This window comes from Pseudonaja textilis, chromosome 2 (genome assembly GCF_049901715.1).
Source record: "Pseudonaja textilis isolate UNSWEBS1 chromosome 2, rPseTex1.2, whole genome shotgun sequence".
Taxonomy (NCBI): Eukaryota; Metazoa; Chordata; class Lepidosauria; order Squamata; family Elapidae; genus Pseudonaja; species Pseudonaja textilis.
The window spans coordinates 151,369,677-151,513,855 of NC_141991.1; the positions used below are offsets into that span (position 1 = coordinate 151,369,677).

Consider the following 144,179-nt stretch of genomic DNA (forward strand, 5'->3'; position numbering starts at 1 on the left):
TATTTCCTTACAAGGTTGAGAGTAAATTAAAATCATTTGGATCTTTAGAAAGGATGTTTTAAAGTCCAGTTTGATAATAGAAACAGCAATAACATTTATGAAGCTAGAAAGTTGGAATATATATTGTTCTTGAGTTTTTAAGAAAGTGTGAGAGGCCTAGACTCTTTAATGGAAGAAGCAGGTTTGAATACAACGTGTCCAGCTTAGCTTCTCTTCCCCCTTGCCAACCAAGTGTCAAAAGATGGTCATTAAATAAATATCAGGAGTGAAAATTTCTAGATTCTAAATTCCCAAATAGCCTCAGAAAATAAAAATAAGCTTTTTTTGCTCTGAACTTTTATTTTTATGTACATTCTTAGCAAGAATAGTGGTTTATACAATAATTCACTGTATAGCATGTGAAGCCTTTTCAATCACAGATCTTTAAGAGCACCTTTCTTTGCATTTTTTGGAGTCCTCTGTCATTGCTATACTTCCGCTATCCTGATTTTATAAATAATATTTACTGTATTTATTAGATGAGGAAGTTTGCCCACCTCTGTATATTCTGGGCAGCATACAATATTAACAGAAAAAAAATATTATCTGTATATGTGGAAAACAAAGTCCTATAAGTACTTTCTCTAGCCCAAGGACTGGGGAACAGTTAATTTTTCAGGGATTTCTTAAAAGTTGCTAGGGTGGAAGCCATAAGGATCTTTGGGGACACTCTGTCAGGGGAGAGGAGTTGTGATAGGCAACCTCCTGGGTCCTAACAATTGGCATTGTTTAACTGGAGGATCTGTAGCTCACCAACTCTGCCTCATATTTATTTCTAGACATTATTACAAAGATACAGCACATATATGACAAAGATAAGACATAAGTTCTGCCTACAACCTAATTATAAAGAAGACACAAGGAGAGATAAATAGGAATAGAAAGCATGTTTCACATATATTAAGTGGGGAAAAAATAAAATCTCTAGATATGATTCAAAGTCAATAGAGATACAAAGACACTAAAAGAGAATGTATATAGTCAGAAATGGAATCTTAGATATATGATTGACATAAATATCAGCAGAACAAAAAGAAAGGGAGGAGGCTTAGAACAAGAAAAGAGAATTAAATACATTCAATAGCTAATAGATGAATAGCAGATTAACAGGGTTGGAAGGGACCTTGTAGGTCATCTAGTCCAACCCCTGCCCAAACCATTTCTGACAAATGGCAGTCCAGTCTCTTCTTGAAAGCCTCCAGTGATGAAGCTCCCACAACTTCTGAAGGCAAGCTGTTCCATTGGTTAATTGTTCTCACTGTCAGAAAATTTCTCCTTATTTCTAGATTGAATCTCTTCTTGATCAGTTTCCACCCATTACTCCTTGTCTAGCCTTCAGGTGCCTTGGAAAACAGGTTGACGCCTTCCTCTCTGTGGCAGCCCCTCAATATTGGAACACTGCTATCATGTCTCCCCTCATCATTCTCTTCACTAGAGTAGCCATGCGTTCTTCATATGTTTTAGCCTCCAGTCCCCTAATCATCCTGGTTGCTCTTCTCTGCACTTTTTCTAGAGTCTCAACATTTTTTTTATAGTGTGGTGACGAAAACTGGATGCAGTATTCTAGGTGTGGTCTTACTAAGACTTTATAGAGTGGTATTAGTACCTCCCTTGATCTTGATTGTATCCCTCTGTTAATGCAACTTAGGATTGCATTGGTTTTGCAGCTGCTGCTGCACACTGCTGGTTCATGTTTAGCTGGTTGTCCACTAAACCTCCAAGACCTTCTCACTGTTACTGCTATTAAGCCTTGTTTCACCCAGTCTATATGTGTACATTTGGTTTTTCTTGCCTAAATGTAGGACTTTACTTTTCTCTACGTTGAATTTCATTTTGTTAGATAGGGCCCAGTGTTCAAGTCTGTCAAGATCCATCTGGATCTTGAGCTTATCTTCTGGGGTGTTGGCTATTCCTGCCAGCTTAGTATCATCTGCATATTTGATAAGTTCCCCTTCTATTCCTTCATCTAAGTTGTTTATGAAGATGTTGAAGAGTACTGGGCCTAAGATGGAACTTTGTGGTACCCCACTGTTTACTTCCCTCCATGTAGAGCCATTAAGGACTACTCATTGCGTATGGTTTGTCAGCCAGTTGTGAATCCATCTGGTGGTGATGCTATCTATCCCACTTTGTTTTAGCTTACCAAGAAGTGGGTTGTGGTCTACTTTGTCGAATGCCTTGCTGAAATCTAAGTATATTATGTCCACAGTATTTCACTGGCCTATTAATTTAGTCACTATGTTGAAGAATGAAATAAGATTGGTTTGGCATGATCTGTTTTTAACAAACTCATGCTGACTGCTAGTTGTTACTTTACTCGTTTCTAGATGTTGGCAGATCTGTTTTTAATTATCTTTTCCGGTATCTTCCTGGGTGTTGATGTTAGGCTGATTGGTCTATAGTTTCCTCGGTTTGCCCCCCCCGCCCTTTTTTTTTTAAAGATGGGAACCACATTAGTTTTTTTCCAGTCCTCTGGTAGTTCCCTGATGCTCCAGGATTTTCAAGCAGAATACAAGGATGAGGCAACACAGAACGCAATAAAAAATATGATGGTAATCCTAATTACGGCATGTGGGAATGGTTGAAAAATCAAGGGGGGAAATGAAAGAGAAAAAAATGACCATGAAGCAGCAGAAATCTGCAGGAGCATGTGGAAAATCATGAATCAGCACACAACTTTTCAATTGTATGAAAAGAGACAGAATGTACAATTTTATAGATTTTATAATGGCCAAAGTGGTAAGATTTAACAACTGGGTTAAAAATTATCCCCAATCTCTGATATTAAGAGGTTGAATTAATGAAGTAGATTTATGATAAATCACACACACAGGGACATAGAGAGTGTGTGAAAGAAAAAGAAAGATAGAAAACGTGAAGTAGAGAAGTGTTGCTTTACTAGAATTTGGTTTAATAGTACAGTGGTCAAGAAAAAAACAGAGCAAGCATGAAATTGAGAGGTTGGGGCAGGAAAACATAATTAGAAAAAAAACTATAGTGGAAGTCACCACATGGAAGCAGAAGCAGCTTCCTTAACTACAGTAGGTGGTTTCAAGAAATTTAAATTACACTTTCTGTTCTCATCTACTAATATGGGCATTGGAAGAGAGTTTGAAGAGAAAATTTTGTAAATTGTAGTCTCTCACATTTAGAGGGTATCACATGGGGAACCCTAACCTTAAGTTGAATCTAAGATAGAAAAGATAAGGATGCATAGGGGGAAAAACATAGGGGAACATTATTAATAAACGGTAAAATAAGAAAAAGGCAAGATTCACACATAGCAATCTCAAAGCCTCAATTCCAGCAGACATTTTATCATTGTTGGACTATTACCCTTGATAGAAGCAAAAAATGATGGGGAAGGAATGGCAATTTGCGTCCTCAGAAGGTCTATGACAGCATGGGCATTTCAATACCAACCAACCAATTTCTTGATCAAAGCAATAAACAAAATCACATTATGTGATCATTTGAGAAAGTAATTGCCAGGGAAACCACAAAATCCCGAGAACCCTGAAGCCTCAACATGTATCTCCCAAGATCACCGCTACTAGTTAATACATTATTCTTCTCTAATGAGTTTCCAACTAAAAAACATGTATTCCATATCCAACTGTAGTACTTGGGAATAAGATGCCTTGGACAAGTTGAACCATCTTTATAAGTAATAGTGACTCATCAACACTGTTTCACTCATTTCTTGACTGTTACAGAGCTGATCTCACTTTGGATGAAAGTTGGAGGTATTTTCTAGTGAGGCCTTGATGCAACAAGCATCAACAAACAAACAAATTGCTGGTGTGTATAGCAGATTAGAAACTTCTTTACTCAACTCTTTAACCTACTTATAAATAAGGAATGAAACATGTCATTTATTTCAGTGCAGTTTTACTTCTGAATTCAGAGTTAGAACCAGGCTGTAAAATTATTAAAAGTTCAAATTCTCCTCTCTTTTGCACCAGATGACCTGCAGGAGCTGAAGACTGAAAAACTGTTCTCATCCAAAAGGATGTTGAGAATGGCTTGTCCAAGCATACCCAGTTCTTTCCCTTTCTCCTTCTCAACTGTGTCTCATGAAGATTATCCAATCTCAATCCTCATTTCTTTGTAGACTGTATTCCCTATTACAGAGGAAATTTCCTTCTCTTCTTTCCCAATGACTCCACCTTTCAGGTAAAGCCACCCAGACTGCAATTTTCCCTTCTAGTGCAGAAACAAATACTTTAAATTCTGCCCAGAGTTATGTACAGCCTCCTGAGTTTCCAGAGCTCTTCTGAATGTTGCTGCTGAACATATGAGTTTGACACAACGGCAAAATTATTAAATTATCCTTGATAAAAAACTCCTATCCTTAGGTTCTAAATAACTCTGCATAACCTAATTTAGGGTAAAACCATAGGTATTGGATTGTCTGGAGTTTCATGGTGAACAGGTTGTAACTAGTTCACTATTGATCTGCTGCCTTCAAATGATGGGTTGTCATGGGCCTAGCAAACACTCAATCATTCCTTGAGTTTCTCAGGGGGTGAATACAGTTGTCTTGTGGCCTTTATCACCTCAGTTGGCTGCTTTGTGTAGCTCAAGGAAAGATACCTCCTTCAAAGCCAGATCACTTTAACAAAGAGATGCATTTTTCTGTTTTGTGGAAATGATGCAAGGATGCTCCATAGCTACTGAACCTAAAAATATCACAACTCGGCATTTTGTCTGTTTGTTGATCACAAATGGTTGAAATTGGTTCAATACTATTGCCTTCTGTCCCTCTGTAATACTCTCAGCCAGTTCCTCCATTACCTGCATGCAAAAGATGTGTGTGGGTGGGAGGGTTTCTTCCCTCTCCCATCCTGCTGGTTCCACATAGGAAATTTTCCATGGCTCATCAGGGACAGCCTTCACTTTCTCTAGCTGGCCAGGTTGCCATATTTTGGATTTAAATCCCCTATACCTGGAAGTATGGCCACTGCTGTCTTGCTCTGTCATGTGGCGAGGAGCAGCAGCCATGTTCTGTGTACTAAGCAGTTCTGCTGGAACTGCAGTGCCAGAGCCATCTCTTCCCACACCCCTAAATGTTTGACAGAAATTTTGCTATGGCAAGAGCCCCACTTTGGCTCCGGCTCTCTCCTGCTTCATATGTGGCCAGCCTTCACTAAAATGGCTTCCTTCTTAATGAGGCTTATTTTGTGTTGTGAGTGATGGAGACAAGAGAAAGGGTCAAGGGCTGAAACAGTGTGGAAGCAGGGTGGGGGCTACAGAGAATTACGGCCCAGGATTGAAGAGAATTGGCAAAGACATGTTGGTCTGACTATACTGACTCCAGGCCTTGCCAAATTTGCTTTCACGCGGGCTTTCACCACACTGAAAAAAAGATTAAATAAATAAAAGGACCAAGGCCCCTCCTGCTGCAGCAAAACTGTGTTCAGGGAATGGGGCGGAGATACGGCTCCAGTGGTGTCTGAGAGTGCAGCTTGAAGCTGGCAGGTCCAGGGACAATGAAGCAGACCTTGGCATCAGAGGTTTGGCAGAGAAATGAGCTTGGGTGGGGAAGAAGGGGGGCTGCACAGATGGTCTTGCCTTTATTTCACCCCAAAGGAAAAGAAGATATGGGGGGGACTTGGAAAGGCATTTTCAGGCTCCAGATGCACCCCACACAGTTGTGTGTGGGAGTTCTGACTGACCTTTTATTTGGAGGCCAAGGTGTTTGAATGATTAGATGATCATGAATGATTAGCCTAGGAAGAATTGAGGGGGAGCATCATCCTACCTCCAGCATTTGGTGATACTGAGTTCAAGAGCCCCGCCTGCCTGGCATGACCGAATGTCAGAATTCATGGAAACAACGGCTCCGTTTAAAAGAGCCAACCAGTTGTGGGGAGCAAGAAGGTTGCTTTGTAGAGTCTTGATACTAAAGTGCACTTCCTTTCCCTTCCCTTGACATCAGAATGACATTTCAGAAAACAGTTTTAGGAGGGAGAAGGCATTTAGAAAAAGGTTTTGGTAAATTAGATTTCCAGGTATAGATCCCATCACTGGATTCAAATGTTATGTCCTTCCCCTTCCCTTCCTTTCCCAGTGGCATCTGCGCCCCCTTATTTGCTTGTCTCTTGCGCAGGTGACATAGAGTTGCCGCTCCAGCTAGGCAGAGCTAAATAAGTCCCATTTCCTCTTTAATAAGCAGCCGCTGGATATTACAGGGTACCAGAGGGAGGAAAATGCAAGCTGCCCATCTGCAGCTTCTTTCTATTTGCCAGCTAAGGCAAGACTTCTTCCAAATGGCAAGATCAGGTGGGTGAAGTGGAGCACTGAGCCTTTTTCTCTCCACTACTGACATTGATTGTAATTTCTGTTGGCTATGGAGGATGGGCTTTGTAATCCAGCACACCTGGGGGAACTGGTTAGAAAGGGCTCCTTTAAACGATGGGTTCTTTATTGCTGAACCTTTGCCAAGTCTTGGCTATGGCAGGCTGGCAGCAGAAACCAGGCACAAGTCCTTGTTAGATATCATGGCATAGGTTATAAATGTTTATACTTGCATTTCTTTCTCCTTTTTTAATCATTCATTTCTTTTCAGCATCTTCCATATGTGTGATGCATGCCAAAGAGTTAAAGAAACCTAACCAAGATCAAAACCCACCCTATTGTATTCAAACTAGCATACTGTATAAATATAGGTAATGGATCTAATTGATTCATGAAGCAAGTTGGGGTGAACCCTACCACTGATCTGCCTCACGGGGTTGTGGGGACATTAAAATGGGCCAAGGAAAAACAGGATGCACAATCTTAGGCTGTTGGAGTGAAAATGAAATATAAAGATAACCAATGGCAATAATTTATTAACGAAAATGTTCTCAGATAATAGGGCTGATGTTGTCTGTCAAATACCACTGCCAGAATAGTCCTAGACTGATAACCCAAAGACTTGATCTAGGATGATAATCGTAGTGGCTGATAGCAAAAGACATACAGTTCGGCTTTGTGTTTGCTACCTGATATTCCAGATGATGGGCAGAACTATGCTTGTGATATACCATTCAAAAAAAGAGCATTGCTATATTAAGATATGGGTATCATGTACTATTGAATATAGCAGCAGGGCTACAGCTACACTGACAGGTATTCATGTACCAAAGCTGAATAAGCTGAGCTTTCATTTTGTTCTACTTTATTTGAAGCTTTCTTCTGATGTGTGTAGAAAGCTTGTTCTTTTTTAGCGGAAAGACAGCAATGACATGAGCAACAACACAAATACTGTTTGGGCAGCAATATTGTTAGGTGTTCCAGGGAAGGGCACTGCAATCTGACAAGTATACCCTAAGATCCTTTCTGGAAGAACACTTGGGTTACCTGTGGCTATTTCTATCCATTGTCTCCTGCTTATTTGCCCAGAGTTCAGTTCTAGTTTCTGTGGTTGTGAGGGGGACAAAAATAAACTAGGGTCTTGCAAGCAATTCTGTCTTTATGAAAAGCAATATTGCTTAAACTAGCATATGTCCCGGCAACTTGAAATTCAACACTTCTGGAGGACATTAGGATGGAAAAACATGCAATTTATAAGGTTGTGTCTTTGAGGACAAGGCTGTCTATATCTTAATTTTATTTCTCTACTTCTCAGTCTATACTTTGCCTATGACTTATGTTATACTAATAAAGACTAGCTCTTCTGATACAGTAGCCACACCTGATAACAGTTCATTAGCACATTTATATCACTCTCAAAAGTGTTGAATCTTTTTTCCTGGATTTGCCACTGCCATCCTCCCAGTGAATTAAAATCCTGTAGGGTAACAGGAAGAGCAGGCATCCCTGGGAAGCATAGATATTGTATATACTCAAGGAGAAAGTCACTGATAGTAATGGGATTTGAATTTATGCTTCATGGATCCAGTTCTGGGATCTGCTTACTTATGCCTCAGCCAAGCTTATCACCGACAATCACTAAGATGTGTGTGTTGGAGAGAGGGAGAGAGAGAGAGAGACTATTCTGGTAGCAGTCTATTGCTCAGAGAGGTAAAATTGCCTACTCTGCCTCTTTTTGGCAGCAAATCCTTGAGTAGTTATTCACTGGATCATCTCATAGCAAGGTGTGGGGAGGGGACAGGCAAGGATTGTTTGTAGTCCATTTGGAGGGGAATGGAGAGGAGATATCTAGGATAATTTGAATAGGTGGCTGTATATTTCATAGACCAGCTTGGAATTGTGCCCTGGCAGGGGTCTGCATTATATTTGTCTGTGATTGATGGCTCCCAATAATGGAGTGGAAAACAGTTGTGTAGGGATGAAATTGAGGCCGCTGTCAACCTGGCAAGGGAATGCAGGGTAGTCTGTGGCCAATTACGTGTTTCTGTGGTCTTCAGAAAAAAATGGATTGATTCCTCAGGAGACCTTAGGCCAACACAGTGCCATCCAGGTGACTTGAGCCTGCAAAACCTGCTGTCTGGGAATTTGGGGAATTGTAGGCACAGCACATCCGAAGAGTGCAAATTAGGGAAGATGATTATGACTTGATCTTTGCAGTATTTTGAGTAGCTACCTGGTTTAACCTTTTGTCTCAAGCAACCTGACATGTTATCTTTCTAGTTTGAATTCTAAGGTGTTTGAGGGACAATGAGACAGTAGCGGAAGATACCTTATGATTTACCTTAAATTAGGAATGCTTAATTATATATTTATTTTAGTATTTATGCCCAAATCCAATTCATCTGAGTCCATCCCACTTACAGACAGGTTTTTGCAGTATTTTAATAGTTATTTGATGCTTTGATTTCACTGAAAATCAGAGCAGAATTAAAACTATTTTAAGGAAATGTTCAATATGGTGAACTCCAACTGCAGTTTCATATAAAACAACACAGAAATCCATCCCTTTGGTAAGAATTAGCCCTATTTATTTTAGTAGAAATCTTAATAATTGGTAGTATAAGGTGAAAACATGAATGTAACAAGTGTGTGCTTGCATTCAGTGTATCCTTCAGGTACCCTGATCAGAGGATTATCTACAACCGTATTTTTAATGCGAATATGAGTTTGTTTCTTATTAATCTTTGAATTTTCTTTAGTATAAAACAAATTAATGCTTTGGCAGAGAGACTGTTTTGAGAGATCAACCCTTCCTTTATTAGACATCTCCCAGATATATTGCATACAAGTGGTTGGGCTTATGAATAATTCTGGAAGTCCATGTACTGCTCTTTGGCTGGAATTACATCCAAGGCTTGGTTCCATATTATTTTGAAATTATAGAGTCTAGACCTTTTCTGGTAACCTGATTAGTGGAGTTGAAGTACACCTTCTTCAGAAAAAAAATTGCCAAGTAGAAGGGCTTGTGGAACATAAAGGGTGAACAGGAATATGCCAAACACCAGCTCTGTTTAATTGGATGTTTACCACAGCTTTTTAAAAATGTCATTTTGATGAACAAAATTCATTTGTTATTTTGAAGACTTGGAATTCGTATTCATTTAATTTCCCTCTCTTTCTCTATTAAAGATGACCTTCACCCTTACATGATCTTACTTTTCTTTGGAGATGGATTCCAGACGCAGCAGATTTGATAAGACTCCAATATCTGTAGAGCGACTATTCACAGAAAGAATGAGGAATTCAGAGAGAGATCTTTTGTCCCACTAGTGATCTTGGAGTGAACGCATTTTGGAGATGCATTGCCTAAACAGATTCAAGTCCCGTCCTTTTAGCGCTTATCTTTTTTCCATGCCATTTCCTTCAATCCTGTGGTGACAGATGGATGGGAGCAGCTTAGAATAAGTTCCTTGTGGCTCTACCGGCAGTGGGAGGCTTGAATTAAAGATAAAGCATCCTCCCCAAAAGATTTGTAACAGCAGCAAAGAGCTAAATAAATAAAGGAATGGGAAGCCGGCAGGGCTGCAGTGACTGTAGAAACAGCAGTGGGATGTGGGACTTGGCAGTGACAAGCATCTGCTGCTGTGTGAACAACTAGACTGCCTGCCACGTGGCTGAACAGCAAGGGCTGTGAAACTAGAGAGAGAGCCAGGGCAGCTGAGGTGCATAGCATACTCTCCTGGACGGAGCTGGGGCTGGGATCTTGTTGAATATTGGATGTGTGAGAAAAAGATAATAATTGTTTGTTTATTTAAAATGTATTTAAAGTTATTCATTTAAAATATTTATATCTCTCTCATTTTGTATCACACTCTGGGCAGCTCCCAATTAAAAAACAGCACAATACATATATCTATTAAAACCACAAACGTTAAAAACCAAAGTTATATTTCCAGCAACTTTACTAAATCCTCTCACCTGCCTCACCATTCTGGCACTGGGAGGAGAAGCCATGTCGTCAGTGCTTTTCAGAAGGCTAGGAGGGTGGAGGCCTGCAGAACTTAGAAGGAAGAGTAATCTATAAGGCAGGGGCTGCCAGGGAAAAGGCATGCTTCCTAGATTCCCTACGATGGCAATGTTTAAGGGAAGGGGACTAAGAGTCTGCCCACCCTGTCTGTTCTGGTAGGATAGGTATATATCTTTAGGAAGACCCAGGCTTGCAGATAGCCTGCCCTGTAGGGCTTTGAAGGTAATAATAGCATCTTGAATTGCATCTGGAAAGTAACTGGGAGCCAGTGTAGCTTGCACAACAGAGGTTTTCTTTGAGTAAACCTTCCATTACTGAGCTCACTGCCATACTCTAAATTAGTTGTAGCTTCCAGTGGTCTTCAAGGGCAGACCCTTGTACACTGCATTGCAGTAATCCAAACAGGAGGTGATCAAGCTATGAGTGACTATAAGCAAGGCCTCCTGGTTCAGGAGAGTGTGCAATTGGTACAGTAGATGCATTTGTGCAAAGGCCTCCCTAGCCTCAGATGCCCCCTGCTCCTCAAGCTGAGTCTAGGAGGATCCCCAAATTGTGCACCAAATTAGTCCAGGGAAATGCCACTCCATACAGAGACAGAGGTGAAATATCATTTGTGCCTAGGGAAGCAAAAGCCAACAGCTACTCTGTTTTCCTGTGGTTGAGTTGAGCCAAATGCCTCCTCATCCACACTTTTATGGCCTCCAGGCACTCATCCAGAACCTTCATAGCATCACCTGTCCAATTAAGGGTGGAGATATATAATTGGGTACCATAAGCCCATACCATTGGATGATCTTCATCAGTGCTTTTATGTAGATGTTAAAAAAGAGGCAAGGTTCAAGCCCTGAGCATCCCATACTGCAGAGTCCTAGAACTTGATCTATCCTCTCCCTTCCCACCAACATTGACTGGAACCAGCCATGGAGGAAGGAGGAGGATTGTATCAATTTTAACAGATTAACAGTGGTAGAAGGGACCTTGTAAGTCATCTAGTCCAACCCCCTCCCGAGCAGGAGACTTACCTATACCATTTCTGATAGATGGCAGTCCAATCTCTTCTTGAAAGCTTCCAGTGATGAAGCTCCTGCAGCTTCTGAAGGCAAAGCTGTTGCATTAGTTGATTGCTCTCAGTGTCAGAAAATTTCTCCTTATTTCTAGGTTGAATCTCTCCTTGATCAGTTTTCACCAATTATTCCTTGTCTGGCCTACAGGTACCTTGGAAAACAGGTTGACCCCTTCCTCTCTGTGACAGCCCCTCAAGTATTGGAAGACTGCTATCATGTCTCCCCTCATCCTTCTCTTCATTGGATTAGCCATGCGTTCTTCATATGTTTTAGTCTCCAGTCCTCTAATCATCCTGGTTGCTCTTCTCTGCACTTTTTCCAGAGTCTCAACATCTTTTTTATAGTGTGGTGACGAAAACTGGATGCAGTATTCTAGGTGTGGTTTTACTAAGACTTTATAGAGTGGTATTAGTACCTCACTTGATCTTGATTGAATCCCTCTGTTAATGCAACTTAGGATTGCATTGGCTTTTTTGGCTGCCACCACACACCATTGCCTCATATTTAATTGGTTGTCCACTAAGACTCCAAGATCCCTGTCACCGTTTAAGCCTTGTTTCACCCAGTCTATATGTGTACTTTTGGTTTTTCTTGCCTAAGTGTAAGACTTTACTTTTCTCTATGTTGAATTTCAATTTGTTAGATAGTGCACAGTGTTCAAGTCTGTCAGGATCCATCTTGACAGAGCCTATCATCTAGGCCAGAGGTCTCCAAGCTGGCAAATTTAAGACTTGTGGACTTCAACTCCCATCTATGCTGGCTGGAGACTTCTGAGAGTTGAAGTCCACAAATCTTAAAGTTGCCAAGTTTGGGGACCCCTTATCTAGGGTATTGGCTATTCCTGCCAGCTTAGTATCATTTGCATCTTCTATTCCCTCTTCTAAGTCATTTATGAAGATATTGAAGAGGAGAAAGGAGAATCACTATAACACAGTGCCCAGCCTTCAGAGAATGATACAGTGGTCAAAGGTATTGAAAACAGATGAGAAGTCCAGGAGGAAACCCCCAAAGTCTTACAAAAGTCATCAACAACTGTGACCATTCAGTCATTGTTTTAGTCACAGTCACTGTTTTAGTGCTGTGCCATGGCCTGAACCCAGACCGAAAAGGGTCCAAATAATCTGCTTCATCCAGGGCACTTTTTAACAGTTTGCTATATCATGGCTTTCTTCCTTATAAGCTAGGTTATTTTGCCCAGTCTAGAAGAAAAGATAAAGACTATGCCCTCATTTCTAACAAGCAAAGTAAAGATAGATACCTCAAATTCTGTACCATATCAGTATCAGGTCCCCCGCAGAGCCTCAAACCCCATGGACTTACTCACTCATCCTTCCAATGCATTTTAGCCAAATGTGCCGAATTCTTAAAGGGGACGTAGACAGAACACTTACCTTTTGATGTTCCAAAATATACTGCGCATTCTAGAGCATAGGAGAGGACATGTGGAAATGTTTAGTCAGTGAGAACTGTTGCCAAAGCTCTGTGGATATGAATGCAAAGGAATGTTCATGGAAGTTGGGCAGCCTAGAAATTCGGAAAATAAAAAAGCAACTCTTTCTCTATCTCTCACCTTTGGGTAAATTAGTAGACAAGTTGTGCTGTATCCATCTACCACCAGTTGAGAATATGATTTTTTGTTTCCAAACTCATTTCCTATCTAATGTAGAATGTAGCATGTTATTCTTTTTTAAGGAGTGAATAGTTCCTCCCATAATACTTAAGGTCCTTGTTTCCTCCATAATGAATATGTAATCAATAGAGGATGTATTCTTCCAAATACAATACTGGAAATCTGATTGTAAAGTAGCAACTCATGTTCCTCACCAAATAGCCCCACCCTAAATGGCACAAAATGTGAAAACTAGCCCAATGTGTAGTAGCGTACTGTTAAAAATTAGATGCGATCAAACTAAAGGATAGGTAAATCAACTATATTAAGTCTAATGCATACAATTTGCAAAACTAATAAACTTTGTGATATCTCAAGGTCAAAAAACTGTAGCTTAATTTCTTTAATTAAGCTTTATACTAGAAAAAGCTCTGAACTTTTAAGCTTTTGGATTTGTTGCATTTTCTGCAAAGGCTAATCGCAGTAGATGAAGACCTTCTGAATCAAACAACTTAAACCAGTTAATTCAAGGAATAGCTAGCTCATGTGTTCAATTCTATTGAAGAATGGAAATTTAAAAGCTCATATGATTACTGCCCACATTGGATAAAACAATAATACAGTATAGAAAATAATAGCAGTTGCATATATGAAAAACACCATTGCAATTAGCCAGTCAAGCTGCATGGTTTTTATTTTTACTTTGACAAACTTTCATATCCCTTAGTGTGTTATACACTGATTACTTCTCAGTATTATTGAAACAGTCTATATAATGGGTGTCAAACTTGTGGTGTCATGTTGCCGTCACATGACGTACTATGTCATTTTTCCCCTTCACAGAAATGGGGTAGGCATGGCCTGCATGTGACACATCCGGCCCATGGGCCACCAGTTTGACACCCTTGGTCTATATGAATGTCTTTGATTGTCTAAGCAATCCTTCAGGGCTCAACATTTTTTCTCCTCCTGTTTAACATCTAAAACAGTGATTATTAACATTTAACAGTGAAACCACTGAGCTAGAATGGCTAGAAAGCAGCATTGCAGATAAACTCTGCCCACAGCATGGAGTTTGATCCTGACAGGCTCAAGGTTGACTCAACCTTCCATCCTTCTGAAGTCAGTAAAAGGAGGACCCAGATTGTTGTAGGCAATATGCTGTCATTGTAAACTGCTCAGAGAGTGCTGTAAAGCACTATGAGGCGGTGTATAAGTCTAAGTGCTATTACTATTCTGTAGAGGCTATGTGAGTTTGGATGGGAAAGAATAGACTCAAGTTCAATCCTTTTAAACTCAAGTAACTATAGATTTTTTAGCCCCCCTCCCCCTTCCAGGGTGGGATGTTACCGGTTTGGCCCGGTTCTGTAGAACCGGTAGCTCTGAAGAGCAGCAGTCACCGAACCGGTTCACTACAACAACCTTTTGGTGGTCTGTTTGGCCCACCCGCCCGGGCTCTTGGCTGTCCTTTATTTCCTGCTTTTTCAACCTCAGCTGCTTTGCGTGGCACATCTGCACATCTGTACGCAGCACTTGTCAGCTGTCTGGCAGCTGATGTTTTTGCAAACATTGTACATGTGCATGCAGCAAAACGCACTCTCACCAAACTGGTAGTAACACCGGTTGAGTCCCCCCTGCCCCCCCCTCCCCCCAGTTTTGGATCCTCTCCATCTTTGTCTTGGATGAGGTTGCACTTCCCCAATCAAAAGTAGAACAATCTTTCAGCAAAGCTGTAAGTCCAAGATGACCGTTCACTATTATTTTATGATGTGCCACTTGTGTTCATTGTTAAATAAGGACGCCCACCAGACTGTCAAGAACGGCCTTGGCATAACCAATCCTGTAGTTGGATTATTGCAATGTGCTCTACATAGGGCTGTTCTTGAAGACCATTTGAAGATGAAAGCTGGTCCAGACTGCAGTGGTATGAGCTGCGTTGGGCAGGCCTCAGTATGCACATTCTGTATGAACCTCTGCTCCATGAGCTGCACTGGCTGCCGGTGGGCTTCTAGGTACCATCCCAGTATTTGGTTTTCATCTTAAAGACAAATTCTTGATGAATGTATATTTTCTTTTTATGTACACTGAGAGCATATGCACCAAGACAAAATCCTTGTGCGTCTAATCACACTTGGCCATTCATTCATTCATTCATTCATTCATTCATTCATTCATTCATTCATAAAGCTCTTCATGGCATAAGGCCAATTTACTTAAGAGACCATCTATCTCCCATGGTTTCTGCCCATCCAGTGAGATTAGCAGAATCAATGTGCTTGTCCCCTCACTCAAACAATGTGTTCATCAGGATCGAAGAAGCATGCCTTCTTTGTTAAACACCCCTGGAATGATACTTGGAATGAACCGTGGTGGTGCAGTGCTTAGAGTGCAGTTCTGCAGGCTACTTCTGCTGACTGCTGGCTGCCTGCAGTTTGGCAGTTCAAATCTCACCAGGCTCAAGTTTACCGAGTTCAGTAAAATGAGGACCCAGATTGTTGGGGGAAATATGTTGAATCTGTAAACTGCTTAGTGAGGGCTGTAAAGCACTATAAAGCAGTATATAAATCTAAGTGCTATTGATATTGCTACTTCCCTCCCCATAAATACATGTCACCCCACCAGATATTCTAGAAAGATTAAAAAATGTGGGAGTTCTTCTAGGCCTTATGGAAGAGGGGTAATAGAGGTCTGCTGGTTATGTTTTTGTTGGAGGGTGTGTTTGGCCAGATGCAATGGACTTCTTTGCGGTTTTTCTTATTTGAAATAAACAGTCCAGAATTGTTTTAGAATCAGGTGGCCTCTAAACTTCAGAAATAAATAAATGTTCACCAAAGTTATTATTTGCAGGTGGTCACTGCACTATTCACATTTATCAATGTCTAAACCAAGGGTCGTCAACCTGCAGCTCTGGAGCCGCATGTGGCTCTTCTATCCTTTTGCTGTGGCTCGCTGTCGCCGGTTGGCTCCACAGTTGATAGGACTTTTTGTTAGGACAGGTAGAGGAAAAAGAACATTGCGCTAGAAGGAGACTCTATGATGGCGGAAGCATACTTCTAGTTGACAGAGGAAAAAGGACACAGTGCTAGAAGGAGACTCTATGGTGGGGGAACTGAACTTCCGGTTGGCTCCAGAATTGAATGGTGGGGGGGGCTTCTAGTTAGGACCTTTGTGGCTCTTTGAGCGTTTAAGGATGCCAACCCTTAGCCTGATGGATTACATCCCAGTGTTTTAAAGTAGCTGGCAGAGGTCATCTCAGAACCACTGCACCATATCTTTCAAAAATCCTGGAGCACCGGGGAACTATCAGAGGACTGGAAAAGAGCTGATGTGGTTCCCATCTTCAAAAAAGGAAAAAAACCAGACCCAGGAAACTATAGACCAATCAGCCTAACATCAATACCCGGGAAGATACTGGAAAAGATAATAAAAAAACAGATCTTCCAACATCTAGAAACAAGTAAAGTAATAACTAGCAGTCAGCATGGGTTTGTTAAAAACAGATCATGCCAAACCAGTCTTATTTCATTCTTCAACACAGTGACTAAATTAGTAGACCAGCTAAATACTGTGGACATAATATATTTAGATTTCAGCAAGGCATTCGACAAAGTAGACCACAACCTACTTCTTGGTAAGCTAGAAAAAAGTGGAATAGATAGCACCACCACTAGATGGATTCGCAACTGGCTGGCAAACCGTACTCAACAAGTAGTCCTTAATGGGTCTAAGTCTACATGGAGAGAAGTAAACAGTGGGGTGCCACAAGGTTCCATCTTAGGCCCAGTACTCTTCAATATCTTCATTAACGACTTAGATGAGGGAATAGAAGGGGAACTTACCAAATTTGCAGATGATACTAAGCTGGCAGGAAGAGCTAACACCTAAGAAGATAGGCTCAAGATCCAGATGGATCTTGTCAGACTAGAACACTGGGCCATATCTAATAAAATGAAATTCAATGTAGAGAAAAGTAAAGTCCTACACTTAGGCAAGAAAAACCAAAAGTACACATATAGACTGGGTGAAACCAGGCTCAGTAGCAGTAACTGTGAGAGGGATCTTGGAGTCTTAGTGGACAACCAGCTAAATATGAACCAGCAGTGTTCAGCCACCGCCAAAAAAGCTAATGCAATCCTAAATTGTATTAACAGAGGGATACAGTGAAGATCAAGGGAAGTACTAATACCACTCTATAAAGACCACACCTAGAGTACTGCATCCAGTTTTGGTCACCACATTATAAAAAAGATGTTGAGGCTAAAGTACAGAGAAGAGCAACCAGGATGATTAGGGGATTGGAGGCTAAAACGTACAACGAAGGGTTGCAGGAACTGGGCTTGGCTAGTCTAGTAAAGAGAAGGACCAGGGGAGACATGATAGTGGTCTTCCAATATTTGAGGGGCTGCCACAGGGAGGAAGGGGTCAAGCTATTTTCTAAAGCTCCTGTAGGCCAGACAAGGAATAATGGATGGAAACTGAACAAGGAGAGATTTAACCTGGAAACAAGGAGAAACTTTCTGACAGTGAGAACAATCAAACAATGGAACAACTTGCCTTCGGAAGTTGTGGGAGCGCCTTCACTTGAGACTTTCAAGAAGAGATTGGACTGCCATTTGTCAGAAATGGTATAGGGTCTCCCGCTTGGGTGGTGGGTTGGACTAGATGATCTATAAGGTCCCTTCCAACTCTGATTATCTGTATCTGTATCAGTCTAAACTGTTTGATACTAAACAGAGTCCCTATCCTGCTTGGAAGTTATCAGTTAGTCATTTGACCTATCAAAATTAGTTCATACTCCAAAATATATCATTAGGTTTTAATCATTCTTTGCATTCCTTCATATGTGGTATTTAACAAGCAGTAAAAAAACAATTTGGGATAGGGAATGACTTAAACTGTAGATCTCTGGTTTAATGTATTTATTTTATTTTTTGGATTGGCAGGGTGCCAGGAAAGGAAGGTAAATTTGATCCATGCTGACCTAAACCATATATAATAGTTGCGGGGTGGGTTGATACAGAATTTTATTCTGTCATCCAAAAATGTACTGGATTCCCCCCACCCCAAAGTATATTAGGCTACTTGCTTTTCTATAACTTGCACAGTAGTCTTTTTCTACCCACAGATCCTTAACATTTTTGCACTACTTTGTATTTCAGTTTAGTTCCAACCAAATAATTCTTTCTTTCTTTCTTTCTTTCTTTCTTTCTTTCTTTCTTTCTTTCTTTCTTTCTTTCTTTCTTTCTTTCTTTCTTTCTTTCTTTCTCTCTCTCTCTCTCCTTCCTTCCTTCCTTCTCTCTCTCTCTCTCTCTCTCTTTCTTTCTTTCTTTCTTTCTTTCTTTCTTTCTTTCTTTCTTTCTTTCTTTCCTTCCTTCTTCCTTCCTTCCTTCCTTCCTTCCTTCCTTCCTTCCTTCCCTTTCTTCTTTCTTTCTTTCTTTCTTTCTTTCTTTCTTTCTTTCTTTCTTTCTTTCTTTCTTTCTTTCTTTCATCTATCTATCTATCTATCTATCTATCTATCTATCTATCTATCTATCTATCTATCTATCTATCTATCTATCTATCTATTCTATTATTGTGACTCTTTACATTCTAATCCTGCCCTTAAAAGGGTAAGCTATTTGTCCCAATTTTGTTTTGATTGAGTAGCTCCATGTGCTAATTAGCATGACTATTAAAACAATACTGATCTGTTAGAGGTTCTCTAAGGGCCCTTCTCCACTGCTAAGTTGTAACGCTTGGTACCAACCTTGAGTTGAGAGAAAACTATACTGGAATAAAATGGCTGTCTCCTTATGTGACAAAGCCCAACAGTTTTTATCCTTGAGGTGCTTTTGGATGGTGCCAGAATAAGAATTTTTAACACTAGTAAACCTAAGGACATCCTTGGATTGACAAACTATTTTGCATTTGTGGTGCTTGCTAGGGAAGGACACTAGCGTGATTTCAACTTGGTGGTCTTTAATTATATTAGGGTTTTATTGCAGGCTTCCACATGATGTCAGCAGTATAGAAGTTGGTAATAAAATATGTTTATTCTCTACCCTGCTGCAGGTACAATACAGTTAGTCCTTGATTAACAATCTTTTGAGTTTATGATGGCACTGATTTATAGCTGATCCTTGAAGTTGTGGCCATTGCAGCACCCAGTCCTGCAGTTGTGATTCAGGTGCTTGCAATGGCTTGCAATTATAATGGCTGCACCAACTTATGATCACAGATTTGCTGTTTGTGACCTTCATGCTGGCTTCAGATAAGGAAAGTCAGTGGGGAACCTGGCAGGAGGTTGCATTATGGTGATCATGTGATGTCATTCCTAACAACCATGCAGGATTCAAATAAGGACCACAAGTGGAAACTGCTGAACTGCTGTAAACCTGTTGTGAGTCAGGGCAGTCATACAGCATCACATTTTACAACTGAATTGCTTAGTGGTGGAGTTCCTGTTCCCAATTATGATAATTAACTGAGGACTTGTCAGAGAGAGGGAGAGGGAGGGAGGGAGCACACAAACTGCAGCTTTGCCTTTGCAGAATACTGGTCACTTTCTCTGCAGGTTGATCAGTGTTTCTGCCATTGACCTTGACTTAATAACCTGGCAGGTATAGGGGAGACTTGTTTGAAAGAATTATTCTGCTCTCCAGAGCTTGAATGGGTGTGAAGATAATGGTCAGGAACTGGAAGGAAAGGGTTAGGGGTCATGCCCAGTACCTCCCTAAACTAGTCAATAGGTCTTCCTAAAAGGATCATGAATGAGTCATGGCTGAAGAAGCGGGAAAGATTTATTCACACAAAAGTGGATTGTTGTAAGGAGGAAAGCACTATTCTAACATTGGTACAGTTGAGGATAGGTCACTATAAAATGATAATTAGATGAAGAAAACCTCATTAAATTCAGAAAAAAAAGAGAGGCTACTGGAACATATTTGTGCTGTTGTTGGACACCCTGTGTAAGCTATTTACTATATTTGGTCTAATAGCATGGGCTTTTGGCTTGCCTGGGCCACATTGAGTGTGTAAGCATAAACAATGTTAAAAGTTTGCAATCTTGTGGGACCACATTACCAGCTATCCAGGGCCTCATGCAATTTGAAAACTGTGGATTGGACGTGCCCGGTCTAGATTGTTTTTAAACACAAAATTGCATTGTCACTATTTCCAATTTTTCACTTTCAGCTTCATTGTGAAAGAAAAGATTTCAAGGCTCACTTCAATCCTGTAAAAACATCAAGATTAAGGAGACAAACCCCGTGCATCATTGCACTGACCACAGTTATAGATTGCATGTAACAACAGCAAAGCATTGTAATAGCTTTGATGATGGTTAATTTATATGTAACATTACCCAGAATTAGATGTGCTCTAGATCAGGAGTCGCCAACCTTTTGGACCTCAGGGACCATCAAACTCATAATTTTAAATCCTGGGGAGCACTAATATGAATTTTGACTGACGGTGGCTTGCTGACATTGGTGGGAAAGGGAGAGAGAGAAAGAGATCTGATCTAACCTCTCTCTCCACCCCACCCCACCCACACACACAGGCAGGGGTGGGATTCAAATTTCTTAACTGGTTCTTGGGTGTGGCCTAATTTGTGGGTGTGGCTTAGTGGTCATGTGATTGGCTGGGCATGGTTTGTATGTAAACATTATAAATATTTATGTAAATATTGATTTTTTTATTTAAAAAGAGAGCAACTTTTACCCAAAATCAGGCAAAGCAGGCAGGCAGATTGAGTTGCTCACACAATCACAGATTCACTTAGAGATCTATGATTCTGCCATCTGCTACCTGCATTGAATAATAGAAGCTTCAGTCCTAGAAAGGAAGGTTCCGCTCGATCTAAAGACTAGCAAGAAAGCAAGAAATCCAATGATTTTCTGCTTTCTAGCTAATCTAAATCTCTTGGCAGAGCAGAACAGCTGATGGTCGGAAGAAAAAAAAAGGAAAAATAGCAACTTAGCAGGCAAGTTTGCCAGGTAAGGAGTGAGTGAGGGGGAGGGTTCCTGCAGGCACAGCCTTGTGTTCCTGTGCAGCCTGGATTAATTGCTTGGGGTGTGTGTGTGTGCTCTGGGGTGACATTTCTCTGCGGACCACCAAAATTTTCTCGAGGACCACCAGTGGGCCATGGCAGGGGTCCTCAACCCTGAGTCCATGGACTGGCAGTGCTCCATGGCATGCTAGAAACTGGGCCACACAAACAAGCAAAGCCCTATATGTAGGATGCAGGAAGCATGTGCAACCATGCCCCTCCAGCCCCCTGAAACCTCTCTCCAAGGAACAGGTCCCTGGTGCCCAAAAGGTTTGGGGGCTGCTGCTCTAGAGGAATAACACAAGTGTTCCTTGAAGAACATCAATTATTTTTCTTATGCAGTTTCTGTCCACCCTGAAGAGAACTGGATTGAAAACACTGCCCCCTAAGGACAGAAAAATTGCCAGGGCTTTGTACACAATAACAGTACAAATCAGTCCTAGAGACTTAATGGACTTGTGTTGGTGCCTTTGAATCAGTCTTGACTCTTAGGGACTGCCTAGAAAAGTCCCTGCCCTTGTTAAGATTCCAGAAGTGGTTTGCCTTCTCCTTCTTCCTGGAGCTGAGAATGAGTGCCCCAAGGTCACCCAGTTGGCTTTGTGCCAAAGGCAGGACTTGCTCTCATAGTCTCCTGCTTTCTAGCCTCATGCCTTAGCTACTAAGTCATCCTCTTCAATGGGGTTACCTCTGCAATCCATATCATTGCTGGAGAATGAAGCACTCCATCACTTTAACCCCCCCCCACCCAGCAACACCTAGAGGCAGATACATTGATGAGAGCTGGGGCCTGAACCTTCTTTCATAGATATCTGTACACTGGCCCGCGAGGGCTAAACTGATTTTGCTACCATTCATGGTCAGAGGGGAAAAGGACTGTCAAACGTAATGGGATCCTCAAGTCCAGTCAGAGGGAAAATCCTGATAATTCCAGTGGTATAAAAGCAATAGAAGGTTCAGGGCCAGGTACATTATGAAACTCTACTCTTTGTATATGGGGTGTGGTGTGTGTGTGTGTGTGTGGGGGTGCTTTTCTACTATTCTGTTTTGGGTTCTGCCCTGCTGTAAGTGAACCTGGAGGCCCATCTGCTAAAACAGCCAGGAGCCCCAGTGAAGCCAAACAAGAGGCCTTCCTTGATTTTAGGATGGCTAAGGCAAGCCAGCCTCTAGAGGGACGAAGTTCAAATCGGAGACAAACGGAAAAAGGTCCCTCTTCGATCTTGGCGCTTTGGCTGTGATTCTGAAGAGGGTCGAGATAGATCAGGATCGTGGTGGCCTTGGCAGGCCTTTCCTTCTTCTGCAACACCCCACACCTTTAAAATGAAGTGGAAGGGAGGAAGGAAAACCACCCCGAGCTCCAACCTGCACTTTTGAACCTGAAATGGCAGAACAGCTCTTCCCCTCCTCTCCGCGGCAGATACGCTGGCGGACAAAGGAGGCCCTTTAAGCTGGCTTTTCCCTAGGTGAAGCCTCACTCCGTCCTGGTACTGTAATTCCAGCCGCCCTGCTCCCGCCCAAGGATTTGCAGGGGTTGCGGAGGGGAGCTGCCTGCAGCTGGCGAGGCGGGTGAGGGAACCCGATGTTTTCTAGGGAACGGCTTGCAGGAGCAGTCGCTCTTTCCCCCACCAACGCAGAAATCTTCCGACGTGATCGCTGCCGGCACAGTCGGGCCTCCTTCCACAGCCGCTCGCTCAGCCTCGGAAGAAAGGCCCGGCCAGAGCCTTCGGCGCCCCACTTTGACATGCAAAGCTGCTGCGGGGGCTTCGGGCGAGAACTGCCCAGAACCGGGCGGCAGTTTAATCCGACAGCAAAAACATTGCGGTCGCTTGGCTGCCTTTTTCAAACCTTGAGTCAATGAGCCTCTTCTCAGGATCTTGAACCTGTCTTCTCTGCCCAATATCCACACGCACCTCCTCGCTCGCTTTATAACAACCCCGGTGTAGGCACGGTTTCAGGGCCTTCGAAGGAGCGGATTTCCCCCTCTGAGTTCTCCACTTTCACATGGGACCGACTTCGGTTCGGAGACGGGAAGAATGGCGGGCACATTCCATCCCGCATCCTCACCAGAGAAGCCGCCTTCGAAATTAGGAAAGGGGTGCAGGAAAGGTGTGGGGGACGGGGAACAGGCGGGTTGGGCGTCTGCCCGTCCCTTGGAATGCCATAGAGAGCGAGAGTGACTTTCAGCACAACTGACTGGCATCACCTTCGCTCCACTGATGTATGGGGTGGCATTTTGATGCCCAGTGAAAAGCAAAACCTTAAATCGGGCTAGTGTCTCAAGCTTCGGCGGTGCCATGTTCCTTCTCCCTTTTTAAAAAATGCGTCCGTTAGCCTCCCTCGCCGCCCCCCCCCCGCTAGCTCAGAATTCCCCACCAAGGGAAGAGGTGGGCGGCGTGTGTGTGTGTGTGGGGGAGAGATCCTGGCTAGAAGGCATTCTTCGTCTTTGGAGATTATTAATATCAGCTTCAAAGGAATCTAAAACTTGCTAGCAAGCGAGAAGAGTTTCTGAATGCTCTGTGTGTGCGTGTGTGTGAGCGTGCTTGCATGGGTGGGAGGGGGATGAGTGGGAGGGAGCTCAAAGGCTGAACATTTTTTTTCAAGGCAAAAGTGTTCTCCGTTCCAAACTTTGTCTAAACTTTCACTTTCAGAGCTCCAAGGCGGGGTTACAGACCAGCATGGAGTAGAGGCACCGCGAGAAGGAGCCGCAGCAGCCCGAGTTATGCAGCTGCTCGCCTTGTGAACACAATCCCGCAAAAGCAAAGTCCAAAAGTAACCATGTACTCCCCGTACTGCCTGACCCAGGTAACAACTAGCTGAGCTCGGCGGTAGCCTGGCGGGGGAGGGCAGTGGCGGCGGCGGGCGCGGGGAGGGGTGAGCGCGCCTTTCCTGCGGGGTTGCTCCCTTACGGGACAGACTGAAACGCTTTTGTTGTTTCTGTTTGTGTTTTGCTTCGCTTTTTATCTCACTCGCTCTTCCCCCCCCTTTCCCTTTTTCCTTCTGAGTGCGCTCGCTCGCTCGCTCGTTTATTTTTCCTGTGTTATATTGCTGCTGCCGTTGCCGCCGCCGCTGCCAGTCTTGCCTGCCGCTGGTTTGAGGGTTATTTCTGTCGCCTTGCGTGGTTTTGCTGGGGAAGAAAGAATTCCTCGCGTCTTTCCCTCTGCAGAGAGCAGGGGGAGGGAGGGAAGTTAGGGGGGAGAGAGGGAGAGAGAGGAAAGAGAGAGATGGCATCTTTCCAAGCTCTTTGTTATATTCACTGCACACGGGTTTAGGAGATCAGAAAATGGCGCTTCCCCCAAATTTATTTTAAAAACATTAACGGCGGGGTGGGGATGAAGAAGAGATAGTAGAAAACTAGGCTGAGTTACCGGTGGCGCGGGTGAGACTGTGGCCGGAGAGATGGGGGTGGGAGAGATAAAGCCGAGGTTGTTGCGTTGAGGGGGAGATGGGTGGGGGTATTTGGACGGGCTGGCAAAGTTTCTAAAGTTCAGGAACAGTTTTAACGTTTGCTTCTTTCCGCTCTTGCCGAACTGAAGTTGCACATCAGTGCTTGTCCCCGGGTGGGCACCGGGTCTTCTGGGGAAAGGAAAGGGATTAAGGAAAGGAGGAGGGGGCGCTTTGCGCTGGGAGGGAATGCCAGCCAAAGGCGGTGCGCTACCCGGGATAATATTTTAGCCTCAGTCTTAAAGTGGTTCTCTCCCTTTTTCTGCCTCCCCTCCAGAGCCTGTCTGATTAAAGTTAGATACTTTTCATAATAAACATTATTTTTTTCTATTTTAAAATAATGGGTTCTTTCCACCACAGCTTCTTTCCACCACCTTCTAGGACAACTTCAGGTAGACAACGGGGTTTCTTTTTGCCTACAAGTTTGATACGTTTGTATATATTAAAAAAAAAATTGGCGCCTTTTCAGGCCTAAAGTAGGAGCAGCCAGACACCCCCTTTTGAAGGGGGGAGGCCCCATTTGGGGGACCCCCTTTGGTTTTTGCCCTGCGTAGTCTTGGGCCTGGCGGCGGAGTAGGATTTCTGTCTTTCTACATAGAGCAAAAAAGGTGGATTTGAGGCAAGGAAGTACTCTAACCTTCCGCCGAGGTCAGAGTTCCCGCAGGGACTTGCGGAACTCTAATGGAGCTCTCCGCGCGTGGGAGAGGGAGAGGGAGAGGGAGAGAGATAGGGTGCCTGTGGCGAGAAATAAATCTCTGTCGAACATTGCTATAATTCGGATATAAAGGTGGTGGTTTCTGGAGCCAACACATTTACTGGCAGGGGTGCACTAAGTCACAGTGTGAAGACAAGATTTGCTGGGGGAGGGAAGAGTTCAAACGATAAAGAAATAATACAGCTCCGAAACTCTGAAGATTTTAGAGTAGCCTCCCTATTTCCACTCTCCAATGTCTCCGGAATCGGATCGGACCAGCTGAGTATGACGCTGTTTGCCGACCAGTTGGCCCAATTTTTGCGACCACCTTTCCCCGTCAGCCGGCACGGCCTGCCCTCCATAATTCCCTCTTTTCTTTCGGCAACTCTGGGACTTACGAAGCTGTTTTCTGGAGCCCCTCTCCACGGGGATTTTGGCAGATAATGGATAGGTAGTGGGGCGCCGAAGGAGGCAGGCAGGGAGACACGTCAGGGGCCACCAGCCCCTCTTTGCGCGCAACGTGCCTGGTTCCTCGAAAGGCCAGAGGAAAAAGGCGGGCACCGCGGTGGTTATCTCCCGGGTGGGTGAAAAGTTAACTCCAAACGGTCTTCTCAGCACGAGTGGAGCATGCTAGAATTGTTCTCTCTGCACTTCCACCCCCGCCCCCACAGCCCCTCTCTGGCTTCGCCAACAACTACAGACCATTCACACATACATGGTTTACCCCTTTTAACATTAGAATGAAAAAGGGGTGGGGGGGTGTTTTTTCTCTCCAGCGCCTCAAAACTGTCTCTGAAAATACTGCCTGCTTATGAGGGAAGGTATTAATGAGGCTAAATGGGGCAAGAAGGAGTAGCCGCCCCCCTCCCCGCTTCTTTTTCTTTTTACAAAAGTGTTGTCAGAGGGCGAGGTTGAAGCGTTATAGGACAGTTGAAAGAATTGGTGCCCCCCTGGCCAGCCCCGGGTAGCCCGTCCAAGGTGCAGACCTGGGCGCAGCTGTGCCGTGCACGAGCTGCTGTGCTTGCGCGAGCTCTCGCGGGCGAGGGTGGGGAGCGGGAAAAGGAGTTCCTCCTGTCTTCTCCAGGGACCAAGACCAGGAGGCGCGTGGATTAGGTAGCGATCGCGCTGAAAGTTCACTTTTTCCTTTACTGATTTTGTGATCGATTTGATGAGGATGGCTGACAATCTCTCTTGCACAGAGAGAAGGAAAAATCAGTGTAATGAGAGAGGAAAAATATTTTCTCACTCGTACTGAATAGTGAAATGCAGGCAAATATCAGTTTTAAAAAGTGGAGCAGTTATTGTACCAGTAAAGTTTCTTGGGATTTTAGCAGCAGTTGATATTTGTTGTTATATAAGTCTCCCTGTTCCTCGCAGCAGTGATAATACAGATGAAGTACAGTTTGTAAAATTTGGTAAGTGGCCGAAGCCTAAAATTTGACGGGCTGATTGTCAGTTTGCGGTCAGTCAACGTTCTGCACATTGCATTCATAATATTTGAGTACAGGTAATACATTTCCCATATTTCTATGGACAAGCACATAATATACACAGATAAATAAATATATACTGCATGCATAGTCTTTGTAGTGATTTGAAATGCAGAGATTGTGTACTGTTTTATACTTATTTATACAAACATTTTATATTTGCCCTTTCAATTATAGAATATTTAACAGCACAAGTAATGCAGATTTTATTTGCTTTATCCAAATAATATTTCTAATGGTAGATCCATTAGAACTAAACACTTTTTGGTGTTTTTCTGATGGATTTTTATTGCCCCAAATGGGCAGCTATATACACTGAATATAACAATCAAACAAATACATCTAAAGATAAAGGTCTCCTAAATTTCACATGAATACCATTTTATAGTAATAAAATCTTGTCAAATAAGTTTAAAAAGCTTGCAATATAGGAAATGAGTTAAAAGTATATAACACTTTCCAGATTACTTTCATCTTAAAAAATTATCTCTGCTGATAGAAGTACAATCCTGAGCATCTGGATAGTAATATGACGTATTTTATATTTTGATTTCTAAACCTCAGCTTTGAAGTCTTTTATTTGGTTTATCAATTTAAGGTTTTTAAAAATGTGACCATTTTTGAGGATTTTTATTTTTTAATAAACTATTATTAGTTTATTAAATAATTTGATGTGGGCTTTCTTCTGTTTGGCATACTCAGTTTTATATACTATTTAGATACAGTATTTAAATATATATGAAAACCCCAAATGGGAAAAACAATATTCTGGGAAGAAAGGTCTGAAAATCAATCACAGGTTAAAATCTATTATCCTAATAGTTCCTAATTTAAGGGGAGATACTTATTTTTGTGATAGACGTAGCCTTTATATTGTGCTACTTTATAAAGGTGGTCAACATCAATTCATAGTTTTGTAGCTTGCGGTCTAGGTAATGGTAAATAAGAAAGTGCCTGCCTATATATCCTGCAAAGCCAGTGCTCATGGTAGGTTTCGGGGGTGTTTTTGGAAACCTTATGTGGCTTGGTGTTCAATTCTTTGTTTTTGTCTTGCCTTTGGGTTGATGCCAAAGTAGAATCTAGTTTCATTCCTGCTTCTGAGAAGGAAAACCTTGTGCTCTTGCAAAGAGTTGCCTTTTATTTGTATCTGATGAATTGAACAAACCTGGCTTCATCTGTGGCAAATGCTCTCAGTAGATAACAGAAGCATTTTCCTCTTCATTCTTTGAACTAAATTATTTTGTTGTTGCTACTACAATTCTTAGCCCTGGTACTCTGTTTCTGTAGCTTGGATTTGTGGTTACTATCTAAATTGCCTCTCCTGTTCTCCACCCTCCTGTGTGGCTCCCAACTTTTCTGTTCAGTGTTCTATCAGTTTGCAGGTCTCCAACCAGAACAGGTTGATATTAAGCATGATCCTTTCCTCTCAAATTAAATATAACTCTCTCTTATACTTAACAGGATCCGATTCTAATTCTGTTAAATGACAACTTTGGTTCCACAGTCTTGACTTGCCCTAGTGTCTCAGGCAACCATTCTTATGTGGTGGTATTGCATGCTAGGAGCCACTTCTTGAAGTGGCCATCATTGTGGAAATGGTTCATTTATTCTGTGGTAAAATGCTGGACTCTGACACATTTACTGTACTTCATCATTAAACTTGATCTCTTTTGTAATCTTTTAAGAAGACTGTGGTCTATTAAGGAAAAATAGTTGAAATTTTATTTCTGTATGTATATCAGATAGCTAGGAACATCAAAATAGGTTGTGGAGATAGGATCAACCATGGCATGTAGACTGGTGTGTGTGTGTGTGTGTGTGTGTGTGTGTGTGTGTGTATAGAGGAAGAATTTTACGGTTGGTATGTATTTAGCTAAGAAATGTGAATGGGTAGGAATTAAGTCTGCATATTGTGCTTTTAAAAAACATTTAAAATTATAATATGTGTTCTCTTGTTTTCATTAAAAAAAAACCCACCCTTGAATGGGGCTCAAGATCACCACTTTAATGTATGTGTGTGTGTGTGTGTGTGTGTGTGTGTGTATGTGTGTATATATATATATATATATATATATATATATATATGTGTGTGTGTGTGTGTGTGTGTGTGTGTGTGTGTATATGTATATGTATATGTATTTGTATTTGTGTATATGTATATGTGTATGCTTATGTTTATGTTTATGTTTATGTATGATAAAAAACAAGCAGATTTCAAAAAAATCAGAATGAGTTGTTGGGGAGTTGCTTTGATAAGATATATATATTAATGTCCTTACTTATGTTATGCTGCCTGTTGACCATGAAACTTTTTCTCTGTAACTACAACCTGCACATGTATAACACTGGCTTGTGCAAATACTTGTTGAATATTGTAATGGCAGAGTACTTGGCAACATGTTTCCAGTTTGCAGGGTTAGCCCCAAATAATTGCCACTTAAAGCAGTTGCTGTAAACAGCTTGAGAGAGATGCACAGTTGATCTTCAAAACTTACTTGCAGTTAATATTATTGCACATCTGTCTGATGGTATTTCAAGGTTTTAGCAATCTTAAATATTGTACAAGTTTATCTGATTACAATATTGTAGAATTATCTGGACAGGTGCTGGTCCACAAATATTTCATACTTAGGATAAAGGATTTCAGAAATAATACTGAAAATTTTTTGGCCAGTTTTCTTTGTCCTTTAACAATACTGACATCTCTATGCAAATTCCTAAGATAATGTGGTATATGTATTATATATTTTAAGTGATATTTTATTATGCATTCCTATTTTTATGCAGATATCAACACATTAAAAATAAGACATACGTTGGTTGTGTATATCGGTAGTGTAAGAAACACACAGTGTTATCCATGAATAACTGAAACATGTAAGAAATGCTTGTGAAATATAGAATCAGGTGGAAAGTTATATGCTTCAATCTTAATTACTTTTTATATGTATTTTCTTTGAATTATATTTTACACATTTGTACTGCAAATTTATATCCAAACCCCAAAATAAGCCCACTGAATTTTTGAAGATACATGCATAAAATTGCAGTGATAGTCATATTTGTAGTCTGCTTAATTTAAGCCCTTAGAAACCCAGTATATGTACCTACAATATATATTGAAAAGTGTTCCAAATAGAACATGTAATATGCGGGCATTTGCTCGTCACTATCTCTGTACTTCACTGCTAAAAACTGACATACAGTAAAATTAACTTCCCCCCTGTCTCTTTCCCTCTCCCTCTCCCTCTCTCCCTTTCCCTTTCTCTCTACCTGCCTCCCCAACTTTTAGAGTTTTTGGGGGGAAAGACAGGATTTGTTTGCTAGCAAGAGACTTCAGCAGTGAAAACAAATGAGTTAATATTGTCCAGCTGATTACTTTCCTTGATTCTTTTCAAAAGATGGCTTGCAATATAAAAGTTTTAAGATTTTGTGGCCTATTCATTTCTTAGGCTATCTGTAGCTAAGTGTCAGAAAGGCCTTTATTAGACTGCTATAGAAAATATGGAAACATAGATCTTAAATTCCTGAAAATGCAGTTGTTCCTTTACTTTTGTAACAGCCTGACAGATTCTGGGTGCTTTTATTTGCTTTTGGTTTCTTGTATCTGGAAAGCCTGCTTGAAACAGCTCCGAACGATCACTTTTAAAATGCTTTTTACAGTTCGAGGCCATGTAATGTCCTGGTGGAGCCTGACCAAATGTAGAAAATGTTTCGATTATAATCTGAAGTGGAATATATATTTGTGTTGTGGCTTACAAAGAATTTTCTCTTAGGGAACATTGAAAGTATCAAGATGCACACAAATACAAAGCTAAATAGAACAATACACTAAGCAGTAAAGAGCCTGAAATTAGGGAGCCTATAAATAAACATTTATGCAGTGTTGAGACCAGCATTCAGGTGAGTTTACAAACAATTCATTAAGATATTTATAAACAGTCACAGTTTGGGGATATCAATAGATAGTTAATTGTAAACTGTAAACAACTTCATTTTATTTGAATGATCAACCAAGGCTTCATAATTTTTAATAGATTTTCATTTTTGTATAATGAATTTCAGTAAGTTCAAAGGAATATTTTTACAGAAAATTCTCTGTTTACATTTCTACCTCCATTGTTAAATATTTTGTCTTCAGAAAGTTCCTGTTTGGATTCTTCCCCCTGTATTTTCAGTATCAAAACTCAGCACCTGAAGTTTGGGAGGAAAAAGTTATATTTTTTGGGTACACATAGCTAATATATCAGTATGCAGTTAACATGGCTCATGAACAACGTACATAATTGTGCAATTTTTAGAAAATGTGAAATACGTATGAGTACGCAGTAATGTATGTTTACAGTATGTGGGGCCTTTATGACACAAATCAGGTTTGGTGCAAGCTGTGGGAAAAAGGCAAATATGAAGGTCCAAAAACCAGGGTTTTCTGGCTGTGGAATTCCAATGTTGCCTATGAGTCTTCTTGTACATACTTTAATAAACCCTACTTGCTGTATTTTTCGGGGGTCTTTGCTGTTTAATACAAACAAAAATTGTCACAATTCATCCCCTACACAATTTAAAACATGTTCAAGGTTTTAGTAGTACATGAAAGGCGTCATTGCACACTTAATATACCCACAAAGTGAAAATTTATGGTGGGATTTCCCACTATTTTTATGTAGCTATACCTAAAGAACTATGTACATATGTGCATGATAGAGTTCCTGTCTACTGCAGTCTTCTGAGTAAAAGAGTGCTGCTCCTAAATATAGAAAAACTGTTCATCCTTTTAGTTCTTTACGTCCCTGTACATTAACAGAAATTAACAGAATGACAAAGTTGGAAGGGATCTTGGAGGTCTTCTAGTCCAACCCGCTGCACAAGCAGGAGACCCTGTACCATTCTGGACAAATGGTTGTCCAATCCAGGGGTCTCCAACCTTGGCAACTTTAAGCCTGGAGGACTTCAACTCCCAGAATTCCCCAGCGAGCAGCTGGCTGGGGAATTCTGGGAGTTGATGTCCTCCAGGCTTAAAAGTTGCTAAGGTTGGAGACCCCCAGTCCAATCTCTTCTTAAAAACCTCCCATGGTGGAGCACGCACAACTTCTGAAGGCAAGCTGTTAATTGTTCTCAAGGTTAAGAAATTTCTCCTTAGTTCTAGATGGATTCTTTCCTTGATTAATTTCCATCTGTTGCTTCTTGTCCTGTATTCCGTGCTTTGGTCCCAGACATCTGTGCATAATCCTTGAATATATGCTTGCTGTACACAATTTTTATTGTAAAGTATTGTGTTGCCTTTTCTATCAGGGATAGTAGCAGGCCTGGTGCAATAAGGAGCTTCATATGTATTTTTATGGATGGATCCTGTTTTTTAGAGTAGCTTCCAGAGAATTGGTATTGGCTTTGGCAGACAGAATGTTACTCCATATGCCTAAAACCTATGGATGGAGACTTGTTTACTTGAGCACTGATTCTCCAAATAACTCATTTATGCAGCATGAGGTCATATTCCCAAGTGTGTAGCAAATATGGCAAGAAGCTTTCTGCTTATCCCAGCCCCAAGTAATCTTCATTAAATCCACATCCTGTCAATTTGTTTAACTAGCAATTTCTTGTCTCACAGTGACAGTTTGGTTGGATATCATATTGTCTTCTTGACATTCCATGCTTCTATTAATCTCAAATTTCTCTTGTGTGTATTTTCTTTTTCCCCAAACTTTATTCCTAAAACAAAGTTTGGTGATCTTCAAGTAGGTAGTTTCCTTGATTGCTTCAAGTTTTGGAGTCTCACAGTGATGGGGGAAGAAGTAGAGTGGCTTTCTTTCTTTTTACCCTTCTGTCTAAATTGTACCATACTGATGTTTGCCAAGAGAAAATGTGGCTGGATACATTGGGGAAGGAGGAAACCATTCTTAAGTCTGCAGCCTTCATCCATTATGCATTACTTTTCCATATGCTGCCATCATTAGGGGGACGATGAACGTTCCCGTTTTAGGAGCTTCCGCCTCAATACCAAAGCAAGATATAAATCAGGGCCTTGAAAGAGAGTGTAGCTCCAAAATTCCTAATCCCTGTTTGATGTTACTGTAATTGTTGCCCTTTATTAGACGACTTTTGATACAACAAAATACACAGTGCTCTTTCCTGGCTCCCAGTGAGAGAGTTCAGGACCCAAAATTAACAGCATAACACTTGTACACATAGGCTGGGATATGTCTAATCTTGATGGGGGAAGGAGAAGATGTCTCCGGGATTTCAACTGATTTATTTCAGCTATCCTGGAGTTTCAGATGGGATTAAAAAGGGGCTACTTGTTTGTTTATTACAGCCACAGAATCCTTGTATCTCATTACTTAATTCTTTGGATCCTCAAAGTGTGGTATTGTATGTGTCTGTGTACAGTATATTGGAGAGGATTTAATGTGGCTGAGAGTCTCTTAGGCAAGCTGGCCAGAAAAAGAAAGTGGGGAGGGAGAATTGGCATAATAAAAATATGATAACTTTTGGGAACACAATACTATCCTTTTAAAATGAAATCAGCACTGAACACCGTGAAAAATTATTTCTGAAAAGCTACATTTTTATCTATAGCCTGCTAATTTTGACCAAAACCTGTATTTAAAGTTTTCTGTTTTCTAGCATCAGCGTTTACCAATGATTAGGTAAGTTCAAGTGGACTTTTTTTTCCTGACATGGCATGGTTTTTCTTGAGTCAGAACATTGGTTCCTCCATCTTAAGGTTTACTATAGACTTTTTCTAATCTGGGGCTCTCTGAATGTCTTGAACTATGAATCCCACCACTCCATTTAATACACCAGTAGCTGTAGTGCCAGTGCCCTCTTCTGCAATGAAATAGACAGGGTACCTACTGCCAATGGCAATATTCCCTGTGCTTGCATTAGACTGCATAGGGTCCCACCTTCTCTAGGCCGCCATGCCAATAGGATGTTGGTTATTGTAATAGTTTCTGCCTGATTATTGTTTATGCTTATTGGGAAGATTGGGACTTGAAGTCCAGATTCTAACCCATTCAAGGGGTTGGGGAAGATTGGTCTTTATTGAAAGACTTCAGCTATTCTCAGTCTGGCTTAGGTTCTGCAGCAATTTCAGGCAGAGCTTTTGGAGGGCCTAGGCTGGAGATGCCTGGGATTCATTCTGTGATTCTTCATTTGGAAAAGTATTCTTTCCTATTGGGTGAGGGTTTTGTGTTGAGGAGACATAAGGACCTCTATTAGTTGCTCACCACTGAAAGAATTAATAGCCCTTTAGCTATTGGTTTGAAATTGTGCACAGACATGGTTCTCTTGTGCTGTAGTTACAGTTAGCAGCAGAAAGTCACAGATAAGAATGGGTGGTGGATGAACAAGACCCATGGTTCCAGGTCTCATCCTGGAAAAATATTTTTTTGCCAACTCATACACAGAGCAATGAAAATGCATGAGACATTTTGTCAACTTTTAATTTCTTTTCTAAAAATTCTTTTTGTATCATTTACACAAGATCATCAGGATTCCATTTAGGAGACAAAGAATATTTCTGCCAAAATTCTATCTATTCAGAATGTACTTATTAATAGAATTGTTAATCGCAAGATTTTTTTTTAAAAAAAGACTAATTAAAGTAACTACAAACAGGAATGCATAGCATTGGTTTCTTTCTAGTACCTACCTCTCTGTCTACTATGGAAGTTGTACCTGCACACATTAGAGATACAGAGTGATGTATAGATACCTGGGATTGGATCTTCCCACTCAAAGAAAGTGAAGCCACTGTTACTTTTTGCCAGTCCCTGCTTTATCCATTCCTGGCATTTATCTGGCAAGCTGAGGGCAGAGTCTGCATCTGGGTGGGTGGAGGAGCATTGTGTGGAACTAATTTAAAACTGCAGCTAAAACTGTTGGCTGATAATTAAGGCAGCGCAGCACATGGGCTTGCTTGGGAGAATGATCCCTCTTCTCTAATTAGTGGCACACACGGAGTATACCATAGTTGACAAAGGAAGAGGATCTTCGATAGATGTATTTGTTAACAGCTCTTCTGATTCCAAAACTCCAGCTGGACAGCCTGAGCCCCCTCTTTCAATTGTTTTGACAGTGAAGTAGATTTCCCCTATTCCCATTTTACAGTTTAGAAATGGAGGCCAAAGGCCGATATTTAACCCATTTGTCCCGAGTTTAAAATTTTGAAACTCAGGCCTGACTTTTCTGTTGGATTGTGTTGTGTTTTTGTATGAAGAATTGCAGGATTCTACTTGAAGACTTAATTTATCAAGTGGGCTGATAAAGAAGAATGATCACATAACCCCGGCCACTGTGACAGACTTCAAGTCTAAAACCATTATATATAAATAGAAATATTGGTTACAAGTACAAAGGACTTGGTTTGAGTTCAGGAGCAATACACTTTCTCTAATGACAAAAAAGTGTGTGTGTGTGCGTGCGCGCACGCATTTGCATGTACCTATGTGTACCCATCCTTATGCACACAGCAGTGGGCTGAGACATGGACTTCTAGACTAAACAAGACAGCAGAGCAACCTCCTCATTGGACTTATTTCTGCTGTCATCTCATAACCTTATTTTTCTCATAATACAATTTTCTTTGGGGATATCTTTCTACTCCTGCCTTAATTTTGATGATAAATTGAAAGCCACACTCTACAGGTTATAACTACTACTGTTTAAGGTTTGAGAATGTTGTTTTTAATATGTATGGGAGATTCAGGACACAGATGTACCAGCAAGGCCCCTTTTATAGCAGCAGCAGTGGATTGCTTGGGCAGAAAGGTTGCTCTGTTCCCCAGTTTTGCTGGTCTAATGACTAGACCAGTAATGATTAAGGCTCACTGGTGCCCTAAGCACTGACAAATCTTGGTGCCCCCCTTCCTTTGTACATACTGTACAAACAAAGCCAAGCTTAGGCTACATAAAAGTTTTTGTGGTGCCCCCTTTGGGCTTGGTGCCCTAAGCATGTGCTTCGTTTGCTTAATGGTTACTACACCACTGGACTAGACCCAGAATGCCTGTGGGATCTCCAGCCAGATGGGAGGGCAGTTTTGGTGGGATTAAACCCCTTCGAGGCATTGGGAATACCCTGAGGAAGAGGAACAGCCCATACTTTCCATCTCCTGGGAGTTGCATGTACATAATCAGAGAATTTAAACCATTCAGGGAGGCTTGATTTGTGATTTTTTAAATTAAACGTATTAAATTTATATGGAGGGCCAATCACCAAGTGACTCTGGATAGCTGACATTTAAAAAAAATACAGATAATAAAAATCCCCAAAAGCAAAAGCAAATATAGAACCACAAATATGGCAAAAATTGATGTCTTCATATGCTACATTTATATGAAATATAAATCCAGAAATATATTTGGGGCCTTAAATTCAGTAACCAGCTTGGCAAGAATCCCTATTCTGGTAAGTAGTGAAATGGAAATTACACAATAGAGTTTGATAAAAGGGGAAAGGTTTATGAAATTGTAATAGAAATGCAGACCTCCTATTCTTTTTCTAAAATAGGTGGCTCTTCTGTTGTTCATCCTTATAGAGACACTTGATTTACTGGAATTCAACCCTAAATAAATAGAATCCATCAGTACTAAGGAATGAAAATTCATGGAGTTGTATCTAACCCCCAATCACAATTCTTAAATGATTTTTTTTTGTTTTTATAATGAATGGTTTAAAATACTTTAAAAATCTCTCACTTTGAAGATAAATGAGTGAGGCGTTGCTTTAGATACCTTGTCCTTGAGAAAATAATGTTCTTGAGTATGCCTTCTCAACAGATTCAGTATCTCTTAAAAACATTCGGCTACATGACCTTTAGAAGGTGATATTTTAAAACCTATTTTGGCTGCTATTGATTTTTTTAAAATGTTATTGCCATTTTAGAGGTGAGGGTTATTTTTAATGTGGGTATCTGATTTTTAAATTAGTCTTCAACCAGTATTAGGAAAACAGCATAGAAAATGTAAAAATGAACAAATTATTATTTCAGATTCATGAGGTTGTCTGGAGCAGAGATGGATCTGGATTCCTGAATTTTATTTTAATTTCAATATTGTCCAAATTAGCTATGAGCAAGTCATACATCTGTTTTGCTCTAATGTAAGTGAAAAGATTTGGCTGTAATCCTCTGCACGTATACTAAGAAATCAGTTCCAATGAATGCAGTGGTAGTTTTGAGTAGACAAACACTAAAATACATAAAGTTAACAATAAAAATGAAAATTTCATTTTCCCTTAAAGCTTACAAATTGTACATAGTTTTGAGAAACAGGTGTTCATGGTCCCCCCCCCCCCATCTAAACTTTCTAAATAACAACATGCCACTGGAAGATTTTCTGAGGGTTTTTCTGTTGGTGTGATTTGGTGGGAAGAGTTCATCATGAAAAAAGTAAAACAAGAGAATATTGAACACTATTCTCTTTTAATATGATTCTGTAAAGTGCAGTTGTTATCTTTTTTTTTTTAAATCAAGGAATTTTCCTTCAAAGTTCAGCTACACTTTGATTTATAAAGGATCTGGATATTTTTGTTGCATTTTCTGCACCATTTCCTGGAATTATTTTATTTAAAAATCCAGATTTTCATCAAATGTATATCTCTCTGGAAAACTGTAACTTATGCTATACAATGTTGATAGATTCTTGGAGAGGAGGCATCACCCTCTCATTCTCTATGGAATATGGATGGTATGGATATTTCAGGATTTTGGAGAGCATTCCTGCTAGCAAATGTGCAGCAAGGGCAGAGATAATGATGAAGTATCAGAAAGCAAGTTAGTGCCCTGCAGATCTCTTGTTCTGATGTCCAGGAAGTATAGTTTCCCTTGTATGTTGATGGGGATATTTGAGACCAGAGATATAGAAATAGGAATTATATACTTCTTTTTGCAAGATGCATTATTTAAAAAAAAATAAAGCTATAACAACATTAAAGTATTCCTCTAGAGTAATTCCTTGGTTTAACAGACCCTTTGTTTAGTGACTAAACTAAGCAGCAGACAAAATCTACCTATGGCATTTATGCTTCTGCAAAAAAAATATCATACTATTGGCTAAAAATGAAAAATAATTTAGGAAAAATCCCACTTACTATTTGAATTTAACAGACGTTTTGTTTTAACAGACACCTCTTCTCCCCATTAGTCCATTAAACTGAGATCTTAATACAACTTTCATAATTAGATTGGTTATGTTAGTAGAGTTATAATTAATATTCAGGTTTCTCACTCAGTAAAAGTAAAAAATAAAGATACTTTGCATTTACATCATAGTAAATGCAGGAATCATTGTAGAATTTTCCGAGATTTATCAGAGCCAGGTATTTTGCAATTTCCAGTGGAGCCTTTTTAAAATGAACATTATCCTTTAATCTCTTTTGTTCAAATATTGATAGAAAAAATGGCTATGATAAAAAATTGCACACATATAAATATATACAGATACACACAAGCACTAAATCAGAAAGTTGTCCTGAAATTAGAATTTCAATTTTAGATAAAGTATTGCCACTCCAAACAATATTTAAAAGACCCATTGGCAGCAAAGAATCTCTGTGGCAAGACAGTGCAAAACAGGGTTGGATGTGCCAGATAGCCTGTTTGCGGTCTGCCAGATTGCCTTGGACCACTGCTCAAGAAAGAAGAAGATGAGCACAGCTGGTTTTGGTCACATACAACACCTTCTCTTTGTGGTTTTCTCCCTCCTTGGAGCTGAAAGTCTCCCCCCTTTAACCCATACAGCCAATGCGCTCCCTAAAAGAGACAGTTGCACCCCCCCCATTGCCTGCCTTTCTTTCTTTCTTTCTTTCTTTCTTTCTTTCTTTCTTTCTTTCTTTCTTTCTTTCTTTCTTTCTTTCTTTCTTTCTTTCTTTCTTTCTTTCTTTCTTTCTTTCTTTCTTTCTCTCTCTCTCTTCTGCTGCCGATCACTTTTTGGCTCCTGATGAATATCTTCCTCACTATTCCCCTTACATTTTGGCTCCAGCTTTGGCAGCATTCACTTAGAGCCAGTGTCCTGACCTCCAGGGGCAACATTTTGCAGGAAACTTTGTCATTCTCTTTTTTGGGGGGCGGGCGAGGAAGGAGAGGGAAATTAAGTGCCTATTCTTTGTGAAAAATGAGGCAATACTGGGAGGGTGTTGGCAGAAGTATGGATTTGGAGACGGGCTGCTTTTAGTTTCCAATCTGCAGTCAACAAAAAGTGGGTGGTAGGGAAAAGGAGTGGGGAAGCTGTAAGCATGTCTGTGTGAATGTCTGATGAGATGGGCACCATCTCAGTAGGTGCAAGAGGCTAAGAAAGGGATGGGCTTCAGCCTCTAGGAATGGCAGAACATCATAATCTTTCTGCAGTTGCATCTTTGGCTTTCTGCCGGAAGGCTACAGCTGTGGACTCGGCAATGTGGCTCCAACTAATGCTGCAGTGTGAGGTAGCAATGCGGGCTGCTGGAGCCAATGAGGAAGCAGGATTTAGCGGGGAACCTCACCCATATGGAGACAGTAATGGAGGTAGGCCTCATTGTTTGACCCATGCCCTTGCTCTGCAAGTGATTGAAAGGATGCTGACTCCCACACAGAGGCATTTTCTTATGTGGTCTTCATTTGGTGGCGTCAACAATTCCTTCTGAAGCTCTACTTGTTACATACAATCCTATATATCTCTGTTCATGGCCATGGGCCCAATTCTGTTGAATATAAGAATGACTTCTGTAGCAATTATTCTGTATTGATTTTATGTTGCACATGGGAGCATGAGCAGGGAGATCGGCACTCAGTTATTGAGTATAACACTTTAGATGGAATACTGAATTATTTCTACCCCTTGAATAATTACAAGGAGCAAGGAACCACTTTTCTAAGCTCTCACACTAGAATCCACATAAACTTCAGTAAATTCTGGACAGAGGACCCCAGGTTTCTGATTTTTGATCTGTTCACTCTCAACAGAATATCATTGAATATGAGTTAAGCTGGTAACAGTTGAATAAATGGGGTGGAAATAAATAAATATAGCTACAAGACTTTCTCTGTAGTGAAATAATCATAGGACTGATTTAGCAGAAAAAGTGAGCTAGTTTGGCCTTGTCAGTTTTGCATTTCTGGCAAAAAGGAAAGCTGAGCAAACCAGGTTTTGATACAAAATTCCAGTTGTGAAAGCTGAAATTGCTCCTCCCCCCCCCCTTCCTTTTTTCCTCCCTCCGTTTTTGCAAACTTTTTTCTTTTGCTATACTAAGTATTTCATTTACTTCCCTTATATTTTAAGCAGGTTTAGTATGTTCCAAATACATTTTTACATGATAGAAAATAAAATGCAAAACATTTCAAAAGAAAAAAAAGATATATTAAAATATCCAGTGATTTTGTTGTTTTCTTAATTTCTTCTCACTGTGTGCACAACTATGGTTCCATTTTCATTCACAATACTGTTTGTGACTAGTTTAGTCTTTTACTAGTTTGGTGTTAATGAGCTGAACATTTTCATACTGAATTATAGTCTACAAAGAAATGTATTTGCACTGAAACTAGTGCTTCCATGGGAAATAATTTATTTCAATTTGCTGGCAAGTCATGTCCAAATAAAACCTTCTGTTTTGAATCCTCATTTCACAGCAAAATGACCTTGTGTTTTGGTTTGGTTTTGATTATGAAATGCCATTTTGTCTAAAACAAACAATAAATTCTGTTGAAATGCTAATCTGACTTAACAATTATAAGGAAGGGAAAGAAAGGAAAGGAAAGGAGAAAGGAAAGGAAAGGACAGGACAGGACTGGATTTTTTCCCATAATCCTGAATCTGAAACTTTTAAAGATCTCTCCCTGTGTATCTGGCTGCTTATTTTGGTCTCAAATCAGGTTGTCTAGTCTTCGGACTTTCAACCAGGCTGGCTTAGTGCAGACCTTGGCAGCTAAAATATGGGTTGTCCCGTTGTCCTAACTATTTGATTTCCCAGATGTCTAGGAAATTTTTCTCTCTCCCTGCCCACTGTGTTGATAACTGCATGTAATAGAACCCCCATCTGCCTTTCAATCTCTGTTTTGCATTTCCTCTGTGAAGTGCCAAACATACTGTAAAGGTGAGCTCCATTTTAAGAGGGAGAAAGCCAGGCGGAGAGAAAATGGAGTTCCTTGGCCCCTCTCCCAATATGAACAACTGCCAGAGCAGGAAACAGAGGCCGATGAGCTGCGCTCAGGAGTCTCTTACTCAAAGCCATGGATCTGAGTTTCTGCCCGGCTGCTGGCTTTGGCAGGGTGGCCCAGAGCATGCAAGGCACAGGGGAACTGAGGGTGAAGAAGGCAGGGAGTCATCAGGGCAGGGTTATTTTTGCTGGCACATCCTCTCTGCTGACCACAAGTCTGGGCTGAGCATTTGTTAACAAGCTAAGGACAGTTTTCCTTTCAGCTAATTACTTCTCCATTAATTCATCTCATGACTGCCCCGAGCTGCCTTTTTTTCCTTCTCCCTTTTCTTTTTACCCCTTTTAAATGTTGCAGTTTCTTTAAATCTGTTTGTTGATGTCTGCTTGTGAAGTTGCATGCACAAAAAAGAGTCCTTATCGAATGTTTACACCAGCGGTAGTCAACTTTTTTATACCTACCGCCTACTTTTGTATTGCTGTTAGTAGTAAAATTTTCTAACCGCCCACCAGTTCCACAGTAATGGTGATTTATAAAATAGGGGACAAAACCCCTATCGCCCACCATGAAAGCTGGAACGCCAACTAGTGGGCGGTAGGGACCAGGTTGACTACCACTGGTTTACACTGTCAGGATTCCAGCAATTGCCCTCTGTTTGATAACAAATAAATCAGCAGTTTGTCGTTCTGCTACTTTTTTGGTCTTTCTGCTACTCTTAAATGTATTTAATTAGCAGTAGTAATTCAACCTCCACCCCACTCTGGTTTTGTGATTCCTTTTCTTGTATTGTTGAAGTGGAGGTAGAGTCTAAGAAAAACCAGTATCGAAACTGGAGAACTTCATCCCAAACTAGCAATATGTTGTGGTGGTGGCATAAAATTATGGCTCTGTTGATTCCACAGTGTGTCCAATCCTGTAGCCAAACTGTGACATGTAATGTACTATGTAGTACACCATTTGTACTATCCAGCTCTTAGACTGCTATTGTGAGACATCTCAAAATTTGGATTGCATAAATGGGATGGTTCATAAGATCAGCATTTTATCTTAAGCTGGCATCTTTTATTTTCAGCCATCAGAAGGTTAAAGGTCATAAAAAAATGTGGTATTCAGCCAGAATGGCTCCCTGGGCCCTTAATTATTGAATAGCTGCTACCGTGGAATATTATATAAGAATTATTGATAGGAGATAGAAATCAGTGTTGAAAATGTTGATTAACTGGATGACCTGAGCTTCTGAAAGAAAGGTGAGATCAAAATCTAGCAGTCCAATAATCAAGGAATTATCAGCTAATTAATTCATATTTCTTCATCATACAATGACTTTGATTTTTCATCTAATAGAACATTTACATAGCTGTTTGGAATTCTATTCCAAAATGGATCCTCAAGAACATAACTCTGGAGAATGTGGGAATGCTAATTAGAAACAAGAATCATGCTATGAAGGCATGGGTTAACCTCAGGATGTTATACTCTGGATTCATACTTATTTGTTTATATTTTTCAACATTTCAAGACCTAGTGACAGGAATACAGTGGATTTCTGTCCAAGGAGTGACAACCAAGAGTGACACTAAATTGTAAAAGATAGATTTAATGTTATAGACTGAAGAAAGGTAAAGAGGAGAAAGGAGGATACAGAAGAGCTTCTAAGATATGCTCCTCCTCAGACTTATACTTAGGATATTGGAATTGCTGCAATAAGATGTAGTTCCATAGGATGCCTAATTATTTTCTGCGGTCTATCTTCGTCCCAGCTTGATGTGAACCTTATCAAGGAAGTCTATTCCTTTTACTCCTATATGCTCACTGTCTACAGTGCCCTATGGCCTTACCTCAGTCTTTTTTTTGTCTTCTGTTGTCTGTCCTTTGTTTTTTGTTTTTTTTACTGGAGTGTTGCTTACTTTAGAATAAAGGAGTATATCTCATACAACTATATAAAGATGGTAAGGTGTAGTGACACAAACATTTCTGAAAGGGTCAAAGTCTTAAGGAAGTTATATTTCTGGCTCATTTAGTTGTGCATGATTTTGTTTAGAGTAATCAGAACGTGTCATATTTGAGTAAAACATATACTTGATTCTTTGGGATAGGGGAAAAATGACCACCGAAAATGCTTCAAATGAATAACCCCATCTGTAAAATAAGGGATGTGACATGATGATGATGAAGAAGAAGAATGATGAATATGATAATGATAGTTACATTGTTTTATATCAGAATTGCAACAGAAATTATTAACAATATTGACTTTGTGTAGCACTCTACCAGCTTGAATATTAGAATGTCACTCACAAAACCTGGCAACCTCATTCAACCTTCACCCTAGACTGCTATGAATAAAGCTTCCAAAGCAAACCCTTAATGAGACTGTGCTATTTTCTTTTTTTAATCCAAATGTAAAATTGTGATTTGCTAATAGGGTATTTCAGTTCCCACAATAACATCTCTTTTTAACTTTCTGTTCTGTATTAATAATTATAAGGTTTTAAAGAGAAATAATTGGGAGAGAAAATTTATTCATACACATGAAAATGAGGCTGCAATCCTCAGTGCACACTTACTCAAAAGTAACATAAATTTCTTTTGTAATTTAACATCTGCTTCTGGTTAATTTGCCACCCACCTCATCAAATGCGGTTTGTACTTTTTCCTTCTATCTAAGAAAATAGAATGGTGTGGTCACTTCTCTCCCACAATCGGAAAAACATGTCCATCCCTTTCATTTCTAGGGCTTTTGGGGGCTTTTTTTGTTTTTAAAAAAATGGACATTGCCCTTAAAGACATTTAAGATCCATAGATAGTTTTGCTCCTTGTAAAGCTCACCTGGTGAACAGATGCTTGGCTGTAGGGTGCAGGAAGAATGATCAGTCTGCTGTGACTGGTTACAGTTCTGACCTCGAGTTAAGGCAGAATTTCCTGTGGTGACAACAACTAGTTGCCAGTTGGGAAAGAAGCCTTAGAGCTGGTTGAATAAAGAATCTGAGATTCATCAGAAATCTGATTAAGATATATTCAAATATGGAGATAGGGATAAACTTAGATTTTTAGTCTAGTCTAACAAACAGAAGGACTAGGGGTGACATGATAGCAGTCTTCCAATTCTTGAGGGACTAGCACTAATGACAATTTCATTTGAGAGTCTGCCAATATTTCTCCCCCTCATGGAGCATAGAATAATAAGTTGGAAGAGACCTCGGAAGTATTCTAGTCCTACCCCCTGTTCAAGCAGGAGACACTATATTATTCCGGATATATTGTCCAATCTCTTCTTAAAACCTGCAGTAATGCAGTGCCCACAATTTCCAAAGGTAAGCCATTCTAGTGGTTATTTGTTCTCACTATCAGGAAAGTTTTTCTTAGTTTTAGGTTAGATCTCTCTTTAATGATTTATTGTAAACTGCCTAGAGTCGCCTTGTGATAAGATGGGTGGTTAATTAAAATTGATCTTCCACCCGTTACTTCTTGCCTTGTCCTCTGGTGCTTTGGAGAATAGGTTGACCCCTCTTCTCCGTGCTAGTCCCTCAAGAATTGGAAGACTGCTATCATGTCACCCCTAGTCCTTCTGTTTGTTAGACTAGATATACCCAGTTCTCTCCATATAGATATTGGATTTATTAAAAGAGGAAACAGGATTATGCTGAATAGCATAACAGCTATATTATGCCTCAAATGTTCTTTTCCATTGTACAAATATTTTTTTTCTTCTTCTTTTCACTTGAAACCAAAAACATTGATACAGGTGGAGAAATCAATGGGTACAACTTCATGTGCCTTTGAGAACCTTTGGTAAGTGGTCATTTTGCTAACTATATATATCAGCATGACCCGAGAAACTGACTCCCTCACTGGCTAGCGTAGTTTTGGTGCAGGTACAATGTGGACAATCCACTCTTCTCTTGGAGTAGAGGAAGGAATGGAGCCATGCTCATTCCTGTGCTGCTAGAAAACATATGAGCATTGTAAGGTATGAAGTTATATGTTTCTAGAAAGAGCTGGGCAAAGGTTGCAACAATGGACAATTTAAATTTCCACAGAAGACTACAAACAAGCATTCATTTGTACAGATGAGGTCTGGAATTCCAAGATGTAAAAATCCTGAAATTCCAATATCTGGCCCTCTCTGTCTCTCTTTAGTGCCAACAGTGGTAGATGTTGCACCATATCTACATAATTACATTATTTTCCTCCACATTAATTGATCTGATATAACTATCTTCTATGAATACAGGTTTATTTATTAAATGCATACCTTCCCTTTTTACTTAATTTCAGGTAGCTGCAAAATCATATAATTTTGTAATTAAATCATCAAATGTAGAAATTGGTTAAAAGCACATGGAAAAAGAGAAGCACCCAGCACTTCAGGGAATAAATTAGATGCCAGAAGCCAAACTGAATAAAAATATCTTTGTCTGCTGCTGGAAGGACACCAGTCTAGTTTTTACCTTCTCTATCATTTCCTTGAAACACTGAAGTAATACACTCAGCTATCACTTTTAAAACATCTGACTATATATGTGACAGGGTGGACAATCTGTTAATTCACATCTGTTACTGAAAATATTTCTTTCATCTATTTTTTTAAAGACAAAATTGTTTCTAGATTTCAAGAGGCTGAGTTATCCCAACCCATTTTGCTGCTCCACTCAGCAGCATTTTTAAGTCTTTTAAGAAAGAAGATTGATCAAATGAATGCAGTACCAATTCTTGATAGTCTTGAGAGACGCTGCCTCGCGGTAGCATGGAAGTAAGACAAATAATTCAGTTAGCAAAACTAATAATTAATAATTTTGGAGGCACTATATACCAAATAAGTGATTACTTACAAAGTTTTGAAGAATTCTGCCATGAAATTCCTTGCTTACATGCTGCTTCCTGGATCCTTCAAAAAGGAGAGAGAAACAAGAGACATCAGTTGATTGCTCCTGCCTATAGGAAAAAGTAAATATCTCTCTGCTATCTGCCTTTTACTGTATCTCACACATCCTAGGCCATTGCAGAAGACACCTTCATTAACCTCTTGCAAAAAAAAAATCAGAGCCAGGCCATTTTGAAAAAGATGTTTGATACCAGCTTAAAACAATCTCTTTGATTGAATTGGCACATGCATTGAAAAAATATTCTGGGATGGTAAGGCTGTTTATTTTCTTCAGCTACCCCCATGAAAAATGAAATTACATTATTTATTCAGCACTCGGTAGGTAGTGAAAAAAATCAATGTTGCTTCTGTGACTCCATCACAAGATGCACTAGTTTAAATCAAGATGAAATTTCAAATTTCATCCTGGCATAAGAGGCTTTTTTGTGTGAATGTGTTTCTATTTATCCTTGACTAGAATTACATAAGTAGTCTGGAACAAAACTTACTCCATTAGAAAGCCATTCCAAAACAAGGTGTTTATTGAAATTCATAGACCCAAAAGAAGAAAGAAAACACTGATAAGGGGAAAAAATGACGAGGAGCATCTTTCCACTTGTATGAAAGCTTCTGCCGAGTACTTGGCCCCACCAGGAACCACAATATTGATTAAGTGCTAGCTAGTTGGATATCCTTTCACTCATTTTAGGCTCAGTAAGTGTTTATTTTACTTAGTTTTATTAATTGTTATTTATTTTAATTAAATGCTGTTACTTCAACCACTATTACTAAAGATTATGATAATAGGAGCTATTCCTCTTCATAACCAGATAATATACTCTGTGTTAACTGGGATAGTTTAGGGAGAGGTTCAAATAGCACTACCTGTCTAGAAGGTAACAGATGCTTTAATCTTTTTATATCTTAAAGTGACAAAAAAACCTTCCCCCAAAATCAAAACTCAGCCCACACAAAAAAAGACAGAAATCCAAGCAAATGTAGCATATATTACTGGTGATTCTGAAAATATTTTTTAATATTTAGAAATGTTTTTATTTTTTTAGGAATTAGCATCATATTTATAGACATCAACTTTAGTGTAGCTAATATTTCAAATATTATTACATGTTTTATCAAGGTATCTTTATTAGATTTTTCTTTCTAATCATGGATTTATACTTTTGGTTATATGACTAAAGAGGAGATTGAATGTTAACTATACAACATCAATATTATTTGGATGCATCTTTTCAGCAACCATGTTTTCTCTCTATATCTCTGAAAATGTACATTAATTATAAAGCTGTCAGTGTTGAAATAACTGGCATATACCAAATGATGATGTTGGCAGTGAAATTAGTAACTTTCACATCAAGTAAAGTTAAAAAAAATGACCTATAAGTACTCAACATAAATTCTCAATAGTTGTTTCACAATATGTTCTGGCATTCCAGGTTCTTAATTCCATGTTCTTTAGATTATTTTTCTATAAGATTTCTACAAAAGCATATTAGCAAAACAAATGGTATAAGCAAAACAAAACTGTATAAATTGAATGCATTGAATGTGAACAAAATCATGATTATTTTCAGTAAAATATACAAAATTCCATGTTTTATTATGATTGTAACGAAAGGTGGCTATTATATATTTGGACTGTGCATATTTTCATAACAATTCAAACTATTTTCAAAATATTTTTAAAGATGTTCAGAATGCAGCTTCAGAATCTCTTTAAAGCAGTTGCTTCTTTTTTGAAGCTGTCACATGAGCCTGTATGCAGATGTATCCTATGTATCCTGTATCCTATGCCTGTATAACTTTCCTTTAAGGAATCATGTTAAGCTTATAGCTGCACAAACAAGAGGATTCCTAAAAGCAATGGTACCTCTGTGGAAGTCTGAATAAAAGATGCAGCTGCTATAAAAGCATGCTCCCCATATTCCAAAGCAGGTCATCCAAAACATTGGTAACCCTTTTTTTTTATTTATATATAGGCATACATGCACACCTATGTAATACTGGGAGACTAGATCTTGGTATAAAAGTTCTTGTAGATTGTATCCTTACTGACTTATTGAATAATTGCCTTTACATTAGAAACCAAGTTGGGCAAACATCTTACACAGAAAACTTCCCATAAATAATGCAGTTATTTGGATTTTATTTTTCAACTAGAGTGCAGTGCATACATGCTGCACAAAAGAAAAACTTTCTGCCTCTACTCATACGATTATTTGTCTCAGGCTAGTCCTATTATTGATTGAGACACACTAAAAATTTCCTGATTGTTTGCGGGTTTATCATTGAAAGGACATCTTTATCATACTGTACAGCATAGCTTGTTCAACTCCTGAGTGAGGTCAACAAATTATTGAAATCTATTTTGTGTGTGTGCTTTAGCTGTGTTATGTGAGCACAAAGGAGAAGGCAGGGATCGTAACTGGGGGGAGCAGGTCTGGCCTACTGGAGTTTGCCGTTCTGTGTCTTTTTCTGGCTTTGTCTACCCTGGGTTTACTAGGTATTAATTCTGATTCTGTGTTGTCTGCTGTGAAAGGCAGCTGGGAATTGGCGCTGGTATGGCATTACCACATTGAGAATTGAAGACAGACAAATGTCCCTGTTTCAGTTGGCTGCCCAGCAAGATTATGTGGGGATGAAAACCCTGCAATTTGGAGCCAGTTGTGCTCTCCTCCTCTTTCTTTTCTGATTAGCATTTCTTCCATTTCCTGCTTTTGTGGACTGTATATTCCAAGCGCTGTGCAGTTTTGTAATAAGATGGCAATTAAAAAAGATTTGTAAAATAATAAAAAAGATGGCGAGTATAAAGGGAAGCAGATGAAGGTCAGTCCAAGTATCCTGCCTTATATTGCAGGTTCAGCGTACAGAACATTTATTTGATAGGAGACCAGACATAGTAAAACAAATGTAAATATAAGCCAAAAGAACCTAAAATGCGTAAACCAAAAGAACCTAAAATGTGATGGTTGAGTAGCACTTCAACTCTCATGTTCAAATGCTGTAGCTTCCTGTGCTCTCTGATTGATTTGTGTTTGCCTAAGGATAACAGGGTTTTGGTTCTCACATAGCAGTTGCACTGGAGTCACTGGGGGTAGAGACCACATAAACATTTTCTGCTTTTCTCTGCTGAAAGGCCAGATGCTGTTTTTTCTCCATAATTTACATCTATGCTAACATTTTAAAGGCAAAAAAATAATATTTGCTTGTTTTCCATAGTATAGGTGCAAAATTCTTCCTAGTCAAGGTCACTGGTCACTTGCAGCTTTTATTTGGGTAATACATTTTTGTTTACTAAACTTTGTTCTCACCTGAAAGTTTGCAATGTTTTATATCCCTCATTTCTATTCCTACAATAATGTGACTACTGTAGGTAATTTTGCTAGGAATAGAATTGGTAAGTTCTGTTTATGTAAGTATTTCTGTGGTGTATTTCTTTATATATTTGATATACTGATAGTCCTCAACTTATGACCATTTGTTTAATGACTTTTTAAAGTTAGTGCTGAAAAAGTGACTTACGACCAGTCCTCACACTTATGACCATCACAGACTCTCCATGGTCATGTCATCAGAATTTGTGCACTTGACATCTGGCATGTAATTACAATGCTTATGGAATCCTGGGGTCGCCTGATCACCATTTGCTCTTTCCAGCAGTTTCTGATAAGCAAGGTCAATGGGGAAAGCTGGATTATTTTAACAATCACATGATTCAGTTAACAACTGTGGAGATTAGCTAAAATCTCTGCAGCAAAAAATGTCATAAAATCAGGCACAACTTAATGACCCCATTGCTTAGTGTTGCTTCTGGTCCCAACTGTAGCTTTAGGTTAAGGACCTGTAATAACCACTTCATCCATTCATTCACCTACTGGTACCTAAGTGTAATTTTTTTAAACAAACTGATCTGAAATTAATTCCAGGTGGTCTGGAATCCATCTAGAACCAGCTCATCTGTAATACCTTTCCAACCCCCCCCCCACCCCCCCACCCCAGTTAACAAAATACTTATAATTGTAGCCTTGGAAAGAAATAATGAAGGGAAAGCTGATGTCATAGGAGGGAGTGAACTTAGACTGTGATCCCAACTCTGTTTTAAACTCATTAACCATGTTATTCCTGCACTAAGGTCCACACTCAGGGGTGGATTAATCATATATCCTGTGAATGTTTAGGCACTTTCTTATTTTATGTAAGAATTTAATTGTTCTATTATTTTAAAAAAAGTTCTATTGAAAATGGCACAATAGCTCCACCTATGGTGACCTGAAGACATAATTGTGCAATGCATTTCATTGTGTATTAGTGTTGTGCAGTTAATTCTTATTCACTCTGAATAAGTCTGGAGTTCAGCTTTCCACTGAAATCTGATCACTCTATAAATGGCTATTGAAGAGATTTTAATCTGCAATATATAGAGCATAGTGCAATAATGATGTGAGAAAGGGGAACTTATAGTTACAATTGGACCAACTATTTTCACGTATCAGAAAATCAGAATATCACTGTGAAAAGATGAGATACAGCCTTTGTCACATTCCTTGTTTTGTTACTGTTTGGATTGGCATTCACTTTCTGGATGTTTTCTCTACAGTACTATCATTTTAAAGCAAGCATAAGATTGTGCTGTTATTGGTAAAGATCCAATACTTGCATTCTCTCTCTGCCTGGCCATTGTCCAGTCCTGCCCCCTTTCCCTCCTTATTAAAGTTCCTCGCTCCCTCCCACTTGCTTGCATATGTTGACACATTGCCACGATTGTAACTCTGCACCATCCATCTTATCACCTTTTCAATTTTGTCTTTTACCAGAAGCTAAAAGCCTAACAGATTAATGATTCCTCACCAGAGTTAATTCCCCAACATGGATGTGATTTTGCATAATAGTTATCCACTATTTCAGGGAGAAATTTGCTCCATATTAATTAGGTTTCTTCAGTAAACAAGAGCATTTACTTGGGGTTATATTAGTTTTGATAATGTACATACATTAAGATATGTAGGAAAGTATTGTAAAAGCTTGGAGTTCCTCTTTTAAATTTACTGTGAACCTGACTTAATTGACTGTTCAAAAGTGCTTTATGTGTTTCTCATAACTATCAGTCTACTTCACTATACTAGGAACACAAAAAGTGTAGTTCTTCAGTATTATTTCAGATCATAATATTGACCTTTTCTGCACAGAAATCGAGGAGTTCATTAAAATTCATTGGTCACATCTTTTTATTAGCCTGGTTGAAATTATTCATGAGTGATACTTTGAGCCAATAAATCCTCTGAGAAAATCTGTATTGATATGAGATTGTATTGATTACCCCCGCCCCCCAAAAGTAGTTACCAAACCATAAACAGATGCAGAACACCTTTCTTTTACAAAAGAGTTGAGCCTCTTCTCATCTATGTTCAGGTAGTTCTTTTTTAACAGCCTCATTTTGCAACCATTCACAGTTACAATGGTGAGGAAAAAGTAACCTTACAAGTCCACTCATTTATGATTTTTTTCAGGTCTATAAAGCAAAGAAAGCTGAAGATCATTCTCTTAGCAACTGCTTAACTTTATGTCTAATTAGTCACTGATCCTAATTATGATAGTTAAACAAGGAGTACCTGTAGAAGGGTTTTGCCACCACAGATTTCCTACTTATATATTCACATATGTTCCTTATATGATAGTAAGGTACTTAGTGCAATTCTTATACTGCTATCTTAATCTCATTAGTAGTCAGAGCTTTTAAATTCTTGTACCATGGACTATCTCTTTTTAGTTTATACAGCAAGGAGGAAAGTCTGACCATTAAAGACAAAATTCTCATTTATATTGATTTTTGCCAGTACGCTGGTATAAAGACGAGAGAAACTATAAAATTGGAAATTTCTGAGCACAGAAATTTGGCGACCATCTCTTCACATCCAATTTCTTGAATCAGAAGTACTGAGTTTGGAGAGCTAGTTTACTTCTCTAATATGAAATGGTTTAAGAAGAAATTTTAACTTCTCATTGCGTTTCAATGCAGAGAAAAGAATTTGAAAAGATGAATATAATCCAGCACTTAATTTTTCATATCATCACATATCTGTTAGTAGTAATACTTTTTACGGAAGAAAGTAAAATGAGAAAATAGAAAGATAGATTCTGAGGGGAAAAAATTGGGTGTGGTGATTAAGGGATAGATAGATAGAAATTACAAAATTCTGGGTTGTTGTCCTTGATGTCAGACATTCTCTTTCAGGCCAAACCACATCATAAGGTAGTTATTGTGGGGAAAATAGGGAGGGGAAGGATTATGCACACTACTTTGAATTGTACATACCATAGACAGAATATAAATAATCATTTTATGATTTATCAATTGTTGCTTGTAACTTATGAATGAAAATAAATAAATAAATAAATAAATAAATATATATATATATGGCATTCGGCTTTGTTCAGGTATTTTTCCACGTCATTGTAGTTGTGCTTTTAAAGTTGTAGCAACGTTTCAACTTTAAGAGTTGAAACGTTGCTACAACTTTAAAAGCCCAACTACAGTGACGTGGGAAAATACCCGAACAAAGCCGAATGCCATACATGTAAGTACCTGTGAAAACTTAAGAAAACATATATATAGTTGTGCTTTTAAAGTTGTAGCAACGTTTCAACTTTTAAAGTTGTACCAATACAGAAGCCTGATGATGCACTCTGAGAAGCACAGAGCTGAAACACAAGCCTGAAGATGATGAATGAGACTGCATCGAAACGTTGCCTAGATACTTCCAATCTTATGTGGGAGAAAACCCGAATAACCAAAGATCCACATACAAATACCCACGAGTTGTAGCAACGTTTCGGCAGAATCTCATCTGCCATCATCAGGCTTCAGAAGCCTGATGATGGCAGATGAGATTCTGCCGAAACGTTGCTACAACTTTAAAAGCACAACTACAATGACGTGGGAAAATACCCAAACAAAGCTGAATGTCATACATGTAAGTACCCACGAAAACTTAAGAAAACACACACACACACACACACACACACACACACATATAAAATAAGTATGATTTATGATCGATGACCTATTAGTTGCTGTTCATATGTACACTGGAGCTTTTACACCAGAGACAAATTCCTTGTGTGTCCAATCACATTTGGCCAACAAAGTATTCTGTTCTGTTCCGTTCCATTCCATTCTATACTTTGCTAAAAGATGAAACTTACCTAAGGAAAGGTAATCTAGCACCCTGTATCAGATCTGGGCATTTAAAAACCCCTGGACCACATCTAGCCTTTGGCTGTTCCTGTCCAGCCAATGAAGTTAGTTGGAAATTAGAAATCAAATGTGAATAAGTGTGACATGATACCGTGTTTCTCATATAATAAGGCCGAGTCTTTTTTCTTTTTGAGCCCTGAAAAAATGGCTAGGCCGACTTTTCCGGGGTGACTTAATTCCCCCTCCTTGCATCTTCGGGCGGGCGGGCAGCGATGGCTTGGATGTTGACCTCGGCATTGGTGGGGCACTTCATATCGGGGTCAATGCAGGCAGCACCATATCCAGGTGTGCAACAAAAGTACTTCCTAATGGCAACCCCCCCCCCCCCCACTATTCCCCCCTATTTAGCATGTTTTAATATAGGCCTTAATTGGGGGGAGGGGCTTAATTTCATTTCATGTCTATAAAACATGCTGGGACTTCCTATTGGGGGAGGCCATATTGTTGGAGAAATAGGGTAGGTAAGTAAGGCATATCTGTCAGTAACTAATAGTTATTGAGGTTACATTTCAGAAGTATTTCCAGAAGATATTGTTATATAGCACAGTCTAATGCAGACATAGAAACTTGATCTCTTAAATGTATTTGCATTTTTCTTGTGAAATTTTCTTGAAAGAATTTAGAGCTATGTACACCTATTTCCTTTCTCTCATCGCCTAGGAATCTGGAATGTGTTTGCAGGATTCCTCTTTCTTTTTTATTTTTCGCTTAAATGTTCCTCATGCAGGGTAATAAAAAAGAAAAATTTAAAATGAAGATAAATACATTCTAGCATCTTACTTTTAGATTCCATACTTGGGTATTTGACTATAAGGAAACAGGAAAAACAAAAATGGGAAAGGCTTTTCAGGAAGAAACTTACAGGTCTTGGTTCCAGAAGCTGAAGTGTGCCTTAAAGCAAAAGGATATGAAGATTAAATTCAACAAGAATAATTAATTCTGTTGTTGCAGTTGCTGCCACATAGGCAGTGTTTAAATGTATCCAAAAAGCTTTGCCACCAGCAAATGTATGGATCTCTTAAATATGAGGCATGGCTTTTTTTTTTTTTAATAGCTAAGAGGTCCCTTTTAAAGAGAACGTTGGCAAGTAGGAAAATAAGCATTCAAAGAAAAACAGTAGGATACTTTGAGTTGAGAGCTCTTCAAATGTTGCCTAGCTTCAGTATGAACTAGGAATAATCTCAGCATTTGGGGGAAAGCTTATCCCTTGCATTCAGGAGATAATAATATACTTCTGAGGTCTTAATGACAGGAAGTAGGTTTTATCACCTTAAGTATGAGGCATGTAGGAGGAATAAACTTGCCATGTTCAGGCAATGTAAGCAACTGACAAATCATCTCCTAGGAGAGAGGTTCCTACTGTAAATACCTGAGTATCAGGGAGAAACCCCGCTGTTTTTCTCTCCTTCTCTGGCTTCTGGCTCTCCCGCAAAAGCATTCAGATATGCTTAGACAAAGGAAGATGTCTGTACTAGAATACTTATACTGGCTAGTTAAGCAGATTTACCTCTTTCAACTTCTTTTAATTGTCTTAGTTTTCCTGTTCTGCACACCTTAAAACTGGGCTCACCCTTGATTTCCATAGCAGAGTAATAGAATGCACACTGTTTGCTTCCCGAAGTCTCTTTCAGTGTAGAATCAGAATCCAAAGCAAGAGACAGGGTAGGATTTAAGAAGACCAGCTCTGAATCTTACTATGTTTCAGACCACTATACTCAGAAGTACAAAAGGTTTTCCCTTGTTAATGCTATAGTGCACCTGACATTTAGTTTTGAGAAAAGAATTGTGGCTTTCTAAGGCCATAGAAATGATCTCAAATTTAGATGTGAGAGTTCAATGTTGAATTTGTTATTCAGCAATGAGGTTCAGTGTTGATCTGGAAGTACAAGTGGGTCTCCCTTTTCTCAGTTAAAACAAGGGTAGAGAAAATTGAATCTCTGGATTGGCCTGGAATTGTGGGAAGTGGCAGGGAAGAATGTTTATGCCTTTCCATACAGATGTGTCCTTTGTAAGAAGGGTTAATCCTAAATGGAAATTTTGTTCATATTTTATGAACTTGTGTCCTTCAAATACTTTAAACTACAATTCACTTTATTATCCTTTTTCATTGATCATGCTGCCTGTATCTAGACTGGATTTTTTGGATGGTACCAGATTGGAGAAAATGGTGTTACCTGTTCTTTTTGGTCTTAGCATGTTTGATATAGGAAAACCGAATTGAGTGCCACATGTTTTATGGCTTTATTTAAATGTACAGTAGATAAACAAAGTTATAACCAGAAGAACCATCAAAAACAGAGCGTGCTAAATAAATCTTTTCATTCTTTGATAGAGTGACTAAATTAGTGAATCAGCTAAATGCTATGGACTAATATACTAAAATTTCAGTAAATCTCTGGATAAAGTAGACCACAATCTACTTCTTGGCAAGCTAGAAAAATGTGGGATGGACAGCATCACCACCAGATGGGTTTGTAACTGGCTGACAAATTGTACTCAACGTGTAGAACTTAATGGAACTACATTAACATGGAGGGAAGTAAGCAGTGGGGTAAATGATCATTCTAGATGAGGGAATAGAAGGGGGGGACTCATCAGATTTGCAGATAATACTAAACTGGCATGAATAGCCAACATGCCAGAATACAAGCTCAAGATCCAAAAGGATTTTGACTGACTTGAACACTGGGCCCTATCTAACAAAATGAAATTCAATGTAGATAAAAGTCAGGCTTTACATTTAGGCAAGAAAAATCAACTGTATGGGTACAGATGATGTGAAAATTGGCTCAATACTAGTAATTGTGAGAGGGATCTTGGAATCTTAGTGGGAAATCACTTAAATATGAGCCAGGTGTGTGGCACAGCCAAAAGTTAGTGGAATCCTAGGCTGCATGGAGGGATAAAATCAAGATCATGTGAAGTTCTAGTATCGCTTTATAAAAGCCTTAATAAGACCACACTTGGAATACTGCATCCAGTTCTGTTCACCACAATATAAAAATATATTAAGATATTGGAAAGAGTACAAAGAAGAGCAACTAAGATGATTAGGGGGCTGGAGGCTAAAATATATGAAGAACAGTTGCAGGAATTGGGCATGTTGTTTACTCTGATGAAAAGGACTAGGGGAGATGATAGCAGTGTTCCAATATTTGAGGTACTCTTATAAAGGCAAGGGTATCAACCTATTTTCCAAAGTACCAGAAGGCAGCAGAAGAAACAGTGGATGGAAACTAACTAAGGAGAGAAGCAACCTAGTACTAAGGAGAAATTTTCTAACAGTGAGAGCAATAAACCAATGGAATAGCCTGCCTCCAGAAGTTGTGGGGTCTCCATCACTGAAAGCTTTCAAAAAGAGACTGGACAATCATTTGTCTGAAATGGTAAAGGCTCTCCTGCTTGAGCAGGGGGTTGGACTAGAAGACCCTCATGATCTCTTCCAACTTTATTATTCTATGTTCTATATTCTATGTGATTTTCTGATCTGGACAGTCTAGTTGATGGCATTGCTAACTTTTTAACAGCAGCTTAATCTGCAGCAAGAACTACTTTTGGGAAAGAACAGTCTAGAAGATCACATGTGATTTCATAAACTAGCTTTAGCTATGTACTCCTGCTTCCCTTTTATTCCTTCGCCAATATTTTCCATGTGGCAATTCTGCCTGGCCCATTTCATCTAGACTGGTTGCACATAGGTCTTTTAAGAAACGTATGTATGTATGTACAGTATTCAGCTTTGTTCGGGTATTTTCCCACATCATTATAGTTGTGCTTTTAAAGTTGTAGGGACGTTTCGGCAGAATCTCATCTGCCATCATCAGGCTTCTGTATAGTTTTCATCTGTGAGTCAGACTTTCACAGCCGTTTCTGTTTTAAATTTGGTGCTAGCCTACGCTGTGCCAGAATGGTTAGCACCAAATTTAAAACAGAAACGGCTGTGAAAGTCTCACTCATAGACGAACACTATACAGAAGCCTGATGATGGCAGATGAGATTCTGCCGAAACATCCCTACAACTTTAAAAGCACAACTATAATGACGTGGGAAAATACCCGAACAAAGCTGAATACCATACTGTATGTATATACAGTATGTATGTATTTATTTAGCCTATGACATATATTTATGAACTAGCAATATATATTAACATTTCATCTAGAAATAAAATATAAATATCATGGTTTCTTTTAGGAAAGAAACCATGATATTCATGTATGGATGATTAAGGGTAAACCAAAACATAGTTTCATATATACAAGCAGAATGCAGTAAATCTTGAGCTACATAGAGTTTTGAAATACACCTTAATCTGTTTACTTCCATATGTACAACTTCTGTTAAATGCACAAAAGCAGCCATGTTATTGGTAGACCAGGGCAAATTAATTTCAGTATTGAAATATAATTTCTGGTGCAACAATTATATTATCATTGTCTACAATGGAAGTGCCCCAAAAAAAAAAAGAATTGGTTTCAACCATATGACCAAAACCTTTTTATGTATATGGTATGCAACACATATAAAAAGGGATGTGGCTTTGCTTGCCTGCTTCAGGCCACCCTCTATATAATAATAGTTTGTTATGTGCTGCAAATATAGCAAATGTTCACAATGGCATTTAAGCTCAAACAACAGCTAAAAATTTACAATGCATTTACTTTTTAGTGAGTGAATGGTACCTAATGAATCTGTTTGTACAATTCGCAATTGGTGATGAGTCTCTTCATATATATATATATATATATATATATATATATATATATATATATATATATATATATATATATATATTCATATTCATATATATATACACACACACACACATACACACACACACACACAGAGTGCAGAACCAAGCAGCAGAATTCTTATATGAGTCACAATTATTGAATACCTGAGGCAAAACGGAATATACTTAAGAAGTATAATTAAAGTAAAAAAAACATGCTAGATATACAAGAAAAGCAATGGCAACACATTTTGAAATATTCAATAAACTTTAAAAACTACTGTTACTATAGCTGACACCAAGGTGATAACAGCCACTTTTCAGGAGATACAGGCATGTTCTGTAAGACCACTTTCTGTCTCACTGCAAGAGATAAGAGGTTCAAGGCAAGCCTGTACAGTTTCCAATTGTCTAAGCTGAGCAGAGAAACAGCTTCATACTAGCATCTTGAAATTAAAAGCTGCTTGCTTTTTCAGTGTGTTTAGACTTGCAGAAGTTAGACAGTGGTTAAGGATCTTGTGCAGTCTCACCTACTATAAGGCTGCTGGACTGCATTGGGCCTCCTTGTAGAAGAATTGCTTTAATTCCTCAAATTCTTATTTAATTATGTCAATTTGAGAAAATTTACTTGCTGTCTCTAGAAAGAATATTCTGGTTTCTAGAGCTGCTTTCTTCCACCACGGAAAGCTAGGACCTTAATCCAGTTCCAATTCCTTATTGTTAAAATGTGATCAACAGATGGGCTGATTTGCCTTTTTGCAGATTTCTCCGTTCAGCAATAAAGCTACCTTACAACTAGACATTATTTTGGAATAGGTATTACAGCATTGATTGGGGTTCCAGTTTAAATGATATCCTGTTTTAACAAATAGGATGATTCTCACGGCAACTAACAATAATAAACATCAAGACAAAAACACAGAGCACACAAAGTTATTAAGTTGCAAGTAAACTCAAGTAAAATGCATAAATAAAAAATACAAATAACATCAAAGAATTCCATATACACACAGATACTCAGCAAAGTCAACTTAAAAGCCAAAAGCCTGCCTGAATGCAAATGTAGTGTATTTGCCTTTTAGAAGACAATTGTGTGGCTCTTATTAGCCTCTGAATGGCTACCCCAGAGGGTATAACATTTCAGACTATTTTTAAATTGTTAAGATTATTCTGCAACTGCTGTACCATAAGCTTTCCTATGGCATCTTTAACGCCTGGGAAATGAATTTTATCATATGCATTTGTTAAAATTTGCAGAATATTGTAATTCGCCTTAATATGGATCTTTTGGTTGAGGTAATGTCTCTGTATAGTTCATAAAGAACAGAGTGTTGATATTTTTCAGTAATAGGTGGGATACAATTTTGATGTGTAAATAAGTTTGAGGTTCCTCCCAACACCTGGATTGTTCCACTCTGATGTTGTTTAGAAGAGCCATGAAAAGCTGGCTCTTCACCTAGGCCTTTAATAAGGGAGAGTGAGTCCGCTTACTTCATCATACTTGCCATTTTTATTCCTTAATATTCTATTGATTTTATTACATTTCTTGGATTGCTGTGAATCATTGATAATTTATTATTATTGCTGATTCCTGTGGCTTAAATGATTTAGATTTTTCAGTGCAATGGGGTCTGCTCTATGGAGTTCCTTGGTGTCCAGGATGGCATTGATGATTCCTTTTGCAGGCAAATAAAATCATCTGGAATCATCTGGGGAAGGTCGTGGGAATCTCTTATCAACTGTTCTGAAATTTATGGCAGGAAAATTTAAAGTTATAAGGGAATGTGAGGAGTCAGACCCACAATTCTGGGAGAGACCTTTACATTCAATATAGCTTCAATATATTTCACCAATCTGAGGAGTTTTTCAATTCAAGAAAGCCCAGTTTTGGTTTTGAGGCAGAATAAGATTATCAGAAGAGTAACACGCAGACACACTTACACACACCATATATAGATATAACACGTGGGATTTCTGAGGGATTTCTTACAAGACAAAAGCATTTAAATCTGTTGCTAAGATTATCTTTCTCTCTACTTGGAAAAAGATCTAGAAATGTCAGTGGAGAAATTTTAATGTCCCAACAAATCAGTGCAGAATCTTCAAGACATATTTTATCTCAAGCTCTATCTGGCTTTTCTAGATTACAAGCCTCATCAGGTGCTTAACAAAAAAGTATTCATTATGCATATTCATTATGCAGTGTTTCAGCTCCCTTCCCAGCATACATTATACTATTGTCGTCATGAGATTAATTTTGAGACATTTCATATTTTATTATATTTTTGTCTTTTCTATTTGTTGTGGAGTTTGGTTGCCAAGATGCCTTTAGAAACATGTTATATCATTAAAACATTTTCTGATACCAAGCTGTTGCAAAATGTTGCAATAGTGGGTGCCTGATGTCTTGCCTCCCTTTCCATTCCTCTGTTAATGTAATCAGTAATTGGAATAAAAAACAGATATGGCATTTCTATCAGTTATCATTTGTACACAAAGTCTATTTGCAGATGGGAGTATTTCAGAGGTTTGCAGGTGGGATTGTAAAACTCTTGTTAGTGTCTGCATAATTATTTGTCAACCTATATTGGTTTCTCTAGTTGTACTCTTAAAATGCTGAAACCAACTCATATTTATATGTATGAACATTTGTTGTAATGGTTACAGATGCCAACTGGACAATGATTATGACTTGATTATTGTCCAACTGGACAATGATTATGTCTGCTATCTGGAGCATTTTTGCTTTTAAAGATGATTATAATCTTGGTATTCTATGTGAAAGAGTAAGATTCACATAAATGTATTAACAATCTTTTTTAAAAGTTTGAGCATGTAAATATCAAGCCTTGACTCTTTGGTCAATTTTAAAACTTTTTGAGACATTAACATTTTTATATAGGTACTAGTTAGTTTTCACTTAAAATTAAAAGAAGATCCCCTAAAAATTACCAGGTTTATACTTAGTGCATGTAAACCTATTTAAGGCTTCTGAGATCTTTCTTGTGTTTTTCTCCAGAACTTCTGCAAAAAGTGGGTTGAAACATTTGTTTAGTTAACTTCAATTTAGCTTTCTGGTCAAGTCCTTAAACTGTGGTCAATCTTAACAACAGTTTATTAAACCAAGCTATTTTTATGAATCGTATTATGAAGTGTTCAAATAATTTGTTTCAATAAATTGTAACCAATGAACCAGAATTTATTTAGGTTCAATTACAGTGGTAATGTATGAATAATTATAAATAAAGTAATAGGCATTCTGTCCTTGCAGCAGTGCCAGAACACAAAATGGAAAGGGTAAAACCAGTACATCTGAAATACATTCGTGTGACAATAAATAAATAAATATTTATTTATTTGTTGGTTGGTTGGTTTGTCAAACATGTACAAGATAACAAATATAAGTATGAACATAATAACAAAGGAGTAAATACAGATAAATGGGGACAGTAAGACAGGGACAGTAGGCATGCTGCTGCGCTTATGCACGCCCCCTTTAAGGATCTCTTAGGAATGGGATGAGGTCCACGGTAAGACAGTTTGAGGTTGAAGCTGTGAGGGGTTGAAGCGGTAACAACGGAGTCAGGTAGGGCATTCCAGGTGTTGACAATAAACCATAGTTTATCAATCCTGGTTTCATGTTCTCCACATGCGTTAGACACAGTTCTCAATTTGGGACAGAATACCCATTGGTTAGACTGGTGGTGAGGAATTGTGGTCATTTTCCATGGGATAAGTCCCATTAGCATTGCATCTGAAAACTGCCAATGAATTGTGTTGGTCTAGAAAGATGGCTGCAGTTAGAATTAGTAATTTGGGATGAACAGGTGCTTCCACGCTCTATTTCTTCCTCTGTTAGCAGCCTGAATGTATCCAACTGGGACAGCTCTTTCTTCAGCTTCTCTGTGGCCACTTAAAGATCCGTTTGCCTTGAAAGTAGCTGTAGAAGTTTACAAGCTGAAATTGTCTTTTCTTTGAAGGCCATTCGGGAACTGCTGGTTGAATGGTGTGTTGAGCCTGTGCATCATGGGGCATGAGGATGTGGGAATATTGTGGGAAGATATTCTTAATTGTACTTTTTTCCCTCCATCTCTATGTTTAAATGTATTGTATTCTAGATATTCAGAAGTTGTAGATTTAAGTTTACAAAATATCAAAATCAGTTGGTCAAAACTGCAATGGTATCTATTTTACCATATCCAAATATTATTTTAGATTGTACTTATGCACTTATTACAGATATCAAGTTGAAATACTAAATAAATTAATGCTTACTCAGAGATCAATAGTGAAAGGAAAATTGTTCCTGTTGTTTCTGGTGAATAATTATTTGTCTGTAGGCAGTTTACAAAGTATTGCTTATTTATTAATTAAAATTACATTTATTTTTATTAAAAATAATTCCGAATGTATTAAATGGTTGCATTGTTGTTCTTTTTTGGAAAATCTGTGTAATCGTGTCCATTTTTAAAGCATACTTTCTGGTATAAATCTTAATTCTTGTGGTGAAAAATATACAACACAGGCTTAGAAGTATCTACTCTTATTAGGATGGCGTTATTTTGATTTTTAAAAGGTATTATATATAACCTATTCCTTGCAATAAGCTGCAGGTCACATTCACATATGGGTTAGTAGCTTCCCATCCCAGCTGTAGCTTCTTAGTAAGACAATTGTACTTTTTCTGTGTGACATGCTTGTCTCATCTCAGTCTTCAGCTCCTCCTGATGACCTATCTGACTGAAAAAGCAGTCGCTATAAATGTTCCAGGGCTTCTGATGATATGGCATCAAGAATACAGGAAGCCTTATACCAGTGTTCATTTGTACAACAGTAGATAAAGAGCTCTCTCTGCTCATTTAATTTCATTTACGACTTTTGGTTGTGGTCTTTGGAAAAAGCCAAACTCTGCCACAAAAACAAAACAAAAGAACTAAACTCTATAATTTCACATACCACAAATTTACACACTGACCTGTTTTAGGCACCAAAGGGAGCTTCCCCCTTTCAGTGAATGAATTGTATAGTACTTGAATAAACTGTATGTGAATAAAGTACAAATGAATAAGTCATACTTGAATAAACAATAAATGGGGGTAGGGAGGGAAATGAGGAAGCCTAGTGAATAATGAGAATGCTTCCTATCATAAACTAAAGGAGTAAAACATAAAACTAGGCAAAAGTAATGATGCTTTGCTTGCTGGTTTTTGTTCTTTGTTGCTGCATGCTCCGTACTCTTTCAGTATATGTATCTGGGCTTAGACTCTCAATTATGTAGAATTTTATGTCATTCTAATAATTAAGAACTACTGGTAGTGTTTCTACAATTTTATATAAACCCCTGGGCAGCTTACTAAGCACAAACATTTAAGACTGTCATTAACAGCAAACCTGGTGTTATTGGCATTATCAAATGTTTTAAATTTTAGAATTAGTTTGGAATACTCATGTGATGGAGAACTAATATTTAGCGAATGTTCTTAATTCTGTTGTAGGAATTTGGATTTATAGGGTCATACTGTACATTAATTTAATAAAATATACTTTTGCTGAACAGTCTAGCCCTCATGGCAAAAGTTGAATAATTTTATTTAGTAAATTTGTAATCAAAGTGACTCTCAATTTTTTATTCTTAATCCAAATATTAAATGGAAATATGATTACGTATAGAAGTAAGGACTGGATTAATTACTCAGAAATTAAGAGTCTTAATTGTTTTTGTCCCTATTGTTACAATTACAGAAAGGAAGGACAAATAAATTTTCCGGACTCCTTCAATTTCTTCAATTAAGTCCACTTGCTCGGTTTAATGTTAAATTATGAAACTGCTTATTAAACTTGTTTAATTTATTTATTCTTGCCTATTTATTCTTTTCTTTGCATATATAAAGTGAAATATTGAGATAACTGTTTTTAGTATTTTTATAACAGGTTCTTGCATAGATTTATGCAATACTGTTGTTCCGTTTCCATTTTCTGCATTGTTTATCTTCCCTACTCAGACAGGGAAAAAATATTTGAATGCAATTCCTCTCTCACTTTTTTGGGGAGGGGGGAATAGAAAATTGAAAGGGGTAGTGAACCATGATTCAAGAGGCTGAGAGAGAACCTCTTTCTTTCACAGCATTAATTAACTCAAGTTCGTTAGGACGTAGAGTCTACTGCAGTTTTCCCTTGTTTGTGCTAAATCAGGTCAGAGAGAGAAAACTTTTGAAGTAGGCTCTAAGTGTTATAACATTCAGAAGAATGAAGAAGCAAAGCAAGCTGATATAACTATTATATCGATTGATATTGTTCTGGGGATTTTGTTGTATAATATGCCAAAGATGTGAGATGTATATTAATAAATATTTCCTATAATTGTGAAAATGAATTCTGTTAATATTGGAGAGACATCAGTAGGAGATACTTGATTATTACTTCAAAAGAGGTGAGTTGGCAATTACCGAGAGACTAGGTTGAGTTCATGCGAGCGTTGTGCAATATGCAGAACACATTTTTTTAAAAGAATGTATGTTTGGGAGACTATTCTGTCTTATCGGGCAATAACAAAACAGTTTAATTGTCCCAATCCATGTCAGAAGTTATTGTTTATGTCTAGTTAATTTCTTTTATTTTAATCTCTATTGTGTTTTTGTGTATTTATATAACTTTGCTCCTATATTATGAAGTATGTTGCAAAATAGTGTATATCATCATTCTTTATACTAATGGGAAGATGTAGCCACCTTAAATTTAGTATCCCATCTGGAACTGAGCCAAGATGGACATAAAGTACCATAGACTCAATTTTAGCAAAAAAGTGTTCTCATTTCTGTACCTGGGGATAGGGGGGTAGGGCAGGAGCAAGCCACAGGCTAATATGTTGTAGATCTCGCTAGCCCTGTGGAGAGTGGAAATTTATGTGCTATTCATTCACTAAGGAAGTAGTTTGCCAGGGTGCTACTGACTGTTTCTATGACAACCCCAAGAAAGCTTTACAGTTGATCCTCTTGCTGGAAAAGAGTGAAAGTGAGAAGGAGGGAGGGAGAGAAAGACAGCCTCCAAAAATGAAAAGGCAAAAATAAACACACACACGCATGCACACACACAAACACACACACACAAGGAAAATAGACAAAGATTTGGAAAGTTTTATTTGAAGCCATTAGCTTCTACAGTCAGCTAGATGCTCATTTGGGAGCACACTGTAGTGAACTCAATATTTACTCTTGAGCAAACATATATAGAATTTTGATATAGAAGTCCTCCCAAACTTGACAGAATCCCCAACCTCCAGGTTAGCATTTAAAACTATGCTTTTAAATAAACATTTTCTTAAATGATTCCTTTAGGATCTTTAGTTATTGCAGATAAAAGTGATTATGCTTTAAACGGGAATGGCAATGATAAAAACTTGTTTTTGTTTTGGTGAAAGGAGGGAAACTCTTTCAGATATTAGAGCGACTCTTTGTTTCCTCTAGTTGATCTATGTCCCTTCAGGGTTTTAGAATGACTCTTTTTAAAAAAACATACTCTTCTTTCTTCTTTCTCTTTAATTGCTATGTTTCTGTTGGTATTGTGTATCTTCTAGTTAAGTATACTCATTATTTTATTTCTACTCACTTGTTTATTGATTGATTAGATGGAGAATATGATACACACATTTTCTCTTCAGTCAAATTATTCCAATTATTATTGTGCAAGAAACCAATAATCTTCTGCACTAGACCTCTCGTACATGATCACCTTTTATTATTTAATATTGGAAACCAGGGGATGATACAAGGAACTTCACTGATTTGAATAGAAGTTATACAGCAACGATATATGACATATTAATTCCATTGAAAGGTTTTTGTGTTATTAGGTTATTTCCCTAATATGGCTGTATCAAAGTGTGCATTATCAAAAAAATATGTTGCAAAATCCCTAAATAAGAATAATGTTTTCTAGTTTGAACGGTCAACAGCTTCCTTTGTAATCAACAATAGTGGGTGCCGATGCTTGACGATGTTTCCATTGTTTCATTTGCAGCCTCTGTTTCTGTTTCTGTTCTGATTAAATGACAAATATCCACAGCGATATTCAAACTAACCTTGATATAGTACTAAAATAAAAGATTCACTTCCATCTCTCTCTTTTTTTTAATGAATAAAAAATGTAGATCAAACATTATGGGTTACTTGTCCAACGTGGAATTCCATATGCATCTTTATCTCCATAGAAATCTGATACCAAGGCAAGATAACAATTAAATTGCACATGTGCTTGATTTAATGTATCAAAAAAGTAAAAAGAGTACATCAGAATTTTAGCTGTGACTGAGTATCATCATAATATGGACTGGTATTGCTAGGGCTAGGCAGATCTTACAATCAGTTCAGGGGGTTGATTATATTGCAAAGGGCTTCAGCACCGAATTCAAGTCTGGGGTTGTTTGTACTTGTACGTGGCCAAAAATTGAATAAAAATATATCTATACATATTTGCAGCTTCTCATAAGTATACCTAAAATTGGTTTTAAAATCTAATTTTGTACAGTGTCTTTTTTACAGGGAGGAATAGCATATTTCAGTTCCATATCAAATCTTATATTAAAGAAAAAAATTATATTAGTTGCTTAGAAGTTAAAAGAAATACACTAATTTAAAGGAAACATTCTGTGTATATAAGAAGTTGGGAGTCTTTGCGCTCCCAAGAAATAAGGAACCGAGAGTCGAGTTTTAAATTTCACCAACTTATTTTGAAAATCTTTGTGGGGATGGCTAGAGAGGAGAGAGAGGAAAGGGCAGTTCATTTTTCTTTTGTCTTCTTTATTCTACTTCCTTATGCTTCACCTTGCACATATACCCCCTCATGACACAGATGCAGAAAATTAATCTCCAAGCTTTTGTGCCTGGAGAGAACTTTTCTACCTCAACTGCCTGCCTGCCTGCCTCCTCACCTATAATCTGTGTGATCGAGCAGAAGGAGCAGATTTAGGTATTTGGTCACAGTTCTTTGATATTTTGTCACTAGGGTCACAGAGAGATGTGGGGCGGCCTGTACTTTTCCCAAGCAAGCAACCTGTTTATGTGTGGGAAGAGGTTGGAGGGTCCTGTACCCTGCTCCAATGGACTGACTAATGCCAGATTTGTGGGTAGACAGAAATGAGAAGCAGCCATTTGTCCCACTCCTCCCCCTATTTAAGCTGAGCAGGGCAAACCTTCACTTATGATTTGCAAATGTAAATCCGGAGCTCTCATTTGGCCGTCTACTTGGCTGCTGAAAATCTGGCAACAAGGCCTGACAGTGGGCATTAGAAAAGGTTCAGCATAGGTCTGACTTTCATGCTATCTCCATGGACTACCTCTCACTAGTGTATTTGGTATATCAGTCGCTGCACTCACACAAGCACAAAGTGAAAGACTAGAAATACTCAAGCTATGGCAGTGCAAAGAGGAATATATACTGCCCTCTGCGTCAGTATGAGTAGCGCCCTGAATTATTTGTAAATTGAGCTTCTTTGGTATTGTTGTCCTATGATAAGTTGGTAAAGTGCTAAGAGAATGGATGGGCTGAGCCAAAGAACAAGCAAACCAGGTTCAGTTAAAGTAAGAATGCCTTCCCAGGTCTCGCTAAAATGCTCCCATACTGAAGCAAAAGCTTTGGAGGACTGTTATTATTATGGTTGTGCATATAGTTAGTCAGATGTTTATATGGATTTGGCATTTTTGTCAACCTATCAAGTGGTTTCCAAAGACTTGAGATAGGTAGGTTTAATAATATTAAAGGCTTCATTGCAGACTGTAAGCTATTCTAAGTATAGCTGCCATTTGCAATTGATTTGCAATAACAAGTCATTATTTCTTTGTGTTCAATCTTTTGTATATTTATGACAGTAAACAACTTTTCTTTTAGTAGTCTTGAAGATACCAAGTAGTCTTGGTATTATTATTATTATTGTTTGTTGCATAGTCAGCCAGAAGTTTAGACTGCATCTGGCATTTTTATCCACCTATTGAGTCCTTCCTACAGACCTGGGATAAGCAGATATTATTGTTTAATGGTGTTAAAGGTATTATTGTAGGATGATTATTAATAATCATAATCCTTATTATTGACTTTCTTGCCTATATTTTTAATCCTCTTTAAATCTCTCCATTTTATCTTATACATTATATGATATACAATGTGTATTTGTATATACGTATAATATATTTTTGTATTATATAATTATACATAAATATTACACATTTTCTTTTTGTTGTCTTTCTTTGTACTATTTTTCCTTTTCCTAGAGTCCTCTATTATACTATTTTTAATCAGCTTTTCTGATGCCCTTTGTTTTAAACTTGCAACATAATCAAAATTCAGGTAACAAAAAGTATGTTGCGATGAAATATCTTAAAATAGCTGTTCTTGAAAAAGTTTCAGGATAGTTCCAACTTTGCAGTGTGTTTAAGTTTTGTCATGTTTGATTTATTGATTTGGGGTTAGAAGACGTAAGTAATTTCATCAAAATGAATGATTGACAGCCAGCACTAAGGATTGAAGTTCTTGGCAAATGTTAAGATGAAGTGGCAGAAAGAAGGGGAAATGTGCAGAAAACTCCTATTTTGCTAGGAACAGGACAGACTGGCTGGCTGCATCTGAGATAGATAACAGGAGCTTACGAAGAAATGCATTGGGGCAGAGACAATGACTTTCGATCATTACTTGAACTGAGAAAAAAGTAGACTAAATCTGACTGAATCTTAAAGAGTATTATAATTGAACAGATCTTTTCCTAGAAATAGTTGGACCAAGAGGTGACAGAAGGAGAATAAGATGGAAAGAGAAAGACCGAACAGCTGCTTTCTCTGAGACCTGTGGGGCTGTCTTGGGTGTGTGTGTGTGTGTGTGAGTTTGGGGTGTATCCTAGGAGATTTATTTATTTAAAATATTTTGCAAGTTGTATTCTAGCCAAAATCTGTGGGCCAATAAAAATGCCATTGCTGCTGGACTTCACTTATTTGTTAGATATGAACTTGTCGATTTGGCAAATTGTTTTCAGTCTCTTAACTGCACAGTCTCTTTCTCTCTGTGTCTCTCTCTGCCACCCCCTCCCTGATTCCTTCTCTGCCAACCTCCCCCTCCACCTCCCTTTTCCTTTGATGCAGCCATTGGCTGCTCCACGATAGGTCTTCTTGCCAAATAGGTGGATCCTTCTTCTCTCTCTCTCTCTCTCTCTCTTTTTTCCGCTGGCATTGGCAAAGGCAAATGGTTGGGGACCGAGCATGAAAGGAGAAAGCAAGCAAGCCAGAGAGTTTAGGAGGAAAAAGGGAAAGGAAAAAAGGGGGAAAAACAACAACAACAAAATCCCCCATACCCCAGCAGTTGGGTTTTGCCAGCAGCCGATCACAGCTGATCCCACAGCGGAGTCTGCCCCTTTTCCCCTAGACCTGCGATCACCCCTATTCTCAGGCGGAGGGAGCCACATCTAAGTTGCATCTTTGCATTTCTGCCAACGCTGAGAGAGATTCTTCTCTGGTCTCAGCTTCCCCTGTCTGATTAGTTGCTGTTGTCCTTCCTATTTTTTTTTTAATTTTGTTTCCTTCTTCCCTTTATCACGATTATTGCTATTATTGTTGCTAGTATTTTTTTTAACAGCCATTTGGCATTTTTAATCTATTTTGTGCATGTGGCACAGGCAGAGTGATGTTGATTTATTTCTGTCTTCGGCTGAGGTTTCCCTTCCTAGCTGCCTTCTTTCAGTTTTTAATCCTTCACTTTTGCTTTCCCACTCTCTTTATTAAACAAGACTTGAACATTTTGGTGAACAGTTTGTAGTGAAAGATGCAGCCAACAATTATTTTTTACTTAATTTAAGAAATATCCAGCACTCTTGTGTGCCCTTCCTTCGTACAGTTCTACTTTCCTCTTTTTCCCCCCTCTCCTCACCTTCCACCCCGCATACCCACAATATCGTCCGCTTTCTATTCTCTGCAATTCTGAGCCCAGAATTTCTGAATCGGGGGCTTAGCTTCGCCGGGATGAGACAGAGCAATGGTAATTATTTCCATTTTTGACTTTTTTTTCCTGGATGCTTTTGTTGTAGGTAATTTTTTATTTTTAAAATAAAGTTAGAAGGCCCACTAAAATTATTTCAATTTATAAAGAATATTTAGAGCTTTGGGTTTAGGACAGGGGATCAGAACTGATTTTGTCTTTAATTCCTATGTTGCTAAACAAACTTCAGTACTTTTATTTTTAAAGAAGTGAAATTTTACTTCCACAACTTCATGCTGATTTTTTTTTAGATTTCCATACTAATGCATTGTCAAAACAATGTTAATTCTACTGTTTTCTCTCCCTCCCCTCTCCCCAAATTCCTGCTTGTCGTCCTTCTAGTATTTTATTTTTTAGCTGGATTAATCACACTCTGAGCTTAGCTTTACGTGTTTTCACTTTGCTGTTTCTCTACCTATGAATTTCACGTTGTGATGCTTCCCCCTCCCGATTTTCTTATTCTAATGGATTTTTCCTTTCTTTGTTTTGCATCCTTTCTTCTCACCCTGTTCTCCCCAGGATGAATTCCACCCCTTCATTGAAGCTCTCCTTCCGCATGTCCGTGCCTTTTCCTACACATGGTTCAATCTGCAAGCTCGGAAGCGAAAGTACTTTAAGAAGCACGAGAAGCGAATGTCAAAGGATGAGGAACGAGCTGTGAAGGATGAATTACTTGGTGAAAAGCCTGAGATCAAGCAGAAATGGGCATCCCGACTCCTGGCCAAGCTACGCAAGGATATCCGCCCAGAGTTTCGTGAGGACTTTGTCTTGACCATCACAGGCAAGAAAGCTCCGTGTTGTGTCCTCTCCAATCCAGATCAGAAAGGCAAAATTCGCAGGATTGACTGCCTGAGGCAGGCTGACAAGGTTTGGAGGCTGGACCTAGTTATGGTCATCTTGTTCAAAGGGATCCCCCTTGAAAGTACTGATGGGGAGCGGCTATACAAGTCGCCGCAGTGCTCAAACCCGGGCCTTTGCGTCCAGCCACACCACATTGGAGTCACAATTAAAGAACTGGATCTTTACTTGGCGTATTTTGTTCACACTCCTGGTAGGTCCTACAAATAACACCACTCGTGGGGTTTGGTTTTTATGTTTAATTTTATGGGCAGTTGTTTTCTCCAAAATTTTCTTTTTCTCTATATGTTTCCTTTCATCCCTAATTAGCAAACTGCTAACTTTAGATGTGCAGTAGGATGAGTCTATCACGTTCAGTTATTTGAAAAATAACTGAAAATAACAGGTAGTTTTTCTTGATTGCCTGGTTCTTTCCTACCTGTGATGCCGGTAACTTCTTATGATAAAGAAAATCTCTTTTGCTGAAAGCTGAGGGTTGCGTTGGCGGGGGGGGAGGTTGGGGGGTTGGGGGGCTGAGTGGAGGTGTACAAAGAATATTTAGGTAAGTGTCAGATCAACAAAGAGAAAAATGTTTTATTTAATTAGAAGGCAAATTGAGGAGCATTTATTTTGGGGTCAGAATTTTGTTTCTTTGCTTGATCCCCCTCCCCTTCCTAATTCCTTTTGTTGGATCAGTTTAATATATCAGCATGCCCGCAGCTGGTAAACTGCAAACATTCAGATAGGCACTCCTGCACAAATAGTGTGGCAGCATTAGAGCAATAAATGAATTTTCAGTGCCTGCTGTCCCACACAGGAACAAGTTTCTCAAGGGAGAGTTAAGTGTGGAAGGGATAGTTTGGAATCCCTTTCTTTGTTTTTATGGCCTCTTTTTTCCAGCTTGACTTTATACTGTGGGAATGTATAGATGAACACATGTCCCTACCGTATTTTTTTTTTCATTTTTCAGCTCTCTTTTAGTTTTGTTTTCTTGCAATTGAAACAGAAATGCCTGGTTTATTTTAAGCACTATGTCTAATTTGCTTCAGACTTTGAAATCCAAATTGGATTGGCTGCAGAATATTTCTAGATTGATCTTTTGCTGTACTCAAAAGGATCTACCCAAACTTCCCTTCCTCCTTCTGTTGCTTTTGTAGTATTTCTTGCTTTTTCGTTTTCATTTGCTTTTAAGAGGTCAAGAGTCCAACAATAATCCAGCTTTCCTGGATGCTACTTCCATCTTTCTGACACTTTTTCTTCAACAATGACAAGACTCTTCTGTGTTAAACCCACTTGTCTACCTTTTGGCCACCTTATGTGTTCCCACCAGTCTGTATTTCTTATAGTTTCAGTCTAATAATATTGTCAGGAGTTTTTTCTCCTTTTTTAGAATATGCCCGTCCAGTGTGTGTCCTGCAGCCTCTGGACAATGTCAGGAGGTTCATCTCAGCGCCTGAGGATGGCATTACTGGCACACTCATGTCATCTATCCTGCCCAGCTCAGGGCACTTCCAGGCCTGGCAAGTAAAAATCAGCATTCCTCTATTCCTTTTCTTCAAGCGCTTTTCCTTTTCCTTTCCCACTCTAGTTAAAACAACAACAAAACTAGGCCCCCATCACCTTCCTAGCCAGATTCACCCTCACGGATCCATTTAAACAGAGAATTACCCTTTCATATCAGAATATGTACATATTGATTTGTAGCAATTTTACAAGGCAGCACACACAATTACCATTAAAAGAAAATGAATTTTGAAAGTAGATCTTATCATGCTTTCTAAAATTCAGATAAATCACCTGAAGGGGATTATCAGTCCATATCGCAAGTCAAATAAGGAAAGTTGGGTAAACTCTGACAATCATTTATATTTTAATGATGAAGTAGTTTCCCCAGATATTAGCAAGTAAGCCAGCAAATCATTCTAAAATGTAATGTGATTGAATTCCTTGCATTTTCATGGAAGTATATATGTGTGTATTCACAGTTGAATTGCATAGGCCATATTCTTTACTCCTACTCCAATGAAAAGCTCCAGAGTCAAGAAAGCCACTTAAGCCTAAAAGTATTTGCAGGTCAATAGTTTGTATAAGAGTTTGCTCTCTTCCAGTTTAAAATTTATGATATCATAAGCCTTGTTCTTTATTTTACTTAAAAAGATTAAACATTTTTCAGTGTTAAGAAAAACTTATCTTGCAAAATAATGGCACGCATGTTATCAATACCATCAGATAGTCGTAACCCACCCATATCTTGTTAAATAAAATAAAGAAGACTGAGAAAAGGTGTGGTGGAACAGGAAATTTAATTCATGCCACTGAAGACAATAGAACTTGTGCTAAAATCCTTTTTACCGGTGGAATTAGCTAGATTTTACAACCTACCAAACTTTAAAAAATTGATTCTGTGTTTAGTCTTAGAACCCCACTATACTGCCCTTTTTATCCTAGCTTTATTCCTGTACAGGTCTTAAATAAACATAGCAGTAAGTAGCATATCAGTAAATCAGACAGATTTGTGCTGATTGCATGCCAAGAGAACAGTTCCTAATTCTGTGCTTTCCATAATATTTCATTTATTATTTGACCTTTCGATTTTAAGAAAGATCCTCAAGGAAATTCTTACGGTAAATGCAAGAATGAGATGTTGGATATTTGTAGAGAAAAGTCAGTGTGAGAGATTGCTATCACCCCTCCCACGATTGCCTGTTTATGTATGTATGTATGTATCTATGTATGTTATGTTATGTACTGTAATGTATATGTATATGTATATGTATGTAAGAATCTATGTACGTATTTTTCCTGTTACCGGGGCAGAAGTAAGTTCAACTGTTAGAGGAGAAGGGAAAAATAACTTTGGAACAGACTTGGAAAATTAATGATGCAGGATAATCTTTCTCCTTTTCACTGACCCATTTGGACTCTCTGAATATATTTCAAAGTCAATCATCAGATTGTTGAGGAAAAAGAACTGTATGGGTTTTGGAACACATGTTGCCAAGATGGCATAAAGCTCAATTCTAAAAGTGGCAGTATTATCTATCTGTGTCTGAATCAAAAACAACACCTTAAGTAATAGGAGCAGTAGTATAAAAAATTATTGTGGGCCTTGGCTAAGAAAATATGGAACATGTAGAAAACCTTTCAATCATAAGATTTTAATTATTCATGTCTTCTAACTGTAAAAATAATGCATATTTTTAATCTCTTAATCTACATGTTTTTCCTCATAGAATAAATAGCAATGGGATTGGAGAATTTTAATTGGGAAAATGTGGGAAAGCCCCAATATAGTTCAGGGTCCTCCCATCAATACTGTTGATTCTTTAAGAATAGATGGAAGATTCAGATCTCAGCTTTCTAATATCACATCATTAGGTTATGTGCTGCTCTTTCATTGGTAACTTGTTAATTATGCACAAGAGAATGAAAAAGGGGACAAGAGGATATTGTTCCTATGGTGTGGAAGAGAGACTATTTACTCAGTTGCTTGGTCTTAATTGCATATACATAAAATAATGCACTTATTAGAATTTAGAGCAATTTGCTTTTGATTCAATTAATCTTATTTTTAGGCAGCAATCATGGATAAACCTATCACTTCCTCCCCATTTCAAAACCATAACCAAAGTATTAATTCTTACAGATATGATCTTAAAACCAGTAGGCCAATTTATTTATCATCCTTGCTATGGGGGCATTGCTTTAGCTTGCTTGGGTATGTCTTGGTGTTATGAAAATTGTAAAACCCATTTGATGAAAGTTCATTCACTGAAATGCTAACTTATATCATTGTTTTATTGCAAGTCATGTTCATTTCTAAAGATTTGCTCTATTCCCTTATTTCTTTTAAATTGTAAAACAAGAGGAGAAGTTAGTGAAAGCATGTTTGTAAATAACTTGGATCCTTTACTAGATCCAAAATTTAATATTTTTTGCCAAGCACAAATGCCAGGTGTGTTTCCTATTCTTATCATGTTAGTGTTTTCTAGTCTTCTTCATTATTTTATTTTGTTATGAAGAAGACTGCCTTGGGGGATGAGTAGAAGGCACTATTTCTTTGGTGCTGGTTATTTCCAGGCTACAAAAACAATCCTCTTTTAATATTTTATATGAATGGTAAACAGCATACAAGTTGTCATGTCATTTCCCAAATCATAGGCTGATGGTGAATTACAGGTTTGACATAGCTAAAGAAGAATGAACCCTAACTTGCACGGATGAGATTCTAGAGAACGCTAATGAAATATATTGTTTAGCATTCAGGAAAATATGAGAATCCTCCTTTCCAGTTAAGTATAGTGGGTGGTATACTGTAGATTGTCTGAAGTTTTCCCTGAGAAGTTGTGTTTTTAAGATAGAGAGATTACTGTTGTGTTTTAGCCTTCGTAGTCTAGCTGTGAAAAAATGAATTAAAATATTACAAATAATATACAGTAAGGTGCAAAATTAGTACATTATTCATTCCACATATAGTGCATTTGGGGCTAAGTAGAATATTTTATCTGGTATCACCAGAATGTGATCTTCTTGTCTCTATGTGTGTGTTTTTAAAGATTTATAAATTCTGTTTTTAAAGTTGAAGTACAGCTTGTCAAGAGTTGCATTCACTCTGGAAAGAGGAAACAAGTACGAGAATTAAAATTGTAATTCTAGATTGAGCAGCACCAGGGCACCTTAAGATTCCATTCCAAGTTATAACTGTTCTAGTTGAGGGGAAACCAATTTAGTTTCCAGTATTAGTGTTAAGTGCTAAGAAGGTGAAGTATCTCTAAAACAGAAAAAACAGATGAATCCGTGAGCAAATTCTGATCTAAATAATGCCACTGATGAAGGAAGGGCATTGCATTGCTAAGTGTTAATAGTTAACCATTGCATCGTTAATCTGGTTTCCCTATTTAATTTTAGAGAACATGTGGAACTATGTATGCCAATAAACCTTCATACTTTCATATTTTGTACCAAAAGCTTCAAAATGTGCCCCAGTGTAGTTATGGTAAGAAATGTATAATTCAGAAACCTTATCAGATGCACCAGAATGTATATGTAAATGGAATAATAGAATTGTGTATCCAATTTGGCTTTTAAAAGGTGCTTTTTTAGAACTGGAAAAAATAATCTGCCTAGAGATCATTTTGTATAAAAAATAAGTGTGCCCCAAACACAAAGCTCTTGACTGCACATGAAAAAAACAGAAGGATGAAAGGCTTCGGAATTAAGTTATAGGAAAATGGGGATGGTGAGATATTGCAACGTATTAATATGTAATAGAAATACATTAAAAATAACTACAGTATAACTGTGAGTGCTGAATTAAATGTACTGAACAATACTACCTAATTTGAGACATTCGACATTGAACAAACTTTTTAATTGAGTTGAAAAAATCAATTGCAATCTATCATTTCCAGGAAAGCTATGTATTTTTTCAGCTCTATAATGGTGTTTAGCTAACTGTGGGTATCCATCCCTTTTGAAATCAGTGGTTACTAATATAGATTTAGAGCCATGGAAAATTAAGTTTGCAAAGAAATAGCTATGTCTATTTTTTGAAGTGCAGAACAAAAGTAAACAAGCATCAGGCTTGAATGCGGAGCACATTTCTATTAAGAAAGACTGTATAGTAGAGTTGTAGGAAAGGAGGCAAAAGGATAGGAAAATAGGGAATCAAGTGACACAGAAAGAAATTAGTGATTAATAGGCATAGGTGGATGAACAGATACTCCGATGCAATAGGTTTGATCCATAAAAGTTTAAATATGACAGCATTGTTACCTTTATATGTATCACATTTCTCTCTTCCTCTCTTAGCTTTAATATATTAACCTATTTTAAAAACTGTGTCAGTCCCTCAGGTGTAAAAAAAATGTTTTCTATTCCTATGGCAAGCAGAGAAAGATTGGCTAGATTACATGGGCATCTTTCCCATCCCCCATGCTTTGGGCACATTTTTCTCTGCCCCACCTGTTTTCTGAAGTGCCAGTTCCTGGAAATGCTGCAGCTTGCAGGTCTCCTCCCACAGATCTTGCTCTGCACCAGGCTGAGGCTTGTGAACTTCTATCCACTTAGTTGTGACTGACATTAGGTGCATGATAATCTCCTCCATGATTGGAGGATTGCATGTCCCAGAAGGGGAATTGAGGAGATCAGGAACTCTTGGTTGTGTCTGTCTGTCTGTCTCTGTTGTAAATGAAGGTTGTTTTCCTTCTTGGATTGGGGTTTGATCTTGGGAAAGAAATGAATAGTCCTTCTGTACAATCTTATGAAGCCAGGGCATTAAAATGGTGAGTGAAGGACCCAAATTGCACTTTGAGGAGAACGTGTCCATTTGCACATCATGTAGAGTATTTTAGGAAGACTGAAATAAGGTTGTAAATCCATCCTTTTTGATGACCATCCAAGTAATTAAAAATGTAACATAAGTGCCTTTAAATGTTATTTCTATCCTTTTGTGAGACATACAATAACTGAAAGGAACTCAGCATTGTGTTAAGTGGTGGATGTGAAGTAAAACTTCTCTTGAGTAAGTACATCAAGCTTCTTCCCAAGGCACTGTACATCAAATAACCTGGAGCTCTGCTCTAGTACTATCTTCTGCTATATATATGTAGCATGTTTGAGGCAGGGTTGAACAGGGAATGGGCAAGGGGAAGAAAAAAACAAGACATCTGGTGCAAAAATTCCCCAGGTCTACTCAATTGCTAAGATTTATCCAGCAAAATTTCTCTTGTTTCTCTGCTGAGCTATCTTACTTGAGAGGACTTTTCACAGACCCAGCAGTATAAACACCACACCATAGAAGCCTTATTTTAGTTCTTGTTTGCTTTCATTTTCCAAGATGGGTGGAGGCAGGGAGAATTGGCTATGTGTGGATTCAGTGCAGCAGATCCAGGAGAGCAGAGAGAGATGAGGCTTCCTAGTGACTTTTCACATGTCTTTTTTTTCCTTCTTTGGATGCCATGTGACTCCTTGAGTCGGGGGGGGGGGGGAGGTATGGTTTACTTTCTCGTCTCTTTCTGCTTCCTCCCACTACTTAGTCCCTTCCTGAGTTAGTGCTGGAGGACTTACAACCACCCAGATTGTGCCTGAGGGCTTTTTCTTTCGATGGTCAGGCAGAATTGTGACCTGTTGTAAGCAAGAAAGGATAGCCCCACTCCTTCAGTACCGTCCTTTCCTGTGCTAGCCATTCTTCCCAGCTGAACCTACTTCACAGGGTTGTTTGGGGACAAAATTAAGGAAGGCCTTTTTGTAGGTGGCCTGGAGCTCCCAAGACAAAAGGAATTAGAAATAAATAAATGTGCCTGAAATCTGAGGTATGAGGATTAGAGAAGAGAAACAGGGTCTCAGACATCTAGCAACCAAGCTAACAATGTAATTTTGCAAACAAAAAAAAAGGAGCTAATTAGTTATTACTTTGTTTGTTTTTCTATAAAGCTGCTTCATTATCATTCGTTTAATTATCTAGTTGAACTTATCCTAAGGGAACAGGGCAGACAACAGTTTAATCATTTTGGATGGGATAGAAATGGTAGGATAGGCACTTAAGCTTGCTGATATCTGAGAGAATTAAATAGAGGAGGTAATGCTGCTTGTCCTACAATGTTAAGATGGCTCCTATGGCTAAAAATGAAATTTGTTATATGACATTCTTATTCCAGATCAACTATGGATAAAAGGGTATTACTTTCTGCTATCATTTATTTTATTTGTTTGTCAAACATGTAAAAGATTACAAGTGTTGGTATCAACATAAACATAAACAAAGGAGGTAATTACAGATAAATGGGGACAGTAAGACAGGGACGGTAGGCACTCTGGTGCACTTATGCACGACCTCTTTAAAGACCTCTTAGGAATGGGATGAAGTCCACAGTAGACAGTTTGAGATTGAAGCTGTGAGGGGTTGAGGTTCTAAGAATAGAGTCAGGTAGAGTATTCCAGGCATTGACTACTCTGTTGCTGAAGTCATATTTTCTGCAATCAAGTTTGAAGCGGTTTACCTTGAGTTTGTATTGATCGTTTGCGCGTGTATTATTATGGTTGAAGCTGAAGTCGTCGGTGACAGGCAAAACATTGTAGCAGACAATTTTGTGTACTGTGCTTAGATCAGACCACAGGTGGCGCAGTCCAAGCCCAAAATTTAAGCCTGAAGGCATAGGGAATTCTATTGTGAATAAGTATCATGTTGAGATACTTACTCTTGTAATAATCAGTTTCTGTGATGATGGTATAGTTGTACACATTTCCAGCACAACAATCTTCGCAAATTTCAGTTTAAAAAATCTGGGACTGCTGGGACATATTAATAAGTAATAGCATAACCCGGGGTGGGATTCTACAGGTTCGCACCTATTCACTAGAACCGGTTGTTAACATTCTAAGCAGTTCGGAGAACCGGTTGTTAGAAGAAATTACTGGCCTAATCCTGTAAGGAAGGCTGGAAGGAAACATTCTGGTGTTGCTTACAGAAACTGCCTCTCCATTAACCCTTATTACATTCTTGATAGGACGAGACTTCCTGTCTCTGGAACTTCTCTGGAAGTTCTTTTCCCCTCCTTTGCTGGTACTTTGCTTGTGTTGAGTGACCATTCAAAGTTACAATGGCACTGAAAAAAGTGACTTATGACCATTTTTCACACTTATGACTGTTGCAGCATCCCCACAGTCATGAGAGGTCAGGTGAGGAGATGCATGCCTCGATGTGAGTGATATTGAGTTGGCCACACCCAGCCAATAACATGACCACCAAGCCACGGCCACCAACTAAGCCATGCCCACAGAACCGGTTGTTAAAAAATTTGAATCCCACCCCTGAGCATGACTACCTCTTTCCCAGAAGCATGGAGGGACAGCTTGTAGGACCATACAAACCCAGAAAGGCTAGATTGTAATTTATATTGCTTTCATCAAAATGAAAACATTTCTTAAAATAATTTGTGACAATACCCCTTTTATAGCAATTAAGGGGACTATTTTTTACATTCTGGATTAATGAAACAGGCTTTTAGCTGACATGGTCTCTTTGTAACTTGAGACATTTGGCTTCATGTGGGAGTTTCAGTAATAGAGATATCCATGTAGCCACGACTTCAAATCAATCCAGATTTAAGATTAAATTCAGGAGATGTGTGAGAAACACATACTGTACATTTCATAGTTCCACCTCATTCACATACAAAGAAGAAATGTTAGACAGTGGGGAACCATAACTTTTCTGTCTTCTGCACAGTAGTGGATTTTTAAGCTGTGCAGATGCAGATAGATAAACTCAACGAGACATCCATAACGAAGTACATTTATTGGTTCATCAGGTATCCTTATAACTCACATTTGTGACGCAGTTCTTCTTTAATGACCAATCCTTTGTATATCTGCCTTGTAGTAAAAGATGGTTATCTCCTAACCCATCTTGTAGCAATAGAAAACAGCTGCCATGAATTAGAGAATTCAGGCAAAGTGAGGAAAAACTCCCCCAACCCATCGAGGGTTGAATTAGTGACCAATCAGGATTACAGATGTGACCACGTGACATGAACTACATTTCCCAGGATACCTTTAACTACATTTACCATGATGCATTCCCTTAAGGGAACAGCTCATAATTCCTAAGTAACTATCCAATTCCCATAGACTGGCTGAGACAGCACAATAACTGTAAAATTTAACCTCAATGGTTCTTATTAACCTTATATTCTATAACAAAGGTGTAGGACTTGAATGCAAGTTGTGCTTTTCCATGCATATAGGGACAGGCAACCTGAGGATGTCATTATGACTAATCCTTTGGAGCCAATCTGGGGATCATGCCTCTGAAATCTGACAGCTAAATGACTGGATTTTTAATTGACTTACCCTAGTTGTTTTTTTTAAACAAGTAGAAGAATATGAAAATGTGTCAAATCCAATTTTTTTATACATAGGAGAAGAGGTCAGAAATTGGTTTTGAATATTTAATAATATTAAATATTGAAATAGCAAATATTTTACATTCTAAAAACTAGCAGGCTGTTTTTGCTGTGATGTTTCATGTATCTTTAAAAGATGACACCAAAGACCTCAAGTTGCCACATTTGCCCAAAATGAAAAAAGATCCTGAATTTAAAATTGTACTCCCTCCCTCCTGCAAGGAAGATCAGGCTGAAAAAAGTTCATATATATTTTTATTACTATATTTGCAGTGCATCTAAGACAGTTCTCCAATTATAAATGTAAAGTATTTGTGCAAATATAATCTTCCTTTCAGGTAAATACACTGCATGACTAGGACTCATCTGTCTTCTGTTGAATGGTTCAGAAATAAAACTACACTGCAGAGTGTAGTGCCTTCTGTGTCCAATATATTTAGACTTAAGTGCACAAATGTTATGGGAATTCTTCTCCCGCCCCTCCATATTAGTGATGATTCAATTGGAACAAAATCTTGGAATATAACATTGGAATAAATTAAAAAAGTAGGAGGTCCTAAATTTAATCACTACCATTTTTAAAAATCAGACATCTTGATCCAAAAATACGGGCTTGAAATGCCAGCACTACCATGTTATGATTCTTAAAGAAGAGCATTTGCAATAGAATTTTTATTTCAGTACACTCGTACGTGGAATCCAAATTCCAAAAAAGCTTCCCAAAATTCCCTCTCTAGTCCCTCTTTAAATCTTGGCATTGTGGTGGGGGGGGGTGGGGGGGAATAGGTTTTGACTTGGCTTCTCACTTTGAGACAGCTGTTCTCCACTTAGCCGAAGAGAGAATCCAGGATGGGGGTAGTCTCTAGTCTCCTAACTCTGCAGACCGAGTTGAAAAACTGAGGACACACCCCTTGGTAACAGTCCCCAGTTCTTCACTCGGTCTCAGCATGTTCAGACCACCCTTTAAGGGCTCTGAATAGTTAGGAATGTAGAAGAATATTCACCCCCTGGATTAAGCCTTTTTTCAGAGAGGCTTAGATCAAGTTTGACAGCTAGCCGGCTTGCCAGTTTAGCACTTTCATTTTTTCATGCTGTTTTTCCAGTTCATGGTTTTTTTTTTGCTTGTTATTTTATTTTTTTGACTTTCCTTGCTGGTAGACTGTTTTTTTTCTGTTTTGTGCCAAAACTTGGGTGGAGGTGACCCTGAGAGCCCGTGTGGCCCGGGCTGGGGGCAGGAGTCGGCATCTTATTCAACTCACTTTCCCTTGCCTGGGACGAGCCGCAGCTGCCGCTAAGCATTTCTGTCCCTTTTCAGCGGCGGCGGCCATTTCTTTTGTTTGGGGACAATCTTGCAGTTCGTCTCCAGGATTGTCCCTTGTGGGGGGGGGTCCTGTCCATCGGGATTAAATCCTGACCCCCTATCCAGTCCCCAGAACACCGTGGCAGCTGCGAGACACTTGAATCTGCCTGATAATCGCGGTGCAGCCGGTGCCAGGCTTGCAAGCCTCTGACCTGTCAGGGCTTGCTGCAATTCAAAGAGTTAGCTGTTTTTCAACTTTTTTTCTCTGACTCGTCTTTTGAATTGCGGAGCTGGGCTGAGCAGACTGCCTGGTCTCCTGGTGGCTCAAGTACTCAGGATTTGCAGGAAAACCTCCAAATCAGGGCACAAACCTCTCACAATTTTTCTGAGCCGCCTCAGGGGATCTTGATGGCAGCACCTGCAGGCCAAGTCTCCAGTGGAGCCAGACCTGTGCCTGCAGCCACCTTTACACCTACAGCAGCTGGCTTACGGCCTGAGGAGTCCCAGATGCAAGAAATGCCACCCTTCATGAGAGCCTGGATCTCCCAAACAATAAGACAGGAATTGCAGGCAGAGGTCAACCAGCTGCACCAGCTGTCTTATTTGGACACTAAGAGAGGAGTCCTGCAGGGGCAGGGGCAGGCTTCTGCAGAACAGCCGATCCACTTTAGAGAGCGCTCTGCCTCCCCTTCAGAAAGCAGCCAATTTTATGGCTCCGAGAGGGACCTCCTTCCAGAAAAGGATTTTTCGGATGAGGAATCGGAAGTAGCAGGTCCCCCCTCCTTTAAGGGCCTTTTCCAGCTGGCTCTTTTCAAGACTCTGCTGGTTAAGTCTGAGAGCATGGCTCATCTTAAAAAGGACATGGTCACTCAGGACCTTCCCACAGAGGGAGAGGATCAGGAGGATTTCCTGTCCACTGAGAAAGCATCTGTAGTAGATGCTGTACCTGTGCCCCAGATGTTTCTGAACCTGATCAAAAAGCAGTGGGAGTCCCCTGGGATGTACACTCGTCCCAGTGGGTGTGAGTCTACCTTATTTAATGTGGACAAGGACCTTTTGGACATTATGGAAGTGCCAAAGGTATATGGCCCAGTGGTAGCCCTATCTTCCTCATCTGTCATCCCACCTGATGCGGAGGACGTTTTAAAGACAGAGGACTGGAAGGAGGAGATGGCGCTCCGGAGAGCTCATCAAACCAACACCCTCACATCAGCCAAATTTTCTTCCAGAGCCATGGCGTCTTCCATAACAGCACACAGGCTTCTCTGGCTAAGAAATTGGCAGATGGACGTCAGAACCAAATGGAAGCTGGCGTCGGCTCCCTTTAAGGGAGAAAGGTTTTTTGGGGAGGCCCTGGATCCCTTTTTGATGGAAACCAGGGACAAGCACCTCCCAGGGGAGGTGCTTTGATTACAGGTCTCCACCCTACTACAGGAAGCCCTCCTTTAAACAGGGGGAAGCTGGGGCAGGCTTTTCCCATCAAAGTAGGCCCTTCTTCCAAAGATCCTCATCTCAGGCCAATAGACAGGCCTTTGCCGCCAGAGGGTATCAGAGGCAAGAGGGCAGAAGGTCCTTTAGCGGTTCCAACAGACTCTTCAAGTGCAACAAGTGACGCCCGAGCCTCATCTCCCATTGTGGGGGGGTGTCTGGGACTGTTCCGGCAGAGCTGGGAACAGACCACAATGGATGCTTGGATCCTGTCAATCTTACGGTCAGGTCTCTCTCTGGAGTTTCTCTCCTCCTCCTCAAGAACCTTTGTGTGCTGCCCCATCTCCAGAGACCCCTCAAAGAGGGATCTCATGGAATTGGCAATCCACCATCTGCTGGATATTTGGGCCATCCATCCAGTTCTGGTAGACCAGGAAAGACAATGTTGTTTGTGATTCCAAAGTCCTCGGGGGGGGGGGCAATCCTCAAGCTGAAAGGGCTCAACAGACATCTAATCTATCAAAGATTCAAGATGCACTTCCTCCACTCCATTCTAGAGGGACTGCGGGAGGAGATTTGTTGGCCTCGGTAGACTTGACGGAGGCCTACCTCCATGTGCCCATACACCCCAACCACCGTCAGTTTCTGAGATTTTGCTATGGCGGCCACCATTTTGAATACAGGGGTCTCCCGTTCGGCCTGTCATCAGCCCCTCAGACTTTTACCAAGCTCTTGGCAGCAGTAGCGGCACACCTCAGAGCCTTACTCATAAGGATCCAATGCTATTTGGACAACATCCTGATAGAATCCTCTTCCTGACCCCAGGCAGAGGAGGATCTGATGTCGACAATCAGGATTCTTCGAGAGCATGGGTTCTTGATAAACCTGGACAAATGCCACCTAGTACTATCAACTCGGCTCTTGCATTTGGGAGCTATCATAGACACCTTGGCCGGGCAGGTTTTTCTCTCACAGGAGCGTCGAGACAGTATCAGGGAAGTCACGTCGCTGATCCTGTCTTCCAGAGAGGTGCCTATCATCTTGCTGTCTCAACTTCTTGGCAAAATGATATCATGCATCAGGATTGTCCCGTGGGCCCGGTTCCATGATCGAACCCTTCAGTGGTTCCTGCTCCCTTACCAGAGGGCGTGCAGGAGCAACTCACCAAGGAGGCTTTGCGTCCCCTTGCCAGTTCTTTGTTCTCTCCATTGGTGGCAGTCCCGAGCCATGGATCAGGGATACTTGTACAGGGAACCCCAGAGGATTATCATCACCACCGACACCAGACTGTATGGTTGGGGGGCCCACTTGGGAGTACAGGTCACCCAGGGGAGGTGGTTATGAGAGGAGCTGCCCACAACATATATTGGCTAGAGCTCAGGGCTGCCTGCTTAGTGGTCAAGGATCTAAGGCAGGAGGTGGTGTGGAGACATGTTCTTCTCCTCATGGACAATGTGGCTACCAAGGCCCACATAAACTGGCAGGGGGGCACTCGCTCCAGATCTCTAATGCAGGAGGCAACTCAATTGTGCAGGTGGGCGGAGAGAAACCTGTTGTCCCTACGAGCAGAGTGTCCAACGTGCAGGCAGACTGGTTGAGCAGGGCCACGGTCGACCAGTTGGAATAGCGACTGCATCCTAGTCTGTTCCAGGAGATGACAGAGTGCTTCGGCCGCCCAATTCTGGATCTCTTTGCATCACCAGAGAACATGTAGCTCCTGAGGTTCTTTGCTTGATTCCCTGCCTGGGGAGCAGAAGGGGTCAATGTTCTCTGGTGCAGGTGGCCCCAGGGACTATTGTTTGCCTTCCCCCCCTTCCCCTGATTCCAGGGGCAATCAGGAAAGTACTGATAGAGAGGGCGGAAGTTCTGTTGATAGCCCCTTACTGGCCCAGGTGTCCTTGGTTCACCGACCTTTTGGGTCTGGCAACTGACAGGAAGAATTCCCCTGCACAAAATCTCCCTCAGCCAGGGAGCACCCAGATCCAGCCTGGTTTCAGTTGACCATCTGGCACTTGAGTGGGGGAAACCTGAAATGGGAGAAGTTTTCCACAAAGGTCATTCAGACCATCCAGGTGGCCAGAAGACCTTCCACGACCAGGATATATAATGCAACGTGGAAGATTTTCTGCAGTTGGTGCACTAGTCACCAATTGGAACCCACTGTTTCTGTTGCAAAGGTATTAGAGTTCCTGCAGGACAGGTTGGATAGAGGTCTTGCCCCCAATACCTTGAAGAGACAGGTGGCTGCCTTGGCCTCGGTGATTTCAGTCAAGGGCTCTACTACTCTGGCCCAACATCCTAGGGTGAAAGCCTTCCTTAGGGGAGTCACGAATGTGAGGCCACCGGTGGTCCACTGCTACCCCACCTGGGATTTGCCTAAAGTCCTGCAGGCACTGACTCCCCCCCACCCATTTGAACCTTGTGTAAAATCTGCCTTCGCCTTCTCACATGCAAGGTGTCATTCTTGGTGTCCATTACCTTGGCCAGGCGTATCTCGGAGTTGGCGGCCTAATCCATCAGGAAGGATCTGTGCGTATTCCATGCAGACAGGGTGGTTCTGCGATGGGACCCTACCTTTCTGCCCAAGGTGAGCTCCTTATTCCATCGTTCACAGGAGTTGATTTTGCCTAACTTCTGTCTTGAGCCTACCCATGCACTGGAGATAAAATGGCATGTTAGGAGGGCCCTCTGTATTTACATTAAAACAACTTCTTCTCTTAGGAGGATGGAAGCCCTGTTCGCTTCCTTTCAGCCGTCAACTTTGGGTCACAAGTTGACACCTTCCACAGTAGGTCGATGGCTCAGAGCCTGCATTGCAAAGGCCTATGAGTTACAAAGGCTTCCTGTATCCAGGAGAATCATGGCACACTGAACCAGAAGTTAAGCAACCACTGCAGCCTGGGCAATGCAGGGATCGATTCTGGACATTTGTAGAGCTGCGACCTGGTCATCGATGACCCCATTCATAAGACATTACAAAATTGACTCCTTTGCCTCAGCAGAGGCATCCTTTGGAAGACGAGTCCTGCAGGGGTGTGCATGTAGAGGTGGGGACCTCCGACCAATCCAGATCCCACCCGTAGGACAGCCATCAGCCAGCTTTGTTATGTCCCATCCTGGATTCTCCCTTCGGCTCAGTGGAGAAGGGGCGTTGGTCCTACTGGAACGCTTCTTCTCGGGCAGCCGAAGGGAGAATCCAGTCCCACCCTATATTCTGTCAGGTCGGAATAGGGAGGAAATGTCCCTTGTTTTTGCAGTATCAACTGAGCTATCAGTTTGAGGACAAGGAGCAGCTGAATTCACTTCAACGTCGTTCAGAACTGGGGACTGTTACCAAGGGGTGTGTCCTCAGTTTTTCAACTCGGTCTGCAGAGCTAGGAGACTAGAGACTACCCCCATCCTGTATTCTCCCTTCGGCTCCCCGAGAAGAAGCATTCTGGTAGGACCAATGCCCTTTTTGCATAAAGGTTGTAAAAAAAATTGAAATCCTTATGCTCATATCAGAAAGAAAAGAAAAGAAAAAAGAAAAGAAAAGAAAAGAAAAGAAAAGAAAAGAAAAGAAAAGAAAGGAGGGAGGCAGGCAGGGAGGGAGGCAGGCAGACGGCAGTTATCTACTCAGCTTCCACTTCAAGAAAGGGAATTTTCTTGGACTTCAGCTTATTATTACAGTATGATGATAACGGTAACTGCATGGTGCTGCATCCTTTTAAAGGGGAGGGGGTTTGCCCCCTTTTAGAAGGCTCCTCCACTACATCCACAAGGGCTCAGTGGATAAATGGAGGCCCTGGCAATATTTGTATAATGCTGGCTCTCCTTCTGAGTTTTGTACACTTTTTAACTTTCATCAAATAGCAAATACCTCTGTGCAAATCAGTGCTAGGTTACGTCTGTACATTTAAGCTCATGTGTTCAGCACTATGTTTATCATTTGCACTTAATTCCTGCATACTATTTCTCTGTCTCTCTCACTCAATGGTTCTCTTGCTGTCTACACAATTTGTAACAAGCATTTCATACATAAACGGCTGCAGTTTTCTTATTTGATATTAGACATTTAGACAGGAAAAATCAAAGGTATAAATACAGATTAGGCGAGACCTGGCTCAAAAACAGTAACTTGTGATAGGGACCTTGGAGTTGTAGTGGATGAATATGAGCCAGCAGTGTGCAGCAGCAGCCAAAAAAGCTAATACAATCTTGGGTTGTATAAGCAGAGGCATGGAATCAAGATCACATGAAGTATTAGTGCTGATTTACAAAACCCTGATAAAACCACACCTGGAATACTGCAACCAATTTTGGTCACCAGACTACAAAAAAGATGTACAAAAAACACTTAGAAAAAAATTCAGAGAAAAGCAACTAAAATGATCAAAGGCCTGGAGACTAAAACATATGAAGAATGGCTGCAGTTTGGGTTTGGCTAATCTAAAGAAAAGAAGGACTGGGGGAACATGAGAGCAGTACTCCAATATTTGAGGGGCTGCCACAAGGAAGAGAGGGTCAAATTATTCTCCAAAGCATCTGAGGGCAGGACAGGTAGGAATGGTAGGAAACTAGTCAAAGAGAGAAGCAACCTGGAATTGAGGAGAAACTTCCAAACATTGAGGACAATTTACCAGTGGAACAACTTGCTTCCAGAAATCGTGGGTGCTCTATCCCTGGATGTTTTTAAGAAGAGTCTAGAAATAGTCACTTATCTAAAATGGTATAGGTCAGTGGTGGCTAACCTTTTTGGCCTCCTGTGCCAAAAATTGTGTGTGTACTTGCACACTCACGCTTGCGTGCCAGCACCCAGAAGGCAATGTGTGCACCCCCCCCCCCCACACCCTGCACATGCATGTGCAATCCCCACCACCACCCCTTTATTTGCACTATACCTCACAGCTGATTTTTTGCTGGTTTGAGGCCTTTTTTGGCCTCCCAGAAGCTTGAGGAAGGCTTCCCCAGGCTTTGCAGGCCGAAAACTAACCTTGTTTCGTCACTTCCGGTATTGTTGGAAAAACAAGAAGTGATGAAATGGGGCTAATTTTCAGCCTGCAAAGCCTGCAGAAGCCTTCCTCAAGCCTCTGGGAGGCCGAAAAAGGCCTCAAACCCGCCGAAAATCAGCTGTGAGGCGTGCACATGCGCAGTGAGGTAAGTTTGCCTGCAGCTTGTGTGCCTGCACAAATGGCTGTGCATGGGTATAGGTTCTCCTGCTTGAGCAGGGGGCTGGACTAGAAGACCTCCAAGGTCCCTTCCAGCTCATTCATTCTATTCTATTCTATTCACATTTTGAGGCCTGAATAGAGAATGTTGTTCCAAGTTTTCAGGCAATTATATAACTAGTGGCAATAAAGGGAGTGTACCTCCTCATGCAAGTAGCATTTCCAAAGAGTCCAGTTTGCAGGAGACAAAGAGACTGAAGTCCAATTCTCCCATTGCAGTTAGTAAACTTGTAGATGCTGCTGTTACTGTGTATGCATATGGTACATCTCTTCAGTCTTTGTACTGCTGTTCAGAAGATAAGTTGAGACAGATCTCAACCTGAAAGAGTACTAATGAAGCAATTGTTGTTTACAAAGACTATTTGATTAGATTAATTGGTTTAATATTCTATAAGGTTGCTTCATATTTCATGGGAAAATTTGATCTTGTCCTGTGATTTTGCTTAAGGGGAGTTTCTTAGGATATAAAATATCAGTATGTAGACCCAATCTGTACCTTGTACTGATGGGAAAATATAGATTTATAACTACACATTCTGTTAGTCAACTAAGACCATTAAGAATTCTTTCTTCTTTCCAAAATGGGCAGATTTTTTCCTCCATAAATTGGAAAAGTTGTCAGTATACCACAAATGACTAATTAAAGAGTGTCATGGTCAGAAGCAAATGAAATCATGGTTTAATCTACTAAGTGAAGGAAACTTATTTTAAGAATGTGAAATAATGTTAAAAAAATAGCAGCTATCCTTTCAATTTCTTCAGCATGTTTGGAGAGCTTGCAGATTGCCTAAAGTAAAAGCAGGGGCATCTTCTTTCCGTTTTGGGTGTGTGTGTGTGTGGGGAGGAGGAGGGGAGGCCAAGGACCACAGAGGGATGAGGTAGCTCCACACTTACATTGTAGACAGGATTTTTAGATTGATTCCCCCCCTTCCCCATTTTTTGGGGCCTAATGCATCTATAGTCATTGGCTTCCTGCTAAACACAGTTGGTAATTTCCCCCCTAAATCTAGGGTGTAATTTGAGGACTGCAAGAGAGGGTTTTCAAGGCTGCTAGCTGCCCAACATTACTTCAAAAGCTGAACTTGCATTTTTGTTATCTTTTCCTCTGGCATTAAGATTTAGAATACAAACAATGGACCTTCCTTTTTTTGGTAGCCTGTTACTACCTTTATCAGTCTGAAGGCTGTTCACCAACAGAAACAATTTTAAATGTGAGGAGACTGCAATGAACGTCATCTTTTAACTGCTGTAATGTATCTTTCGGAGATCTATATTCCTTCCTTCCTTCCTATCCTGTTCAGATTGATTACTGGAATGCTGGACATACAAGGAACAATCTCGAGATCAAAAATAACAATCTTTGTAGGGTTAGAGCCTCTCCCTCCCTATTAGGTACCGTATTTCCCCATGTATAAGCCACCCCTTTTTTCCAAAATTTTCAAGCCCAAAAAGTAGGGGGTGGCATATACAAAGCAGGTACACTTTTTATACATGAAAAATGCATAAAATAATAAAGTAGGAATAAACTGGTTTTCCAGCAGTATGCTATACTTTTTTGTAAAAATTGTACGTGATGATACGATTACGAGTGCGAGTACGCGATAGAAATGCATACGCTAGGCATCGGCCTGAATGCTTCGTTCCTACTCTCGTTCCGATGCGTAGATTGCTAGCGTCGCCCGCACCTCTTTCGGCGTCATGACTGAAGTTGTAGATCTAGACGTCGAATTTTGTTTCTTTGTAAATTTTCTTTCTTCATAACTTGTTTCTCTAATAAAATATTTTTTTCAAAACTTCACAGTCCAAAAATTGGGGGGGTGGCTTATACAAAGGGGGTGCTTATACATGGGGAAATACGGGTAATTTCTTTAAGGACTAGACATAAGGTGTTACTAGTAACACAAGAGGGGTATGGATTTGTTTTTTAGGGTTTTTTCATGAAAAATGAGTAAAAAGCTGCTAAGAAAAACCTTTGCTGAAATTGCTATTTTTTCCTTTCCCACAGAGCAGATCAGTGTATTCGCCCTGCAAGAATGCATGAGCGTCAACAGTTGCAAAACATTCTGTGTGCTGATACTTCGGCTGTGCCAAGCTCTACAAGCATGTTGCTGTTTTCTGCAAAGCATTTGTAGTTGTAGCATTATAGCAGCTACATTGTTAGGGACGTGCAATATGCTCCTTTGAAGGTCTGTCGTGGGGGCTCCCAGTGAAGCAATTGTGCATGAATGTGCATATACAAACAATTGGGGAAAATCTTCAACTCACCTAAATAATCCTTTGGAGGACATAGCTATTTTAATGGCTCAAAGAGGAAGATTTGCTAAACTTAATTTTTTAATGTTTTCTACAGCTTATGGGGTCTGTGTTTAAATATTTCCAGAAGGAGCCCTTCACAATTACTGAGTATAGTGCAGTCCACCCATTCTTAAACTGATAGAAAAAAATACTTTAAACTCATTGCTTTAACCTGTCTTCTGCCCAAGATAAAGGTCATAAATCTTAGCAGAGTTTACATACCTTAAGGTTACAATTGGGCCGTGCCAAGGGGAAAATGATATCTCGGTACTGGTATGGTAATGCGTACAATGATTTAAACACATTATGCAATCTCTGCATCTTTCTGATAAATATTTAATTGATCCCTAATGCAATCTTAAAAACATGTGGTGACATATCTATTACCTTTGTTCAAGGCCTGAACAAGAAAACATTTACTGCTATTGCTTATTCCCACATATAGTGATGTGTCGACAATGACAGTCATAATCTTTACACATATCTTAGAACAAAACGCATCGCTTTTACAAATTTGTGGAAAAGTGGAAAATTTACTTTCACCTGAAAAGTAAAAAGTTGAAAAGTGGTAGAGTTCCATTGAAAACTTATTTTTGAATGCTTCAATTTTCTATATAAATTTGGATCAAATACAGATAGTCCTCAACTTAAAACAGTTCATTTTGTGAACGTTCAAAGTTACAATAGCGCTGAAAAAAGTGACATGTCCAGTTTTCACAGTTATAACCTTTGCAGCATCCCTAGGATAATGTGATCAAAATTCACATGCTTGACAACTGGTTCATACTTAGGTCTGTTGCTGTGTCCCAAGGTCATGTGATCACTTTTGTGACCTTCTGAAAAGCAAAGTCGATGTGGAAAGTTAGATTCACTTAACAACCAAGTTACTAACTTATCAACTGCAGTGATTCACTTAACAACTGAGCCAAGAAAAGTTGTAAAATGGGACAAAATTCATTTAACAAATGTCTTGCTTAACAACAGAAATTTTGGGCTCAATTGTGGTGGTAAGTCAAGGATTACCTTTCTAACTTAATTTTGGTTTTATCACTGAGTAAGTTTCATATTCCAGTGTATTTTCTCAGGATCTGTTTCTTGTACTGTATGGTTACTGCAAACTTATCTCTCAATCAGAATTTAAAATTTGTCAGCTGTCATTGCAACATTTCATAGGTCAGGGTATGAAGAAGGAAAGATTTATATGAGCTGAAGAGAAACCAGGGTAAAAGGAAGGAAATAAAGGATGGGGTTCAATTTTTTTAGCCAGGGGCTCTCTGCCCTAATGACTGGCTGGGTAGTCGTGGCTGGGAGGTTATGTGGCTGGGTGGGCATGGCTAGGTGGTTGTGTGATCAGGTGGTCATGTGATCGGGTGAGTGTGGCTAGGTGGTCATGTGACTGAGTGGGTATGGCCAATTCGATGTCGCTTCTTTGCCCTAATTACCTAAAAAAAGACATATACCAAAAAGTTGTTTATTATTTTGTGCATTTAATACTTAAATAAAAGACTGGGTGAAACCAGGCTTAATAGCAGTGACTGTGAGAGGGATCTTGGAGTCTTAGTGGAGTTTCTGGTGAGCTACGTATTCTTATTATTTGGGAATTAATGTCCTCGGAGGCTAGTGGCTATGTTATCTGATTTTCTCAATGGTGCTCCCTTGCAAGCGCTGAGTGGATTGTTTATCTAGCTTGCAACATTTTTACAAGGTATGAAATGCTCTTGTCTGAACACCCAGAGGTTCAATTAAGCCTATTAAGAGCTTTCCCTTGCTGCTTGTCTTTCTGAGGTTATTGGGAGTTCTCTAAGCCCCGCAGAGTCTTAGCTAGGGGCTCTCCCGAGCCCCTGCGAGCTCCCAGCAGCCCACCCCTGAAGGAAATGTTTGTGAAAAAGGGTTTATGCAAGCAAAAAGCACTTTCATGATAGCCAAATCATGGCTTGATGGATCATACCTGATCTGCACATCTATGTATTTATTTATTTGATATTAACAAAGATGGGACTTGAACTCATAGTCTCCTGCTTTCTAGTCTGATGCAGTGGTGGTATTCTACAGGTTCGGCCTGGTTTGAGCAACGGTATTCTCCCCCCCCCCGATGATCAGCTGTTCCGACAATCAGCTGTGCAAAAACGGGCTCCCAGGAGGCTTCCCTGAGGCCCAGGAGGCAAAAAACAAAAAACAAAACAGAGCGTGCGAAGTGTGCTAAAAAAAAGAAGCCACATCTACCCAGTCACATGGCCACTCCCACTTAGCCTGGTCTGGTGTCTTAATCACTAGACCAAGCTGGTTGGTTTAGTCAATAACAACTTATTGTTAATATGACACATACAGGTTTATAAAATGATTATCTTCAGTCTAATGCTACAACATTTCATAAAGATTTCATATGATCTAATTTACCCTGACTTTGACTGTGAGTTCAAGTCACACCTTAACCATAGAAGCCAGTTGGATGACTTTGGGCCAGCTACTCTCTCTAGCCCAACCCACTATATAGGACTTCGTTGTGGGAAAAATAGGAGGAGGAAGATATGTTTGGTACATTCACCATAATAAGTTTGCTAGATTTCTACCAGAAAGGAAGGGTGTATTCTTCATGAAAAGACAATGGAAGACATGTGTGGACTATTGTTAGGCAATAAAATGTGGCTTCCTCTATCATTTATCCAAGGCACTTGTGGTCACAGCTGATTGCAATGCCAGGTTAGCACTTAGGTCTGAACTGGCAATTTTGTTTGTTTTTTTTAAAGGTACTGAAGGGATGTTTGCAATGAGAAGAACAAAAGATTTGGATTCTACCTTTTATATTGTTGTTTCACTATGCACTATGCACTACAGTGTGTATGTTTTGAAACTATTTGGAAGAAACGCTTTGACCTGGTATGGGCAGAGCATCTTGGTGTTGCCTAGTGACTCTTCAAGCAGCCACTTTGGGGGAGAAAAGAGTGTGTTGAATAGAAGCCTAAAAAAAAGACAACCGCTTTAATGAATAGCACTGAGGTGCTGTGCTTAGGTGAAAACTAATGCACTAATTCTGAATAGTTTTCAGAGTGTGGATAATCCTGTATTCTGATGTTCTTTTCATAGCCTGTAATGGTTTTTTAAAAAATATCTGAGCTGAAGAATTTAATGCAAGTTACTCTGAATGGCCGTTCAGGGAGAGGGGCATGTTATATACACTGCTCAAAAAAATAAAGGGAACACAAAAATAAGACATCCTAGATCTGAATGAATGAAATATTCTTATTAAATACTTCGTTCATTACATAGTTGAATGTGCTGACAACAAAATCACACAAAAATTATCAATGGAAATCAAATTGAGCAACCCATGGAGGTCTGGATTTGGAGTTACACTCAAAATTAAAGTGGAAAAAAACACTACAGGCTGATCCAACTTTGATGTAATTTCCTTAAAACAAGTCAAAATGAGGCTCAGTAGTGTGTGTGGCCTCCACGTGCCTGTATGACCTCCCTACAATGCCTGGGCATGCTCCTGATGAGGTGGCGGATGGTCTCCTGGGGGATCTCCTCCCACACCTGAACTAAAGCACCCCCCAACTCCTGGACAGTCTGTGGTACAACATGGCGTTGGTGGATGGAGCGAGACATGATGTCCCACGTGTGCTCAGTTGGATTCAGGTCTGGGGAACGGGAGGGCCAGTCCATAGCATCAATGCCTTCATCTTGCAGGAACTGCTGACACACTCCAGCCACATGAGGTCTAGCATTGTCTTGCATTAGGAGGAACCCAGGGCCAATCGCACCAGCATATGGTCTCACAATGGGTCTGAGGATCTCATCTCGGTACCTAATGGCAGTCAGGCTACCTCTGGCGAGCACATGGAGGGCTGTGTGGCCCCCTAAAGAAATGCCACCCCACACCATTACTGACCCACTGCCAAACTGGTCATGCTGGAGGATGTTGCAGGCAGCAGAACCTTCTCCACAGTGTCGCCAGATCCTGTCATGTCTGTCACATGTGCTCAGTGTGAACCTGCTTTCATCTGTGAGGAGCACAGGGCGCCAGTGGCGAATTTGCCAATCTTGGTGTTCTCTGGCAAATGCCAAACGTCCTGCACGGTGTTGGGCTGTAAGCACAACCCCCACCTGTGGACGTCGGGCCTTCATACCACCCTCATGGAGTCTGTTTCTGACTGTTTGAGCAGCCACAGGCACACTTGTGGCCTGCCAGAGGTCATTTTGCAGGGCTCTGGCAGTGCTCCTCCTGTCCCTCCTTGCACAAAGGTGGAGGTAGAGGTCCTGATGCTGGGTTGTTGCCCTCCTACAGCCTCCTCCACGTCTCCTGATGTACCGGCCTGTCTCCTGGTAGCACCTCCATGCTCTGGACATTACGCTGACAGACACAGCAAACCTTCTTGCCACAACTCGCATTGATGTGCCATCGTGGATGAGCTGCACTATCTGAGCCACTTGTGTGGGTTGTAGACTCCGTCTCATGCTATCACTAGAGTGAAAGCACCGCCAGCGTTCAAAAGTGACCAAACCATCAGCCAGAAAGCATAGGAACTGAGAAGTGGTCTGTGGTCATCACCTGCAGAACCACTCCTTTATTGGGGATGTCTTGCTATCTGCCTATGCTTTCCACCTGTTGTCTATTCCATTTGCACAACAGCATGTGAAATTGATTGTCAATCAGTGTTGCTACCTAAGTGGACAGTTTGATTTCACAGAAGTGTGATTGACTTGGAGTTACATTGTGTTGTTTAAGTGTTCCCTTTATTTTTTTGAGCAGTGTATGTTAGAGAAATCTAAGTAAGGAATCCAAACACTTCCATGTTTTTTTCAATGAATTTTCCACCAAGTATTCTGTGAATACTTAATACTTTCTTCATTCGAATAGGTCTGTATGAAGTCACTGCGTAAGTTTCACTACTGTAATTCCATTGTAGGGCTCCCTTTTGTCTCTGATATATTCTAGTTCTAAGCTTTTAGAGATAAGCTACAATAAGGTTTGATAGAGTTTACTGCCTAGAATGTGTGATTAGCAACTACCTTTAATTACTCTTGACAACATTTTAGCCATATCAACAACATCTTTCAACGATGATGGATATATTAACATCTGCTGGCACTATTTAAAAAAATTAGATTATGTCAATGTTTAGAGAAATTTTAGGGACAATTATTGGCCAAATTACAGTGTTCTAGTCTATAACTCCTGTCATCATCTCAACTTTTAGAAGTTTGCCAAATTCACTTTTAAAGAGTGACTGAATATAAGTCTTGCTTCTGAATAAAAAAAAAAACTCTGTAAAATATGGATTACACTGTAATAGTACAAGTCCCCATACTATAAAAATTATAGAGCTATATCACATGTTGGATGTAGATCTGATAAAATTGCCAGCATGTAGAATGTACTAATAGATGCATACATATATGAAATAGGATATATCTGGAAGCATACACCCTTAGGCTGTTTTTTAGCACATGGGGCAAATATAGATCTTTCAAAATGCTAGTTAAAAAAATAAAATAATTTTCTTTAAAATCAAAATTTCATAGTTCTCTAAATAGTGATCTCAGAACCCATTTTACTGAGTGAGAGAAAGAAAGGTGTTACAACTAAGATTTCTGACTCAGTTCTATTTAGTCCATATAGTCAGGGGACAGATTTCAGGCTATGCTGCATGCTAAGGCAGAAATGCCATAGCTATCTAATCAGCCAGAGCTCTTGCCCCTCCTTCCATGAATGGGCAAAGCTTTGGTTTAAAAAAAAAAGAGCCTTGCAAAGTTTGAATCCCAGCATCGCTTTAGCCTTAAGGGTAAAGAATTTGAAGCTGAGAAGACTGGTTTGGTCTGTGCCCATGGGGTATATTTTTTTATTTCTTTGTATAACATGGTTGGGGAAGGAGCACAATTCACTAGAAAGCATATTTTTATATTCATAGTATCTCAGGTTTGCTTCTCAGAATATAGTGCTAAATGGGAGTAGATAGATAGATTTTACTTTTTTAAATCAGTGACCAGCATTAAAAAAAGGGAGAAAGAGAAATGAAAATGTTTTCTGCATCATATTTCATAATAGTTTAGTTGGCTTTGGGTATTTATGCATCTCAGAAAGCAGGGTGGAAGGTGCACTACTCTGCCCCAGGAGGGCAAATTTTTGAAACCTTTTTTATAATTTTATATAATGATTTTATGTCTATATTGTCAAATTATATTATTGTAAGTTGAATATTTACTTCCCTTGTTAGATGTAGGTACCAATATTATTCCACAAATTTAGCTTTAATAGCATGCACCGCTGTATCATTTTATTCTGTTTGCTCACACCATATTTGAACATTTGGTGTTGTTGTATTCTTACGTTTTCTTCTTTTTATTCCATGACAGTAAAAACAATGAGTTGGATCCAGACTTAGTCATGCTTATGGCTGACCTGGTGAAATCAGTGAAAATTAAAGATAAATGTAACCACCCTTAAGTATGACATATTTGGATCCAATCCAATAACAAACCCTATGTAAGCATTCTGTAAAGTGTGTTTAGGGATGCAGTTGTGCAAAAAAATATTTCAAGTGCTGAAGCTATTTGTAGTTCTATTCAGAACCTGGGATGAGATAGGTTCTTGAATGCACTCTCACCATTTGCATGAACAAGCAAACACCTGTCCTGCATACAGTTGTGATCAATTACATAGCCATTTACTACTGTTTCATAACATGAAAAAGGGCTGTCTACAGTGGCCATTTCTCACTCTGGCTATTGGTGGACTGGCACTGGAGGAGTTCTTAAAGGTTCCGGAGTAAAAGGTTATGTTATTTGTATAATTGAATTACATAGCTACCAACTTGGCACATGATTGAGGGTAACATTTAATCAGAAAATAACAAGTCCATATAAAAATGATACAATGAATAAATAAACCACCATGAAAACGTAAAAATATAAAAATTATCATGCAAAACAAACAAACAAACGCAGGCAGTATAAAAAGAGACAGCCCATTTTGAAAGGCAGGGAAGGTCAGGGTGAACCAACTCTCATTAATGGTGGATGGGTGTGGGGTGCTGTTCCCAAGGCACAGAAGGCACATCTCTGTTTGCCATCAGATGACATTAACTAAGTAACAGGATCTAGGCTGCTTGGTCTAGAATCAGAGCCAGTCATACTGACCATTTCATGTGGCAGCAACAAAGCTTTTGAAAGCCCACCTCTGGTATCTCAATGACAGAAGAAAAGAGAGAATGGAAATGAATTATTGAACAAAAAGAGAGTGCCCATTTCTTTGGAACTGGATCTGCAGAAAGGCCTTCATTTGGGTTCTCTGTATGTGCTTCTCCTATTATTCTGGTGGCCTCTGTGATGATGCAAAGGGCCACTTTAAAGCACACCAATTTCCAGTGAAGTCTGCTAGCTGATGGAATAGCAGAGTTCAACTTTCACTCCTTTGGGCTCACCGTTCCTTGAACTGTAGTAGTCGTACTTTAATTATTATGTGCTTATAGACATATAATAAAACAATACTTAATGTAATAATATATTACAATCATAACATAAAATAAGAAGCTTCTAAACTAAAAGGCCATGACATACAATAATATTAACTTATATGCATTAAAGGGTTAGGTAAGGTTTGGTGCATTTTAAAGCAACTTCACCTGATGTCAAGGAAAAAAATATTCTTAGGTTGGTTTTTTTTTAAAAGTTAAATGATCCAATGTCACCTGATGGAAACTTATACCAAAGGACCAGAGTCAAGTGAGAAAAAGCTCTTAATTTTGACGCAGCTATTTTATTACTTAATAGAGCCAAATGACCCTGATCTGATAATTAAATCAAGTAAATAGGTACATGAGTCATTAGCAAATTTTTCAAATAATTGGATATGCTCATATTATCAGTGTGCACTGGCATCTTTCTTGACCAATTGGTAAGCAAAGGAAGTAGAGGAAAAAAAAGAAATGTCCAGAATTGTGTCAACAGCAGTATTCTGGAGATGGGCAGAGTGAGCTGTTGGGTAATCCAGCCAACAAGCTACTACAGTAATCCAAGCACAGCATATCCAGCCTGGTTCTCTTGGTAAAGAATTGAATTGTGTTTTGGGGCATGCTTTGTGTATCCCTTCCAATATTATTAATGTCTTGCTGAAGTGACCAAGATTTTTCTTGAACTTTTGAATATCCAGAATATCTTTTGAATATCCAGTTCTCTGCCCTGACCATATCTCAAGTCTGTATAACTGTTGATCTACCAGTTTAAATTAGGTCCTTAGTTCTACAGGCTATGGGTTTGTTTCTCACTTTGCAGCTTCTCCATCATTGCTTGCCTAATTGCCACTCTGCTCTTTGTAAGGTCTACTTCTGCTGTGGGGGAGAGAAGAAACCTAAGAGTCAAGTAGGTCCATTTATCAGCACTCTTGGCCTTACCAAGGAGGTGAATAGACTTGATATCTTCAATAATTGTAGGTGACACTGCTTTTCTTTTCTTGTATTGACCATTTTGGATCAACTGAACTGTCTCTGGGTGAGTCCCTGGGAAAGACCCTCTGAGTCTTTCATACAACTGTAAAAGACCTGGCTCTTCTCCCATGTATTACAGGAGCCCTTTCTCAGCTGAGAATCTAGGTTATTATGGTCAGCCTCAATTAAATGCTGATTATATGTTGATTTATCTTGATTACTTCAGATTTGTTTAATATGTTTTCTTTCCTACCAATTTTGTTTTAATTTTTTAAATCATTGTGCACTGTCCAGACTTCTAAACTGTGAGAGGGGAAGCTTTGCAAATAAGATGGATGGATGGATGGATGGATGGATGGATGGATGGATGGATGGATGATAGATAGATAGATAGATAGATAGATAGATAGATAGATAGATAGATAGATAGATAGATAGACAGACAGACAGATATTCTCATTGGTCATTTCTTCGGGTCATTATTATTGCCAGATCAGTTACTATGTATGGTAAGCATTTCTTTATCTGTTTCTCATTAGATTACAGATTAACAGAGTTGGAAAGAACCGTGTAGATCATCTAGTTCAACCCCTCCCCCCTACCCAAGTGGGAGACCCTACACCATTTGACAAATGGTAGTCCAATCTCTTCTTGAAAGTCTCAAGTGATGAAGCTCCCACAGTTTCCGAAGGCAAGCTGTTCCTTGGTTGATTGTTCTCACTGACAGAAAATTTCTCCTTATTTCTAGGTTGAATCTCTCCTTGATCAGTTTCCACCCATTATTCTTTGTCTGGCCTACAGGTGCCTTAGAAAACAGGTTAACCCCTTCCTTTCTGTGGCAGCCCTACAAATATTGGAAGACTGCTATCATGTCTCCCCTCATTATTCTCTTCACTAGACTAGCCATGCTCAGTTCCTGTTCTTCATATGTTTTAGTCTCCAGTCCCCTAATCATCCTGGTTGCTCTTCTCTGCACTTTTTCTAGAGTCTCAACGTTTTTTATGGTGTGGTGTCCAATACTGGATGCAGTACTCTAGATGTGGTCTTACTAAAGCCTTATAGTGTGGTATTAGTACCTCGCTTAATCTTGATTGTATCCCTCTGTTAATGCATTTTAGGATTGCATTGTTTTTTTAAGCTGCCACTGCACATTGCTGGCTCATTGCTGCACATTGTTGACTCCAAGATCCCTCTCACTATTATTGCTATTAAGCCTGGTTTCACCCAATCTATATGTGTACTTTTGGGTCTTCTTGCCTTAGTGTAGGACTTTACTTTTCCTACATTGAATTTCATTTGTTAGATAGGGCCCAGTGTTCAAGTTGGTCAAGATCTATCTGGATCTTGAGCTTATCTTCTAGGGTATTATCTATTCCTCCAGCTTAGTATCATCTGCAAATTTGGTAAGTTTCCCTTCTATTCCCTCATCTAAGTCATTTATGAAGATATTGAAGAGTACTGGGCCTAAGACGGAACCTTGTGGCACCCCACTGGGTACTTCCCTCCATGTAGACTTAGACCCATTAAGGACTACTCGTTGAACATGGTTTGTCAGCCAGTTGTGAATCCATCTGGTGGTGATGCTGTCTATTCCACTTTTTTCTAGCTTATCAAGAAGTAGGTTGTGGTCTAGTTTCTCGTCAGGGCAAACTATTTTAATTGAAATTGTCTATAAAGTTATGTTACCAAGTAAGGTTTATATTGCTTCCACAAATGATCATATTATTCAGCATCTTTTTATTACAGAGTTATAATGCTTCATTTTATGAAAAAAAAACTTATTTAACATATAAATGGAACATTTTGAAGTCGCATGTTCATTATGCATAACCAGAATTAAATGAATTATTTCTCCCATGAGCTGTTCAGAGCATCCAGAAGTGGGAGGTGCTTCAGTCTCTTCTGGAAAGGCTGGGCTTAAAACTCTGGGACGCTCCTCCTCCTCCATGGGACACCTCCTCAGCGTCCCCCAGTTTTAGCTCAGCCTTCGTGGTAAGAGGTTGTGCATTCCTTGACTGGAATGGTTTCTGAATCAGGTTTGCTCTTGGGTTATTTCAGCTTTTAAAAATTTTCCCCATTTAATTTGGCCTTTTCAGGCTTGTCCCTCTATTAGGTTACCTCGATTACTTAAAAAAAAAAAAGTTTCTTTGTAAATAGCGGAGCCTGCCACTCCATAGGCAGCTTGAGGTTACTGCCTCAGGCAATTCCCTTATCTAACTTTCCGATCATCTTCTCTGCGATCATAGCGGAGCACTCGCAGCCGCGGCTCACTTTGTCTTGCCGTTTTATCTGACAGGAGCATTTAAATCACAAGTTAGAGCCTCAGCAGCAGCGGCTCATTAGACGGCTCAGACATTAGCAACGGTGATTCTGCTTCCTCCCCTTTTCAACGACTGGCTCAAGTTCGCGCCTAATTATCACAGGCGCCATTCTTCACTGGTTTCCCTTTCTGGGGACTGAGGCAGTACCTGCCCACTTTGTTCTCCCTGGGTTTAGCTCTCCCTTGTCTGCCTGACGTTGGATAATCAGGCTAGTCATTAAACAGGCATTTCTTCGCAATTGCCTTTGGATGATTTCTTCGGAGTGAAACTTCAAGTGCCATTTAAATTGCGGGATGTATGGTTTTGACAGGAAAGGATTCACTTCAGATCCTGTATAGCTGGTTTCCCTTGTTGGGGACCAGGGATCCAGAGTTTTTCTCGCTTGGAGCACTTTGGGGTTTCCCTTGTTGGGGACCCTTAGATACTGTTTACCATATACACAGTTATACATATAGATATAGGCATATGTATATGTATATGTATAAGGGCGTGCAGATAGATAGATAGATAGATAGATAGATAGATGATAGATAGATAGATAGATAGATAGATAGATAGATAGTCAGTCTTACTCTCCTGGAGGAGCGTTCTGCTTTCAACTGCAGGGGAAGGCATCACCCCAAAGTATAAATATTAATAACACTAATAATAATAATCATAATAATTTTTTTAAAAAGAAAGAAAATTTAAAATTAAAGTCAGAGGCAAGAGAATCAGTCATCCACAATGGAAGGTCACAACGCTTTCCGCTCCAAGCCAAATAAGTCCTGGGATAAGCCAGTGGGCCCCCAAAAGGCCTCTAAGGCAGAGGATAAGGATGCCCATAGACAGCACCTAGCTTTGGAAAGGCAATTGCAGAAACGAACCAGGGAGGTGGACAAGATGGCTATGACACATCAATCGGATCAGAACCCAAGCCCACTGATGGGGCCTTTGGACTTATCTACCCAGCCCAGGCAGGCTGGTTCTGGACAACCTCCCATAGGCACATCTCCTCCAATGAGCACTGCCTGGTTAATCCCAGAAGCAACCTTCACCCCTACGGTTACCTGCCTAAGACAGGAGGAGGGATTACCTGAAACTATCTCCATCGAAATGAGGCAATGGATGGAGATGGCGATTCAAAGAGGCATTGCGGCTGGAGTTCAGCAATCCATCAGGACCAGACACTTCTCAGCTGCTTTGAATGCAGAATCCCTGTCCGCTCGATCCTTTGTGCATATCAGACAACATCAATCTCAGCTATTCCCCAATATTCCTAACATACCAGCCCAGGGTCTTCGGGAGGAGGTGGACTTTGAGGATTAGGATGTTCCCATGGGGGGGGGGGAGTCGGACTTGGGGTTGTCAGAGGCTGACCCGCTAGAACGGGGAATGTCGGACGACGAAGGTCTCATTCCGGACCAGCCTAATTTTTCTGGCCTTTTTCGCCTGCATCTCTTTAAATCCTTCGAGGATCTAATATTCTCACAACCAGCTAATGAGGCGGAAACTATTCCTGTCCCTCGTATGTTTGCTGAATTAGTACAAAATCAACGGGCATCAGCAGCATCATACCCAGCCCCAACAGGGTACGATAAACAATATTATAATTTGGCACCAGAGTTTTTAAATTTTCTCAAAACGCCGGAGGTGGATGAGCCCATTGTGGCACTGGCCTCTTCTTCAACCTTTCCCAACGAGGCCGAGGAAGCCCTGAGACTGGAAGAGAAGAGAGCAGAGTTGACACTCCATAGGGTGCACATTTCTGACGCCTGGGCCATTAGGGCTGCTACAGCGGCGTCCTTTTTTTACACGGTCCTCCCTCCAATGGCTCTTCCACTTGAGGGATATATTGCCAGCGTCAAATGTCAGAGCCCACCAGGACATAGCTAAAATTATTGCAGCAATAGAATTCTCTGCCAACGCCACATTTAATGCAGTCAAATTCTCATCTGGGACCATAGCATCTCACGTATCAGCATGGAGACTGCTATGGCTCAGGCATTGCAGGCAGATACCAAGCATAAATACAAGTTGGCATCAGCCCCAATATTGGGGGATAAATTATTTGGCAGTGTCTTGGAGCCCCTCTTTATAGAGAATAGAAACAAGAAAAAAGTGCTTCTCCCTCTTTTTCGGAGGTCTGAAAACAGAATGCCCCAGTCATTTTGAAGGGGTTCCTTTTGGCCCTACTATCAAGGCCCATACATTCCCAGATCTCAGAGAACATCAGGCTACAGGCCCAGTTTTAGACAGGATAGGTCTGAATCTTCCGATAGAGGTCAGCGGGGAGGCCAAAACAGAAGAAACCCCAGAGGCACTGGAGGCCGATTTTTTCGTCACCCCAGGTGAGTCCTTGACAGCAGTTCCCATTGGAGGGCGGCTAAAATTGTTTGCTGATCAATGGGACAGCTCCACCTCTGATGCCTGGGTCAAGAACACTATTAGGTTTGGTTTGGCACTAGAGTTTCAATCCTTCCCCCCAAACTTTTTCATTAGGAGCCCTAGGTCCACGGACCCCATTAAGAGGGCGTTGATGCGGGAGGCTATCAATCATCTTCTACATATTCGGGCCATTAGAGAGGTCCCATCTGAACAGCGGGGTCAAGGCTGTTACTCTCTATTGTTTGTGGTCCCAAAGAGTTCGGGGGGCTGGAGGGCAATTCTGGACCTCAAACGTCTGAACAGATCATTGGTTTATCGAAAATTCAAGATGACTACTCTCTGCTCAGTCCATTCTGCTCAGCATCAGAGAGAACGATGTTCTGACCTCTATAGATCACAGAGGCTTATCTACATATACCAATTAGACCTGCTCACTACAAATATCCTAGATTTTGCTATTGTGATCAGCACTATGAATATATCCCCCTATCATTCGGTCTGGCTTCGGCCCCTAGGACTTTTATCAAAGTCCTTGTGGCTTTGGCTGCCTCACTCAGGATCAAATCTATTCGCTTACAATGTTATTTGGATGATATTTTAATTTTGTCATCTTCCAGAAATCAAGCAAAATTGGATACCAAGATTACTCTGGAGACCATTCAGGGTCATGGCCTTTCCATAAATTGGGATAAAAGCCATTTGATCCCCTCAACTCAGTTCATTTAGGGGCAGTGATAGATACTGTGGAGGGCAAGGTCTTTCTCTCTCAGGACAGGTTAAACAGTATCCAGTCTTTGGTCAGAGAGATCAGAGCCTTAAAGAGGGTTTCCCTGGCAGTTCTGTCTCAACTGTTAGGGAAACTGATTTCTTGTAATTCCATTGTGCCTTGGGCTCGATTCCATTCTAGAGAGCTGCAATGGTTCCTGCTATCTTTCCAGCAATCTGGAAGAGCCACTTCCAACGTCCGGATAAAGGTACTACACAATGTTCTCCAATCGCTCCGCTGATGGTCGGAAAACACAATAAACAAGGGGTCTCCTTTCAAGGAACCTTACAGGGCAACGATCACTACTGATGCCAGTCGGCTAGGATGGGGAGCTCACTTCCAATCCCACACTGCGCAGGTAATTTGGACTATTTCCAAACAATCACAAAGCATCAACCTGTTGGAGCTGCGAGCAGTTCACATGGCCTTACGCGGCTTCTACCCCTTTTCCAATCACACCACATTCTGGTCATGACAGACAATATCACAACCAAGGCCCACGTAAACAGACAGGGGGGTACCCATTCCAAACTTCTGATGCTGGAGACAGCCAATTTGTTCAAGTGGGCCGAGACCAATCTGTTTTTGCTCAAGGCAGAACATATAACAAGGGCCTTAAACACACAAGCAGACTGGCTCAGCAGGGCCACGATAGATCAGGCAGAGTGGCGCCTACACCCGTCTGTCTTCCAGGAAGCAGTGCAGAGGTTTGGGCAACTGGTGATCGGTCTATTTGCCTCTCTTCTCATTGCCCAATTGCCCTGGTATATTTCAAGGTACCCGACTCAGGGGGCAGAGGCCGTCAATGCCCTGCATTGTCAGTGGCCTCCCGGACTTCTATATGCGTTTCCTCCACTCCCGATAATATCCAGGTTGATCCAGAAGTTATTGGAGGAACAAGCGGAATTGATATTGGTCGCCCCTTACGGATCCAGGCGAACGTGGTTCACAGACTTACAGGACCTGTCAAGAGAACAACCTTGGAAAATTCCACTGTCGAAGGTTTTCCTCTCACAAGAGCCGATACTTCAATCACATCAGCAAGGAGGATTTCCAAATTGGCGGCATTGTCAATGAGAAAGGACCTGTGTGTGTGCCATGAGGACAAAGTGATTCTCTGATTGGATCCATCATTCACTCCTAAAGTAAATTCAACCTTCCACAGAGCACAAGAGTTGGTGCCTCCAAAATTTTTGTCTGAAACCATCTCATAGACTGGAGCATCAATGGCATTGACTTGACGTTCGAAGGGCCTTAAGCGTCTATCTAGACCAAACGGTGGCATTTCGAAAATCTGAGGCTCTATTCCTATCCTTCAACCCATCCACTTTAAGGGGTCGGCGACGACCATCGGTAGATGGTTGAGAGCCACTATAGCTAAAAGTTATGAATGCCAGTCCATCTCAGTTCCTAAGGGCATTGCAGCCCACTCAACAAGGAGTGTGGCAACATCAGCAGCATGGGACACATGGGCTTCCATAGACGAAATTTGCAGAGCAGCAACTTGGGCTTCACCATCTCCCTTTGTCAGAAATTATAAAATTGATGTCTATGCCTCAGCGGACGCTTCATTTGGCAGAAGAGTCCTGCAAAGGGTCCACAGAGTTTAGGAGTGGATTTCGATCCAGACAGAGTCCCTCCCTAAGGACAGGCCAAGCTTTGGTATGTCCCAGTCTTCTGGATGCTCTGAACAGCTCATGGGAGAAAGGGCGTTGGTACTTACCTGATTCGCCCGTTCTCTGTGAGCTGTGAAGAGCATCCAGCCCCACCCATTTCTTTCCGTCTGGTGGGGTTCCGTTCCAGTCAGGGATCTAGATTAGATGATGAGTTCCAGACTTTGGCACTCAGTCTTGGGGGACTGGGGGGGTGTCCCGTGGAGGAGGAGGAGGGTCCTGGAGTTTTAAGCCCAGCCTTTCCAGAAGAGACTGAAGCGCCTCCCACTTCTGCATGCTCTTCACAGCTCACAGAGAATGGGTGTATCAGGTAAGTACCAACGCCCTTTTTCCTACTATTGTTGTTTCTAGCTTTGGTGTGTTAATAGTGTTAAAATGTTTTATAAATGTTCATTATTTAGTCAGATTTGCAGCAACTATGCAAACAATTACAGAATTTGAAATATGGATTACAGCAATGCTATTTTCTATATCTTTCCATATATTTCTCTGTTTGCAAACCATCCTTGCTTCCTTTATATTCATGTAAAATTTAATATGTTCTCTTGTTTTTCCAAGCCCTTACCTCTCTTTTTTTGGCTATTTTTCTTGCTATTCAGTCCTTATTCATTTTCTCTGTATGATCAGGTGACCTCAACATATTTTTTCATACTACTAGTTCTATTTCTTTTGCTCCAATGGATGTTGCTTCATCAAAACTGATTTTCTGTAACTGCTTCTTGTGTTCAATCTGCATTCATTTATTGCATATGTTGCACGCATGACAGCTGTGTTTCTTCTGGCACATCTAGCTCTTCCACATAACACATTAGGCAAATTTTAAGGCATTTTAGCTTTTTTGGACTAACAGACAACCATTGATTCTTTGTGTACTACATACTACCTTTTAACTACAATTTAATGTCTTAAACATTAGCCACTAAACATTCTACCAAAATGCAGGAATTCATCCTTTTGCTTGCTCTTGTTTTTTTTCCTGCCACGTGAATAATTTCCAAATGCTTATTCCATTTTAACTATGAAAGTACTGGTATCATTTGCTAAATATTCCATTTAGTCTCACACTTGACTTATTTTCATTGTCCACTGTTATCACAGCATTTACCGTAGTAGCCAAGTTTTAATTATAGATGAACAATAAATATTCTATCATTCAAATTTATTTTATCGTACATTCTTTAAGTAAAGATGCAACAAACTTTTTTACATTTACATTTATTTTTTATTAAGTCTCTTATGCCAAATGGGATTCAAATTTAAACTGAGTGTGTGGGTGGCAATGCATTGTTGATGGAACAAAATTTGAACTGAGCGTTTGTAATTTATGCAGCCCCAGGCATGTTTTCTCAGATACATGATTCTTGATTGCAAAGGGACTTAACATGTTATAAATATGTGTAAGATTGCAGTCCATTGTATTCAGTAGTAATCTTCATATAGTCTAAGATCAGGGATTGCATTAAGACACTGGTTACTCAATAAGCTACAGTTGGAAGGGTTTACATAATACATTAGGCCTTCAGACATAGTTTACAATAAAGCATAATGGATTTATATAATAAGCTTTGTTCTATTTTGTGGTAGGGCAGTAGAATTGCCACAATATAAAAGGACACTCCTTCATATTGTCCCTTGTTCTATGCTACATACCACCACCATACATTACATAGTCTGTAGGATCTCCATATTTTCAGAATATGTAGCCTGCTTTTGGGAGGGGGGCAGCGACCTTTCTGTTGTGCTGAAAGAACTCTTCTTTTAGCAAAAAGTCTTTAATTGGAGGTCACCCTAAAACTGCAACACACTTTCTCCAGCATAAGCCCTCTAAAGTATTTGAGGTTTACTTCTGAACAAATCATAAGTCATAAGTCTGCAACCTGGTTTTATGATCATTTTTGTGGTGATCATTTAACAATTGCTATAGTTGTTACATGAATCCAGCTTCCCCAATGGGTGTTTTGTAGTTAGAAATCAGCAAAAAAGGTTCCAATTCTCTGCCTCTTGAGTTCCAGCTGATCGGTTGGGTCTTCTTTTGTTGCCCTGCACAGAAGAACGGAGCTGGAAAGCAGGTTAGTGGGGTGGGGAGGAAATGGGGATTTTACAATATCCTTCCCCTGGAGTGGGATGGAAATGGGGATTTTACAGTATCCTTCTCCTGCCACACCCACCAAGCCACACCCACAGAATTGGTGGTTAAAAAAAATTTGAATACCACCACTGGTGCCCAGTAACCTTCCCCCCCCCCCCGACCTAGGTAGATATGGGGCTTCAAAACTTTATTTCCTTTGAACTTTCTGTCTTTTAATTTCCTTAGTGGATCACTTCCACTTGTTAAGTATTACCACATGCAGACTTCAGTGTCTCTGTTAACTAAAACTAGAGTTGCTTGGATAATTGAGGCAACCTATAAACTGAACAAACAAGCACGTACGATGAACAGTGCTTTCTTCTGACTCTATGTCTGAGGTCATTGATACTCAGCAAATAGCAGATGTTTGTTTTAACTTTTTGTGGTGGATTTATACACTGAATTGTTTTAAGCAGTATATATTTTTGTTTGTACTTCCCTTAAGGACAATTGAAAACATATCCTAGGGAACTCTTTGTAGCAGCAATACAACCAACAGAGCCAACAGATATGTGTGATAGTGAAACAATAGTGGAATATCTATGAATATAAGTAGACTTTGTATATGTGAGTGAGTAGGTTGTGTCTATGCAAAGCATGAAAGGGTATTAGGATCCTCTGACTTAGGGTTGTGGCCCTATCCATTGTGGACATGCAATTCCTAGTATGCTTCTCCAGAATTAAATTGACCCAAAATACTATCAGTAGATGAGACCAGCAGAAAACTGCAGATGTTTAAATGGTATTGCATGTTTAGGTAGATTCATTCTTCAGGCAGGAATGAATGTTAAATGTTGTCATTACTATTGCAGACTCGGAAGAGTTAAGTATAGCTGATTTTGAGGAGTGGGAAAAACAGAAGAAATAGTAATCATAAGATGCTCTAAATCAACTTAATTTTTCCTTCTAGGGCTTTCAAATCAAAACAGAAATACAGACTCAGACAAGATGGGGAAAACACAGGTGTAATTCAAGAAGGCTGGGTACTGATACTCAAACTCATCTTTTCTGTTGACTAACACCCCAAATCAATTTTTCTAGTTTGCAAAGGCTGCAGACACATGTCTGTGTAAAACCTCTGATAAGGCTCCTGTTTCTACCTGTCTGGGTATTTTGGGGTTTTTAAAATGCAGCTCCCCTCCAAAGGGCCTGCATACAATAGCTGTGAGCAGGTGTTCATGACAGCTTTTTAATGGTGGCTCCCCCTTTCATTTACAACTGATGCAGTCTCAGTGGCTTGAACATAATAGGTGCCCAAATCCTTTGAGAAGCCTGGAGACACTGGTCACTGCACCTAGAACAGCCTGGGTGAGCTCAGTCATTTGGATGCTTTACTCATGCAAAAGTTCACAGGCATTTGAGGGACAAGTGAGGAAGTAAGCAAAGACTGGTATGTTCATATGAGCTTCTCTGAACAAGTGCTACTACATGATGTGACCGTTTCAATAATATTACTCTGTTGTGTACACTTCATTTTTTTGTTTTTGTTATCTGCCAAACTGATGTTATCAATAAACAACAAATCCCAGATAGAAGAAACTTTGGAGGAAGACCTTTGGGACTGGTGTTCTTTGTTATATTCTACTTCTTAGAAGGTTTAAGGAGTTTTCTCTGTGATCAGCCACAATTTTATAGTTTCATATTCTTATGTACTAATCCAAAATGTAGTTGTTTGGTTGCATAGTATGATGCTTGAACTCAGCCACTGGAATTTATATCTCAATGTTCAGTTTTATTTGTGAAGCATATTGAAGAAATCAGAGCTAAATGTGATATTTGAATCCCTCTTGCTGCATAGATCCTATAATTATGAAAGTTTGCTGTGTGTTCCACAGGGAAGGTACCAATCTTTCTTAGTCTTCTTTTTCTGGCACTGTGTCATTCAAATGTCCCAGCAATTTTTTAATCTATTTTTCCTGATGGCTGTTTTTGACTTTGGCCTTTCCTTATGTTATAGTTCATTTGATTATTTGATATTTTATAGTACATTTTAATACTGTATCTTATCTTTAACACAAAACAAAACAGAAAGAAATTTAAGGCTTATGATATTCCAAAATTAACAGAAAGGTATAGGGAAGGAAGAAAAAACCGTAAAACATTAATATTGGGAAGACCTCAGAAAAGACATGAGCCATTGGCAGAAATCTAGAAGATATAAGCATAGGGTCCACCTGAAGGTCCCTGGGAGGGTGGAAGGAAGTACTTCAGAAGGTTAAATACCACTACCAACGAAGTGTCATTTTAAATAGATTCTGAACCTGACCAGCTGCCAGTATAGTATATTTTATTTATTTATTTATTTAGCCAATTGTATGGCCACCAATCTTAATGTGTAGTTCTGGGCAATGAACAGAATTAAAACAGAATACAAACAATATCAAATGTTATAAAAATTAAAAGTACAAGCAGCCAAAACAAAACAACTGAATCATTAACAGAAACTAGAAGCAGGTTCCTGCACACATTTAGGCATTTAGGACTTATGAAAGGCCAGCACAGTTGGGACCATTCAGATGTTTGGAGGGAGAATGTTCCCATAAGGGAGGCACAACAGAAAAGGCAAGTTTTCTCGGCCCTGACAGCTGGCATTTCTTTGACCAACAGGATGAAAGCATTCCTATCTTGCCTGACTCGATCAAACCGGTATAAACAACTGGGAAGAGATGGTCATAACCCAATCCTAATCCATGAAGGGCTTTAAACGTAACTGTCAGGCCTGCCCTAGTTGGCCCCTTGAGGAAAGCAAGACTCTTGAATCCATTGAATTGAATAAAAAAACTTGTACTGAAAGAAACTGGTTGCAGTAAAGTCAGATGGAATCTGAGGGTCCCACTCAAAGCATAAAGCAATTCTTTAAGTTTCCCAATCCAACCCCTCCCTTGACAGTCCACCGGCAGCTAATGTAATGCTGAGATGATGTTTTGAGAATGCTGAGCTGCCAGCAGATCACTGTTCGCACTCAGGGCATGTCAGCCTTGGAACCTGACAAAAACACACTGGAAAGGAGTCTGCCCTGTCTCCGAAGACAGTCCCCCTCCCTAATTCCCAAGTGAACAACAGAAGCAGAAGAATCCCAAACATGCATTCCCCTCCTCTCTCCCCCCAGCATGATGGCAGGACACCAGACTACAATGGTAGACCTGACAGTAACAACCAGCACTTGAGTTGTACCTCAAAGCACACTGTCAAGCAAAATAGCTAATTGAGTAGTATCGTATTGATATTGATATTGTATTGAGTAGTACATGTATTGAGTAACCAGTGCTGTTTATTCTATGAACAATAATAATTAGAATTTTTCAGTTCAGGTATTGTGGAGAAATAGAATTTAATATCATTAGTGTATTGATCATATCTTATTGCAAAAGTCTTGATGAGCACCCTACAGCTTTCTGTAGACATTACATTCATCAATAATACCCTCCGAATCCCTGCATGCAGGAGTAATAAACACAAATAATCTGGAACAAAATCACATTTAGCAGAATGAAAATTTGCCAAAAAAGAAGTAGAATCTAAAGAAGGCAGTTCTCTGTCTTTCCCCATAGAAGATCATATATTTGGGCAACCCATGTTGAACACAAAATAAAAAGTTGGAGACAATCAATTTCATCCAAGAAGGTATCATGGATGCATAGATACATATGATATTTATAACTGGCCAATAATAGGTAGACAACCTCTGAGTCCAGTTATCAATAATTTTTGACATATGGCTTGTAGAACTGAGTAATTTACTCCAGTTCAGTGCCAAATATAACAGTGCAATTATGTTATGGGTGTATTTAAACAGTCTAAAATGACAGCAATCAATTAGCCCTGTAATATGGCACATCTGGTAACATATATTAGATGAAATTGCATTGTGAACATTAGTCCATCTACTGCTAAAGTTCTGAATAAAGAAGTTGCATCTTGCTTCCCCATTTCTTATATTCATATTTCTAATTTCGGATAAAGCATGAATGTGTGTTTAGCTGTCTCTGAATTGCATCATTGATTGGGTTATCATAGCATCTGTTGAAATTGTAGCTTCTCAAAAGTGTGGAGTACTCACTGTATTTATATCTATAGCAGCCAATAAATGGGAATTAAGAAGTTAGTATTTTCATCTTGGAGTTGACATTATCCTAAATAATTTCTGTTAATTTAATATTTACAGAAATAATACCTGATTCAATATGTTAAATACCTGGCTGCTAATAAAGATTGGACTGAAAACACAACAAACTGTCAGCCATATTTGTAATTGCAGCTGCTGTTTTGTAGCAAAGAGAGCTATGATAATTCATACAAGTGGCCTGGTCCTTCCACACCAGAAGAATTGTTTACTGTGAACCTGTAAGTCCGAATGTGTGCAGGAAATGCGTTCAGCAGTGTATATTTGTTTAGGTACTTGTTCTTTCATTAAAAAGTCAAATTAAAATAATTGTTTTTAAATTAAAAAAAACATTTTATTGTTAGTTTTTAGTTGACATTTGGTATAATGGTTTTGAAAAGAGAAAATATACTACATGACAAATAGCAGTTAAAATAGTTTTTGATTCAAGATTGGTTTGAAAAATGAAAAAAAATGAAAAAAGAAAAACAGTATAAATATGTACTTAAGTTGGTTTTCCTTAAAATATAATAATGCAAAAGTTGGGGGAAAAATAAAACCATAGAAATAGATTATTCATTTGCCCCCTGCATTTTACAAAAAAAACCCCAACCTTCCTGTTAAAACAATATTTAAATGAAACATCAACAAGTAATACATCTGGCATAAAGCAAGGCAACAACATTGCAACAATTTCTTTTTTTTAAATCCTGGACAAATTATTACCCTAAAAATATCAAGGTAAATAAACATGTTTTAACTGTTTTTATTTTAATGAAATTAAACACTTCATATAAATTAGCTTTTCCATTGTGGGCAAAGAATTGTAGGCAAGGATGGCAGAAAGAAAAGAGATCCACAGCAGTATCCTGAACCATAGTCAGCACAATAGAAAATTGTTCCTTTGAAACCAAAAGCTTCTTTTCCAGTGGAATTCCATTTTACAGAATAGGGAACTGAGTGTAGGGCTCAATAACTAATCAGAGGTGGTGTGGGGAAGAGGACTGACCTGACCCACCAAACAGTTATAGCCATTATTTTCATAACGTATAATGTTATTTTTGAGGCCATAATGTCTGTTTATTTTGGGCTTGCAGCTATCTCCAAACTGAGTCAGTGTAATTTGTTCAGTGAACCTTGGTTTCCAAATCTTGATTTGACACTATGAGACTCATCATTTGAATAAATCAAAGAAAGCAGCATGCTCTGAGCAGGAGTGTGTGTGTGTGTGTGTGAGAGAGAGAGAGAGAGAGAGAAGTGGGGGGTGAGTTTTAAAGAAGCAAGTGCCGGGGGGAGGGGTTACTTGGGGCATATATCACAGGCACTCTATTCATCAATAAATACTATGCCTAGTTGCTGCTTGGTTTGGGGGAACCAATCATGCTGAAAGTGGGGAATAATGCACAAGACTGCTCCCAAGTGCCCTGCTGTAGAGTCTGTGTGGCTTTGTTGTTCCTCCCCTGTGTTCATATTCCCCAGGATCATTGAGACTCAGTAACAAAAATAGGCAGGTGTGTTTGGAGAAACAGGAGGTCACACAGCCTGGAAGGTGTAGCTGCAGAAATGTAGTGAAGTACAGTGAAAGGGAATAGACTGTGTTGATGTGCGCCATCATTTGAGTCAGAATTGTTAATTAAAAACTTTTAAAGGTTTCTCGTTTGTACCTTTCTTTTGAAATATAAGCAGTTGTGCTATATACATGTTTTACATTAATATATGTCTTGGGGCACATCAAATGTCTCCCATGTAGGGTTTTTTTGTAAGTATCTCTTCCTTACTATATGATTTTGTGCAAAATTATTTTTATGAAATAGCTTGTTACAATAATTTATTTTATATGTGAGCATTTTTATATTAAAAAAACCCCCAGTGGCCAGGAAAGTTTTATAAATTACAGTACTGTATATAGCAACTTTTGTTGGTATGGTATCTTTCCAAGGTGTTTTTATGTGATGAACTTCACTTGCATTAACCTTTTCTTGTTAACAACTTGACCATATTTTTCACTAGTGGGCACAGTGGGAATTCCTGAAGATGAGTAGTAGGTGCTCTTGTAGAATGAATGTAGAGAGAGAGAGAATTTGCTAATTCCAATCATAGCTAACATGAGAAATAAAGCTGGTTACAAAACATCAGTTTAGCAGAATATTAGATTGTAACTTTTATTACCTCATCCTGCAGCATTTTTTGTAATGTCTCTGCTCATCTTTGAGATATTTGTGAATAGAAATGCACTCTTGGCTAAAGCACCAGGTTGCAACCATCCATGCTTTTTTCTAAGAAATCTATGAAACTCACCTGTAGGCATTATTGAAACTAATGATTATGTTGGAGGTTGGTGAAATACTGTGCTACATGCCTGATCCTCATTTTTAAATTAAAAAGCAAATCTAAACAAAAATAGGGCTGGCAAGTATCATTGGATGTTTCTGTGCATACGCTGGTGCCCCCGAATGGCACATTTCAGATTGCAGGATTATAATATTATGATTCAAACAGAATAACATAGTTGGAAGGAACCTTGGAAGGTCTTCTAGTAGTCCAACCTCCTCTTCAAGCAGGAGACCCTATCATTTTGGCCAAATGTCTTCTTAAAAATCTCCAATGATGGAGCGAGAATCCACAAATTCTGAAGGCAAGCTGTTCCACTGGTTAATTGTTCTCACTGTCAGAAATCTTCTCCTTAGTTCTAGATAGGTTTTCTCGATAATTTCCCATCTGTTATTTCTTGTCCTGCTTTCAAGAGCTTTGGAGAATAAGTTGACCCCCTCTTCTTTGTGATAGCCCCTTAGATATTGGAAGACTGTTATCATGTGCACCCCTAGTACTTCTGTTTGCTAGACTAGACATAACTAGTTCCTGCAGTTATTTATTGTATATTAGAGTCTATATTATTCTGGTCATTTAATTCCTACAATCTCTTTTCCACGTTAAAGTGCTCTACAAAAAACTCTTTCTAGGAAATACAATTGACACTACTCGATACACATTTGCATGATTATATTTTCTGAAATTTGAGTTACATGTCATTTCCAAAAGTGCACATATCTGGGGACCTACAGGTCCTCCTTCTTATTGACACTGGTAACAAAATGTTTAGAATAATGAAGAAGTGTTAACTATTAGGGATTTTACAAATACATTTACCACGGAAGGTTATCAAGAAAGGAGACATACAGTATTTGTCCCTCAGAAAACTGAAGGAAGAACTAAAGCATTTCTTCTTTGAAATAAAAAAACAGCAAAGAAACAGATACCATGTGTTATTCTATAGACATGGAATGATTTAACCCAAAGAATCACCAAGAGTTGGAGACGACTAAATGGATAACACCATTCATATTATTCTATTACTTATTTTTGCATGGAATAATCCACCTCTTAATATAAAATGTATCTATTCCACCAAATGTTAGAAATAACATTAAGTAATGGAGCCTGAGTTGCATAAACAGTTATGTAAACAATGTATTTTAAATTGTTTTTAAATGCACATTATTGAATATATTTGCTACAATATGTACAAATGCTGTATGGAAAGAAGGACATACACCTAAGGCAGAATATCAGCAGATAGCCAGAATCTGCAAAGACAAAGTCAGGATAGCAAAGGCTCAGAACAAACAAAGACTTGCAACAAAAGTCAAAGATAATTTTTAAAAAGTTTCTTCCAACATATAAATGACAAGAAAAAAAATCAGGGAAACAGTCAGTCCACTAAAGAGAGAAGATGGCAAGGAAATAACAGGCAACAGAGAGAAAGCAGAACTGCTTAACTCATTCTTTGCATCTGTCTTCACGCAAAAAGAAACAATAGGTCAACCCACCAAAAACATAACTGTAAAAGACAGACCAGAAATAAAAGTTAAAATAAGCAAAAAAATAGTAAGGGAACAGCTGTCTGATCTTGATGAAAACAAATCACCGGGGCCTGATGGATTACATCCCAGAGTTTTAAAGGAGCTGGCAGAGGTCATCTCAGAACCACTGCACCATATCTTTCAAAAATCCTGGAGCACCGGGGAACTACCAGAGGACTGGAAAAGAGCTGATGTGGTTCCCATCTTCAAAAAAGGAAAAAAAAAACAGACCCAGGAAACTATAGACCAATTAGACTAACATCAATACCCGGGAAGATACTGGAAAAGATAATAAAAAAACAGATCTGACAACATCTAGAAACAACTAAGTAATAACTAGCAGTCTGCATGGCTTTGTTAAAAACAGATCATGCCAAACCAATCTTTTTTCATTCTTCAACAGAGTGACTAAATTAGTAGACCAGCAAAATACTGTGGACATAATATATTTAGACTTCAGCAAGGCATTCAACAAAGTAGACCACAACCTACTTCTTGGGAAGCTAGAAAAAAAAGTGGGATAGATAGCATCACAACCAGATGTATTCACAACTGGCTGACAAACCATACTCAACAAGTAGTCCTTAATGGGTCTAAGTCTACATGGAGGGAAGTAAGCAGTGGGGTGCCACAAGGTTCCGTCTTAGGCCCAGTACTCTTCAATATCTTCATTAACGACTTAGATGAGGGAATAGAAGGGGAACTTACCAAATTTGCAGATGATACTAACCTGGTAGGAATAACTAACACCCAAGAAGATAGGCTCAAGATCCAGATGGATCTTGACAGACTAGAACACTGGGCCATATCTAATAAAATGACATTCAATATAGAGAAAAGTAAAGTCCTACACTTAGGCAAGAAAAACCAAAAGTACACATATAGACTGGGTGAAACCAGGCTCAATAGCAGTAACTGTGAGAGGGATCTTGGAGTCTTAGTGGACAACCAGCTAAATATAAGCCAGCACTGTGCAGCAGCCGCCGAAAAAGCTAATGCAATCCTACACTGTATTAACAGAGGGATACAGTCAAGATCAAGGGAAGTACTAATACCACTCTATAAAGCCTTGGTAAGACCACACCTAGAGTACTGCATCCAGTTTTGGTCACCACATTATAAAAAGGATGTTGAGATTATAGAAAAAGTACAGAGAAGAGCAACTAGGATGATTAGGGGACTGGAGGCTAAAACATACAACGGATGGTTGCAGGAACTGGGCTTGGCTAGTCTAGTAAAGAGAAGGACCAGGGGAGACATGATAGTGGTCTTCTGATATTTGAGGGGCTGCCACAGGGAGGAAGGGGTCAAGCTATTTTCTAAAGCGCCTGTAGGCCAGACAAGGAATAATGGATGGAAACTGAACAAGGAGAGATTTAACCTGGAAATAAGGAGAAACTTTCTGACAGTGAGAACAATCAACCAATGGAACAGCTTGCCCTCAGAATTGTGGGAGTGCCTTCACTTGAGGCTTTTAAGAAGAGATTGGACTGCCACTTGTCAGAAATGGTGTAGGGTCTCCCGCTTGGGCAGGGGGTTGGACTAGATGACCTACAAGGTCCCTTCCAACTATGATTATCTGTTATCTGTTATACCTGTCCTACAATAACAGATATATTTAACTCACTTTGGCAGAGAATTCTGGTCATAATTTTTCTTTAAGACTTACCTGTTAAGAAATGGTGTTAAAACATAGTGCTATGCTGGCATTTATTTGTGTTCACATAGACACAAACTTTGAAACTTCCAGATTAGTTTACAGAATTTAGTACATGATTGGTGTACCTTTGATAAAGTCTCATTTTCTGATTTATTGCTAGCTAGAAGCTATCTATATAAAATGAATATGTATGCACCTGACTTCTAATCAATGATGATTTTTATTTTAGGAGACCTATTTTTTGAGGGAGGAAGAGGAAAAGCTAAACTGCTATACCAAACTCTCTTGAAATAAATCAATGGGGGGGGGTCACTATTCTCCCCCACCCCAAAATTTGAACACATTTTTGAGTAAGCATTGATAGCCCATACCTAGAGCTCTCTTTTTATTTATAAAAGGAATATATTAAACTCTAGGTATGCCGTTTTAAATTCCTCCTCCTCTCCCTCTCTTTTTAATGTTATGATCCCTCTAGGACTGTAATCTACTTGTTAGGAGTAGAATGCTGTGGTGAAGTAATTACAAGGCAAGGAAGACCGGTGAGGATGACTGTATGAAAAGGGAGTGAGGTGCAGAAAAGAACCACCAGTCAGGCTGAAAGTGGTTATTATGAGTCTTGTATTTCTCTGTGGATTAGGACGGATGCTCTGCTCCGTAAGCAATGTGACGATTAGGCATTTAAAATGCACTGCTAGGCAATGCTCATCCAAAACCAAATTCCTCTTTGTGTCTCTCCAAATTTCTGTTTTAAAAGAGTATTTTTCTTGTTTGAAAAGACAATGTGTATCAGTGGAGTATGTACATTTCTCTCTCTCTCTCTCTCTCTCTCTTTCCCTCCCTCCCTCCCTCCCTCCCTCCCATCCACCCTCTCCCTCTTCCCCTCTCCCCTCACTCACTCTCTCTCAACATATGTGAACCAACTAAATTTGTGCTAATTTTACATCTTGGGAGCAGGCTGAGGATAAACGTGCAAAGTTGTCAGTCACTTTTTCCCAAAACATACAGGTCATTTTTTTTCTGTAATAGAAATGGTTAGAGCCATTTAGACTTGAGTCATGCCAGGTGTTCACTCATATTTGTGGGTGCATTTCTGTGTGGAAGGCAATTTTGTGCTTTTGTTATTGCCACCCTCCCTCCTAATAATAATGTTAATCTTTTTCATGCTTGTTTGCTGTCATTGTTCTCTCTAGCCTGCGGCTGCATTTTATTTGATTTAGTTAGGTCTTTTTTCTTCTAGAGTGGTTTTTTAAAATTTTCTCTTTGCTTTAATTTACAAAAAGGAGGAAAAAAAACAGAGGTAAGAAGAAAAAAGAAAAACGACCAGATATATCATACCTTTGGAAATTTTTACCACATGGAGTGATATGTATCAATTTTTTCATAATCTCGAGAAAGTCAATTCCTAAATACAGATAGAAACTGAATAATCAAATCAAATTTTTAAATCAAGGGTGGCACCATTGTTCAGTTGTAAATGAATAGTCATTTTTTGTTTGCCTCATCTTGGAAGATCCAGAGTTCTTTATATAAAGATATATTTCAAACTTTACATTTACATTTTTATATCATATTACTTTTCCTAAAACTGAATTACAATTAACAAATTTACTCATATTGTAACAAAATCATAAGCATAAGTGTCCTTTTGTCATTTTACAATTTCAGCACAATGAAGTTGATAGCCATTAAAAATGTTTTAGAAGATATGTAGTACATTTTTTGGTAGTTAACTTTATAATCTTACAAATTAATAAGAACTGTATTTAATTTAATAACTGTTAACAATTGACTTACTATTTGAAATGACTTGAAGGTATTAAATGGGAGTTAGAAAATTCCTACTAAATCAGGCCCTAGATAGAACAGGGGTGGTGATCTTTGGCTGTGTTGGAATATGCTATGCTCTCTGATTCTGCAAAGTTTTCTGAATAAGTAAACATTTTCATTTTGTTCACTTCTGTGAAAATATTCCCCCAGGTCACATACCCGACACCAACTTTTACACAAGTTCAAGAAAGTATTTTAATTCTTATTGTATATTTCTTTATAGTATTTCTTTATTTTTTAAAACTATACCCTGACACTAAAGTTGCAGTCACAAATTTATTGTAATTGGTTGTTGTTGTTGTCGTTTATTGGTTTTAACTATTCGCAGCTATTGGTTTGAGCTAGTATTGTAACAAATGAAAAGATGTGGGTTTAGCACTGCAGGCTTAGACTAAAATAAGTAAGTAGTTGACTATGTACCTTTTCCCTATTTAGCTTGTTAAAGAACATTCTCTTTTTTAGCAAATATTTTTCAGCCAAAATGCAAGTGGGAGTCATCCTAAATGGGATGCATCTATACAATACTTAACATATCTTTTTGAAGTCAAACTACACATAAAATGGAAGATGAAATAATCTCTTGGCATTTTAATTATTTTTGATTGTGGGAGACAGATTGTATGTGATTTGTGATATTGGGACTCTGTCCTCTCTTCTATTAGCTGTGCAATAAAAGAAATTATGAGTGCCACTATTTTTCCTCCAATAATTCAAATAATAGTCAGGAACTATTATAATAAGGAAATGGTACTAAGTAATTCTCTCCCTTTTCCAGCCACCATTGCATTGCATCTTCTCCCTTTCCCCCAATTTTATTTTTTAGTAAAAAATAAAGAAATCTAAGCTTTAGGGGTGGGGTTTTGGCCACTTCTCTGTTGACTTTTCTTAGCAACAGATTCATTGAATTAGTCAGAATTTTTAGTACATATAATATTTTGGAGCAAACATTCCTTTTCTCTGTTCTTAAATATATTCTTTTTTGGGTTCAGTATATCTGAATTCTTAGTCAAAGCACCAGATTGACATCCAAGTTAGTATGTTGTATGAAAAAGATACTATTTTGATTTTATTCTGTAATGGTTTTCATTATGTGGCATTTTATTAGCAGTAGGGTCTTTGTAGCTTAGTTTGTGTTATCCTTCTGCTCCCTGCGTTCTCTATTCAGCAGCACGTGGGTTACCTCAGGCCGTATACATTTTATTGCACAGCCACACTCGTTCATTACTCCTCTTTGCCACTCCTTCTTCTCTGATCTCCACATGCTCCTCTGCTTTGCCAAACCTCCGAGCAGCAGCTGTTGGGCTCAGCCACAGGCCATCTGTGAGCCTGGTGACTCCAAAGAGGATGACAACAGCAACGGCAGTGTATGCAGGGAGGGGCAGTACCACATCCTTGGCACTGGTCTCTGTACAGATGGAGGCAGCAAAGAATCCCAGATGCATCACCCTCTGGAGGTAGAGCAGCTTAGAGCTTATTGGCAGGTGCTACTGCTTCCAACTAAAAGCATTACACTACATCACCACTAAGAACCCAAACCGTAATGGAAATTGGGAAGGGGTGCTAGTTGATTCCAATGATAAGATTACTTTTAAGGAGAGGATTACTGGACAGACGGTGCTTTTCTTTGGAACCAGGGTTAATCAATAACAGCTGGCTTGCATTTAATACTTTTCAGGATGGTACACAGGAGCAGTAGATAGTATGGGGTAACTCTAGAGAGTGGTTTCTAGAATGCTTCTGATACACGTTTTGGTAAAATGAAGAAATATAAGGTTGTGCCTTTGAACTGCTTTCAAACAGATGCATTAAGAAAGTTTTCTGTCCCCAGATAGATATGACCAGAGGGAATGTACATTCCTGCCTTCCTGGACTACAGAGGGAAGGAGGCCTGAATCATCTATTTTTCAGGCAAACTTTCTTTGGAATCACTAGACAGTTTTTCTTCATCTCATATCTATTTGCAAAATTTATACCATTGCACTCCAATGTTGACAAACATTGCAAAGCTGCTGAATTAAAAAGTTGCTTAGCAACCATCAGGGCATAGTCTTGTCTTTTCTGTAATTGAAGCAATGTCATTCTCTTTGGTCAAAAGTTACAACATGAACAAAACCAGGCATTTAAAGTATTAAACTATTACTTAAGTTACTCTCCAGCACATATGGAGTGACCCAACCAATGAGTGCTAATCACCATGTCAATAAATGAGAAGAATGAAACAGGGAAAGAAACCATTGTGCATCAAGAGCCCTTGACATTAACACTTGACATAAAAATGGGTTGCAAATGATTGTGAGCAGATAGAAAAGAGTAAAAATGAGTGCAGCTGCTGTTCTGACATAAGACTGATGACAGGAATTGAGAAATAAGTGGTGTATATTATCAAAAGTCTTGACCAAACAGTGGAAAAAAACAAATAAGAAATTTGCTCATTGCATAAGGGCATAAATTTGCCCATTGGGACGTGAGCTATAATGGGTCAATAGGCCAAGGAAAGGAGGCAAATAAAAAATATGAAGGAAGAAAGATATGTTAATTAGCACAATGGGAAGCAGGATCTGGCAGTCACCTGCCCTTTCCTTACAGCACATCTTTATGGTGCAATTCTCATATACTGTATATTCTCACAGTTCAGAGCAATTTATGAGCATTTAACTAATAACGCTGGGAGTGTTAATAGGCTGAAAGTAAGTTGCAGCATGTTAGCATTGCAATGGATACATTTTTGCCTGCAGGTTTGGCAAAAAAAATGAGACTACCAGCTGAGCCACCAGCTTATGTATTGTTACGAGTTTGGCTGCCTTGATTAGCCGAAAACTTATGCTGTGGTTTTGCCTGACAAGCTTGATGGGTAATCAGAGACACAGCAAAAAAAGGCTGAATGGCTCTCTGGCCTTGGAATTTCACACCTCTCCGTATTGTAGAAAGGATACAGAGGCAGCCAGGAGCTGTTCATTTTGAATTGGGCAGACACGGAGAAGCAAAATAAGTGTCTCTATGCTTATTTGACATGTACTTATACTGTAAATTGTATGTCACTGACTATTTTTTATATCAAATGAACATCAAAGGGAGGGAAATGAAAGTCACCTGCTGTTGCCTATGCATCCTACCTTACTGTATCCATCTGCTATTAATATTTGAATTCAGTGCACCCAGCAAGCCATATGTTAGATTTACAAGTAGTCCTTGACTTACAACCATTCATTTAGTGACTGTTCGAAGTTGCAATGGCACTAAAAAAATTGAGTTCTTACACTTACGACCATCACAGCATCCCCCCAATCATGTGTTAATGGCAACCAGCAAGTATTTATGATAGTTGCAGCATCCTAGAGTCATGGGATCTCCATTTGCAAACTTCCCAGTTGGCTTCGGACAACAAAGTCAGTGAGGTCAGCCAGGTTGGCTTAATGACCATATGATTAAGTTAACTGCACTGATTTGCTTAACAACCATGGCAAAAAGGTTGTAAAATTGGATGTGATTTACTTAACAACTGCTTTATTTAGCAAACAAAATCCTGGTCTCAGTTGTGGACATAATTCAAGGACTGCCTGTACTAGTCTTTCAGGACCTGGATCTGGGGTTGTGAGAGTGAAAGAAACATTTGTTTATTTTATTTGGTTTTTTTTTTCCAATATCTTCATTAACGACTTAGATGAGGGAATAGAAGGGGAACTTACCAAATTTGCAGATGATACTAAGCTGGCAGGAATAGCTAACACCCAAGAAGTTAGGCTCAAGATCCAGATGGATCTTGACAGACAAGAACACTGGGCCATATCTAACAAAATGAAATTCAATGTAGAGAAAAGTAAAGTCCTACACTTAGGCAAGAAAAACCAAAAATACACATATAAACTGGGTGAAACCAGGCTCAATAGCAGTAACTGTGAGAGGGATCTTGGAGTCTTAGTGGACAACCAGCTAAATAGGAGTCAGCAGTGTGCAGCAGCAGCCAAAAAAGCTAATGCAACCCTAAATTGCATTAACAGAGGGATATAATCAAGATCAAGTGTGGAAGCTTCATCACTTGAGACTTTCAAGAAGAGATTGGACTCCCATCTGTAAGAAATGGTGTAGATCCTCCTGCTTGCGCGGAGAGGTTTGGACTAGATGACTTACAAGGTCCCTCCCAACTCTGTTAAACTGTAATCTGTTAAACTGCTGTTATTTCCTTGTAAAGTCTCCTTGCTTCCACTCTTTCTATAAACTGTTCAAATATTTTTTTTTGTTCTTTAAACTCTTAATTTCTCTTTTGTTCAGGATCTCATCGTCTGCAGTCATGACTTTTTTTATCTTCATATATTTGCTTTACTATTTGTTCCTCATTTATTCAATTTCTTTATAAGGCTGAACTACTTTCCAAATGTATCTTTTTGCACTGGTCACTGACTTCTGTATTCATTATCCCTTCATTTTTTTTTATCTTCCCTTCATTTTTACCTCCTTGTTTATCACACACATTTCTTAAGTATACAATTCCTACTGCACTTAACTTTATGTTTTTCTGTTAATACCAACTCTGTCTTAATATTATATATAAACTCTCATTTATATATAATCGTGTGAGCACACTCTTATATACAACCATTTTTGTGTCCTGCAACAGGCACATATTCTTTGCGACAGACCACCTATTATCATTTGTAGGATTGAACATTTCTCCATTTTTTCCTCCTAAGTAAATATATATACACATGCATACATACACTGTACATTTACACCAGTTATATTATAAGAGTCCTTTTCCCTTTCATGAACAAATAACTTGATTAATTTTCTGTTCTACATCTCTTTGGCTACAAAGTGTTACACTACATCACCTATATTTTGTTCACTCCCACTGTTTGAACTGTTGCAATCAGAATTCTGCCAAACACATTCTCAGGCTTAAATGGATACTCCTATAGTTTATTTTTTTTCCTTTGGAAAAATTTGAATGGCATTCTTAATTTTTCTATTCAGTAGTGAATATTCAATTTTCAAATGGCCATTCTATATATAAACCACATCCATATTTTAAGATATCTTCAGTTATCATCCCCATATTCAGCCTTACATATTCAACTTGTTACAAGATTTATGACTTCCTTTTCATCATGTATTTCTTGTAGATTAATATTTATAGTACTTGTTTCAGTTCTACTCTTAGACCCATTCAGTATGTTTTAATTACATTCACAGTAGTTTTTTTTTTTAATTTTAGTCCTCTTTCACCCATGATTTTATTTTCGAAATCACTCTGCATTATTTCTGTCTCTTTTAAATATAATTGTTTCTTACTCTTTGATGATATTCTTTGAAACTATATATTTTTCTCCTGGTACACATTATAAAGGAGCTTTTTCTCATCATTTTTTGATATATATATATATATTTTCTTAAGTTTTTGTGGGTACTTACATGTATGGCATTCAGCTTTGTTCGGGTATTTTCCCATGTCATTATAGTTGTGCTTTTAAAGTTGTAGCAACGTTTCGGCAGAATCTCAGACTGTCAATTATTTGGAAGTCTGCACTCACAAACAAAAAAATCTCCACACCACAAGCCAGGCAAACACCTAGACAGAAACAGATCCTCCCTGATACCTCCAGCTCAAACACACCCCAACCAGGCACCCAGATGAAACCTAGCTTCCTAACAAATAATAGCCGTCCATTTACCCAGAGCCAAGCTGCACTAAAGGCCTCCAATAAAGGAACACAATGTTGCCAGCCAATCAAGATACAAAAAGAGCCACAAAACAGACAGAAGATATTAGAAACACCAATCAAGCAGAACACAGCAAACTCCAAGACCAATAAACACAGACCTAGACTCCCAACCAATCAGGATGAAGAAAAAACCATTCTGGCTCAGCAATAGGCTAGCCCCAAATTTAAATCTGAACCACTGTAAAAGTCTGACTCACAGATGAACACAATACAGAAGCCTGATGATGGCAGATGAGATTCTGCCGAAACGTTGCTACAACTTTAAAAGCACAACTACAATGAGGTGGGAAAATACCCGAACAAAGCTGAATGCCATACATGTAAGTACCTGCGAAAACTTAAGAATAAATATATATATATATATATATATATATATATATATATCCTCATCCATAGGCACTCAGTATAACATCATTCTTTACTGTTCAATTCTGGCACATTTTGGACCAATTATGTCCATATACCACTTGTATCATAAGTATGTTGTGCTATTCTGTACAAGCCAGAATCTCTAATTTGTAGGCTGCTTTTGTAAGCAAATGTATTGTGGCATATATTCCTTGTTTACATTCAGGACATGGATCTTAGTAAAAGAAAATGCCCTTGCTTGAAGAGGGAAAGTTGATGACATTTTACTCCCTGAAGGAATAGGCAGAACCCTTGGCATGACAACTGAATTTTCGTTTGACTCTTTGAGGAGAACATCTTCTATCTGACCAGAGGGACAACAGCTTAACTTTCAGGGAACAGGGCAGGCCAGCTCTATGTACCACTGAAGATGAAAGTCTCGGAGATAGCTGCAACTTTTGCTTTTCCATCAAGCATCTGCTATCTACAGATGTCACTTCACTTCACCTTGTAGTAGGACAGGCTCTGGAGAAAATAGAGGAATACGCTTCTTTTTGTACAGTACTCTGTCAAAGATTCCCTCTTTAATCAGAAGTTTAAAGAAATTTAATTACAAATTAGTTGGCCTAAGGAGCACGTATGGAGATGAGAACTGGAGTGGCATTCTGTTGCATTCCATCCTTAGCATTAAATACACCCTTAAAATTGTAGTTTTATTATTATAAAATGCTTTTATACATTTTAGAACTAGGAAAGGATTATTTGGCCTTGAGAAGTCACTGGATAAATCATGTGGGTTTATATTAGTGTGTTTGTGTCAACAAAGTAGCAAAAATGTTAAACTGGAAATGTCAACCATGACTGATAAAAGCAACAGCCTTAAAGTGCCATGGGGAGAAAGGCTTAAATGGAAGGAAGTTTCAAAAATTGGTGTGTCATATTTGTGTCCCAGACATAGGCTGTGAAAGGTGATAGGTCTTAGAAGAATTATGTGTAAAGGAGTAAGATGTTGTGTACCCTTCTCTCTTTAATTGCCCATTACTGTCTGTCTTCCAAACGGTGTGCTGCTTGAATGCTGGTGCACAGGGCAGAGCAGTGGGAGGGAATGAGAGAACCTCCCTGTTGCTTGAACAAAATGCAATGTAGTGTTGTTAAAGATATATTTATTCATGAAATTCCCTATGAGATGTCAAGTCAACACCTGTGGCACCCTGAGGGAACAGTGACGTATGTTTGGTTGACAGAATTTGTTGGTCTTCCATAAAACGGAAGCAGGAGAGAGGGCAAGACTTGCTAGGCCTAAAAAATAGGAGGCCTTGGACTGACTGACTAAACAGCTAGTACAAGATTTATTTTCTGTGCTCTGTTACCCTGGGAAATAATTCCTGAAAACAAGGCAGGGATAACAGAGGAGGACAGAGGCTATAGGATGTCTTCCAGCAGGACTGAGGCACAGCAATTTGGTTCATAACTATATATCATTATAAAGTTGTTTTGATACTAATATAAGATAAAACGGTGGTGTAAAATAGGGAAAAGAAACAGTGAAAATTAAGACTTGGATTTCAGTAGATTTTTGACATTGTGATTGGATACAGAACTAGATACCACAAGGTAAGAAGAGATGGCTTCCCTGTCAAGTAGAGATTTGTTTCTTCTGCTATAAACATTCTGCAGTAGGTCTTGTTCATTAATAATTTTTATTCAGATGACAACATTTTAAAAAGATGGATGAAGCCAAGGATCAGTATTAAATAGTGCAGTGAGACTATTTAAACTGCTGACTGTAAGAAGGGATAGAAAAGGAGTTTCATTTTTTACTCCAGACAACAATAACTATTTTACCTTGTAATACTTCATTTTCAGTTGGGATAATATTTTGTTTTGCTATAGGAAAAACACATCTAAGAAATTATTGATCCAATATTCCCACACAACTTCACTTTCGCCACCATGTAGGCTAGGCTGGCTTTGCAAGCAAAGTTATAATTAAATGCACAAGAACTGCAAAAAGAGCCTATACTCCTTGATCAACTGCATTTCTTATTCTGCCAACAAATTTTGTCATCTATTGTGCCTGGGGGAAAAAAATACCAAAAAGCAACATAGAAAATATTGGAGTTGGACAATAAAATGAGATGCTTAGTGTCTGCATTAAAAATGAATTTCACTTGTTTCACAAAAGATATTGTGTCTCAACTCTTGTGCTGAAATTGAGAGGAATATAAACTATTCTTAATATTAACAGAATTGACATGCTATTTTCCATCATGGTTTAATGAGCAGAATCTGATCTTAGGAAAGGTAGAAAATTGACAGAATTATCATTATACAGTCATTAATTATAAAAATGAAATTTTGGCCAAGGTAGACACAATGGTGACAGATGCATCTTTCTTTAACATTTTTGCCTTTTCTACATACATAATTTTTATGTCAATAAAATGACTCCACCAAAACCAAATGGCACCCACCGTTGTCACGGTCTTTCTGCTGCCTTCTCCCTCTTGTGCTTCTTAATCTTTTTCTTCCATTCAATTCATTAACCAAGATGGCAGAGATAGTTGAAGTAATTTCCATCTGCTGCTTATTCCCTGCTGCTATCATACTGAATTTGGCCATTGCCAGAGGATCTGCAGGAGCTACTGTGACATCCAGAGAGCTCAATTTCTAGATCTCACAATATCTGATCAGAAGCCTAAGATTTTAGAGAGGTCTAGTTCTTGCTAGAGTTTATGTGGGATGTTATAATTTGCCTACAGTCATTTAGAGTTGGGCGGAATATGAGTTTCATAAATTATTATTATTTAGTACGTGCCTAGAATATGTTGCAGATAATTTAGGAGGATGGAGACAAGAATTTGGAAAACAGTCCTCCCATGAGTAAAATGCTACTTCCAGGCACTTTTGGATTCAGCTGAATTTCTAGATTCATTTTATTGTTCTTTCAGTATTGGGTTGCTGACAAGAAATTTCTTGGTTGACCTCTAACACGAAGAGGAAGTGCAAATCTCTTGATTTTCTTGGACCGCTCAGCCCATCACTGTTCTCTCAAGAGGCCTTGATGTCTAGGAATGATTTTTAATAGTTGAGCATAAGTAAATTTCTTGCAAAAGAGTCATGTGTCATATAACTCTGTTAATCTTTGAAAGTAGTTCAGACACTATATTAGTTTCAAATTAGACAATATGACTCCTAATTGAGAGAATATTTTCTGGCAATTATTCATAATAATGATGCTGATATCTAAATCCCTGAATGCCATCTCCCATAAGTGCCTGCCTTCAGTCAAGAGGAACTTTTCTAGATGCATCCAAAAATGAAGTTAGGTTGGTGATCACAAGAGAGAATAACTTTACCAAGTGGAGCCCACTTTTGTGTTTTCTCAGTGCTACTTACGAGAAATTTCAAAAGAGTGGGGTTACAATAAGATGGAAAGTAGGACGATGGAGTAGGCACAGCCTACTACCTGTTGAAGCTGGGGAAAGGGAAGCATTGATGAATGAATGGATACTTTATTTGGATTAGACACACAAGGAATTTGTCTCTCATGCAGACACTCTTAGTGTACATTCAAAACAAAGAATCATCATCATCATACCAATAAGAAGGATTAGTAAAGAAGATAGTAAGGATAACATCATACTACAGCCATATTATAGAAGTGGCTTATTTTTCCACAGCTACTAAAATAACTTTGAATGCTAAAAGGGCTTTGACAGTAGAATTTCTTTTCAGATTTAGGATTAAAAAACTCAGATGCCCTTTATCAAAGTGGTAGGTGGGAAATGTAGTTTGTAGAACAATACCAATGTTGATTCAGTAGAAAAGTAAATATGTGATCCCAGGAAAGCCTAGATCGCTGCCCTCATGGCTACTTGAAGTTGTAATTGATTTTAAGTCAAGGATACAAAAACTGTGTCTCACAAAATATTGCTCCATTTCTGAACAGTCATAGTCTGCTTGACCAATGGTTTGAGATGATAGAAGCTGTAATATAATAGTAAAGGAGAGGATCATCAGTTTCTCATTGCCTGCTCTAAATTGTGACAGGAACTCATGTCATGAAATGTTTGCTTGCATTGGAAAGTGGGGAGGGGAAGAGGGAGGGAGAGAGAGAGAGAGACAAGGACTTTCCCCAAGACTTGTGCAGAAGAGAAAGCCTCACTAAATCTAAGTATGGAACATGTGGAAACATTTAAAAGTTTTGAGGAAAATATGTATGTTGGGGTAAACTGGAGGGAGAAAAACAGATTTTTCCCAGCCCAAATTTGTAAAGAAACTTCCAACCTTATATATTTTTGTAGAAGTGTATGTTCTGTGCCTGCTGCCTCATTTGCAGCTCAGAATAATGGCACTGTTAGTCAGATTTTAGGAAATGTTGAGGGGGAAGAAATTGATGGCCAGAAAGCTGGGGTGTGATTTTTTTTTACTATAGGCAAGGTATAGTTTGACAGTCAAGGGCTGTTACAGAACAATTAATAAATCTAATTAATCTTGAATGAATTGGAAAAGTATTTAGAAGATCCAAAACTGATTAGATATACAAAATCTGCAGTGGGTGGGCCAGAGATAAGTGGGAACACTGAAACCAGAAAAACATTATGATTAAGTATGAAGTAGCATTTTAGGAACTGACTTTCTGGGGGAGGAATCCTAGGGTGAGTATTATAAAAGAAGATGAATCAACACCTGTGGAATTTGGAAATCACTGCCTTAAAAATGTGCAGCAGGGAAAAGAAATCTGGGATTTCAGACAACCAGGAATGCTGTCATGCCCCTGTCAGAATCCGACTCGGAGTGGGAAGTTGAACAGCTGACAGGCAGTGGGAGTGTGGCTCCGTTGGCTGTGGAAGAAACTGGGGAAGGGCAAAGTCCATCTGGGCAGAGCAGGGGAGAGGTAGAGAAGGGAGAGGGAATTCAGAGGAAGACCCAGGCCCACCCCCTCTTCATCCTAGGGCATGCAGGGAGGAATGGGGAAGGGAGCAACATGAGTTGTGTGGCTTATGGGGGGAGGAAAGGGCCCTGATTCCCTACATTAGCCACAGCTGGGAACACAGTGTATAAAAAAAGGAAGCTATGCCCAGCAAGCTGTTGGGAGCAAATGTGAATTTGTCTTGTATCCTCATGGCTTATCTGTGTTCCTGGCATCTTCCCAACTGTATGAGTTTTGCCATGCTTTCAAGTGTGAAATTCCTTCTCCTGCCCTGTCAAGCTAATTACTTCAGTTTGGTTTGTTTGGATTTTTAAATACAGCTTGTATGTACCTTGTTTTGGACTGAATTTTCTACAGTTAAAGGCTGTTCCTGGGAGAGTTTTTCTCTAGCTGAAGGTAACCAGGACACTGGGGGCAAAGTTGGAGATAATAAAGGGACTCTTATTGCTTATTTGACTGTGTTGCCTTTGTGCCACGCCCTGGGCCATCACAAATACCATGGCAAGTATTTATGTCAGAGAATTTCACTGGAGCAGGAGGAAAGAATGAAATTTGTTTAAGAAATAATATTCTGTGCATCAGTATTTGGTTGGTTGGTTGAAATCAGTATGTGAAATCCAGCTTTAATAGAATAACAGATTTGGAAGAGACCTTGGAGGTCTTCTAGTCCATCTCATCCCTCCTTGAGCAGAAGATCCTATGGCATTCTAGACAAATGGCTATCCAATCTTTTCTTAAAAACTTCTAGTGATGGAGCACCCATAATTTCTGGAGGCAAGTCATTTCATTGATTAATTGTTCTCATTGTGAGGAAACTTCTCCTTAGTTCTAGGTTGGATCTTTCTTTAATGTTGTTCCATCCATTATTTCTTATCCTGCCCTCAGGTTTGGAGAATAGGTCAACCTTCTCTTTGACAGCCCCTCAAGTACTGGAAGGCTACTATCAAGTCACTCTTATTCCTTCTTTTCACTTTACATAGTTCCTTTAACCTTTCATCATACAGTTTAGCCTCCAGACCCTTCATAATCTTTGATGCTCTTCTCTGCACTCTTTCTAAGGACTCAGAATCTTTTCTGCATAGTAGTGATCAGAACTGGAGGCAGTATTCCAATGGTGGCCTCCGTAGTGCATGTATAGAGTAGCATTGTCACTTCATGTGATCTTGATACTATTCCTCCTTTAATGCAGCCTAGGAGTACATTCACTTTGTTCTTGCCTCCAGTGAGATAGATTTCCTTGCTGGATTTTTTTTCCTGTTAATATGCCCTCATGACCATCGGACTTGTGTAATGAGGGCATGGGTGGAGGACAAATCACCCATGAATGATTTCTCCTTAAAAATCTGTTTTTTTTCCTTCCACTGTTAACTCCTTTCAGCCTACCATCCTTTATCTATCCTTCAGATAGTTTTTAGTCTCATACTGCTTTACAGAAGAATTTAAGAAAATGAAATAAAACCTGCTAAATCAAACAAAACCTATCTACTCCACTAATAAATCATACCCTAACTCTGGTCACAACAAATAAAGATATATTTGTTCCTCTCCTGATAATGACCAATAAAATAAAACATTGTTCATTATTTATTACAACTAGCCCTATGTTTTTTGCAGTTATTCTCTGGAACTCAAAGAACCCTTTATTAACTGCCAATTGAGACGCCATCAAAATATATATGAAGTTAGAAGTTTTACTTAGAAGTGCACTTCACAGTTGCATATAGTGAAACACATTTGCCATTTAGTAATCGTTTTCACTGTGAAGATATCAGTTTGGAATTCTTCAGTATTCTTTATTTGGAGTCACTGGCAAACTAGAAAAATCAGCAAATATGAGGCATAGGTCCCAAAACAAATGTTTGGGTCTTCCATGCTTGCATCTCTCAAATTCAAGAAGTAATCATTTTCACTATATCATGCTTTCTGCTCTTCAACCAGTTACCAATTATAATCCTTTGATTACTAATTTGCTCAAACAATCACCTGCTCAACAAGGACTTTGGCAGACTCAATAAACATTAGTCAATGTTTACCCAAACATTGTAAGTATTATCTATATCTTATTTATATAAGTTCTTTATACACTGCTCAAAAAAATAAAGGGAACACAAAAATAAGACATCCTAGATCTGAATGAATGAAATATTCTTATTAAATACTTTGTTCATTACATAGTTGAATGTGCTGACAACAAAATCACACAAAAATTATCAATGGAAATCAAATTTAGCAACCCATGGAGGTCTGGATTTGGAGTTACACTCAAAATTAAAGTGGAAAAAAACACTACAGGCTGATCCAACTTTGATGTAATGTCCTTAAAACAAGTCAAAATGAGGCTCAGTAGTGTGGTGCAACGTGGACAGTCTGTGGTGCAATGTGGCATTGGTGTATGGAGCGAGACATGATGTCCCAGATGTGCTCAGTTGGATTCAGGTCTGGGGAATGTGCGGGCCAGTCCATAGCATCAATGCCTTTGTCTTGCAGGAACTGCTGACACACTCCAACCACATGAAGTCTAGCATTGTGCATTAGGAGGAACCCAGGGCCAACCGCACCAGCATATGGTCTCATAAGGGGTCTGAGAATCTCATCTCAGTACCTAATGGCAGTCAGACTACCTCTAGTGAGCACATGGAGGGCTATGCGGCCCCCTAAAGAAATGCCACCCCACACCATTACTGACCCACTGCCAAACCGGTCATGCTGGGGGATGTTGCAGGCAGCAAACCGTTCTCCACATCTGTCCAGACCCTGTCACATCTGTCACATGTGCTCAGTGTGAACCTGCTTTCATCTGTGAGGAGCACAGGGCGCCAGTGGCAAATTTGCCAATCTTGGTGTTCTCTGGCAAATGCCAAACGTCCTGCACAGTGTTGGGCTGTAAGCACAACCCCCACCTGTGGACGTCGGGCCCTCATACCACCCTCATGGAGTCTGTTTCTGACTGTTTGAGCAGCCACATGCACATTTGCGGCCCGCTGGAGGTCAATTTGCAGGGCTCTGGCAGTGCTCCTCCTGTCCCTCCTTGCACAAAGGCGGAGGTAGCGGTCCTGATGCTGGGTTGTTGCCCTCCTACGGCCTCCTCCACATCTCCTGATGTACTGGCCTGTCTCCTGGTAGCGCCTCCATGCTCTGGACACTACTCTGACAGACACAGCAAACCTTCTTGCCACAGCTTGCATTGATGTGCCATCCTGGATGAGCTGCACTACCTGAGCCACTTGTGTGGGTTGTAGACTCCGTTTCATGCTACCACTAGAGTGACAGCACCGCCAGCATTCAAAAGTGACCAAACCATCAGCCAGAAAGCATAGGAACTAAGAAGCGATCTGTGGTCACCACCTGCAGAACCACTCCTTTATTGGGGATGTCTTGCTAACTGCCTGTGCTTTCCACCTGTTGTCTATTCCATTTGTACAACAGCATATGAAATTGATTGTCAATCAGTGTTGCTACCTAAGTGGACAGTTTGATTTCACAGAAGTGTGATTGACTTGGAGTTACATTGTGTTGTTTAAGTGTTCCCTTTATTTTTTTGAGCAGTGTAGTTTTTATCATCTACAGTTTTTGACAACTTCAAACATCTCCAAAAAATTGGTAACTTAGGACCAGAAATCATATTGCTTGTTCAACAAGATTTGAATAAATATTTTTGTTTTTATTGAACCTGATTTTCTCTTGGTAGTCATTTATAGAGATTTTTTTATGTACATAATAACAGAGCTTCAGTAAATACAGGTAGTCCTTGATTTATGAGCACAATTGAGACTGGAATCTTCTGTCATTGAATAAAATGGTTGACAAGCAAGACAGGGTGACTGCTTTGCTCAATGAGTGTGATTGTGGCAATCCCAGTGATTGTTAAGTGATCTTCTGGGTTGTTAAACAGGCAGAGCAAAGGAGCTGCCTACTAGAAAGACTCAGATCTATATAGGGCGAAATCCCTCCTAACAGGCAGGCTGGCTCCAATGCTCTGACTGACTAAAAAAGATCCATCCCAAAATCTAAGCAGTAGGATTTGGGCATGGAATATTTGCAGCACAGGCCATTACCTCTGGTTTTGGGTGGGTGGCTGCAAGTGCCACATGTTGCAAATGCTCAGTGCTAAAATCCTACGGTTGATTATGGGGTAGGTCTTTTTCAACCAGTCCCTGGTAAATAGAGAGAGTCCTCTTGGTAGACAGCAGTGACTTGCAACCTTCTATGCTGGGTTCCCTTTTGGGGAGGAGGGCATGGATCATAAGTCCCTTTATTCAGTGCCACCATTCAGTGTCTGAAGTTTGAGTTAGGAATGACAAAGTAATGGAGAAGCAGGTTGTCATGGGATGTGTTTTCTATGCAGTATTTTGTGTATGTGTGTGTGTGTGTGTGTAATGCATCTGCACTTTGTGATTTGTTGTGTTTGCTTAAGGGAAATTAGAGATTTTCTGATTTTGGGCTTAGATCTCACTACTGGCATAGAGCAACATGTTATTTAGCCTCACCAATTTAGTTTATGTGAGATGAATATTTTGTGACTGGCCATTCATTATAATATTCTGTGCATATTTTGCATGGCCGTTTCATCTTGGCAACCAAAGGAGCTCTCTCCAAATTTTACATGTATAGGTGGGAGTCCCCTGATAATGGGATTGCATAGAATTACATAAAATCATAGAGCTGGAAGAGACTTTAGAAGTCTTCTAGTCCAGTCCTGCCCCGTTATACCTCCTGAACAAATAGTCATCCAATTTATTTTTGAAAACCTCCAGCAATGGAGCACAACTCTGGGAAAAAAGCTGTTCATTAATTTTTTTCACTGTCTGGAACATTCTCTTTAGTTTTAGGCTGGATTTCTCTTTAATGAGCTTTCACCCATTGGTTCTTGTCCTGCCCTCAGGAGCTTTGGAGAATAAGTCAATTCCCTCTTCTCTGTGACAGTCCCTCAGCTATTAGAAGACAGCTATTGTGAGACTTCTAATCCTTCTTTTCGTTAGACTAGACATACTTATTTCATGTAACCATTCACTTTATATCCCAAAGGTGCTTTTTCAAGAGGCAACTGGACTTTCTGGTTTTTCTTCGAAGACATTTCGCTTCTCATCAAGAAACTTCCTCAGCTCTGATTGGAGGATGGGGAATGGAAAACCTTGCAGAACGCTGGTCATTCTTTTAGAGAGTCATTAAGGCCACCTGGAGATTTATCTGTATTGTCAGGGTCACCTGGTAGTATTCAGCCAGTTCTGACAAGTTCTGGAGAACTGGTAGCGGAAATTTTGAGTAGTTCAGGAACCGGCAAATACCACCTCTGACTGGCCCTGCCTCCATCTCTTCTCTGCCTCTTGAGTCCCTGCTGATCGGCTGGGTCTTCTTTTGTTGCCCTGCACAGCAGAACGGAGCTGGAAAGCAGGTTAGCGGGGTGGAGATTTTGCAGTATCCTTCCCCTGCCACACCCACCAAGCCATGCCACACCCACCAAGTCACACCACGCCCATCAAGCCATGCCCACAGAACGGGTAGTAAAATTTTTTGAATACCACCACTGTCACCTGAGTATTGTCAGGGTCACCTCTCTGTCCAAAATGTTGTCATTGCTGTCTTCAAAGAGTAGCCTTTGTGTTTTAAATGCAAATGAACTGCTGAATCTAATCCTGAACATATCCTAAACATATGTTGTGCCATAAGTTTACGGAATGATTGTTTTGTTTTCCCAATGAGAGGAAGCAAAATCCACATTTTGAACAGAGAAGACCACTGGTTTGAAAGAGGAGTCAGAGAGGCCATCTACAAGTGAAACTCGAAAAATTAGAATAGTAATGAGTCTATCTCATATATTAGGTTCACCTTTTAAGTTGTATTACTGAAATAAATGAACTTTTGCACGATAATCTAATTTTTTGAGTTTCACCTGTATGTCAAAACTGAACAGCCCTATCTCAACAGAGAGTGAAGGATATGACATTATTTATCTTCAGTTTACAACCCAGTTCTTTCAACAGTTCCAAGAAGGCTCCACACCCATTTTCACTACTCAGGTGACCCTGGGGGCCTCAACAACCCTCTAAAAGGATGTAAATGACCAGCTGTCTGCAAGGAGTATAAATCCTTCCATTCCCCACTATCCAGTCAGAGCTGAAGAAGATTCTGGGATGAGAAGTGAAACATCTTCAAAGAAAAACCAGTTGCCTCTTGAAAAAGCACCTTTGGGACAACCATGACCTGGATGACTGAGAATGTCCATAGACATTCATTGTATGGTTTAGCCTCCAGTCCCCTATCGTCTGTTGTTTTTCTTTGTACTCTTTCTAGAGCCCCCGCATCTTTTTTATACCTTGGTGAGCAGAATTGGATGCAGTATTCCAAGTGTGGCCTGACCAGTGCAGTAAATTTATAAAGCAGAGGTACTGTCATGTACGTGTACATGTATGTTACATGTACTGTCACTTCTCATGGTCATTATGCTTTCCTTCTGTTGATGCAGCTTAGGACTGCATTACATTTTTTGGCAGCCTCAGCACACTGCTGGCTCATACTGAAGAGTTGGTCCACCAGGACACTTAGATCCCTCTCACAGTTACTACTGTTGAACCATGTCTGTTTGTCTGTCTGTCTGTCTGTATGCATATGAATGAGAGCAGGGATGGGCTTGAAAATTTTTAGCAACAGCTTCTCTGCCCAGTTGCTGGGTAGGTGTGGCCATGGTGGACGTGGCCTAGTCAGCCTCCTGCATCATGACGGGTGGTGGTGGATGTTTTTGCCCTCCCCGGGATTGGAGACTTTCCTCAAGCCACCGGGAAGGCAAAAACGGCTTCCACAGGCTCCAGATTCTCTCTGGAAGCCAGGAATGGGTCCGTTCCCGGCCTTCCCAAACTTCCAGAAGGCCCGTTTTTTGCCTTCCCTGGGCCTCCGCGCATGCCCTGCACTTACCTGCATCCAAAATGGGCCGTGTGGAGGCTCCTGGGAGGAGAGGAGCGGGGTGGGCAGGGCCAGCCAGGGGTGGGATTTGGGGGTTCTCCAAACTGTGCAGAATCTTAGCTACAGGATCTCCCGAACCCCTGCAAACCCCCAGCAGCCCACCCCTGAATGAGAGGCATCTAAAATATTTCAGAAAAAGTTTTTGTTTCTAGCTATAGTATACCTAGTATTTTGTCATTGTTGGGAATAAAAGTAAAGAGAAAAAGATATCTTTCTGTTTCTACTTTTTAAATCCCTACATTTTCTCTTTCCTGGATTTTAACTGCAATTTAAGTAACTGGGAAAGCCTGAAGATTCATGAACATGAACATGAACATACGGTATACCTTCCTGCTACCAACTTTAATGGTTTGCTAGAGTTACGTGTCCATCCATTTTCAGTGCTCTCAATTATCCTGAGGTAAAGAGAGTTTACAGGAACATTTTCCATATTGGTGTTCTTCACATATTTTTCTTCCTTTACTGCACAAGAAAAAGAGGTGACAGAGAATTAGTTTGAACTAATTAGTTTAAACTAAGAGAAGAGGTAAGGGATATTAGAAGGGATATAGAAGATATTAATCAGTTTTCCCTACCCCTCAAAATAATACATACAAGATTATAATATGGCAATTTTAAATCTGTTTTATAAAAAACTCATAGAACAACAGAAGTAATGTATAATTCAAAGACTCAGTTTTCCAATTTCAGTTCTTTATGAATGTTTCCTATCACTGTGACAATGAAGGGCCATGTACTTCGTTCTTAAATACATGTCAGCTGTTACACATTTTCCTTGCTTTTCCTTTATGTCATGGTACAGCATATCCTTGGTAATTTTGCTCTGGTATGTGCACTTGTTCTTTCTTAATTGCTGATTTCATGCATCATGATTACTAACTGCATAGCAGTTAGTTGAATCCATGTTATGAAATTTGCTGAATTAAATAGTCCAAATATTTTAAGTCAGATGCTTGAACTAGAAAGGAGATGCATGGCCAGGCAGATGCAGATATACAGCTATCTGAAATTTTACTAATGATAGGAAATAAGCCCACAATTCCCTGTGTGCAAATTCTGCCACTCCGCTGTATTCACTTTTTTTTCAGAAAGATGTACCAGCAGCTTATTGCTGATTGTTGTACAAGAAATATCACTACTAGTTTGGTGAATACAGTTTCATTTATCAGAGTGTAAATAGTTATATTGGATTTGAGCCATCTTCACAGCTGTGCCCAAATTTTGGAAATATGTGCCCCATAATGTATTATCTTGAACAGTGAATATGTGTTTAATATTTGGCAATTATACTAGCCACAGATTTGTTCAAAATATGCCCTTCACAACTTACCAAAATTTGTTCGCTCTGAATGGGGAGGTGGGTTGTCTAGAGGGGATCTTGCTCCAGCCAGTACACTATTGTGAATTATTTGAATTAAATTTAGTTAGCTATTAACTACCTTCTATTTTATTTAGAGCTATCACAATGATAACATTTTTTTAAAAAAGTTTATAACAATGTCTTAAAAAGAACCCGTACCAAGTACTAAAGTGTTACATTTTTTTTTCTTCTGTTCAATTGGAGATTGTCTGGACAAGTCCCTGCAATTTTATTGGCATGCTTTTTGGAAGTGGTGTTGAGGTAATCCCCCATTAGGAGAATGAGCACACACAGGGAGATGTAGTGAGAGTAGTGAAGAATAACACACACACAGCACACAGATACACTGTATAGTAAAAATGTAGGTTTTTACTTCCAGTAAACGGTTAAGCAAAGTTCAACAAAACAGTCCAAGTCATTCACGGTTAAAGCAGTCAGTTTTCAGTCCAGGGATAATCCAAATAACAAAGTCCAGTATCATAAACAGTTCAGTAACAGACTAACATCAAATCTAAGACTAACGATGATCAGTAACAGTCAATGCAGGAACAGCAACACTCTCAACAACACGACAGGAACAACCCAGGTTTCTGGCTCCATCCTATGGCCGTTTGAGGAACCACACCCAATTACCATTTTAGCATTTCCTTAAAGAGACAGTATTAAAATGTCTATCCTGGTTTATATATTTTCCAACCCAACTGTTAGGTGACTTACATTCCTAACATTCTCCCCTTTGGGTAGGACAATATATACAACCTTACATTCTAATTCCATAATCCTCACAGCAAGCCTTATGCTTTACAGAGCCTTGGGCTTTTGTAAAATGATCTGCAATTTATTTTCTGACATGCAGTATTCCAGCTTAATCATCTTACTTTGCACACATTGTCTCACATTTAAATATCTTAAATCTGTGTGTTTCGTTCTTGTTTTAACAGCAATATTTGAAGCCATCTGTATTGCTGATTGGTTGTCTTCATAAACAGCAATAGAATCTGTTATATCAATTCCCATATCAATTAATAGTTGCTTATAACAAACTAAATCTGTACATAATAAAGACAAACATGAGAATTCAGCCTCCATTGTTGACAAATTTAAATGTTTCTGTCGAATAGACCTCCATCCAATAACACTTTTTCCTAATAATACTACAGGACCTGATGTAGATTTATGTGTATTTATGTCTGTAGCAAAACTTGCATCAGTATATGCAGTTAGACTTAGTTCATCTTTAGGCTCCAAATACAATGCATAATGCATTGTTTGTTTCAGATATCTTAACACACGTTTAGCAGCTTGCCAATGCCTTTCAGTTGGCTCAGCATTAAATCTCGCTAATTGGTTAACACTGTATCTGGCCTTGACCAGTTACTGAGATAAGATAAACTACCAATCAAGGACTGATAAATGTTCTTATCAAAAATAGGACTTTGAACATCACTATGGCTAAACTCCTGTCTCATTGGTGTTTTAGCCAGCTTACAAAGTTCCATTTTAAAACTTTTTACTAATTGGTTAATTTTATCTGCCTGTGAGATTTTGTATCCTCCCCTAGTTCTATCTATCTTTAAACCAAGATATTGTTTGATTTCTCCTGTCTTATCTTAAATTTCTTCTCTAACAGTGATATTATTTTAGTAGCTTCTTGTTCAGTTTTGGTGATTAATTCTATGTCATCAGTGAACAATAGCAACAATGAAATTATACAATTACTTTCTTTTTTAAACAAACATGGAAAAGCCATGCCAGGTACAAAACCTATCTGAGTTAATTCCTTAACTATACACTGGTTCCACTCATATCCTGATTGCTTCAATCCATAAGGACTCTTTTTCAATCTCCAGCAATCAGTTGTATTATCATTTTTGATACCTAAAGTTTTCTTTAAATATACAGTGTGTTGCAACGGTGCATGCAGATACATCTAAATGATTTATAATGTATTTCTCCTTAGCTGCCCATAATGTAGTAGCCTTCAGACTAGGTGCAAACACCTCATCGTAGTCATTTGCTGTCTGATTGAACCCTTCTGCTACTAACCTGGCTTTATGGGTAACAGTCCCATCCACACTGTCTTCAGTTTATAAATCCATTTACACTCTATGGCATGTTTACCCTGTGGTAACTTAACATTTTCATATACTTTCAACTTTTTTAATGATTCCAGTTCCTTATCCATTGTTTCCTGCCAAGCAGCCTGATCCTTAGCAGGATACAGCTTCAGTTCATTATAGTTACCAGGAAATATATTCACTTGGCATACAATACTAGCCTGATATCTATCAGGTGGTCATGTTACTTGGGTTGAACATCTTGGTAATACAGGGCTTACTGGTGGACTCACCTGTTCCACCTGCTCCTGTTCTTCTACCTCCTCCTGTGCCTGTTCTCCTACTTCCTCCTGTTCTTCCTCTTTAATGGCTATTCATGGTTTACTTATTTTATCTTTACAGACTATTTGGGTGTCAATAATAATATCATTGCTGGATTCCTGTTCCAGTTTATTCCACCCAACGTGCTCAAGAAATTTAGCACTAGCGCTACAGTAAACATGATCTGTGCCTGGATCCCAAAATTTAAACGATCTATGGTTGACCTCATAACCTACGAAAAATAATTTCTTAGCTCTATGTTGCCCTTTCAGTCTTACTTGTGAGGGAATATGCACCCATGCTGGAGCTCCAAATGTGTGAAGGTAACTTAAATTTGGTTTTCTGCCATGCCAACGAGTGAATGGCAATTCTCCAGTTGTTGTGTTAACTACATTGTTTAACATGTAGTTACTACACATTATGGCTTCACCCCACAGTGTTTCAGGCAAACCTGAATCAGATAACGTAGTGCGAGCCATGGCTTGTAATGTTTGCCCTCTTCATTCTACAAACGAGTTATGTTGTGGTCTGTAAGGGGCAGAATGTTTATACTCGACACAGCCAATTTCAACATAGTTTGGAATCTCTTGTTAATAAACTCAGTCCCGTTATCAGTAAGTAAAGTAATTACTTTACTCCTCATTTTTCTCTCAGCAAATCTTAGCCAGTTAAAGAAATGTTGGAATGTTTCTGTTTTGTTTTTCATGAGATAGCAAAAAATGTACCGTGAGTAATTGTCCATTATACTCAAAACATAGCAGGCACCTCCTAAACCAGGTTTCTTGGGACCAGTTATGTCAGCAAACACAACCTCTAAAGGTTCTTTAGTCTTAAACCCATTAAGTCTGTTTGCTGGAGTAACCTTGCTTTTCTCCTGGCTACAGGCATTACAGTTTAAATACTTGCTACAGGATTTTAATTTTACTCCCTCTGACAATTCAACAGTTTGTTTGAGCATTTTGAAATTAATGTGCCCCAGACCTCTATGCAGTAAATGTATACATTCATCATGTGGCTTAACATTGTTATAAACCGAGTTAGCCATCTGCAACTGATCATCATGTATCACATATAAATCATTCTCTAAATTAGCAGTAACACTTTTACCCTCTTTCTCTATTATACAGTTATCTCCCCTAAAGGTTACTACATAACCGATATTAACTAAAGCCCTTACTGATAACAAATAAAATTTCATTTTAGGTACATATAACATAGTTAAATGCTCGTTTATACAAGAACAATATGCAGTACCTTCCCCAGATGCTTTCATCTTCCATCCATTTGCCAATGATAGATGTTGTTTATTCGTAGACATCTTTACAAACCTCTCTCTATCTTTAGTAATGCATTGCGATGCTCCACTTTCAACAACCCACAAATCATGATAGTTGAATTGCTAGACATAGCTAAACTAACATTCTTCTTGGCCTTCTGGTGATTACTAGTATCCTTTTCCCTTCTTACAGAATCTAGCTTTATGTCCGCTAGCCCCACAAGAAAAACATTTACTAACAGTATAGGCAGTTGAAGACAAATCCTCTTCTTGTGGTTGTTCCTTCCTCAGTTGGTCCCTATCCAGCCATCTTCTTGGCTCTTCTAACAACCTTCCGGTTATGTCAGTCAATGTCAGTTTATCTCTGGGCAGGACTTCCAGTGAAGATATGTAATGATCATAACTTTCATCCAATGAGGAACGAATGATGTAAACTTGATGCAGATCTGAAAATATCAGTTCCTTTTCATGTAGCTCTTGAAAAGTTCTTTTCATGAAGTTCAAATGAGCTAACATATCTTCATCCTTCAGAAGATGTGTGTACCTACACTGTCACAAACATAAATCCTCTTCAAATTCTCCCAACACCTAGCCGCAGATTCTTCTCCACAAATATGAACTAGCTGCTGGTCACTCAGTGTTAGTCCAATTATACAAAGAGCTTGTTCGTTGATCTGTTTAAAGTCAGCAAGCTTCTTGGCATCGTCCTCATTTTCTGGATCCCAAGCATTTACATCTGGTGGGTCTTGAACTGCATTCCATAACCCTTCTCTACGCAGAAGTAGACTGCACTTCGTAGACCAGGAAACATAGTTTGTTCCATCCAACTGGGTTATCAGTGATAGACTTGTTGATGGTTCTTGTGCCATCTTTACCAGGACAGTAAACCACAATTAAACAGTAAACAGCTGTCTGTATACAGTACTGTGTATTCACACCAACTCTTCAGTTATCTGAGCCTGGTATGGCCTGGGCCCATAACCAGTGTTGAGGTAATTCCCTATTAGGAGAATGAGCACACACAGGGAGATGTAGTGAGAGTAGTGAAGAATAACACACACACAGCACACAGATACACTGTATAGTAAAAATGTAGGTTTTTACTTCCAGTAAACGGTTAAGCAAAGTTCAACAAAACAGTCCAAGTCATTCACGGTTAAAGCAGTCAGTTTTCAGTCCAGGGATAATCCAAATAACAAAGTCCAGTATCATAAACAGTTCAGTAACAGACTAACATCAAATCTAAGACTAACGATGATCAGTAACAGTCAATGCAGGAACAGCAACACTCTCAACAACACGACAGGAACAACCCAGGTTTCTGGCTCCATCCTATGGCCGTTTGAGGAACCACACCCAATTACCATTTTAGCATTTCCTTAAAGAGACAGTATTAAAATGT

The 144,179-nt window shown here is 39.4% G+C and overlaps 1 protein-coding gene across 4 annotated transcripts; it reads left to right on the forward strand.

Moving 5' to 3' along the window:
- Positions 1 to 23,724: 23,724 nt before the first annotated feature.
- Positions 23,725 to 91,951, forward strand: LOC148127175 (nuclear factor 1 X-type-like). 4 transcript variants are annotated; one of them, XM_087925974.1, is made up of 3 exons: positions 23,725 to 23,867; positions 70,220 to 70,751; positions 90,383 to 91,951. In XM_087925974.1, the coding sequence occupies exons 1-3, from the start codon at positions 23,841 to 23,843 to the stop codon at positions 90,559 to 90,561; spliced, it is 738 nt and encodes a 245-aa protein (XP_087782100.1). In that variant the 5' UTR covers positions 23,725 to 23,840; the 3' UTR covers positions 90,562 to 91,951. The 4 variants fall into 4 exon arrangements, with proteins under 4 accessions (XP_087782100.1, XP_087782099.1, XP_087782102.1 ...); XM_087925973.1 differs by lacking the exon at positions 90,383 to 91,951 and adding an exon at positions 71,928 to 72,208; XM_087925976.1 differs by lacking the exons at positions 23,725 to 23,867; positions 90,383 to 91,951 and adding exons at positions 26,279 to 26,615; positions 71,928 to 72,208.
- The last annotated feature ends 52,228 nt before the right edge of the window (positions 91,952 to 144,179 follow it).

Bases quoted from the DNA above. Each gene is read 5' to 3' on its own strand.
- LOC148127175 (XM_087925973.1), top strand. From the start codon at position 23,841: ATGTACTCCCCGTACTGCCTGACCCAG. The intron at 23,868-70,219 runs GTAACAACTAGC...TGTTCTCCCCAG, and splicing joins CCCCGTACTGCCTGACCCAG to GATGAATTCCACCCCTTCAT. The intron at 70,752-71,927 runs GTAGGTCCTACA...CTCCTTTTTTAG, and splicing joins GTATTTTGTTCACACTCCTG to AATATGCCCGTCCAGTGTGT.